This window comes from Oenanthe melanoleuca, chromosome 2 (genome assembly GCF_029582105.1).
Source record: "Oenanthe melanoleuca isolate GR-GAL-2019-014 chromosome 2, OMel1.0, whole genome shotgun sequence".
Lineage (NCBI taxonomy): Eukaryota > Metazoa > Chordata > Aves > Passeriformes > Muscicapidae > Oenanthe > Oenanthe melanoleuca.
Genome location: NC_079335.1, coordinates 135,957,725 through 136,099,966, shown reverse-complemented (window position 1 = coordinate 136,099,966; position 142,242 = coordinate 135,957,725). Strand labels below are relative to the sequence as shown.

The following is a 142,242-nucleotide window of genomic DNA, read 5'->3' as shown; positions in this document are numbered from 1 at the left end:
ATGTTCATTGTTTTCCTTCTCCTTTATTTTTGACAGCCACAGTTTAAGAAGAGACTTTGATATAGACCATGACATGCCTGAGGGTATTTTTAAAAAGCAGTTTGGGGGAAGAGGAAGAGAATAAATACATGAAAATAAAGCCTGATCTAAATTAGTAATTTACATGTTCCCAGATGTTTCCTTCTTGAGATCTTGCATAGAGCAACTGTATCAGATCACCTGTATTTTTAGGTTTTCAGTTTGTCACTTAATGTCTCCTCCTTTTTCATAAACTAATCTCATGTTTTCCAGAGTAATATTGTTTTCACTTCACATCATCAGAACAAACAAATATATTCTCTCCCCCACAAGCACCAGCACATGCTCTCACATGCTTCTGTCTTTGGTCTGCAAAAGGTAGCTTGGCACAAAAAAAATATGTGATTAAGTTTTAACAAGTGTCAAAGCCAAGAGGCTCACAGACACTTACCTGGAGATCAGAATGCAGTTTAGGTGCTTTCTGAAATTCAAATTAGCAAGTGTCATTCTTCCTGCCTTCTACCACACTTCAGGGAATGTTTGATCTGCAGAGAGAGAATGAGACACAGAAAATGAGCAAGTGAGAAACCTCGAGGATCCAGAGGTTCAGACTTCCCATCCCCCAGCATTACCACTGTCTCTAGGAGCATGTGAATAATCATGGTTACTCTTGCTTATGTGGTCCTATTGTAGGGCACCAATGTAGAGTACTGTAGAACCAAATTACTCATAAATATTTAGGTCAAGGATTTCAGCACAGAACAGTACATTTAACAATTCAAAATGCTGCCACTGAAAGTTATTTTTGACACCACCAGCTGGAAGTGAGCAGACATGCCTTTGTTAACTTACACTGTATTCTATCATTTGTAATACAATATCAATGCAAAAAAAAACCTCCAAGAGCATTGATCAGAAAATTCATCTTTTTTTTTTGTTTACTAAAGCACATATTTTATAAAGGCTCTTGTGATCTCCTGTTACTGCCATGTTGCTCAGAAATAAAAGACATTGCAAGGCAAGGAAGGAGATCTAACATCTCATGACCTACATGGGTTCTTTATTGTTTAAAACGTTAAATTTATATTGTTTCTGTATTAGGGGAAAAATACACTGATTAGAATACAGAAAGTGTGTTTTATGCACCAACTTCAATAAAATTTTACACTATACATAGTGGTCTGTATTAATGTATTAATGCTCACCTGTATCCACCCTTCATAACTCTAATACACTACTACACAAGTGCTTGAAAAGTATGCTAATAACCAGAAAAAGAGTTACAATAGCAAATAGAGATATATGAGCAATAGTGATCTCATTTCATTTTTAACTGAAAACTATTAAGCCCAGTGAACTATTAAGTCCAGTAAGACCTGCATCCTTTGTCCACCTGACAATCCCATTAAGCTGCAGCTGGAATATTGCAAAGGAAAAGAAAGAACAAATTAAAAAGAAACTAAATATCAGGAAAATAGGAACTGTCCAAGACCAGGTTTTTTCCTCTTGCATGTGTTCCATTAGATCTGTACCATCAGTCAGAAGTACCATCACTTCTGCAAGCAAGCCCAAACCTGACCAGTTCATTACTCAATGTTATACTGAGCCAGGGACTGAGTTTTAATGAGTTTTAACTGCATAGACTGACCTTTGGTCCATTTATACACATTTTAAACACTGACTCCCTTCCCCTCTCACAGGACAGGAAAAAAATGGCATCTAGTTTATACTGGATCTTCTAATTTTATAGTGGCTTGTTGAATTTGGGATTAATCCTTTATTGAATATTGATGCAATTTAGGGTATTTATAAAAGCAATGCAAAAATAAATGAGAAAGGGGAAGAAAATGTATGTCCTCATCTCTTCTGTGTGTTTTTTGTGTAGTTCCATGGCTTTGCTTTCAATCCCTATCAAATTGCATGGGGACATGTTACACCAAATTCTCACAAAGGAGGTGGTGGTGTGGTCACATGGCACACAGCAGAGGAATCTCCACTCTGACTCTTCCTGGTTGGAAGATGGACTAAATGCAGCTCTGTCAAACCAAGCTGCATCTAATTCCCAAGTGTCCTGTCTTCCTGCTCACAGAGAGGTGCAAAGCAAAGGGGAATTAATACATTTGAAACTACATTTGCCTCATTGTTAATAAGAGCTCACATATATATAAAAGAGGTACAATTGCTAAGTCTTGTCAAAGAAGAATCAGTCTACTGTGACTGGTGAACCAGCTTTACATGTATCCATCCTTGGAAGTGCTCAAGGCCAGGTTGGATGGGGCTCTGAGCATCCTGGTTTAGTGGAAGTTGTCCCTGCCCATGGCAGGAGGGCTGGAACTGGATGATCTCTGAGGTCCCTTCCAATCCAAGCCATCCTACAATTCCTTGATTCTATGAGTACAGGGTGTGCTGTGTACCTTAAAATCTTGGCAATGACCCTCCAACTTGTCTTTGAGTGCTGGTAATTTTAATGTGGTTTTTGGTAGACAGCAGTAAGACTGGAACACTTTCTGTAAAATACAAGAGGGTTTAGAATAATGAAGGATCTAGAGCTGAAAACATTATTTTTTGCTTTATTCCTATTTTTTTCCTTTGGTATAGCCAACAATCTATTCTTTTAGACTGATGCAATCCATTCAGAAAACATATTACAGCAGCAAGCTTGAACTGCATGTAAAAAAGCAACTAAGAATTAGTTTCTGCCTTGTCCTAAAGAGTTTTTCCAAATATATGAATACACACATAAATAGTTTTTTTTGATGGCTCTGTTGAACTACAGAAGTGAAGAGAGAGAAAAGCACTGAATAATTCATCAAATTTTCTTCCGTTATTACTCAGGTCCAGTTTTCCCACATAAACATATAAAACCAAACTGAATTCTAACAAATTATTTATATTAAAGATGCAACTAGAGGATTTCACCCCAAAGAAAAATAGTCCTGCTAGTCAGCATTGGTAGAGTTTCTGTGACTTCAGCTAGAGACAGTCATCCCTGTCTCTGTGCTAGTCAATGTAGGTGACAGAGTCCAGTGATTAAGAGGTTTCATCATGAGATCTAAAACAAGCCATTTAACTAAATTTTAAAATTGTCTATTTCTCTCACTAAAAATAAGAGGAGCCCAAATGGTTGTCTCAGGTAAGCAGAACTTAAGCTTTTTTAAACTCAAAGCTTAAAAACAGAGATTAAAAATTTGCCTGTGTCCAGTCTCTGATAAATCAAGATAACACAAGTTGAATTATGACTATAGAAAGAGTGTCAGCCAAATACATAAATGACATTCAAGAATATTCTAAATATCCTGTTACCTTCAAGCCACTGCAGGCAATTCCAGTTAAAATATACTGTCTGGGAATACCCAGCCAGACCCATTGCAAATTTTATATGTCCAAAAAACACTCTTCTATGAGAGAAGAACTTTGACCTGACTGCAGTGAAATTGAGCCTTATGCAGAAAACATCCTTGCTAGAGTGTTTACTAATTTAGATTGCAAGGCTGTGTTTAGAGGGATATTAAGAATTAACCAGCATGTTCTCTATTTGTAGATTATGTGTGTAATTCCCCAATCTAAAAGAGGAGTATGTATATTTAAAAATAAAGCTCTACGCACAGCTTCCCAGTAGACAATTGCTTACTCATTTAAAATGTATGTTTACTTAAAATTTTGTTCCTGGGATGGCCTAATGAAATATACATTTCATTTTAGCAGAGATTCCCAAAGGACTCAGCTGCCAGGCAGCCTTTTTCTATCTTGTTCAGTGCAAACTCTGTAAAGCAGGACACTAAATCTGCAATAGCAGGCAACACTCAGAGTTTCAGCTCTGTTTATGCCAAGTGCCTGAGGAGTGCCTGGATCTGAACAATTCTGTTAGTACATTGATAATTCATTCATAGCAATTTGTTACCTGACATTAATTTCCTACAAAACCACGGTATCTAAACAAGCTCCACATAAAATCACTTTTAGGAAGTCAGAAGCTAAGAGGAAATGACTGAGTGCAATTTCCCTGGTTATGAATGCTCACAGTATTTTGGCATCCCAAAATCCAGCAAGGCCCACACCTTAATTTTAGCTTCTTTTGTCTTAGGCAATGGAGATATTAATCCTTCTAGCTACAAACCTACCTTAAATTCTGTCCCACATTCTGAAACCATTAAGACAGCCTAAAAAAACAAACTGAAGAAAGTTAAAAGTATTGCATGAAGTTTATTACTATGAGAATTTGTACAAAATAGTTAATACCATGTATTATATCAAACTTGGTCACAAAGACCATCTGCATTGTTAATATCTATATGCCATGTGAAAGAACAGTGTATGAAGAAACATTTATTGTATAATCTTTTCATGTTCTGAATGAGTATAATGCTTTATTCCTGTTATATATAAATTACATTTTGTTTATCACATTATTCCTGTTATATATAAATTACATTTTATTTATCACATTGTTTTATGATTTTATTATTATTTTATTGTATATTATTTTTACTTATATTATTATAAATCTTTAAAAATCAATGTCACAAACAATCAAAACAATAAAAGTACATTACAAGCCTTTGGTTGAAATAAAGGACAGGGAAATATTAGTACACTTCTTGGCAGGATTCCTGAAGACATTTATATCAGGAGTCATTTACAACTAAATCAAAAGGGATCCAGGCATCTTTGGCTATAAGTAATACCATCCAGGAAAACTAATCTCTATTAAATTATACTGAAAAAACAATTTTAAATGTATTCTTTTCCATCAAAGCCTTACAGAGAGTAAAAATCTTGAAAGAATTTGAATGAACTGACAGACAGATCTGAATCTCTCACTCAACAAATATAAATCAAGATGAAACTACAGCTGGTTTTATGGAAGAAAATAGAGGTAAACTCCAGAGAAAACTGGTCTCTGGAGGGGAAATAAGTAGACTTAGTTCTGAGAACAGTTGGAAAATACCAAAGGAACAAAACTGTCTCAGAGCTTTTATCCAGCAACTAATAGCAGAGGTGAGTGGCACTTGCTACAGGGAGAGTGGAAAGTGGGATACTCACAATATTGTCAAATACATGAGTGGGTTCTGCTCAGTCTTTCAGACCTGCCAGACTTGCTGCATAGGCATCTACATCAAAATGCATTGAAACTAGGATAAGAACACAGCATCTTTTTCAGACTTTTCTAAATTGGGCAGGGCTCATAACAAAGGAACTACTAAAAATAAAAAGAATTTTAGAAATGCATAGGAGAACAAATAAGAAAGAAAATGGTAAACAATATTTAAATTATTATTTTAATTTCATACTCTGGATCTTTGTAACCTAAGTAAGGTATTTACATAAAACCCTAGAGTTCAGGACAATTTGGCACTGAAAGAGGAAATGAATTGTTAGTTTTGAGAGAGAGCATCAAGAGGTAGCAGGATCCATCATGAGAAAGTTAAATAAAAATAATTTTGCAGATTTGAAGTGTTGAACATTAAAATTCACAACAGGACCCTTTTGTTTAAAAATGTTATAAAAAACCTTCTGGCTCTTTTCCAAAACAGATTGCTGGAGCCATACTGCTCCCCAGCCTTGCCACGTGTCATATTCCATTCCCCTGCAGAGACACAGCAATATCAGCTATGCAACTTTAGGCCAAGGGAGGAAACAATCTCTCAAGCTTCTCCAGCAGGTGATCAGATATCATACCTGCCTCCCCCAAGGTGTCAGCCATCAGCAGTCACATCTTTCCCCAGGACACCACACAGTAAAATCCATCTGTCTCCCACTCAAAGTATTTATCACCTCAGTAAAAAGATATTTTGTTAGCAGAACTGTTACCCTTGTGACTGAAAAAGGATTTGCAAGACTGTTGTTGTTTCATAAATACATACAATTGCTTCTTACAACTGCAGCACCAGTGCCCAGGTTACATAAATGAGACCACTTGTCTCCCCTTAGATGCAACAAGTTCTTTACTTTTTTCTCTTCTGAGGCTGCAGATGAACAGTACTGAGATGACATGGTTATCTAAAAAAATGAGACTTCGGCTTCTTGTCCTGGTTCCAGCTGGGATAGAGTTAATTTTCTTACTAGTGCTGTGGGTTTGGCTTCAGTATGAGAAAACTGCTGACAACACAGCAGTGATTTGGTTGTTGCTCCTAGTGCTTATTCTAAATCAAGGACCTTTCAGTTTCCCAGTTTCCTTTCAGTTTCAGTGAGGAGTGGGACAAGAAGCCAGGACAGACATGGCCAGGACAGCTGACCTGAACTGGCCAAAGGTGTATTCTATACCACAGAAGATCTTGCTCAGTGCATCATTTGGGAGGAGTTGGCTGGGAGGGGCTGGTCACTGCTCAGGGACAGTCTGGGCTCTGGTCAGTGGGTGGGAAGGAATTGCACTGAGCACCTCTTGTCTCTCCAGAGTTTTATTTCTCTTCCAATTTTTGTTGTCTTGCTTTTCATTATTGTTGTTGTTGTCATAAAATTTTATTTCAATTATTAAACTACTTATCTCAAGCCACTGGTTTTATCTTTTTTCTGATTCTCTTCTCCATGCCACTGGAGGCATGGGGTGAAAATTGAGCTTCTCCATGGTGCTTTGTTGCCAGCTGGGGCTGAACTGAGACACTCCTTTTTCCCTTCCTTGGAATTTATTCTCACCTCCACACCACCCCAGGCTGCACAAGGGCTAACACCGTTTATTTCTCCAAAGGATCAACTCCTCCATCCAATTTACCAAGCAGCTGCAGCAGGTCAGGGTGCAGAGCTGAGGTGCCAGAGGGAGGGAGAGGGAGGCAGCCAGGGCAGGGTGACTCTGGCAGCCAGCAGGGCTCAGGTGCCTCACACACAGCAGCTAAACCCCAAAACGCCTCAGCTCAGTTCGATGACACTGTCCCATAAGAAGCTCAAGTAATTAGAGGCCTGAGATTTTCAGTTGTGAATGTAATTGCTCTGTAACAGAATCAGGTAACAAAGGCTGCTGCAACAATTAATTTAAAAGTTTATTAGATTTATGACTAAAATTTAATTGAAAGAGAAGATACAAGAAAAATTTTAAAACTACATTAATAAACACATCCATACCTACTGCAACCCTGTATCTGCTGTTTATTAGATCGCCACAGTACTACTATGTTGTATCTTATATTAAAAAAACAGCAATAATAGTATAACCTGATAGCATTTCTACTTATCTTAATAGATGCAGAAAAAATTTTAGTTCAATTTCTGTATTAAATCACAGTTTTTAAAAAAGCTTTTTCTTAGTTTTTATTAAATTTTGCTGTACTCTTCATTACTGTTCTCTCTCAAAATATCACCTTCACTTCAACTGTAAATAGCCCAGGAAAATAGTTCAAACCTTAAAGAGAAACTTCCAAAGAAAAGATTTTTTTTTCCCCCTCATAACTGAGACCTTTCCCAAGGGAATAGGACACTTTTGGAGGTGTTAGTGAATCATATTTGTAGCAATGGAAAAAAAATGTCTGTAGAAATAATGGGTTGGTTGAGTTTATTATGAAAGAGTTGCTCCTATTAGGAGATTCAGGGCAAAATAAGAGTCAAGATAAAACAAAGTTATGGTGGAAAGCTTGGAGAATTTGTACTAGTTTCAATATCTTTGCTTCCATCTCCTAAATTGCCAATTGTCAAATGTCATTACTGCTCAGGCTGTTAGCTGCTCATTTGATTACAGCCTAGATCCCTCTCTGGAGCATGGCTCTGTCCGTGTGTGAAATCACAAAATGTGCTCGTGCAGGTGCAAAAGCTTGGGAGAGCATGAAGATGATAATTAAAGTATTTTGTTGCCTTTTAAATACATAGCTACATCTACAACAAAACACAGAAATACTAAGCTGCTTGCTTCTATTTGTCCTTAAAGGATTGGTGGCTGGATGTGCTTCAGTAGTTGCCAAGAATTCTTGCACAGTTTTAATACTAATTTATGATGAAGCATACCAAATGAACCACAAGTTATTTAAGAAAATTAAATAAGGAAACTTTTGAGGTTTTAGCAGGAAAACAGACTGGAGTGAGAGTAGTCTGATGTAAATGAATAGATGGCTTCAATGAAAATGAAAGAGAAGAAAACTGCCTCCTGGGGTTCATTATGCCTCTTGAGCTGTTGGTAGTAAAGTTAATTTTTAAATGCTTTGAGGTGATTAAGAACTCAGGCATCACTCTAAATGTAAATAAGTCCTGTTTCATTTCCTAGCAGTTAACTGATTGCAGCAGTCACCAGCTACTCAGCTTGCTGATATATTTGAGATCTGTAGTCTAGTTCATAATTAACCCTCTTCATATGAAGTGAAAATGTTAGCAAGCCTGTTGTAGAACATATACAAGCAGGATGTGACATATTCACACACTAGGGAAGCAGAATGTTTATATTTATAAATCATGAGGGCACTATTTGAAGCAAAAATATCACAAACCAGAAAGCAACATAGAAATGGAGTTTCTTTCCATTTACACTGGATGCAGCTTAAAAATGCAACAAAAATATATGCAGTTTAGAACCTACAGCATAAACAGACTGATTATTTGTAGTAAAATTAGGAAAACCATTAAAGCTTTACTTATTCCTCCACATCAGGTCTAATAAATTGAAAATTTCAATAATCTGCAGATGAACAAATGAAAAATCTCAGATAATCCATTCTTGCAATGCATATATGCAAGCAATTAAGAATTAACATCAATAATCATGTCCAAGGCAGTGACTGGGACCCTTGAATTCTGTATGCTCATTCCCATACCTGGAATTGAGATAGTTTCATGGTTAGGCCAAAGCTTCAGAAGTGACTAATTCTGTTCAGCAGTTTCTAATTACCTAATCTAGGACACGCTAAGCCATAAACAATGAAAATAGCTCTACTGGGTACTGAAATAGCAAGGCAACCAATATCTGTCTCTGGGACAAGCTCCCCAGCTTGTGGCCATGGACCCAAGCCTGTGGGTGCTCAAGAGGAGTTTGGATAATGCTCTTAGACAGTCCAGCTTTTAGTTTGTCCTGGGTGGAGTCAGGACCTGGACATGATGACCCTCATAGGTCCCTTCCAAGCCAGGATATTCTGTGATTCCCTAAAGAGTGAAGATGCAGACTTTATTAATACAACACAGGTATTCAAGTAGTCCAAAGCCCAGAAAACTTGGGTTCAAATCCTAGCCCCAAACTCCTGTATTGGAACATGACCATCACCTGCTACCAGGTTTCTTTACAACCCACAAAGGCATCTAATATTTGCCCAAACATACAAAATACTTAAGTATTTCAAGCAAAAGGAGACATACAGAGATTTCCACTTTAGTGTCTACCTGCAGTCATATGTTTAGTCAAATTTAAACCTTTTTTTAACTCAATTCCTTTTATTTATTTGAATACCAGAAGAATTGTCAAAGGAAAATGTACACAAAATAGACATGAAATTTTCATAGGTCTCATCTAACCCAAAAAGCAGAAAAAATCTGACAGCTGTTAGGTACACCTCTGCCTTGCAGAGAAGGAGATTGTGCATCCAACCATCAGAATAAACAAAGAAGGGAAATAAGTTTCATCAACAAGTAAACCAGTGAGAAACTGGTACTTTCTAAATTAATAGCAAAATGTTAAAGTCATACAAAAATGCACTTGCTCTTTTCCTAGCACTGGTATTTAACCCTAAGCAGGTAAGTGAAAAAGGGAGAAATTTCCTAAACTGATGAGGATAAAGACTTCCTAAAATTTCTGGCAGTCTGAGCTAAGCTAGAATCTGCCCCACCAAGAATCCTATTTCTGCTTTAAGACTGTCACAAATTTATTAGCAAATTTGTCGAACTAAAGTTGACTACAACCATTTTGGAAATAAAGTGTTTCCTGTGAATTTTACTCCCAGTTTCCATTCTCCCACTGAAAAGTTTCACTCTACTTTCTTTTCAGGTTAAATTTTTCATTACAGTCTTATCTGAGCAAAATCTTCAGTACAAATTAACAGCTGGATTCCTAATTTTTTCCTTCAAGAAATGGCAATATTTCATATATTGCCATATACATATACAGTATTACAATATAGTAATATCCAGTTAATGAGTAATATTTCACTGCTTTTTAGCTATTAGCTTTTACAAAAGTTACCAGAAGAGTTTTTTTCTTCTCCCCTGCTCTTCTCCAAGTTTTGTATCAAATTACAGCTAGTATTACTTATGCCTCTATACCTCACAGCTGTAGCTAGAAGAAGATAGTGAGGGAAAAGGGGTTGATCTAGTCATTTATTAATGTCAGGGAGCTTCAGGCTAGATATCTTCAGTGAGGGAGAAACACTGTTATTGCTCTCAGTAAATTGAGGCATGTCGCGTCAATCTCACAAACAAAAATTCTCCAGTTGTTCACTTTTGCTAAATAAAGGCTCTCTGGCCAACTGCCTGCTGACAGCCACAGAACTACAGCAGCAAGGAACACTGCTTATCTCTCAGGCACCCGCAGGGAAAACAGTGTTGCCCCATAAAAAGGTTCACAGAATTTCCAAGCAGCAAACAAGAAAACGCATTCTAAACAGGAGCCTTATCATATGGTTATATACACATATTATTTGTTAGAAGTTGGCTCTAACATCTCCAGCAGGCAAGATCTTTTCTTTGCTTTTATTCCATATCCTAAATGGGGTTGACTTCACAATTTATTTTTTTATTTATGCCAAGTTTGGAAGTTAGGCTTGAATATACCTGTAGATGAATATTATTACCTCAAAGCAAGGTAACACCCACCAGACAGCACATTTCAATATTCATTTTAGCAAGCACAGCAGCTACCTACTTCTGTGTTTGAAATTCAGACCCTCTGCACAGTGCTTTAAAATCACTTCAGAATTCTACATCAATGCCTTTATTTGAATCACATTATTAGCAGGTCGACCATCTCAGAGTCATAGCCCATAACAATACCAATCAATAAGTGTGGATTTAGAAAGGTAATTTCTGTTATATCCTGCTTACCAGGGATCTGATAAAAACTTTCAGTAACTGCAGCACCCCATGAGAAGGTATGCAGGCAATGAGCAGGTCATTTTGCTTCTTTGCTCTGAATATTTTTTGTAGGGCTTCTCTTTTATGTGCTAAATGAGGACAGATTCTTTGCATGAAAGTTCCCCACCCCTCAGCTGTCCTCCACACACCATGACAGACCCATTCCCACAGAGAACAGGTCACATCCACTGTTTTCCTCCACAGAACCACAGAATGGTTTGGGTTGGAAGGGACCATGAAGATCAGGCAGTTCCAAGCCCCTGCTGTGGACAGGAACACCTTTCAGTACAGCAGATTGCTTCTCTCTGGGGCTGCTCAGTCACAGGCAAAAGGGAAGCTAAAAGTCTTCTCATCCCACTGACTGGCCACAGCAAAGGTATTGGAAGTGCTGGTAGGACTTTCCACCCATCTGGGTGGTAAATTTAATGCAGAAGCAGTCAGGAAGCCACACATCATTGGATGGACAGGAGAGGAGCAGGGTCCTGTCTGTGCTGTGGTACCGCAGTCCTGGGGTGTGTGCGCTGCTGAATCCTGACACATCCCTACAAACCCAACAGGGTACTCTCCCCTCACTATTCCCTAAAAGCACTCAAAAGTCATCCCAAAAAATATATGGGACTTCAGATTTTTAAAGCAATCTTGTTTTTCATAGAGCTGAAAAAGATGTCTAACCAGTTTTGAAAGTTCATAAACAGCAAGCAGTATGAAGTGTACAAACCCAGAGTACATGCTGGCACCTTGGTGCAGTTGAAATGGTCAAGTATTCTTTCACAATACTTTGGTATGGATTACAATTTCCTTCATTGTACCACTGCTTTAATGGAACCTTTCCCATGCCTTACCTGTCTGGGATAACAACACGTGCTTGTTCAGAGCAGTACTGCTGACTTTCATTTAAAATGAAATGCAGTAGGAATAACACCCCTTTAGCAGGGCAGGAGCACACAGCCTTGCTGCACTGCCCGAGTTTGGCTTCCCCAAGTGAAACTCCAGAGGACACCAGCCCTGAAGTGCAGAGCATTAGTGGGTGCTCAGCATCTCTCACAGTATGAGCAAGAATGAGCAGCTCCAACCCACACTGACTGCCTGGGTGAAGATTTTCTCATCTTATCCTCAAAGCTTTTCAAGCCCTGATCCTAACAGAGGTCTTAGGAGACCTTTTAATCTTCATACTTCTCAAACTCAATTTAATTTAGCTTCTCCTCTCAAATCAAGTCAAAGACTTAGAGGGATTTGAGGAGAAATACAATCTTCTTTCATTAAAAGCAGAGTCTTATCATAGATCTTTGTGATTTGTATTGTCCTGGCAATAGGGGAGATCATGTAACTGGGAGTGTTTATTTTCTATGAGGCAATTAAGTTTGAGAGATATGATTGTAATTCTATGTGCTTACTTGCAGAACTATGTACTCACACCTGGGCTGGGCCTGGTCGCTCTGGCACCAGTTGCTGAAGTTTTTTGTGTGTGCACGTATCAAGGGCTTTGCGAGGTCAAAGAAGACCATCCATTCAAGACTTGAAAAACCTTGTCAGCGTAAACAAAATTCTTATCAATTTGAGAAAAATACTGGGCTTTTACATCCCATTGCTCTTTTCCAATCATATCTACAGAAATGAAGCATGAACAGAACAGAAACAGCAAAACAGAAAGTTCATTATTACATATTAAGCGCTCTTCTCTTCAGTTTAGAAAGATGGGGGGTTTTTGCATGTTAAATAATTATTCATCTAAATTTATATCTCCTTTTATTCCACACAATTTTAATATGTCCTGAGTTTAAAAACAAAAACAAAAACAAAAAACAAACACAAAACCACCACCCCAAAAAACCCCAGCAATTAACTTACAGGACAGATAGAAGATTGCCTGGATAAAGACTATGTACAGCCACAGCTGCTGATTACAAAAACACAGTTTTCTGTTTTGACTGAGGATGAGTTTTCCCAGTAAAATATGATGCCAATTAGCATTTACTGTACATCAAAAAGACTGGTTCTTAACCTTTTGTGACACTAGAAAGAGCTGAGGACACTTCAGTTAGTCATATGATATACAGGTACTCAGTTAATCATAAAGCACAAACACCCTCCTCAGATAATCACACAAGAACTGCTAATTATGAAAATAATAGATTCTTCTGGGGAAAAAAAAAAAAACAAACACTTAATTCTAAAACTTTTCTCCTGGGCAAGGTGATTTCTTCTCTTTTTTTTATACTGATGTTTATTCCATTCAGTCTTTGCTCAAGGGATTTTCTTCCACCAGCTTACTGCTCTCAGCTACATCTAATCTTTCACACCTGTTCAGGTTCTTTAACCCTTCAAAATCCTGCACATTGATACCTCTCTTAATGAACTCCACTGCTTGTAGCTGAAATCATGTAACTAGGGAGAATTTGGTATGAAACTCAGCTGTTAATCACTTTCATTTATATCCCCTAAAATATGATACAAAACAACCCATATTTCCCAGTCAGTGTCCAGTTCCTGCTCACCTGAGCTCTCCCACTCTCAATAACTTCTGGCCAAAGATCAGCCAGATGAAGCTGATCCAAATTAAATTTCTGGTGACAAAAAGGAACAAAGCAGTCAGTAGCATTTTTAGCCTTAGTGCATTCTCCTTCAGACAGAGGACTTATTCTATTGAATTAGGATTAATTAGCACTGATTTATATTACTGGTGCTGAACTAGAATGTCACAAGTTCTTTAGTGTCATTTAACATAATCTCCACTATAAGAAGGGTGCTTACTCCTGATGAACTGCAAATTGTCCTCAAGCTCAAATATCAGTGTTGTCTGCAGCATCAGAAGTGTTCACAGAATCTAAAAAACTTGAATTACATCTTGCAGTGTTTAACAAGAAATGCTGCATTATCCCATATTTGTTTGCCAGATTTTACAATAACATCTGACATAGTACTGAATATAGCTAAAACAATGAAATACCATATTCAAGATAACTTCTGTCTAGAATATTAACTAAAACCACAAGAGTAAATTTTGAAGGCTACACAAGACTACATGATAAATATCTCACAAACCTGACTACTTCCTGAAAACCTTGTTTTCCACACAGCTAACATTATATGTGTACATGTGTAGGGATGTTTCTGTACTTAAAAAAAAGAGTCCAAGACACATTATTCCAAAAGCTTCAAAGCTTCTTTTTTTGGAAGAAGTTTAGGTCAAATTAAGCAGGGGTCATTTATGTTGGTTAACATGGCTGTGGAAGGCAGGATGCTGACTGGTATAAAGACCCATTGGATGCAAAAGTCTAAATGGAAATGAGTTTATCAGGGTCTGTCTCTAGAGACAGAGTGATCAGTCTGTCAAAATATTATTCAAAAAGAGCATTCTCTGACAAGAAAAAACCAGATAGAATGAGGGTCATAGGGGGACAGTGTGCATTGTTCAAATATTGATAAATAAGCTGCACAGAAGGGGATGCCTGAGGTACCAGTTACAGCAGTGGAATTACCTATTTACCAGATAAGGACAATTATCAAGGTGAAAATCCACTGCAAATGGACAAAAGAATGCAGAGAGATAGACAGACCCATGTGAAACCCAGCTTAGGAACCCCCTTGGCAGGGATGGAGCAATAATTACCATCTCCAGACTTACAGGCAGTAGGAATGGAGCCACATCAATCAGCCAGAATCTCTCCTTTCCCATCAAATTAAGGTTTAACACAATGTGTGTGCAAAATGACAGATTACATACAACTTGCTCTTCATTTCTTAGGATTATAAAGCTGGGGTTCTGTTCCTAATAGTGCCCTGTTTTCCAGCACACAGTTACCTACAACTACTGCTGTGTAATTATGTGTTTCACAGAGTGGTACACTTACAGAAAGTCATGACTAAATTTTCCTACTAAATTAGCCTCCTTTTCATAAAAGAAAAATGGACTTTGACTCTTCCCTTATGCTAACACCTGTTTGAATTGACCTCATCTCACTGTCTCTACATGTGATCTGAGATTGAAAGAAGACTGATCTGCTGTTTCAATTAACTTTTCAACGTAATTTTTTCCTCCAAATATAGAATGGATAAAAAAATTACAGTGATATGTATATATAGAATGTCATATTTCAAAAGAATGAATTATTTAATCAATGTAAGCATAAGAATAAACTTCCATTATTCAGTAAAGGAATGCCAAGTATGAGGGAAGTTTCACATCTTTCATGAATATTTTTATGTACATAGCAATACAAGTGTGCATTGAACTTTAAATTTATGTAAATAATAAAACAATTCTTACAACCAGAGATAAGAAAGAGAGAAAACCAAATTTCTATACAATATTTTTCTCCATCCCCAACTCAATCCAATCCCAATAAAGACACTAAGAGGGGATGGGTGGAGAACTTATTCAAGTATGTAAGGATTCATCCTTTTTTTTTTTTTTTTAAATTTGGTTGACTCTTTCTATAGAATTGTAATAAAAATTGTCAGTTGCATATATACCATATGTTATAAGATGTTCCCCTTTATAGCTACATCATTCCTTTTATTTGGAGGAACTTTGCTGATCCCAAATATCTGGCTTTTCCTTGCATAGGAGTAGGTAGAAGAGAATGGTGAATAGAGAAGACAGACAGTTGTGCTATTTTGTGTCTGCACAGCACAGTGGAGTCATTACCACAGCAAAATGTCAGCAACCTGCAAGAGGTTTCTCTTTCCCCCTCACAGTAAAATGAAAAGAGATCTGCACCTCCAGATTGCATCTTTCCATTGGAGTAGACAGGGAAAATACGACTTAGCAATTATCTTTCTAATATTAGAGATACAGAATGGTAAGTCTAGAAAAAACTTGATTCCAGAGCACCTTTTTAAAGACAGCAGGGCAGACTGTGACACTGCAGTATTAGGATATTTTTAAAAACTGCTTATGTTAATTGATTTTGTCAGTGAAGGAGGAAAACTATGCAAAGAACTATTGACTGAATCACCTGCAAAGGGTTTATATTGGCAACTGATGCTCTTCCCAAATGAAGCTCCAAGCTGTGGATGACCCTTGGCAGATATTCACAGCATAACTCCAAGTTCCCTCTCTTTTCACAGGGAAAAAATGGGTTTCAATGTTGCTCCTCTTCTAGCACTACTAGGACTTCATTTTATCCCATTTCAGAATAAATTATATTCATTTAAAATATCTTGCACTGTGATTTCAGATTAAAGATGGACCCAGAAAACCCCTATATCCTAAACAGAAAGATAAGTAGGAATAGAAAAATAATACTTCCTCCTGACTGCTCTCTCTTCCTTTCTGAGATAGTGAGTCTGAGAAAAAAGTTATCTATTTGAATAAATGAATACAGGAAAGAGACAGTTGGCCTTCTCTGAATATAAGTTGACTAGTTGAGCAAGAACTGTTTCAAAGACCTTGAGTGCAAGTCTTTATTTATTGAGAAAAAGCAATCAATCAGCCAGAACACACAGCAAGACCTTGTTCAAACAATGGATAATGCTGAGTGCCTCAGCCACACAGCTTAGACTGAACAAGTAAGCCTGACATTACCAGCAAAAAAGGCAAAGTCAACAGCATAAAAGTCACAGAATAAGACAGTTCAGGGAGGTCTCAAGCACAGGAATGTTAACATACATTCAAATGGACAGAGATTTTTCTTAAACAAAATGTTTATTATTTAAAGCTATCAAAATTTGCCTTGAAAATTAAATTAAATAATTCCTTCACATTTGAAATGTCTATGACTAAAGGCCTACTTGTGTTAACTTTCGTGAGATTAATAGTATCAAGATTATTTTTCTCTTCCTGTATGTATTTGTATATGTTTTCTATATTTCATTTACAGCAATAGCCCCCATTTAAAAGCTTCACTTGAAAGCAGGCCAAATGTGAACAACAGCACATAAAAGAAACAGTCTACATGATCAAGAAAAAATTTAATGTAAAATCTAATGCAAAACAAGAACTAAGTATTCTTTCAAATACACACATCTCTTTCTATTTCTCTGTCCAGCAGTTTCTCAAATATTACAAATGAATCTGTATTACAAATGAAATTATAAGTACTGTCAAATTTTGCAGCCAGTAGATCATGACAGTTTTCTGATTACCTGATGATGAATGAAGTTGCACTATTTGCACAGGAATTGGGGGTGGAGAAAGGGAGGAAGGGAAGGGGAGATGTGGTGAGAGGTGAGAGACCAGATATAGAGAATGATTTCACATCCTTGGGTTAATGGACAGTAACAAGATGAGAACATCATTTACAGCCTGTGAGGTATACTGGAAAATAGGGCCTGGTTCAAGATATAAATTTATGAGTCTGCTTTACTTGCTGCTAACTGAAAATTCTTCTTTCTCCTACATTTTCTGTGAAGGTAGTGAAAACCCTCAGATTAGCCAAGCTATTTAGGACCATAAGATCATGTCAGCTGTGGTATAAAACACAATTTGTAACCCAGGCTGTTGCTGTGAATCTTTTCTGCACTGCATCCCAGCAGCCCATTCCTCAAACCTTTAGCTGCTCATGCAAGATGATTTTCCTTGAGCCCCTGCAGAACTTTTTTTGTTCAAAATTTCACTATTATGTGTCAGCTGAAACTCATGCATTTAACTTATGTATAAAGAGACTCAAACAAGAATATCCAATGGAAAATTTTTAAGACAATCTAGTACATCTTTTGGTTTTGTTAAACTGAGCATTCCTGCAGCTACACAAACAGAGGGCATTACATCTCCATAAATAAGTATCAGTCTTATCTCATGTATTTCCACATGCACAAGAGAGACAAATGCTGGAAATGGAAGTCTGGGATATATTTCATAGTGGGCAGAACCAGGATGTACTTCCTTCTCCTGTGCTGCACTGGGACAAGGGCTCTCCAAGACCTCAGCCTCTGTTGTGGCTATGAAACATTCATTTTGCACAGGTAGAAAGAAACTAAATTACACATTGATCACTGTGTTCAAGTGCTCCTTTTGCCAAAAGGGAAGACACTGTGCTGAATTTGGTAGATTTTAGGAGTAAGAGCTGCTTGATGCCCAGTTCATTGCAAGGGCTGCAGGAAGGCAACAGGTTTTCCATTGCTTGAGATTTCAGTGGGTGAATGACAAAAGCAATAAAACCTGAATTTATGCTACACTAGTTTTCCTCCATTTAAAAATAAAATGTATAAAAAAAGGAAGCTATTGTTTATTATAAAGTCTAGAAAATTTCTTGTTAAATGTATAGTGACCTCTAGACCTTTTGAAGCATTCTATCAGTTGAAAAACAGAAATACACAAATGGAAAAGGTTCTTATTCTTTCCAGCACAACAATACACATATTTTTCAATGCAATTTTTTCAATTCTAAGATGATGGTGATGATTGTGATGATGATCATGATGATTAGTATCATAAGTGAATAGGAAAGTTTTTGTAATTCTGATCCATAATCAAGTCTACAGGGATTTTGCCAGGAATTGAAAAGTTTGGCTAAAGCATTTTCAATTGCACCCCTCATTTCTTCTAGCTGGTTATGGGGCTTCCCCTATAATTAGAATTAGCATGACACACTCACAAATGGGTGACATACAACAGAATAGATGAAAATTTGCCTACACTCAAAGGGCAGCAGGAACAGTGCAAAGTCAAAGGACTAATAAATGGTGGTGTACCCAAGGAGCCAATATGAAAGATGACATTATTTAATGTCTTCATCAGTGAGCAGGAGAGAAAAAATAAAAAAGACTGATGGCCACTGCCAAACTATGGAGGAAAGTTTCTATTCTGAGGAGCTGCATTGCCATTCAGAGGGGCTTCAACAAGATAGAGGGATGGACAGAGAGGAAACATATTAGGTTCAGCAAAGAGAAGTGCCAAGCACTGCCCCAGGGACAGAAATGTCCCTTGTGGTTGTACAGACAGGGAACAGACTTCTTGGCTTGTAGCTCTGCAAGAGGGGCTGGGCAGGGGTGCAGAATTCAGTGCTGCCTTTGCAGAGGGCATAGCCAGAAAGACAAGACAGTATTTACTGCTCCTACTCAGCTCTTGTGAGGCTGCATCTGGCTCCAGCTTGGGGCTCACCAGTACAGACATATACTTTCAAACTGTAAAGGGTCCAGAGAAAGGTCTTTTGGCTGGAGAGTAGATTAAATCCAAGGAGAAGCTGGTGGAACAATTTTGCTCAGCCTGGAGAAGAGGAGAGTATAAGAGAATTTAATTGTAGCCTATTGCTACAGAAAAAGGACTTGCATCAGGGTGGAGACAAACTCTTTTCTGGAGTGCTCAGCAAGAGGCAACAGTCTCAACAAGTTGCAGCAAGACAAGATCTAATTGGACATAATAGGATAAAAATGTAGGCTGAGAGTGATTAAGCACTGAAAGAGGTTGTCCAGGGACATGGTGAAGTCTTGTCCTGAGAGATTTTGGAAACAAGACTGGACAAGGTCCTGGTTTAAATCTGAAATTATTCTAATTTTGATTTGGGCACTGTAACCTCTGGAGGCTTATTCCAATGTATCTCTTTGACCCCAACTCATCCTATGGGTACCAGCACCTCCAAAGGTTGGAGATGGTGTGTAGTCCCTCAGTCATGCCAAATGAGAGCACAAGAGAGAGAGCTGCCTTCTGGAGGCTGAGTGCAGCAGCTGCAGAAAGCAGCTAGGTCAGAGCCCCTCTATATATCCACTCTGCTGCAGTATCTGAGCAGCATCAAACACTGTTGGAGCTGCTGCAGAGCAGAGCAGAGTCTGTTAAGCACAGGGGGGAGCAGAGCCAGCACAGCAGTTTGCCCAGGAGACCTGCATTCTTTTATCCTGACCTGTTGTCACAAGCTTTGTTCAATAAACTCACTGGATCTCTCTAGGAAGCCCCAATGAAACAGTTTTCACATTTATTCAGAGACCAAGTCATTTGGACAGTTTAATAAGATAAATATTTATTAATTTGAGTTACTATAATAGCAAAAGTGTTTACTGTCTGTGAGAATTGCTTCCTTTTGGTCTCCTCCTGCAATTTTCTACAGCTGGAAGTTGTCCTTTCCTTCACATTGCCTGACTGCCCTCTGAACTCCTCCTCACCTCTCTCCATCCTTCCTGTGCAACTGGCATTAGACTCTAATATCTGTTGGTTTTCCCCTCTGCTACTGCTTCACCCACTCTCTCTTAGCACAGCCAGCTTGGGAGAACACCCACCTGCCATTTTTATGGTTTTCACATGTATCTCTCTGCCCATATTTCCCACTGCCACTTTCTGCATAATTTTGCTTTGTCTGTATGAATGGTGTGTCAGACCAGGTGCTTGGATGCTCATAGGGTTGGGTGTGGTGAATAAAATTTACAGTTTATGATAACAGAAACTTTTTAACAGCAGTGAATATCCAGGGTTAGGTAAGTGCAAACTGCAGGAATGCACAGGGCCAGACAAGAACCCACAAGGGAGTAAAAATAATGAGATATATTTGTATTTCCAAGCCATCCTTCCTTTGAGCCTGAGCCCTGGCAGCCCCTGCTCTGCCAGACAGTGCTCACTGTCCTGCAGCAGAATGAACAAATCTCCTGCTGCTGTGCCTGGACACTCACAGGCACAGGAGGCCTTTCTCATCCCCCATGTTTTATGATCCCCTAACACACAATCAAACCTCACTGGCTTTTACAATTATGGTTTTTTTTTAAAGAAAAGGAAATAAGCTATGGCTGATTACTCAACACAAAATTGTCTTTTTCATTAGCCAAAAGTTAATAAAATCTCTGTGAGAGCCCAAATTAATGCAGCCTGGTGTACTAGAGCACCACAATTGTGACTGCTATTGGGTGTTGGGGTAGGCATGAGCTGCAGATGAAGCTTTCTGCGTGATGGAGACATTCAGAAATTTTCTCTTCTGAATTTCCTCTGTGAGTTAGGTCATCTTTTCATCACACACACACACATACGATGAAGATCTAAGCCTCATCTTAGGAAATCTGGCTAAACAAATGAAAGATGGAGAGATGGAGCAGAGAGGTATATTTAGTAGTCAAATATATATACTTTTCCTTTTTAATGAACATAGAAATTTAGGACACTTCATCCTGCTTACTTCTGGGTAGCTGGACATTTTCAACACCCATAACTTTACTCATTTATGTGTACCACTCTGCCACATTTGTAGGTAGCTACCAATGCTCAAGCATTTCCTCTTGCAACCCCAGGTTTGCAGTGAAGATAGCAATATAGAAATGCAATATATAAATGCAGTAGTTTAAACTGCTTTATAAAGCCTATGAGTGCAACTGGTTATACTTTGCACCTATCAGTCTGTTTTTATAATTAGAGCAACTTTTGAACAATAAACCTCTAAAAAAAATCCATCTTGTAGGTTTCTAAATAAATACAGTAGTATGCTAATAAACTCCAGGAAAAAAATTCTGCTCCTAGCTCCTACACATGTTCACAGTTGTATTTTTAGGTTATATATAATAGACAGCAATCTTTGTTTGGAAGCCAACACACACTTCCCCAGTGAACTGCAGGATACACATAAATAATCAGGGCTGGAGAAAGGTCATCACACGGCTAGAGCTGGGGCTAGCAACAGCACTGAGCAAACCAATTGTTCAGAAAGCCTTAAGCAAAGCAAATCAAGCTAAGTGCAACAAAAGTGAATGTGCTGAAAGCTGAACAGACTTAATCATAGGGATGAGCCAACCTTGAACCTTAATGCTCAACAAATTTTATTAAGACTCGACAAGTTGGGAGAGAAGTTTTGCAGTTAAGCTGTAGCTCAAGGGAATAAGTGTGCAAAAATAAGACAAGGGGAATTTAATAAGGCCCAAGGACCACCAGCTGAGCTCACAAGAATCAATCAGTAAGAGCTTGGTCCCAAGGTCTCCTTGTTACTGCAGCAGGGCACATATTAATGGTATGTATTGACTTGCAATAAGAGATTTCTGGAAATGTTTCCCTTTTACCTTTTGCTACATAAAATTTAGTTAACAGCAAGCTGCATCTGCTTCCCTTCAGAAAAATAAAACAGATTTCATCAAGACTTACTTACCTAAAAACTCAATTCCTGTAACTGAAAATTGAGCTCTTTAATTTCAATGTACTCGGGCACTGTCCTGTGATCTCATTTGTCCAGGGCCAGAATCCCTGGACAAATCCACCTGCTCTCATACCTAGGGACTCCCATGCTGCAAGCAAGAGCCTCTGCCTGAAAGGGGGAATTGTCTCATGGAAGGCACAGGTATTTTCATAAAGAACCAGCCTCTCACAGAGCCCACAAACTGTGTCCAGAGTGTACGGCGTGCGAAGAGTCACTGCTCAGCAGGAGGAAAGGTGGGAGAGGAGAAGGGAGGATTTTCAGAAGTGGTGTACACTTTGCAGCTGAATTGCTGTATGCTTTAAACACAGCTCCACAACACTAATTAGGAAGCTTAGCCTTGTGATTTCCTGAGAGATTTCTAAATATCTTAGAAAAACCCTTAGGGAGAACCACAAAAGGCAGAAATTCCACAAATGGACACTCAAACAGAATGAGTTTTGAATATCACTGCAATCTGCCCACAAGGCCTGCTTCTGTCTGAAATTTCTTCTGTATGTCGTATATGAAGGAAACATATTTGCTTGGTTTTTTGCTTTTCTTTTCTCTTTAAAGTTTCCTGTAAACTAGACAACACATCTTGCCCTGAATTCTAAAGGCATCTTAGATTAATACTGCATACTTAGTCTTGTCTTAACATGCTTTTTTGGTTAGTTTGTTTGGGTTTGTTTGTAATTATTTTCTTTTGGTCTGGGAGCTACATTTGATGGGATGCAGCAGTTGTACAACCCTACTGATTAACTAATGTTACAGGAATGTTATGAAACTTAGGTAACTGAAGTTTGTAAAAAGCTTTACAGAATTTTAAATGAAAGCTGCTTCAGTTTAAGTAAGAAGTAGTTATTATGAGTAGAAAATGGAAGGGCATCTGATGGAACAATATGTAGCAAAACTACAAAACAGAGGATCTCTGCAAATCATAACTAGATGAACATCCATTTGTGGCTCCTTTAACAGAATAGAGTGATTGAATACCATGTGCTGGAGCCTGATCTCATTTACTGAACTGCACTTACAGGAGCTGAGTTACTCCTGATTTACACCAACACAAACAAGACCAGAATCAAGCTAGGCAAGAGCCCTAGGGGTACCCTTAGAATGAGAAGAAAAGGAAAGAGTTTCACACTAGACAAACCCACCAGCCCAGGGGATTCCTAGTTTGAACTACTTTTTATATGACAATTGCCATTCCTCTAGCAAAACTGCCACTTGGTATGTACAAAACCTTCCAGTCATGAAGAAGAACATTTTTCTTCCACAGAGAAAAATTCAGTGTTTGGGAAGGAACAAGGTCAGAAAAAATGATCTGGTAAAAACAATTCCCCCTTCCTCACCAATTGGACTCATGTCCACTATACCTGATGGAAATCTGCTTATTTTACTGACAAAGGCTGTTTTTCTTAGTCACTCGCAAGCTGGATGTTCTTCAAATCTGAAGCCCAATGTGAATATTCTTTTACATCCCCTGCAACAATCCTGGTGAAGCTTCACTTGCAGCCCAAACAGCAGTTGCATTAATTGTGATGGAATTACAGCACAGCTAGATATTAAGAACATGGTTGCACTTTAAGGGGCACTAGCAATTCTTGAATAAAAATTCAATCTGCACATGTCTGCTGGAAAGGTTACTCAGAAATAGACATCTCTGTTGACAAAATACTTTCTAGGGTAACTTCAATGTGTATTCAATGCCACGCAGGACAGCAGCTATTGAGGAACTGTGAGAAACAACAAGCCCAAAAGGAAACACTTGGACTTACAGCCCACACAGGTCCAGCTGGTTCCTGAACTGTTGTTTGACACAGATCTCATCTTAGCATTTAATCTGCAATTTTCAAGTGAGTATTCACTTAGTTCTTATCACCTGTAGCAACTGCCTGCTTCTTATTACAACATTGCATGGAAGAAAGTGTCCCAATACAGTTATCCTTGCCTTACAATCCAGAACCCCATTTTCAGCCTCAGACTACACTGCATACTACAAATATATCTGCAATGGTTTGACCAAACAGTGCTGATTTTGAAACCAGAAATCCTGGAAAAAGCCAAGTATTGAAGACAGATCTGCAAATGCCTATTCAAATATCCGTATTTAGGGTCCATTATTCTTCTTCAAAGACTGACAAAAAAAATTGAGACTATTTGAGATGCCTGACAACAGTTGTATATGACAATCTAATACTGCCCTCTGCAATATATTTGTTCCTTTGGTAGCAGTATGTGGCAGACAAAACTTTAGGACAATAGGTAGAAAAAAATTTACTAATTCTGCCTATTGCACCTACAACTGATTTAGTTCTTCTGCCAGAAAAGTAACCATCTGGGAAGGAATTCATGAATAGCAAGGGAGTACCAGGAGCAGGTACCAAATGACCAGACTAAAACCAAAGTAGGATTCACTTTTTTATTATGGTATTTTTAACACATGGCTCACACTAAAGTCTTCCAGGATAACACAATGCAATTTTCTTTATTAAAAATAGTCTTAGAGACTATGCTTTGTGTGTTTTGTGGCTACCACAGTAGATGATAACTAAATTCTATGTTATGTTTTTCTCTTTTAACATCCTGATCTGCAAGTACTTAACATAACTGGCTTCAAAGGGTCTGAGGAATTCTTCTTCTTTGACATACAACAATAATCTTTGGAGTATTTTGCTCCACCAGTCCTTTCTGGGTTTTAAGAACAAATTCTAGTCTTCTCCATCATGCTTATAATGAGATTGAAACATCTGAAGTCTGTTAATTCTCACCACAGAAGGTGAGACATTGCCCAAAGATCCCTCCTGCCTGCTCAGTGCATTTCTGCTCATCACCTTCTGTATCCTTCTGTGTTTTGGTACCCCCTTCTCCTGCCTGGGGTGATGACTTAAGAGATGACTACTTTCTTCTTGGATTTCATTTTTCTTGGTTCCTCAGTAGTCAAACCCTTTCTTCACAGACCTGGAGAGCTGCTGCCAGTCAGCTTGTCCAGATAGGCTCACCTTCACTTATAAGACACATTACCTTAGCCTTTCATTTGGTTTTCCTGATCTTTATTTGCTGGACCCATACTGCTGTATTTGAACTAAGATGGCAGCAAAAAAAGGGGACAGACTCATATCTTGCTGCCTTCTAATTTGCCAGGATCTTCATATTTTCCATCTTTTCTCTTTATTTGGGGAGTTCTCTTTTCATGAAGACAGTTACTATCAGCAAAAATCAAGGAAGGCCAGACATCTTCCTTATATATCTGACTTAAAACTAACAACAATCCTTCCTTGTATCTGAGATGTCATATAGTGTGACTCTGATTACACTTGCACAGCTGTAAATATATTTTCTTAAATGAAGTTTTTCCTGACATCAACAGAAAGACTTATAATTCATAGCCTATTCACTTTTTCTAAAATAGGGGTTTATTATTATTTTGTAATAAAGAAGATGCTTTCATTCTGACCTAGATAAGAATCTCTTTCTCTTCCCTTCTTAAGACAACTATGAAAACGAGATTGTAAATCTCCTATGGAGAAGAGACTTGGACAAATCAATAATTTATGTTATGATTTTGAGAGACTTTCACCTTGAGGAAGTGCCAGCCCTCTTGTAATTCTGTAGATCTTGTTTGAAAATGTTTTCCATTACTAATCAGGAGAACGTTTGTTTTTGTTTTGGTTTTTTTTTTCTTATTATTTATACAAGGCTCCTTTGATTTTCAGTGTGTGACACTTCAGAATGAAAATGGTGTCTGCATTAATTAAAAAATGAAGAATAGAATTCTCTTACTTTCCTTCCCACTCACTTAAAATCCAAGTAAAATGCTGGCAGGCAACACTCAGCATGTAGCGCTCTACTTCCAACCATGAACGCTTTTTACAGATTTCTGTCATTTTAGCTGCTTCTGGCTAAAATCACTGGTTATAACAGTGACTTGGAAAGAAAAATGAGCAGAGAGTTAAGAGCAAAACGGGGGGTAGGTACATGCAGCAATTAAATCAGCCTTCTGCAGACCTCAGGCAGAGGATATGTCAGTCATGTCGCTCCTAAACAAGGCCCTGGCAGTGCCAGGCTTATGCTGAGGCCTTTGGGGGGAAAACAATATGAGTTTATCCCCATGCACCTTTATTTTGACCTCCACAGTTTACTGAAGAGCAGACTGCAGCATCAACAGCTCAGTTCCCCAGTCCCCCACTGTTTGAAGAAATCTCCGTCGTGACTCGCGCAGCGCGTTCCAGCCACGGGCTCGCTTTGTCCCCACGATCTCCTGGAGACCGGATAATTACAGGTCACCCACCCTCACCCATTGCTCCACAAATCCAAAGCACTCTCTGGAAGGAGGGAGCCAAGCCCTGCCCACATTGCACACACAAGAGCTGCTGGAATGGCAGAACCAGAGAGGGGCTGGACCAGCCTCCTGGGATGAGCTCCACGTTTCTGCCTTGGCCACTGCAGGCAGCTGAGACATTTCTGAGCCTGGAAACAGCACAGGACCTTCAGGCCTTATGGAAGTTGTAGAACTTGTGCCCCACTGCTCTGTGCCCAGTAAATTGATTCCCTTAACTCTTTACAGCAAAGCAATTCTAAGATTTGATATAGGGCTAAGAAGAATAGGAATTAGGGAGGGGAGAGAATTTAAGGGAGAGTTCTTTGGGCTAGGATTTTAAGTGTTAGCTCCACTTCCAGCTACAGTTGATTTAGACTTTCTTTAAAATGAAACACCAGTCTGCAAATTTTTTACAGCTTCCTGGGATGAAATTACTTCACTCGTGGAGATATTTGACTATTACTCCAAACTCTTTCTCACAATTCAGTGTTACCACTGTGGAAAAAAATTCTGAGCTGCATGATGCTGGAAATATTCATCTATTTTAGTTCACAATCTGAAAAAAATACAAGCTCATATACTATGGAAAGCAAAAAGAAAACCCAACAAACCCATTTATTTTTCCCAAACTTTCCAAGTCTTGATAAAGTCTTTATGCTGTGGTCTTAACATAACAGGACATTACATCAAACAGGGCACAAATGTAAAACAAACTCCGGAAACATAATTTCTCTTCAAAAAAGAAAGTATGGTTTTATTCAGATATTCTCTTTTCCACACATAATTAAAACCAATGTAGACAATGAATGAACTGATAGATGACAAAGCAATTTGTGGTCCCTGGACAATTTAAGATTATTCAACCCTTATCTCAAGATGAAAAATAGTAACTGTTGGGTTTTAAATAACATCAAAATTTGGCCCAAACTCCCAGTGAGCATCAAGTTATGTTAGGAAAGGAAACTCTACAACCTCCAAGGATTCAGATGTATAGGATGGGAATGATATAGCTCTGAGTCCTTCCTAACTCCTCATCTCACTTATTCCCTCCTGATTTTCTTATTAATTTTTTCCTTTTTTCCTTACCTCCCCATCCTACAAAGCAGCTCACATGTCCACATATACACAGAGCATTCATTGCAACAACTCTGTGACTAAAAGTGAGGAATATGTAACATGATCTTTAAAAATGCATGTGAAATATGCAAAGGCATCAATTTAATGAGTGCTTTCATTTTGTCCCTTTTTTGCATTGAAGGGTCAGTTTATCCAACAAACAGCATCAGAATAAATCACTTGTGTTCTGAAACCTAGATAATTCATCTGGCTAAACAAGGAGAATTACTTGAAATTAAGCAAAGGACTGGAATTCTCCTGCCATAGGATTGTACAGGATGTGCTGTTTCAATATCGGGGCATCCAGGACATGCTGATCTGTCATCTGAGGCCTTAAAATTGTGGCACAAGAAGTGAGCTTCCATTGTAGCAGTCAGCAAGCAGGGACTTTTTAAGAATCTTCACTGTGTTTAGAAGATTGGTGTAGCAATTGCTCATTTTAATAACTGGAACTGAAATGTGACTATTTTTGCAAAATGTAAAACAAAAAAATACGTGCCATCATTTATTGTGCCTTTGTTATTTCATCTCCCTGCTCATTATCAGAAAAGGGTTTTTTAAATCCTAAAGAACCCTAAAAGTCTTAAAGCATCCTTTAGGAGTGACAGAGATGGGCTTTTATTTGTGCAGAGGTTCATGAATGTTCATACAGACAACCATGGTATACTAGAACTCCTCATGCAGACACCTCACAGGTGTCTTTGGATATTGCCTATGAAGTGCAACTTTATAAAGAAAAACCTGAAGGAACTATTTACAATTCCAGTCAGTCTGCTAAGATGAACAATAGCATGTGAGTTGGGTAGTTAGTTCAAAATTTCAGCCTTTGCAAACACTAGGTTTCAGAAACCACAGAGTAAAATCTGACATAAATTGTATCTACATTAAATTGTTCAAGTAATTTGGAATTGGCACACTCCTAGTAATTCCCAGCTATGTTCATTTGGAAACAATTAAACAAAACTTGTTTAAAAAATAATCTGTTGAGGCATTTTCCCCATCTCTTCCAACAAATAATTCAACTCCAGAAGTTTCACAGCAGTTTTTATAATGTATGCTTTTTTTTCACCTGGGTCATTTCTTACCTATGTGAAAGTTCTACTATCTCACTTTTTACCTTCAACAGTTTGGAAACTAGAGAAATCATTAATATTAAGAAGAATGCCAAAGATGATAGTTTTCTCATCTTGTCTTTGTTTCTCTTTTCCTCTGGGCCACATAAGGATATTCAAGTCAGCAGAGACAGTGTTTCTCTTTAAAAAACCTGCTGATTTAATATTTAGTAGGTGATGGATTCCACCTCAACAATCAGACTCAGGAATAAAAATAGTCTGAATCCCACTCAGTGCCATCCACAAATCCATAGACAGAAACCCAAAGTATTGTACAGCACAATATTTCCTGCTCAGTAAGCTTGAGACAAGCTGCTGTGATTCCCTATATATACACATATATTTTGAGCTGATGCCTGTCAAACCAGCCCTTGGTTAAGTGGCAAGCATAATATAACTTCCTTTCCCTAGAGGTAACTGTCCTCATTACTGAAGCGAATGAACCCCTAGGTGTAGAATAGAATCTTCTTTAAAATATTCATCATATGACAGCTGATATTTCAGCCATATTTAGCTGGAATGCTACATTTTGGGGAACTTAGGGCTCCACAGTCAATTAACCAAGTATTTTGCTCACCATCTAATTTGGTTTTTTATCATAAATCATTAAACATTTATGTTAGTATGTAACTTGTTATTCTCCTGTTCAGGGCTGAGTCAAGCATGCAGACCATGGTTTCTCTCACTGCAGCAAAATCCATTAAAACATCTGGACTAGTAAAGCTGAAACTTTACACTTTCCCTCAGCCGGAAAACATCGACTTCTCCAAGGTGAGTCACATCATCCAGCACGGTTCTGCTTCCTTCACACTTCTCAGAATCAACACTTCAGGCTGTGAAAACCTCCCTCTGCCAGCAGGTCTCAGGAAGACGGTGGGCAGGCAGGGGGAAATAACACGGGGGCCAGAATACTCCACCAGAAATCAGAACAAAAAACTGTGTAGGGAGAGAAATAGGCAAATAGAGCAGTAAGTTATTCACCCCAAATATTTCCTTGTTCAGACACCAAACAATGCTTTTCTTTTTGACTCTCCATTCTTACTTCTTTCTCAAAACAAATACTGCATTTTCCCCTGCCTACTCTTCCCATTTTTTCCCTACCTGTTCTTAATTACAGCCACCAATTTCAGAAGGTCCAATTCCACGTCTTCCACTGTACAATCTCACAGCACTGTACAATCTCACTGCTGCCTCTTCACTTTAGCCTTGCACAAGCCTCCCCTGCCCTGCTCCATGCGAGGCACGTAGGGCAGGCACACAAGCAGGAGAGTGTCACCGACATGCAAGGCTGCTCAGGAAGTTTACACAGCACTTGCTCAAACTCTGCAAGCCTTCCTGACAACAGCTCAGCATTCCAGCACACCAGCATCATTTTTAAGTGATTTCTCATGTGATTAGTGCTGTCTCTCCTTTCCCACATGCTACTTAGCCATCGGTGATAAAAAGAAAAAAAATCGTTCTTACTCTCATCAGGAATTGTTTGTCATCAGAACCCCTCTTTAGTTTTAGTAATTTGCTTAGATTTAGCTTAGTTTTAGCCTACTTATCTCATTATGCTGGTCTAATTAAAATCATTTGCTGACAAATATTGTCAGTAATGTAACAGTTGGCCAAATTAACACTGGCTTAGCCTTAGCTTTGTTATCAGCTTAACTACCAAGCACTGATTGATGAGCATTTTAAAGCAGGAATTCCTTTCTTCAGGTCAAATGCAGAGAAGGCAAAGCTGGAGATTTGAATGTGATACATCAACAAGTTTTACCAGAAGAAAGTCAGATATAATTGTGCAGAAGTCAAACCAAATTCACATCTCCACAACTTCCTTGCAAGCTCAGTCATAAAAACAAAGATGCATTTGGCCCAACCTGTTAAAACAGGAGCATAGCTTAATATCTTTTTCTAAAATTACTGTTATAAGCAGTATATCTTGTAGTCTGATTCTTATTTACTTTTTTGGCATAAATTGAGTATTTCTAGACTACAATTATTCCTACAGGCAAAACTTAATTGCAATATTCATCACGAAATATGTCTAAATGATAGGGATGCTGAAGTGTTTTACAGTGAAAACACATCCAATTTTAATGAAGTTCAAAGGAAGAAATGTTTATTTATGGATTAAAGTACACAAAGATCTGCTGCTCACACTTTCTGAAATACTGACAGCTTTTTCTTTTTCTTTTTTTTTTAAGAGAAAAAGAGAGTGCAAGGGAAGGAAAGACTTCACATCTTGTAAATAGTTGTGGTGAGTGGATCAATGCTCCCAGCAGACAGGCAGAGAGTTCCCAGTCTTTTGACACTAGTTGAGATCAGATGATATACAACTGAAGTCTGAAGAAAAAGATGTTTCTAAGAGGTTGCATCTGGTGAAAGGGTGGAGATGTTGTGCTGATAACCCATTACAGCTGCAGGGGGATGTCTCAACATGTCTTGAGAAAGACTGCATATTTCTCTGTTTGGGGTTGAGGTTTGCTACTGTTCAAATTAAGTGACATCATTTTAACACTCCTAAAAGAAGAAAAAAAGGCAGAATCCAAACCAGAACAATATTCTGTAGAAAAGTTTTTCTATTTAGTAGGCTCTTACAAGAAAAAAAAAGCATAACTACATATCTAAAATTAGCTCCTCTACTGAAGATCTAAATTGAAAACAACTTTAAGAGAAGATGTGAAGTTTCAGAGCAATGAAAATAACTACAGAGAAAAATCCAGGTTTTGGATAAAATTTTCAGAACACCCTCCCCCACTTCAGGAATTTGCAACCACCATCTATTGAATGAGAGCTGCTGCTGTTGGTCTTCAGAACAATCCAGTAGATGGGGATGCTCAGAAATATTACAGGGGGAATACCAACCTCCCAGAGATACAGAGTCAGCCTGCTTGGAATAAGATATTTGGAAAGAAAACTAGAAAACTGTGGCTGTGCATAGGCTTGACAGGGTCCCCTGGAACAACCAGAATCCAGGTTTGCACAGGCTCTAGCAAGTTAACTTGTGCAAGAAATCCCACCTGTTTAAAAAAATATAACTCAGCCTGGGGAGAGGAATAAGTGGGAAAAGAGAAATATAACAGACAGGTAATCCTTACTGCTCTGAAAACTGCTATCCCTGACCTGCTGTCAAACCATCCAAGGACAAGAAAATATGCAATCTGCTGCCATTATTACAGTCCGATTCTCTATGGAATCAACCACAGGAAAAGTGTAAGTCCAGAGTTAGGCCTCAGCTTACACTAGATGGGCTGAAAAAGAAAAAAAAAAAAAAAAAGACAATTTTTGCCAAGCCAGCTAACAACATGCTGCTGCTCCAACACTCTGCCTCAGGCCATGCAGCCTCAGCTGCACCATCTGCCCTGGAAAGACTCCAGGGAGGAAAGAGCAGCTGAGACTGCAACAAGTTGAGGATCCAGTATAACCATGACTGTTCTGAGCTCACCTGAAACCTCACCTCCCCAGTTCCTGTTCTCAGACACCTACTTTGTTAAATTGATATTTTTGACGTGTCCTCCTCTATCCAGATGTCTTAATTACTTGTTTCTCACTAAGTGCTGGTTTCATATGCCTTTCCAGTGTGAAACTTTCTCCCTGAATTCACAAGGCACAGCATCCTGGTGAAATGCCACTTACAATGGAGATATTAGGCACCAGGAATAAAACACAGGTTGAGATTGTTTCTAAGAGTAGTACAACCCTCCCAAGACCTTGTGACATCAGTTATCAGAAACAAAGATAAAATGCTGTCCCTATTTTCAGCAGCAGCATTCCCATTGATTTTAACCCTGCAGGATATGCCCCTGTGCACTGAAACAAATCACCTGTATATGAATGCAGTCAGGATGAAGTGGCCTCCAGCAAAGCAATTTCTTCTCTTTTGGTTCTGAGGAGTAATAGCAAAAGATCTGTCCCTTCAATCTATATCTCAGTCAAGTCACCCACAAAGAGCTGTAATATTCTGGATCACATCCTTTTGTTTCCCTTTCCTTGACACCTTACCTTCTCATTTTTTTTTATGCATTTCCTTTTCATTCCTGACATGCAAAAGTTACCAACTTTATATGAGGCCATAGTGCAAAGACGTGTGTGCTTTCTGAAGGTAGGCAGGGTTAGATAAGGAATGAAATCCTGTGGTCTCCTGGGGGAAGAAACAAGAATGCAATATGAATCACATGCAGACTTAATGTGAAAACTCCATTTTGGATAACCAGACTAGGAGCAGATTGGGGATGTTTAAGTACAAATCTATGAATTCAAGTGGAGAACATGATTATTGTGCTGGCAGTGCAAAACACACTCCCTTTGCAATTGTCCTGCACAAGACAGAAAGAATAAGAGTGGCTTGTGAGCTGCCCTGCCTCAACTGCACAGCAGGGGAACTGTGGCTGTCCTCTTACTGTGCACCCTAGCACTCCTTCTACCAACTTCAGAGGCAGCAATTCCCATGGGATCTCCACATCAGGCCAGAAAACACTGGCAGTGCAGAGACTGCTGTCCTGAAACCCCTCGGTGCTCCCCAGCTGTACACAGCTCCATGTGACAGGAATGGATCCTGTGGTCTGAGTGTACACCTGAAATACTGTCTTCATGAAATCAGTGTCAAATCTTAAATTGCCTTGAGCAAAAGCAGGAAAAGAACCTTGCATGGCATCACATGAGTTGCTGAATGTAAAATGTACATTACCTGGAAACTACCTTCAAAACCCATTTTAAAAATAGACTTTGGAAAAATCTGACATTGTTTTCATCTTTACAGATGGATAAAAGAAGACACCTGAAAATAATTTAGAAATCTGCCTATGTTTTTCACATGCATGCACATTAGTTTCTGTTTTTCAATACCCACATCCTGACTATATCCACTGGTCTTACTGCACTGCAGGCAAGCACTGCTTCTCTGCTGCTAGCTCATCACATCCTCATGATAAACACAGGACCTGTTCTTACATGTTGAGAACTAGCACAGAGCAGAATTTAATGATCAGAAAAGTACATATTACACAGGCAATTGCAAACATTTCAGTGCTCAGGATTTTGAAGGAAGTTATGTCTATACTGCAATTATGTGGAATGTTTTCTGAAATATTCACATGTGTATTCGAGTCCATCCTTGGGTATCCAGCAGATGGATTACAAAATGTCACTTGTAATGGTTTTATTATCAGGGCTTACCACTCCCAAATCCATGTCCTCTGACATCTCTCATAGAATCCCATGAGAGTATGGGAGTGACACCCAGCAGCTAAGGAAGGATACAGGTGTTCAAACACTACAGGAGACAAAGTCAAAGTTCCTAGGCCAGAGGAGAATGTAAGAAGAAATGAAGTAAAAGAATAAGCAAAACGTCCTCTTGCAGCAGTCCATGTGGGTATGTGTGCCCTTCACTCACAGACTGAAGCCACTGTGGTCTCCTTTCTGCTCCTGGAGAGGGACATACAGCTGCACATGACCTCTGTCAATGAATCAAACATTCCATGAGGATCTGTAGGGGAAAGGGAGTGGGGGGAAAAGAAAGGGAAAAGCAGCATAAAAGTATTGTCTCAGGACAGAAGAGGTCAGAAGAGCAGAGGATGCAGACCCAGACACTGACTGGCAGCTCTTACCCAGTGGTATCTATCCCCTGAGGACCCTTTGGCAGCTGAAGTGACCCATTTTCTGCAGCCCATATCCAGGGAGCATGACCTGGTGCCACCACACCAGCACCAGCTGGCATTGCTCCAGATGTATCACAGAGCAGAAGAGTAAACCAAGCAGGGATACTAAACTTTTACTTCTTAAAGGGAGAAGACATTTGGAAAAGCTGCCTGTAATTACTCTGTCCTTGGCATAAATGGAGAGGTTTACAAGGCTTTTGCTCTCCATAAACATATTTGGAGGGAGAGTTACCAGTTTGGCACATTTTGCCAGCTGTGTGACCACTGTATTTCCTCAAGTGCAATGTGCAAAAGGCAAATATTGCCTATCTGAACAAAGACAGTAAGACAGAGATGTCCTGTGGCACATACTCCTCAGAAAACCTACTAGGAGGTTCAGAGGCTGTAAGGAGAAGGAGACCCCCCTGCTCTCAGCATGTCTGCTTTCCTCTCCTGGTTCATACCAGAACACTGCACACTGTGTCTGTGGCTCTCCATGCATGGAAAAAACAATGCCAAGGAATCTTTTAGATAACAGTCTTACCAAGCTCAGTCAGGAGCTTCATGAAGGCAGCTTTCACAAATCAAGTGAAGAGATCTGGACAGAATCCAGAAGAGGATGTTGGGAAGCAAATTACTGTACTGACAATACATTGGGTTCCTATGTCCAAATTTTAAAGTATTTAATTGTGTTTTGTGGCTATTTCTCTCTGTAAGAGCCAAGAAGGATAAAGGGACTCTGCACAGGAATGTATAATAGTTGTTTTACAAAGGGTATCTGAAACTCTCACTTCCCACATTTCCATCCTTACAATTGAGATTCACAGTCTCAAATCCTTCCATTAAATTACTACCAAAATAATGTTATTGCAATTAGTACAAGCAGTAGAACAAAGTTTAGATTCTGCACAAGTTAAGATGCAATCAAAAAAGTACATTTATTAGTAAGTACCAGATGTTTTTTATCTTATCTAGTCATCTTAAATATACAGCATTGATCAACTACCTATATTTAAAAAACAATACTATCTGTGAAACAGATGGTAATATTCAGATAATGACAGGAACCAAAATTTGTGGTTCAGTTTTCCAGGTTCTTGCAGCTGGAGATCAATGTGGCCACACAGAGCAAAAATCTGCACAGAAAACTGTGATCCACAGCATCAGGCCAGGTTGGATGGGGCTTTGGGCAACCTGATGTATTGGAATATGTCCCTGCCCATGACAGGGAGGATGGAACTAGATATTCTTTAAGGTCCCTTCCCATACAAATAGTTCTATGATTCTTTGATTCTACCAGTAACCTTTCCTTTTCTTAGATGACCTCTTACATTTGTCTATTCCTGTAGGATCTACAGCAATTTTATCCCACTTTATTGAAAAACTGTTCTTTTCCCTAATGGGAATAATCTGAAGGAACCACTAGTCACCTCTTTAAGAGATGCCCATTCAAAGGCATGTCCCAGAGACTCACATTAATCACATGAAAAAATACGTTCTCTGGTAAGCTCTGGCATATTGCAAATGCACTCAGTGCTTGACATTTTTATGATTATGCTAATCTTGTGACATTTGATGTGCTTGTTTTTGAAAAAAATCATGCAATTAAGTTCTCTGAAAGAAAACCAGAAAGAAACAGATCAATCACTGAGAAGGCAGAAAGAATGAAAACTGCTTCTACCAGCTTTAGAAACAAATGCCTGCTAGTCAATAGCAAACATTTGAACTAGATATTTCAGATTTGTCAGTTTTACTCTAAAAGTAAAGAGCACTGGTATGGTGGCTTTAAATTTTTAGCACAAGCAGTGGCTTCACTTTCACCTCTTCCCTCTACCTTTGAAATATAATAGCATTTGTCATGAAATTACTCTTTCCATCACTTAAAGAATTACAACCCTTAGAAAACTATTACTTCCCTGTAGACAATTTCAAAATATGCACAACCCAATTAGGTCACAGAACCTTGCTTTAAACTTCATCCCCTTTCAAAATAATGCTTTAGTTATATCCCAAATTAAAGTAAGAGAGAGATAAGATTTATAATTGCCAATATAAATAATTGAATAATTCCTCTCCTGCACCTACAAACCTGAAGATTAGCAGGAAGAACCAGAGAACTAAAAGATGCTCTACTGGAACAGCACAGTGCTTGATGGCAGGAAGGCTACATGGAGCCAGGTAGAGACACAGAAGAGCAGCAGACACTGGAGGAGAACCACAGAGGGACCCAGCTGTTTGTTTTTGGTACAAAGCTACAGAAGACATAAGAAATGGCTACAGATTAATTACAACAACATGAAGTAACTTACTGGCAACTGTCTAAGCAAATTAAAAGCACATTCATTACTTCAAGTACTGTATACATTTCATCTCTTGTTAAAGACAACTACTAGTCAAACTGAATTTAAAAATAAATCTAACTTGATGGAGATTTATTATTGATGATATCAAGAATCAGCTTAATCCCAAGAAATTCAATTGCTTACATGATACATGATCAAGACAACAATAGCAAACTTTAAAAACTGCAAGAATAGAGACTGAAAAAAAAGAGATTTGATCAAAACAATTTGAACTCATGGTCAATTATTGGCAAATCCTGAGTCAAACTCTGAAAAGGAAGTTATACAGAGGACTAAGCTAGAAAACTGTAGGAGCAGTTCCAGCTCTTTCCCTTAAGACAGTGCAAGATAACAATTTTAAGTTAAATAATTGGTCTGAAACTGAAGGAAAGAAATAAAAAGGGTATTCAAAATCAAAAGGAATGAACACAAAGCCGAAGAAAATAAATCTGTTCTGCACACTCAGAGATTCCTACACCTTTTCTGTTCCTAATAAAACATGTACACCTGAACTTTATCGATGTTCTCAGTATTTGGCTTTTTTCAGACACATTCACTCTGGGATCAATAATGTAGAGCCACTTAAAGAAAGATCTCCTTATATGATTGGCATGACAACAGATGCAGCATTTCTCAAACAGAAGTGACAACTTCTAGGTCCCCTTTTTGCCTCCCCTCCAGTATAACATGAAACTTTCCTGAGTTACTTTCCTGCAGCATAAAAGTAAACCCAGAACTTCCCAGATCAAACATGCATCTCTTGGGATGTTTTATCTTGGAGACACCCCAATCTTCCAAGTATTTCTTTCTTTGGTCATAGCCTCTAACAGAGACTTGCTGCTTGTGCTGGCTGCAATGTCTTGGTGAAGGTTGACCCACTGGCCAGCGGTGGTCAGAAGGGAAACAAAATCTGGAGGGACAGAGTGTTCCTTCCTACTGAAATAGACACTTTAGGTGCCTTATGACAACATGTGAGCCCAACTACAAACACTGCCCACCTGGAGGTGTGCACTCAGTAGAAATACACCCCAAAATCTTAAGCTTTTAAGGATAGCAATTAGCTTTTCAGTACAAACCAGGGTGTCTCAGCTACATGACCTGTAAAGACCAAGACTGAATCAGACCAAACATACTACAGAATATTTTATCCAGCTGGGAGCAAACTGATTATTTTGGGTAGATTTCAACTGATATTAATCCCCTAGAGTGTAGATGTTTATATCTGAGCTACTTAATTTGGGTTGTTTTGGAATTCTCTTAAGTTAAAGAAGAAAAATAAGCATTTAAAGATGATTCATCTGACCTATTTTTGCTGATCTACACTACAATGAGATCAATCACACTTAAATTTTTTTAAGTCAAATGACTCAATCTCTGTCTGACTTGATAAATAGAACATAATTATTGGCATAGAAATTTTGAACAAAATGCAATCTTCTGCTGACAATGGAGATAAGACACTGCAGGCTACTAAACTCAGTACACCTAAATTCTTCTTCTCCTAGCACTCCACACATACTCTACAATGAAGCTACTTTGTTTTCCACCAGTAAAGAAGACTTTGGCTTTTTCCATCTTACTTTGTTATTTGATTTTTGTAATGCAGAGAAGTTAAATGATATTTTGTATAAATTTATTTTTCAATATTTGTAAATCCAACTCAGAAATGGAATTGTGCCTAAGGCATTCACTCTTGAATATCTGGATTCTATAGGTTCTACTAGATACAGAAATATGCCATATCCAAAATTTGGTTTGAATTCATTTTCCTAGCCAAGCTCTACTAGTAGAAATAAACAGAATTTAGCATCCTAGAATATCAGACTTTAAATGCACCATAAAATGATGTGGTTTCTATAAACCCAAACCTTACTAACTAGGGTTTTTTTTTTAATATTCATTATAATTAAATGTAATTACAATATCCACAGCTTTAAATGAAGGTTCAATTGGAATTAAAACAGCTTCTGCTAAATGAAATTATTTTTGAATATAAGTTTTACTAAATAAAGAGAATGTGTAAAAATACAACAACAACAGAAAAACAGGGTCACAGATATATATTTTTTCTTTATCAAATGCTATTGTGAAAAATTAATTAATGAAGTAGCCATAATTGTAACAGTAAAGTCAAAGTAAAATTTAAAATAAGACAAATACTTTCCAAGCTCTCCAAGATTTTGGTTACTTTTGCATTGCCAGTTCATTCATTTCAAAGTGCTGAATACATAACCACGAAAATTAATGGCAGCTGGGGTTATCCAGCATCTCTGAATATCAGATTCAGAGCACCACACCTTCTTCCAGATTTAGAAACCTCATTTTCACAGTATTCACCAAAGTAGTTTCCTGTTCTACTATGAAACTCCTTAAACAACTCATAAGTTCATTCCTGAGACCAAAGAAATCAAATCTCAGTTCTACCAAACACTGAGGGAGTCCTGACATTAATTGTAATAAGTAAAAATTACCCTTTGTAGAAAGAAGTGGAGGGGATGTAATAAGAAGTAATTTGTTGGATTTCTTATAAGGATTCTGCATTACCTTAGAGTCATTCTATAATAAATCCCATTTCATTGCTCAATTGTATGGAAATGGTGATTAGTGGTTCTGCAAATGTTTTGTTTGGGATTTGCATTTTCTCATCAAAGGATACTTCTCTGCCTTCATATGCTGTCAGCCTCTTTCAGATGAGACAGCTCAGCACAGAGATGCCTCAAATATATCAGGAAGGGAAGAAAACATATTAAACCACAAAAAAAGTACAAGTGAAACACAGAGACTCTGAGTTCAACCACAAGGGCTTAGAAATTAAGGGAGTTGTAACAAAATTTTTTGGATTGACTAAATACCATGCCCCGAAATTTAAGCTAGTTGCTTTAAAAAGACTTTTCAGAGACTAAGGCAGAATGAAAATCAGAAGGGAATTTTAGCTTCTGCTCCCAATTTCTGGCCTAAAAATCTTTTTACTCTCTTTTAAAAGTGAAAATTGGGTGGTTCTGTATATTTTAAACAGCTGTCAAACACTTGTGCTGTAGACCTTCAGCCATGAGGAAGTGGTTAGTAATGGGAAGAGAGAATAGTGTGGAGCCACCATCCACCTCAGAGCCCCTAAGATATCCCTGGGTTTTAATGGGTCTCTCCCACCTTCCCAGTGTGGTCAAGGAGCTCCAAACTCATTTGCATTGTGATGGCAATGCTGAACAGAATTTTCTCTATCCAAAACAAAAAGAACAGTTCTTTGGGATTGTACTGATTTTGTTAAGAAAGAAGGAACATTTTGTTAAAACGTTCACATGCATTTACTGCTGGCTATCACCATAATGCTATGATAAGAAATAATAATTTACAACAGTGTTTAGCCTTATTGAAGCACAACAAAATGCTGCTTTTCCTTCAGCATGCCTAAAACTGTAAACCTGCAATAACTCATCACATCCTTCATATACACATTTAATTGAATTACTTCAAATATGTATCGTGTAACCAGTATGATCATAGCAACAGCATGAAATTTCTGAACCTCAACTGCCTTTAATTCTAAGTGGATAGCACTGCAAGTGTGACATAGCCCTGCAGTTGGAGAAGGTATCTGTACAGGATAGGAAGAGGACTGAGCCACAGACTCTGGCTATAGGACACTCCTGATGAGGAAAAGTTCATTTAGAGCCCTTGCTTAGGCATGCAGTATAGTAACATATCAAAAAATGCTGTTTTGTCTTTGTCAAGGCTTCAGCCTTGTGAATTATGATGAATAAAAAACTTTGAAGAATCTAACAATTAAACTAGATTATTGATTGTTTTTTTCTGTAAAAGGATTCTCCTGACTGCTCCTCTCTCTAGACGTTGGCATCCTATACACAAAATATAATATAAGCCATCATTTTGTTTCTTTCAAAGTTCTTTAAAGATGGAGCACAAGTTAACAGAATGCTGAATTCTCTAAGATCTAAGTCAGAGAGCACCAAGAGTATCATTAAGTACTAAATGAGATGCAAATTTTCAGTTTTAGGATACCTGTCCATTACGTGTGAGGTGAACTCATTCCACTACACAAATCTTAAGTTATAACAGACAAACTAAAACTAGCAGCCCCACAGCCACACATGGCACATTCTTCTACTTAAGGTTTCCATTTCCACTCAAGACGTGGGCAGCTATTTTATTTCATATGATCAATAAGTGGCTGTTCTCTCAGCAACATGTGCCAGCGCTCAGCACCCACAAAGTGAAAAAGTGTTTCAGAAGGAAATTCCTGCTTCAGATAGAGCCCATTGTTGTTGGGCACCACTGAAAAGAGGCTGAACTATCCTCTTTGCACCTTCCCTTTATATATTTACTGATATGGATAAGAGCCTTCCTGAACCTTCTATTTCCTGGGGCAAACCCTTCCAGCTCCATCAGCCTTTCCTCACAGGAGAGATGCTCAAGTCCCTTAATAATCTTCATGGCCCTTCAGAGGACTCTCTCTAGTATATCCACATCTCTCTTGTGTTTGGGAGGCCAGAACTGGACACAGCACTCCAGAGGGGCCTAATCAGCACTTCAGCAATGGGAAGGATCTCCTGCCTTGACTAGCTGGAAACATTTCTCCCAATATGGCCCAGAACACATTTAGCCTTTGCTGCAAGGGCACTTTTGTGGCTCATGGCAGATTGGCATCCCCCAGGACACCAGGCTGTTTTCTGCAAAGCTGTTCCTCTGCAGGTTCAGGGGCTGCTCCTCTGCAGGTTCAGGGTCTGTCACTTCTCCTTGTCCACCTCTGCAAGGTTCTTGCCAGCCCATTTCTCCAGCCTGGCCAGATCCCTGAGCATGGCAGCACCACCCTTTGAAGTATCAGAAGATAATCTTGTGCCTGAAAAGTAGAACTTGGGACTGACTCCTCATCATTTTTTCCAGTATCTACAGCTTCAAAGCCTCTTCAGGTGAGTTAGCAGACCTTTCCCTCTTGGGGGAAGCAGGAGGTTCCCAGGTTCACCAGGTACACCTGCCCAGTTCTGTGCTAGCTCCAACAGCACAGGGGACAGCTGGATCTTACAGAAAACCTTTTAATTAGGCAAATTACATTCCTCATTAGAATGCCATTGTTAAGGCACTGAAGTAAAAAAGGACTGTGCCTCAACTGACATGTTGACAACAATTTCTGTTCTATAAAAACAAGCATTGTAAAGACACGTTCTTTCTCATAAGTACCAGCAGTTTTTTAAGACAAAACAAAACTAAATGTTTGAATAGGGAGGAAAAAAGCTAGATTTGCAAGAAAAACAAGAGGTTTTTTTGCTGTGGAAAAAGTCTAATGTCACAAGGTTCAAATACTTTAAAATATTAAATATCTTGCCTCATTTAAATTCATTATAAAAATGGTTTTCCAGGGAACTGATTAAACCCCTTGCCAAATGGTAACATATATATATAAAACATGAAATCTTTGATTTTTTTGCTTCCAAACAAACAATAAGAAAGTTGCTTGATACTGCTCTGTGAGTTACTCTACCTCTTCTTTATAGCTTTTCATTACATCCCATTAACATATGATCAAATCTTGAGTTATATTTAAATTTATTGAATTCAGGAATGATTCCAACAGCACCAGACTAATGAGAGAATCAGGCTGTAAGAGTTGCTTGTATAAATACTGTCACACCTCTGTATCACAACTTTTTCTTCAGTTTTTAACATTATTACATTTAAGTGGGAGGGTTTTTGCAGGCTGCATATTCCTCATTCATCACTCCCACTTTGCAAAACATGTGTTTAATGAGGCTGTGATCAAAATCAATTTTACAACTTTGCCTGGGTATCGTAAGCAAAGAGTTTTTGGGCTAGAGTGGAGTGAATGACTACAATACATCAGTCTGCAAACTGGGCTCCAAAAATGGAAAAACACCTAAATACTCAAAGGACCACCAAACCCTGAAGAGAAGCTTTTATCATCTCTGGAGGAGACACTGTATTAAGGCAAATGAATTAATCCCAAATTTATTTAACTAGGCTGGGCTGATATGTTTACAGTTTACTTCACAGCTGTTAATCATTAAACACTTTTTAGATAGTCATCAGATATTCATTTTACATGCAATAACGTTTTTATTGAAGTTAACATAATAGTACATCTTAAGAACTGTTGTGAAAATGTTCCCTTAGGAAAAAAATTATCTGCAAAGTAAAGCCATGTATTGTATGCTTGTAAATAAGTGAACTCATATAATTATGACACTATTCTAATGCCATACATACCCCCTGCTTTAATATGCACAGTAAATGCTTTGCCAGGGTTTATTTTATGGATATCACTGATTTACTCAACCTGGACAGGACAAAAGAGGAACTACAGAGATTGTAAGATACTGTTTTACAGCCATTTTGTTCTTCCTGTTTTAAGAAAGAATTTTGTCAGACTAGACTTTTTTTCTGCTCCCATAAAATCCTCCTCTGACTTCAAGGAAACTCCTCCCAGAAAAGTTACTTTGGCCCTAATCCAGAAAGCTGATCTGTGTCAATGGATATGCAAAATATCCCACTGAACTCAGTGGAGCTCAATATGAGCATGGAGGTTTTGATAAATATAAGAGAAAATATAAGAGAAAAATATAAGTCACAGGTTTCCAAGGTAAGGCCTGTACTAATATCTAAAGTGCTTAACTGGCTTGTGTTTAGCTACAAGTCACTCAAGCCTATTTTCCTAATGAAATGTATCTGGAATTCAATGAAAACAACAAAAATGTTTCACATTCTCAAATTTACTTTTCTGTCCTGAAATTATATTCACTTCAGTGAGTTTCTAAAAATTTGTTTTATTAAAAGATTTCAAAATTACCTAATGGAAATAGATTTTTTTTTGTAAACTTTCTCTAAATCATCCAATTCTAAACCTCATTGATCAGAACTGCAGTGAAGATGAATTACATGTAAGTGTCCTGAGATGGTCCTCCACAAAATTCTACTCAAGTTTGAAAGTGTCCTTTAGCAGAAATTTAATAAACCTATAGCCAACAAAAAACCCTCAAGTTTTTCAAAGAGTTAAACAAGCTGCTTGTAATTTTTTCTGGCTTATTGAAGGAAAGGGAGTCAAGAGGAAAGTTCCAATAAAACTGTATGTAAGCCAAAGGTTTGTTTATGTTTGTATGGATTAGCATTCACACATTTCCTGTTACTAGACTTCCTATTAGTGATGTTTAACTTTAACCACCACATATCCTGGGTTAAGGAATAGCTCCTGAAATCAATTTCCTGATTAGCCTAAGAAAGGTCAAAGGTTAATTTTGCAGCCACATAATTAAGCTACCAAAGCTACTGCATAGCTTTGTTTTAACATATAAAGTTACTGCAAAGATTAGCTGGAGGAGGGGACACACTCTGGTGAGTACACAAAACTGTTGGGGAAAAATAATTCCAGAGCCTTATTCACTCTAAGTGAAATTTACTTTCTCCACATGCACACATAGGGTCCACATCAGTGGAAACATCTCTCAAACATGGTGAGGCCAACCTGACAACCTCTAATGTGTTCATCATTTTAAACCTGGCTGTGTGACCACTGCCAGAGCCCAGCTGTCAGCCACAAAACTTCCTGGTGAGCATCACAGGCTTCCTTCTTCTTGAAGAAGAAACAAGGTTTATGGTAATGTAAGAATACACAGACTTACATTTATCATATCCTCAAACAAAAAGCACAATGATTTCTGCTTCCTTAGGAAAAAAAATCAACAGATGGATGATGAATTTGCAAACAGTGCTGCAGCAGGTACTGCTGTTGTACCAAATCAGCAGAAATTACTGCATCAGTATTTTTTCCATTTAAATACTAAAGTAAATAATCCTCTGCCCAAACACTTCAGATGAAACAAGAAATATCTTTAAAAGTTTATGAACTTTCTGCCTGAAGGGATTCTTGTTTCCAGCAGTAAAATTTATTCTTTTTTTAATAGTGGCATGAGTAACAACAGCCTATGGACATACGTCAATGGCAATGAGGAATTCTAGAGTTAAAGCTGATTACCCAGATTCATTCTCACTGCAGAGCATTGCCCTTTCCTGCTGAGTTCTCATCTACAAATTGTTTCATTCTTATTCAGTTTTGGTAACTTGCTAGAAGATGACAGTCAAATGAGTGAAATCCCATGTATTGAAATTATAATTTTCTTTTTGATCTGTGAGACAGGTGATGGGGAAAATTCACATTGGATTTAGTGAAAATAGGGTTGGTAGTTAGTTATCTCATTACAACTATTGGAGATTTAATAGAAGGCTCACAAATAATTAAGTAACTTGGGTTGCAAGTCATAGTTTTAAAATTAAAATTTGGGTTGACCCAAGGCCTATCATTGCTAATACAACCACCATTCTTTTGGGTGTTCCTCTTTGTCTAACATTATCATTTATGTTTGTATCAGTGTGGCAGCATTTTACACTTGTCTTGTACAGGGGAGGCCTCTAGATAAGATAGAGGAGACAATCAGTCATCAGTCTTTACTCAGGATTTCCTGACTGCATGAGAACAATAACAAAATCTACTTCTTTTTTTTTGTTAAAACGAATGCATTTATATATATATATATATATATATATTTAAATAGAGAACATCTGTTTCTTACACTCAAGTCTAGTTAAATTCCAGTCACAAGGGACTGGCTCAACTTTCACATTTAAGCTGTTTGCAAGACATAATTTTGTGAATCCCTCATAGTAATTTAGCTTCATTGCTTATAAACAAAACAAATATAAGTGGATGCACATGAGCTGTTCTTCATTCATTTGTGGACTTAACATTTGGAATTCACTTTTCCAGCCATGTGACTGGTTCTACCAGTCAGACAATAAAAGTTTTGTTCTCTAACTGGGTTTCTTAAACTTTGTAAACAGCATAGCACTTGAAAAAGATGTCCCATCATCCAATAAAAATAATGAAGATTACCTGAGAAATAACAACTTTGAACAGAAAGAAAAATCTAATTACATTTGTTATATTTAAAGAAATCTTCTCTTTTTTCTTTATTTTTCTTTTTTTTTTCCTGAGGGATATTTCTGCCTTGCTACAGGTATCCTTTTCAGATTTAAAAATGCTCTCTTTCTTTCCTATCATGCAGTGAGCAGGAGAGAAGGATTTCTCTTGTCACATTCAAACCAACTCATCACTACAAAAGCAGATTTCCTGTCTGCCCAGGAGCTGCCACGTTGCTGACCTCTGCCTCCTTTTTCTCCACATGTCTCCTGATTTACTTTGGGCTTTTTCTGATCAGCAGCTCTGACACTTTACCAGCTGATTTTGGTTATCTGAAAGCATGAAATTCTAGGACTGTTTACATTTTAAATTGTAAACTCTTGTAGAACATGCGATAACATTTCAGCAGCACAAGCTCCTCCGATGTAAATCCCCCTGTCCCAGTAATTGACTACACTGGGGTACAAATTCCCTGTATTCTCCTCTTTGAATACAGCAAGGTCTGTGTCCAAGAAATTTCACTTTTTACAGTGCCTTTCCCTTTTTTTTTCCTTATTATTGGGAGTGTCTGTTCTATGCCACCTGGAAAAATCACTGCATTTTTCAGTCTTTTGTCTCCTTACTGCTTATAATCCCTGCATGCACACACCCCACAGGTACAGAATTACTGGGTAAATCACTTCAATAAAAACCCAGTTTTTGGCAGCCAAACTCATTGATGGCACTCTATGCCGTGTGTCTAATGAGTGTGCAACTATATTCTAATAGTTCTAAATAACTGTAACCCAATAAATGGACATAATTCATTTGATTGTAAAATGTTTTTCTGCCTTCTTGGTAAGGGACAGTTGAATAACTAACACATGTTCAGTCATGTAGAAGCATTTCACACCTCTCAATTCTATTTCTTTGAAATCCCAGACAAACAGCCATAGCTCATGAATGGTGGGGCTTTCCACCACATAGGCAGTGAGACAGATTATCCATTTCTCTCCATGAGAAGAAATACTGCACACTTTCAGCATCGATAGAAAAACTGTCAGTGCCCCTGCTTTAAATGACAGTAGAACACCTAAGTATATAATCAGATCCTGGGAGACTTGGGTAATATGTTCTCCTGAGATAAAAGGTGCTCATCCCCTATTTTCAAAGAAACTGCCCTAACCACTAAATTAAAGCTTGATCAAAGTGCCCTGGTATGGCTCTGCACTGCATCACAGAGCAATGCATGAACATCTGCTGAATTCATCTAGAACCTGAGTCTGGCCTTACTTTCCTATTGGAGATGAAGGGAGAAATCTGGCCTGTGGTTAGATATCATATTCAAGATTTCCTAGAATATACAGCAATATATATTCCTCATTAATTGCTGTCTACTTCTGTCAAGATAACACCACAATAACTCCACTGAAGTTACTACACTTACAGTAGTACAGCTGATAGCAGAACTTGGCTCGATATCCTCAAACATAAATGGATATTTTATCAGTTTAGTGCAGTCTGTCTCTTTTATTGAAACTGAAACATTGAGACAAAAGTCATCCTGAAGAGACCAAAAGAAACTTAAATATGTTTTTTTTCTAAGCATATGAATATTTTATGATTTATGGTTTCCATAGTGTTTATTTACTTTATTTGTTCAACATTTTGAGTTGTCAGAAGAGGCACTAGAAAGAGCAACAACAGAAAAATGGAAAATAAGTCAGTAACAGAGTTCATGCATTTTTCCTTGGGACCCAGGTATGAGGATGTACACACTATCAACATTTTGCAAATAACATACTAATTGTTCACTTGTCTCAAACTTAAACCAGAACTTTCACATTCCCAGAAAATATTCAATATACAATTTTAAAATTATTCCAGTCACATTAAAATGTAGAAAAGCCTCAATAAAAAATAATCATAGAAGGAGAAGATAAACCAGGTATATTTTGGAATAAAAGAGCATGTACTCAATACAGTCACTTTATCATATTAGTAAGTTTCTTACTAATATCTACAATGAGATGTTTTTAGTCACTTATTTGTGCAAACATTTTCAGAGGTTAAATATTATGAGGGATTTCTTTAAAATCTGCATTATTAGTATTTCTTCCATTTATCATTCTTTAATAACCAGAATTAAAATCCTATTTGCACCTAGGTTTTTGGCATTGGTTTTAAATGTATCACAATTTGCTTCTTCATTTTAGATAATGGCAAGGAAGGAAATAGTAAAGACAGATTTTCTTGGGAAATGCACAATATTTTTAACTATGTTTTCCAAACTCTCTGTTGTCTTCCAGTGAAAAGCAAGCAGAAATATTTAAATTAATTAATTGCCTCTCTAGGTTCTACCTAACCTCTTCCTTAAGTCACACTCTTTCCTTTCAGTGAACCTCAACAAGGCAAACTGAAAGCTTGCTTTGTTATCCTGGTCTACAGAACCAATGGTGCCAAACAAAACTAATTCAGAGCTCTCAGCAAAAGGGTCTCTTTCTCTGACTCCTCCTCAATATCAAACAAAGAAAAAAAATGAGTCTTTTTCTTTGCTCTCAGCAGAGAACACAAAACTTTAAAGAGCAGAGAAAACAAAAATATCATCTCCCTCACGTACACTCATCTGTCTCCTTTTTTTTATTTCTTCTGAGCCTCTTTGATTTCTCATGGTTATTATTCACCTGTTCATAAAGATGTTACCCTTGATGGTATGAAGTGGTTTTACACAGAATCCTTGTAATGCAGCAACTCATAATCATAATGTAGGTTAAAATGTGTTATCCAAATTGCTGTGGTTTCAAAATTTACAAAAAAAAATTATTTCCTAGAGCAATCTGACTTCTCCTTTTACTACAAAAACAAAGCAAACCCATTAGGAAGACTATGAATTTGAGCAATTAATTACACACTTAATAACATTTTATAGTTTTCTAAATACTTTAAAGTCTTTTCCAAACATTATGATTCAGTTCCTGCTACCACTCCTCACACAGACTAGGAAAATTAATGGAATTGCTCCAAAAGCAAATTGCATTTAGGTTCTGGGAAAATCTGGGGCTTGATTCAGGTTTTTTTCTAAGAATTCAATGAACTTTGACTGTATGCATTTTGCAGAATGGGAATTGGAAACCCAGACATTAGGCAACTTCATGTGACAAAATGGTGGAAAGACAAGATTTCTTTCTTTAAAAAAAAGTTCTTACTCTTAAGTATCTCACTGGTGAAGTAATCCAAAGACACCAAAGATGGTCAGCCACCAAACCATTATCAAAAGCCTCAGAACTGTATCCTACCTCACATTTTATTGCTTTTTTTTCTTCTTCTTGTGGTATTGGACCATGAGAACATAAAGAATTAATAACAAATTATTGTTTGGAGTTTCATGTTTATTATATAACTAAAGCCATAATCACAACAAAAAGTTACAGAAATTAGAAGAGTATGATCATACTATCCAAAAATTTTACATGTTTCAAGCATACCACTGATATAGCAAAGACTTTAGCAGCTACTCAAATCACATGGTTTGCAAAGGCATCCTTTCTCAAACAAAATAATTCAAATATGCATTTAAAGTTAAAAAACATAAAATTACAAATACTTTTTTATTATATCTCAATTAGAATTTTAAAATTGTTAGGCAAATATTGGTGATTTAAAGATGTTGAGTCTGACAGTATGGGCTACTAAGTGAATGTTTAATAAAGTCAGGTACTAATTAAAAAGCTCAATACGTATTTCTCAATTCTGCACAGAAATCCTCAGTTTGGTGGTTGGAACCACATCAAATCAAATTTTTACTAGGTTTCAAAAAACCTGCATATATTCATGGTTTCCAGAGGCTAGTCAAGAGCTTGAAATATTGGTCTTGACTACCCAGTCAAGACCAATTCTTTCCACAGGAAAGTAATTCTCAGAGGAAATTATTTGTCACGCTACTTCCAATCTCAAGATCTAAACACAGACTTTCCTCTAGCCTTTGGCACAACCCATAATAATTGGACCATGGGAGAGAGCAACAAAAAAGTGGATCCACAAGATGCATGCCAAACATCACTACCAGCTCAATCATTTACTTTCTCCCCTTCCCTCCCCATCAGGAATAATCAGCAGCTGAAGTATTAAATGACATGTCGTAGTCATTCACTGATGGAGGAGCAAGACAGAATGACACACTCTGCTGATCATTTATAGCTATTGGTTGTTATAGGAGACTAACTTGCAATACACAGCCTTGTTTGAATTTCAGATGAGCAGATGGCCAGATGGATTAGCCTTTAAAATTAATATTCCAGACCCATACACAGCAGGACTTTGTATGGGAACTAACTGCTTCAAAATCCATGAAGCCAGTTTAGTGGATTTTGGTTTTCAGGCCTCTTTTAATATTTCCTCCACAAATACTGAAACCTGCCACAGCAAAAGGCAATTCTGGAACACTTTGGTATTTTGGTGCCATGGCTTCCTTGAATATTTCTGTCACCATCCCAGGTGCACCCATTTCTAGCACACTCTTGGTGAAAAGACCAAAATTAATTTAACTAGCTAAAATATTTGCAAAACCCGACAATGAGGTGCACAGTACATGGGATCTAGAAATATTTAAGTGTCTGCTTTTGGCAATAGGCTTCAGCAACACTCGAAGTTATCCCTAAAACCACTTCTGTGTGTTTTTTGAGGCCTTTCCCTGTGTAGGACTGTATATGCACAGATACCTGGCAGATGTCACCTGCAGCTCCCAGAATGACCAGAGCACAGATCTGCTGACTCAGCAAGGAGTGACCCACTTGCTGATGGTCATAGTGACAGAAGGTGCAGCTAGCAACCACAGTCTTGGAGAAGAGGACAAGTTCCAGCTATTAAAAACTGACATTTTCCATGTCCCCCAGATCTCTCTGAACAGCTTACCTCAATTGTAATCAGTCTGTCTTGGCCTCTGACCCACTGCAGATGAATATAATACAAATAATACAAAGGAAACTTCTGTGTTTTAGAGCCACCAACTTGATTACTATTGATTACCTTGCCTTACCTTACTTGCCTCAATGGTAATTTCCCTTTGTCAGTAACATTTCTGCCTGACTGCTCCTTCTGGGAATTGGGTTTTCTGTTATATACCTCTCTTTCCTCCAGACCAATTCCAAGAAATACATTTTGGTTGTTGTTTTGGGTTAAGCAAGGGAGGTAATAGAACGGAAGGGCTCAGCTCTAATCATGGCAGGAACCTATTAAAGAAATCCCTCGTTGTTACAGGGTAGCCAAGAAGGTAATTCTGCTTTTGTAAATTGAGCTGTCTCACGAGATAAGTTTTCCTTTCACCCTTTGATGGAGAAAAAACATAACAATTTAAAATAAATAATATATGAGGCATTAGAATACTTCCATATAGTTACTATCTCACTACTTAATGTGAAGACTGAAAGGATTCCTACAGTAAAATTACCGTGTGGTCAAAAACTAAGTTTAGAGCTGACTCTGATATGATGACCCAGCTTGGTAACAATGACATTGAGCCTACAAGTGGCAGATGAGGCTTTTGTTTTATTTGTTTGACAGTAAATATCTGGGCTGTTGCTTAGCAGCCACAGGCAGAGACAGAGGCGTTTCCAGACAAAATAAACTACACTACAGCAGGTAAACCTCTCACAGCAATTACCAAATGGAAATGAGATCTAAACTCATCACTGCAAACCTTTGTTTCCTGCAGATGTTTTAAGCACACGAACTGCAATTTGGGATTTCTCAATGCCAGTGTGAGAAGGCTTCATGTATTTAAAAAAAAAAAACAAAAAAACACTGATTTTGAAAAATGATATGTTGAATGTCCTAGAAATAGAGACTAAAGTTTCAAACTTCTGTCAGCTGTTAAATACATATTTAAATAGCACATTAAATAACTAGATTTTCTCTGAGACAATGAACACTTACAAATGTTGGTTCCAGGGAATTTTCATGTGTCCTAGGAGCATTGCACTCATCCAGAACTGAAATACAAATAACAGAGCACCAGACTGAGAAGTTTTTGTGGATGTTTTAACTTGATATTAACTCTGATAATCCTTATTTATATATTTGCTGTCACAAAAACATCTCCACTCCAGCCAAAACTTGTGCATGTCACCTACCCCTGTGTGCTCCATTTCCCCACTAAGTTTTCAGCTTTCACAGGACTCACCTCCTATACCCAAAAAAAAAAAAAAAAAAAGGAAATGCCAAAGCTACTCTTGCATGTCACAGCTGTCCAGCTCTAAGGCAGGTATTTCACTGAGAAAGCAGCACTTGGCCTCAGTGAGCAAACAGAAAGGGCCAAATTCTGCTCTCCTTACCCTGGGGCATTCCACCACAAGAAGGAATCTGCATGTGAATAACCCTGGAGAAGAAATGTGTTTCCAGACACTTGAGCTTAAAGACTAAAAAAAAAAAATGCTGTTGTGAATTCTGTCATCTTATATTTTCATTGACGGGTTTTGGGGGGTGGGTTGTGTTGTGGGATGTTTTTTTTACTCTGAGTTGATCCACGGGGCATTGTCATTATGTTGCTGTCTCACCTTTCAGTTGACAGACAGACTTCCTGCTGGAAAGACATTATTATTTAACCGGATCCACTCATCCTGCCACAGATTTGTTTTACTTTTGTTCCTGGCAAAGAGCAGCAACTCTAGGTAATGTTTCTTTTCTCATTTGGGCAAGTCCTTCAGAACACTTTAGTAAATTAACCCTATGTAGTTCACCTAGTAAACACAGGATCTCCTGAAAGGATTTATAAAACTAAATTACTTTAGAATTTCCAGACAAGCTTTGTTTTTCTTTCGTTTTGTCTGACACAAGCTTAAGAAAAGACTCAGGAAGCAAATGTGAATGTTTAATTCCTCAGCAAACAGAAGTTCTAAGCACAGCATGAGAGAATCAAAGAAAAAGGAGAGGTCTTAATAAACAATATAGATGAAGATATGCCAACTCTATCAATGAATCTGCAAGAGTTTATTTTAATTACATTATTCTTTTTTAGCTAAAGTTACGCTTCAGATATTGTAATCCCTCTGGAAATCCACATCTTCAATTTGACCACAATCAAATTTCATTCATTAAGTTTAGGATGCATGTGCTTATATTTGTGTGTAAACGTCTATGATACAATCTGTACAATACACCACTGTTCAAAGAAAAGTGGGAGGCTTCCTAAAAGCATTAGTGACTAAAATTTGTTCATTTCAGTAACCTCAGGCCATACAGTTATCATAGTCTCTTACTTTCATCTACAGATCTATTAAGAAAATATTCAGCAGAGCTGTGTTCAATGGGATATTCTCCCTCCCACATTGTCTGAGTTTAGAAACTTCTGTCAGGTGTTACCAAGGCTTTAAAATATTATGTTATAGTTGCCATTCATAAAAATTTCCTGAAGGATCCAGTTTCAACTTAGTAGCAGATAAGGAAAATTATCCAGTTAACCTTGGTCTGAATTGTGGTGTGACAGCCACTCACCACTAACTTCATACATATTTTCCTCCTTTTAACTAGAAAATTAGGAATATAATTTGCTCAGGAGTGCCTGGGGACTAAATGAAGGATTTCTCTTACTATTCACCTTCTTGTTTCTTCACTCCCCAAATACTCCAAGAATCAGCAAGACACCTTCCAAAGTCTTCATTAATGCAGCTCAAAAAAAAAACAAAAATATATTTGTGTCCAAATACAGAATATTGCAATGAGTAACTACGAGAGACATGAGCACAAGTGAAAAATCTAGATATTCATATGCTCAGGGACTTGTTTTATACGGGAAAAATTAGATGATTTAAAAAAAAAATAAATTCTGGTGGTAAGAAGTTAGGCAAGATTATTTCCAGGCTCCCCAGTTAGGTTTTAAATGCATAAAGGGGAAAGAGGAGGATCACAAACATATGTGTAACCTATCTACAGTCTGAAAATAACCAAAGCAGCTTTCAAAACCTGGCATGAGTACCAAGAACAGTTCTGCTCCAGAAGAGAAAATACAAACTAATTTGGAAGAGGACAACCCTGATCTGTGCAGAGCCTAAACTGGATTAGCCCTTGTAAATTAGCTCAGTCAAAACCAGTTTAAATACCTGAACACTCATTCTCCTACAATCCCACCACCCAGCAGAGGTGGCAGCAAGAACTCTGATAGTCCAAAACAGAGCGAGGATTTCTCAAGCAGGATTAGTGTGTTAATGTCAAAACAAAAAACCTTTAACAAAAACCATCAACAGCACCAAAAGCAAAGTGAAGCACAAGCAAATGGGGCAAGTATTTAAGACCATCCTGCTCTGGAGGAGCCCCACAGGGGCTGATGGCTGGGTCTGACAGGAAAAAAGGTGTTTTGCAGGAATTTTGAGACCAACTAAGCAGTGTTGACTCTGCATCAAAATAATCCCTCTGAAGTCCCATGTCATAAGCTGCCTGGACTCCCTGTCCATCCTGTACATGTTCTCCTAGATCTCTGGGGTTCAGCAAATTCCCTCTCCTTCCATACTACAGCAAATCCTCTTGCACCTGAGCTGATTTCATTGAGTGACCAATCCAGAGGTGAGCATCAGAAATTCGGCAAATCCAAGCCAGCAATGCACAGTGCTAAAGGCAGTATAAGCTCCCAGACAAAACTGGTGTATGGGTCAAAGTGCTTAGGAGTGCAGCAGGAGGAGATACCCCTTCATCCTCACCATTGAATGATAATTATATCCAAAGAAATTCAAATAGTGTGACCTAGCACCCATAGCTTCTGTCTCCCTACAGCAGCCCATCCACATAGGTGTTTTTTCCCCTTGCAAATACTCTGCCTTGTGCATTTAAAGCTGTGAATACTTGAAGTTAATCCACAGGCAGTACAGGATGAATTACCTAATTACATATATAAAAATCTGTTTACCCTCACCAGAAAAAAGCAAACAAAACAAAACAAAACAAAATAAGGGAAAATAACCCAAACCACACCATATAAACCCACTCATATCTGATTCCAACCATAATAAAGTACATTCATTTATTTATAACTAAGTCAGGACAGCTTAACAAGATAGATTTGCAACAAGGTTTTTTATTAAGTATACACTCCTGTTGCCTTCACTTTCAGCCTTCCTGCTATAGTTAACAATTATTACACTTAAAGACAAAGCTGCTCTGAAGGAGAACAAGAGCTGGAACTGCCAGAGCTGAGGCTGAGATATTCAGTTAATAATTTAGCAGCAGCTACTTATCAGGATACACAAGGTCACATTCCTCCTTTTCCCCACAGAAATGTCTTCTTCGTGAAGGAATTTCTTTGGGAGGTCACTGCTAGAGAAGAGAGTGAATAGCACTGTCTGGGAGAAAATGCTTATTTCAGGGTCCAAGAGTTATTCTGGATAACTTGCACAGACTTCTTTAATGGTAATAATATTTTTTAAAGAATATTAAATCCTCTACTCTGAACTCTCCTGCCAAGCTGCTGCATTTCATCTGATTTGAAAAAAATCTAGGTTTTGCCCTAGTGCAGCTCTAGCAAGAGATCCATACATGCAAATTTAAAGAAAAAGGTATAATTAAGCTCTTCATTATTTAAATTTTAAGTTTAGGTAGAAGAAGAATGAGAGTGATTAAAGTATGTCCAAAACCTAATAGATTTTGGAAGGTTGAAAAGATCCCATTCATATCTTGTTATAAAAAAATGTTTATTCACATGCAATATTATTGTCTATTAAATATTACTTATTTGTTCAGAACTTTACAGCTGCCATTTCAGTACCATTGCTTCTATTTCTCTGTCATCCAAATTCAACAATATTTCTGCAGTGCATCATCAAATATGATATACTCATCATCTGTGATATACAAATGGAAATTTCAAACTTCAAACTGTAAAAATAAGCTGAAAAGTAATAAAGGTAGTGCAAATGAAAATCATCTGGGGGGGAAAAATTAGGTTTTGACTCATCTCCCTTAGCCAAGAAAGGGAAGGCATTTAACCAAAGTAAGTTTTAGTGATCAATTCTCCAGATTAAAAATACACTTTTCTGTAAAATTTAAATGCCTGTATGTTCTTCTATATCATTTTTTGCTATGGACAGGAGATAAATTTGAGGAAGTTTTATTTCACTGAGATCCAAATTCATCTCACTAACTGCAGGAATTTCTCTGGGGTGCCTAATTAGGAGGCATATCAACAAAGGTTGCCTATATAAGTCAATGCTGAGAGACAGCTTTAAAGGATAATTCAGTGTTGCTACTCTAAAATTGCCTCTTCTCATGCTCTATAGAACAGGGCTCCTAATCTCAGCTGGGTATTACAATTAGTTGAAATTAATTCTGGCCCCATCCCTAGGGTTCCTACAGTAAAAAAAAAATCCTTTTTTCTTTCATTCTGAAAGAAAAAGAAACATTTTTTTTTTTAACTCACAAACCCAAGAAATACATTGGACAGATGCTCCTGTCTTTCACTGGGCCCTGCAGGCTTCTGAAAACCGATGGAAAATACCATTCTCACTGGTGTTGTGGCTTCACAAAGTCATAACCACTGCCACTGCCTTAGACTGTATTCAGTATTCCCAGTAGACATTTCTTGCTATCTCGCTTGAACTTCAAATTCACCCCATTTCTAAGCCATTCCAGTCCCCAGGAAGGATCTTCAACAGTCTCAGGCTGAATAAAAAAGAACAATGATGTGGCTCCCCTCTGCAAACCTGCAGTGTTTTTGAACACGGATGGAAAAAGTGAAACAGAGCCCAGAGTAACTCTGAACGTGCAGGATCCAGGACTCAGTGCACCCTGGATCCTGAGGGTACACTGCTCTTACAAAGGTGTTCTGCTCTCTAAGTAACCTGGCTGTGAATTTGACACAAGAAGATTAAAAAAAAAAATTAAAAATTAAAAATCAGATCCACATGTTTATATACCTTCTTCTCAGGGTACACTTTACCTCATTCAAGGGACACAAGCTCCAATTACCCAGTCAAGTTCAGTAGTTTTTTTATAAACCAAGCTAAAAAAATCCAGGCTAGTGACATGCCAACAAAGTAAGAGTCATTTAGGAATGCTAAGTGAGAATATTCAGCTTTCTAGGATTCATATAGGGGTGGAGAAGGGATAAAACTATATTTCCCAATGCTTCTTTTCTTTAGAGACTATATTTTTCCCCTCAAAACAATGCCTTGTTAAGGAAAAAACGGTGCTGTTTCATGCTTTCACACTATTCTACATAATATATGAAAAACTAAAGGGAACCACCAATGAGATGTTTTAGCTTGGTTTTAAGTCAAAATTAATGTCTCTGTACTCTGGAAAGGTTGCAGTGACTGAAGAATTTAGGAAATTGTGATATAAGAAAAAAGAAACAGGAAAAAGTAAACCCTACAGAAATAGAGATTGCATTATCTATTGTTCTTCAACCAAGATTTTCAGGAATGACTAATGATTTGGGCTTTTACAGTGCCTGAATTGCCAATGGGGCTATTAATTTCCAGAAAGTGGTATCTTTCCTCTGCAAATCAAGCCACTTGAAACAGTATGTAGCTGGGAAACAAAAAAAAAAGAAGGGATGGAAAACTTTCTTTAAATTTAGAATATTTTTTAAGCACCCACTTAACTACAATGCCCAAAAACACAGTTTAAAATATAGGGTCTTTGTGAAGTGATTAGATTATCTGCTATATAATTACAGTGTTGCAATACATATCCCTGAGATATTCAAGTTGATTGTGAGGAAAAATAGAGATGATAATGTATTATCTGAGACATGCAGAGTTTAAAAATAGGTAGAAATAATGCCTCCAGGCATTTTTTATTTGCTACACCAAGATGGCACTCAAAGTATTTTACACATTTACTAGAGATGGAATGTACCATGTTAGTGATTAGCCATAATCTATTTCAAAAAAGTGTTTTTGCAGAAATTTGTGGCCTTTTCTTCCAAGTGCAGACACTCTCCTGCAGTTACAGATACAACCATATTTGAACCTTGCAGAAACTGATAGGTTTAATTTGCATTTAAGGGTTCATATAATTCATATAACTATGAGGCCAGATGGGTCTACACAGATTATTTCAAGGAGGAGTGTGCTTGGCTGTCTATAGGATTAGGACCTTCCCTTTAACCTCCACAAACATGCAGCTATCCTAATACCTGAGCTTTTACTCCAACCCACTCAAAAAAATACCACAGTACACCAAATTACCACATGACATTACTTGGTTTTTGAGCTCCATAGGAATTTATTTATTTATTTAAGATGCAAGCAGTTACACACAAGATTAAATCCCCTACCTCCAGCAGTTTTACAAAAGTTTTGCATGATCAATGTTCATTACACAAAGCTAAGTGCCCACCAATCAAACTGCTATGGGTGCCCCCAAACTGGTTGTCTCTTTAGAAGATAAAGTGTGCTGTTTATATAACTTATTAAAAATTGCACCCTTGCATTCCTTTTTCAGATAAAAAGTGTGAGGGCACTGCTTTATCACTTTAACTATGTGTTTCTTTGAACATATTTTTGCTTTAAAGTAAACACCAATGCTATTTTTTTACTACTACTAAAATCAAAACACATCTTTTCAAACTAATCTGTACAATGCTTGGGAAGAGCCTTTGATTCAGTACCATAATTATAAACAGGCACTTAAGGCAGATGTACTAAAAGAGCATCAGTCATTTAAAATCAAATTAACAGTTTGATTAATCAAACACCAGACTGTCAAGTCAGATAACATACCTGATTGCTTTGTTCAGTTACCAAAGAGGGTTTCCACTTAAAGCTCCACGGAATTCATCAGCAAAACAAATTTTACTCGAGCAGAAAACTTTGGTCTATAGTTTTACTGCTAAAATTCTCAGGACAAGCGAAATTCTGATTCACTTTCATGTGGTCACGTGGCAGGAATGGGCAGATAGATTTCCTGTCTTGTTGAGGTCCACTTTCCAGGCAGAAGAGTGCAGTGGGATTCAGGAAGATGTGCATTAATAGCATCAGGTCTTGCATATGTGGTATACCAGTATGGGAGAAAACCATTTAATTGACTTATTTCCAAAAGTTAGTAATTATTTATTAGAAAATGCATGAGAGTCCAGTGCATAGCATAGGAGACATTGCATGCATTTCACACTTGAATCTTTCTCCCCTCCATCAATTAGAGTGTTTTCTTTTCCTATCATATCACTGAAAATCAGTCCCCACAAATATTTGGAAAAACCCTCCACATTAGAGATTATATAATTGATTCAACTTTGTTAAAACCCCAAAATGCAAAAGGTCATGCTCTATCATTACAGTCTCAGAGTAACAAAATGCACAGATGAGAGTATAGAACCATTATGGAACTGCCCCTGTGTTCCAAAGAGCAGGGGCAGCTGGGACCCAACAAACTCAAAGAATTGTCAGTGAAGGATTGCTCTCTGAAGAGAAGCAGCTCATCACTGACCCTCTGTAAGTACAAAACACAATGACATATCTGGCAGGAGGTGTCTCCAGATGTGTTCTATTTGGTTTATGAAGAAAAACCATGTTAGTCAACACAGAAAGAAGGCATACATTTCAACTGACCAGAGAGGTCTCAAGCAAAGAGAAGGAAAAAAAACATCTTTTTTCTACAGTATCCATGTTTTCCTGGTGTTGGATAATGCTCCAGAATCCATTTTAGATCCCTTGGGTGTCACAAACAGCCTGAAAACAGCTACAAAAGAGAAGCAAGAGAGAGGGAGAGTTTCTCACTGCATTGGCTCACCCACTGTTGTCAGGCACTGAAGATTGCACCTGTGACAAGCACTCTGAGCAGCATCCACAAGCAGATGTGTGCTGCTGGGGATAGGCCTGCTTTCAAAGGCACCATTGCAAATGCATGTCCTTTGCAGTGTCTGATCCAGAGCCCATTTCCAGCATGGCAAGGAAGGATAAAATGGAAGCATGCCAAGTATACCAACATAAAACCTCTAAATTCAGAGCATACAATTAAAATTAACAGGAATAGGGACCAATTCCAGATTAAACAGCAGCAAAGGAAAAAACTTGAAGAAAAAAACCCCATCACCTCGTACACCAAAGATCTTTCTGCCATGATTCAATATGCTGCCTGCATATATCTATGGATTTGTAAAAAAAAAAAAGTCTCTTGTAAATGATGTTTTGAAAAAACTGATAATTTCTTGGCTTCATTCCACAACTGCTTTTGATACTCATCCATTTACAATGATGATTCAAACTTTAAATGCCTCTGTGCTTCCTAAAATACATATTATTTGCTAGCTGTATTCTAAATGACAGTTTTTTCAAGGTGCCTGCCTATGGGGCCATTTGAGGGCCAAACAGCCTAATTCAACTTCATGCATTTTAATGTCCAGCACTGCCCATTGATGAGCTCTATTGAATGTGAGAGACCTAAAAATATGCAGAAAGTAATTGTTCAGTGGGATATTCCCTCCTCCTTACTCTAATTACAAGAAAAATCCCTTAGACTTGTTCTTAAAAAAAAAAAAAAAAAAAAAAGGTAAGGAAAAGAAGGAAAAGGCTTTAACCCACTGCTTAAGTGTGCTAAGAATGAAGCAATGATCATGGGTTTTAAGAAATCTAAAGGCTTATGGTAAAAGCATTTCCCTTGCTTACATTGGCATAAAGACAAAAGAAAACCTATATGGGGTTTGCCAATTCATTACAGTATTTCTGTGAAGAAGAATTTCCTGCACAGGTCAAAATCCAATGATATATGAACCACAATGTCTTCTGAGGTTTGGATCATGGGTGCCATGAAAATTACAGCTGCTTATCTAATCTCTGAAGTTTCCTTCTTTCCTTTTCCTTTCACAGTCTTGATCTCTCCCTCCACAGCCTCATCTAAATTTATTAGTACTCATACCAAACCTTCTCACTGATTTTAAAATATCACAAGTAAATCCACCAAAGTCTTTTTTTTTTTTTTTCTAACCACAAATATCAGTCTGATAGCTGTTTCAAAGACCAAACCTCAGGAAAAGAGAAGTGGTTACCTATTGCAACACCAAGATCCAAAGCCTGTATCAGGTGGAGGGAGTTCTACTTTCACATCCACAGATGTTTCCTCAGGATTGAATTAACAAGGATTCACCACCTCCATCCCACAGTCCCACTGCAAAGACATGCCCTAGAGACTGTAGATACTGCACACAAAAATTCACCTATGTATTTGCACAACTATATAGGCAATTTGGACTTTAAACTTTTTATTCAAACCCATTACACCTGGAATCGATACAGTTGTTGTTCCTTTTTAAAGCAAATACTTGATCTTCAAGCTAGATGGACCATCAGATACTGATGACTAATGAATGGCTATGTATTGTTTCACCTTTAATCCTCATTGATATTAATGCAGGCACAGTTTTCAGACTGGGGCACCTAAGAGCAAGCAACCTCTTCCCTTCATGTTTGAAATATCCACCATACTGGTGCAGGAAGATTTTAGATGGAAGAAAGTTTGATCAGTGCCATTCTCTGGGAAAAAAAAATTAACAAAATACAAAGCTTTCATCAATTTTGATGAAAAGTTAAATGTGATAGTTTCTAATAGACAGCTGCTGCTGTATTGTTTTTTAAATTTCCATTATATTTTTACTTCATCACTTCACTTGTTCTATGCCTTTGCCATAAAATACTGATGCATAGCATCTGTCAATACTAACAAAGCAAAATCACCTAAATATCAGGTTACAGTAATTCAGAATTTTAAAAATTAAATTTCTCAGAGTTTCCATGCCATGAAAAACTTCAAGCTTTTCTCCAAATTAGAACAAAAAGAGAAACCTACATATTTTATCCTGAATAACAAAAAAATGCCATTTTCAACCAACGATATAATGTGTAATTAAGAAACCTAATTTTCATGGCATTGGATGGATATGAAAGTGATCAAGATAGATAGGAGCTTCATTTTTAAAAAATTTCAGGAATATAAAATAAAGATCAAAATTCAGGGCTGAATTTCTAAAAATTTGGGTTCCTTATTTTTCTCATATATTTTACTAAAAAGATAAACAAACATGTGAAAATGAACAAACAAAAATTTTCCCAAAAGTATAGTTCCTATTCCACATCCTAAAGGACATTTGGCTCTGTCACTGACACCTCATTGTTTTGGGATGCATATGGGAAATTTCAATCTACTGGTAAAATAGGAATGAACTAACCTTTTTAATTTTAGCATCTTAGCTAAAGAAGATTCAGGACAACAGATTTTGTATTCTCCTTCAGGATAACTTTCCATGCTGGAAGAACATTGCATTGTAAAATAGTCATTTTGCTAATAAACTAACAAATTTTACTCTCTACCAGAATCCCTACATAGGAAGGTATTCTGAAATAAGTGTAATAAAACAGCTTATTGTCCTATACATTAGCCAGTCAATTTACCCAAATTCCATAGAAAAGGCCACTTTTAACTGTTGTCCAGGCAAACCATTACCACACCAACCCCTCCATTATCACTAAAAGCAGCCCCTTACTCCATTTTTAGTCTCATATTTTCCCCAAAGTCTGAAGTAGTGTAAAAAAAATTCTAAATATTTACTAGGTTTCATAATTTTCTAAATATTAACCTAAAGTATAAGCATATTAAATGATCACCAGAAGGGAAAACTTTAGACAACTGGATAAATTCATGTCCCTCATTTGCTGTTAGCAAAGATTACACTCTTACAACGTTCAGATAAAACTAATTCAGGTTGAATTAGTTCAACCTCTCACTTTCCAGCATCTGATCAATAAAACAGAGCTTTAAAATCATCAAAAGACAGTGAATTTCTCCAGAAGGCCATCTCAGCTAAAATCTGCACTCAAACTCCATTTGCTTTAATCTGGCATATATAACATAGATATGTCATCTGGCAGAGTAATGTATATATTCCTCACTAGTCACAAGAATTTGTAGGAGTCTGGACCATTTCCTACATAAATCTTAGGGATGTAATAGAGAGAAGCCTTTCACAATATGTCACTGTGATCCTAATTCCATTAAAAACTTTATTTCAGAAACTGTGGCCCTCCATATGTGTGCTCCTGAGACATTTCTTTTAGCCTTTGCATTAGTTTTAAATACAGGTTCATGCAACTGCACAGAATATTAGCACTTAAAGGAAAAACACAAAACAAAAACAAAAAATTAACAAAAAAACACCCCACATGCAAAAACCAGCCTAGGGTTAATCAAATAGTTTTTTCATAGCTGTATTTTTAGAACAAACATATAGAAATTAAATCAAGACTTCCTCAGACTTGCTGCTTCCTTTGTAACATTCTCTTTCTGGTCTACATACTGCAGAACAGTTTTAGCTCCCTTTTTACCTGTCGCCTTCAGATCATGCTTCTCAAAGAGCATTTGAAGGAGAACTGCACCTAATTCAGTCAGTCCAGCAGACTTAAGGGTCTGCACAGGACAAGAAGCTCTTCCCACAGCAGAAAAAACATCCCATATTGTTCTTTGTATTTTTAATTCTAAAAGTTATTCCTCAGCACTAATCAAAAGGACAGCTCAGTCACCTACAGCTTTGTTTTAAACATATGAAAGGTCAATACCAATAAAAATATGTGCTCACAGTTCAGAGTTCCTTTTCTGACATCAGCTGCCCACCATAACTTGCTTCTGTCCAAACACTGCAGCCTAAAACCAGAGACTGGAAAATCTGAGCTACAGGCTCACTAAGTACAATGTAATTCACCCCTTTTTCCCATTTTTTGCTTGCTGTAATGTGAATAGCCATGGCTCAAGTAGCAATTAGGATCACATCTGAATTCATTTGTCCCCTTCCAGGGCAGTTTTCCCCAAAGTTTTTGAGGAAGGAAACATTTGACATTTGACAATGTCAAATTCAGGCCTCTTTTCTTGTTTTCTAAAGCAAACTGTATACTCCCTCAAACAAACTGGCTTCTACCACCTCAGCTGAAAGCATGGGCATGTGTGCAATACAGCAACACCTGAACATCCCAACTGAACTGGGGATTCCTTGTGCCTGGTGCTTCAACCACAAATGCCAGGGGATATTGCTACAGAAAATGTACTATTAAAAACAAATGAAAAGAAAACCAGAAAAGCAAAAAGCAAAAACAGGCAAGGAGAATGATAAAATATGCTTATTTATTTATTTATTTATTCCTATAAAAGTGAGGCACACACCTACCACCACAAGGGTGTACTGATTTGAGTACAACACCCATCAAGGTATCTCATGTTACCTAATCAGAAGGTCACAATTTCTTACAATTTCCTTTTTCCTTCAATTCCTTTCAGAATATGTGAATATATGCCATTTCCTTCTTCTGAGTAGGTTTCTTTATCCAGTGGATTTTCATATTTTTGGACAACACAACATTCCTCGAAATTGCTCCAAACCTGAATAACAATGTTTTAGAATGAGCTCCAGTTACAGTTTTACTCATCTCCAGTGGTGATCCAGCCCTGGAAGGGTATGAAAATCAAAAATACCCAGATCACATCTGTTCTTGCATAGGGGTGGCCATGCCAGGTCAGACCAAAGGTCCATCTGGTTGGATATCCTGGCTCTGACAGTGGCCAGTAGCAGATGCCTAAGGAAAGATACAGAAGCAAAGCAAGCACATCATGATCCTTCCCACTTCCAGCATCCTGCAGTTTCAGGGCTTCCTAAGCCAGAGGTTCTGACAGCAGTTTTATACGCTAAATCACAGGACTCAAATCCTCAGCCTTTTATTTTGTGTAACAACAGGAGAAAAAAATGTTTTGCAGTTGATTAATTCATGTTTTAAGCAAGATCTGGTTTTTTAGCCTCAACACAATTTAGGTGCTCCTGCTGCAAAATTACATTTGTTTAGGCACATTTCCATATCACACATCTAGACATGAATTCCATCGATCTTCTCATTTCACTTGCTGTTTGAAGCTGCAAAGAATCCACAGTTTGTCCATAACAGATGCCAAAAGCCTAGAAACTTATTACACACTGCTCACAGTGTGGGTTCAGATACATTATCAGCATAAAAAGAAAAAGGCAAATTAGGCCACAGTAGGAGAACACATTTTTAATATTACAGTCTGCAGTTTGCATCTCTAATTTAATGCTGCTGTTTCCAAAGTTATGCTGCATCATTCTAAGTTGCTGAATTGAAGAGATGACAGTGAGCTAAAATTTTACAAGTGACTGGGCAATGAAGATAGCCAGTGCTCTTCATTAATTCCAGAGAAATCTTCAAGGCCAAAGTCAATGAACATCTTTAAAGAATTCTTTGGGCATTTAAATAGAAATTAGGTATGAGCATGTTTGGTGTATGAAATTCAGGAAAGAGGGAGATTTTCATGCACTCTTCCAAAAGAATAGAAAGGAAAAACAGTCAGCACCTGTAAGCAAATTGCATACATCCTCTGTAAATGCTTAGTTCTGTTGGTTAAATACACACAATACACACACAAACCCCACAAAAATTATCATCTCAAGAAATCATTGCTTACTGAGGGGATTATCTGTGCCATTATGGATTCTCTCTGGAGCTGATAGATATCTTTTACATCCTATCTACTGTTTACTCCAGCTACAGCAGAAATCTTAAAAGCAGATATCAAAGAATAGCAAAGAAATACAGTCAACAAGGAAAAGTAAGTTACAAAACTTCTAGTTTCATGATGTGTCTTCCCAAGATTCCGTGGAGCTGGAGCAATTGTTTTGCAAAATTTAAAGATTAATTTAAAGATGGTGAATCTCCCAACTAAGGATTAGATAACTGATATTGAAGTACCTCAGAGACAGTGGAACTTAAACTTATGCTGGTTTTATGAATTTTTGTTTTAGGAAGAAAAAATCATACAGCTCATATATATGAAAATTTCTGACCTAGTCAGATGGGAGCAGAAAGGGAAAGAGCTGGCACATGTTTACTTTACACTGAACAGAAGTCTTTAATATTAGACAGGTTCAATTTCAACAGTTCCAGTACACAGAGGTTTTATAATACCATTAAGGTGAGGTGGATTTATCAGAGTTTACCCACTAAAATTACTTCCAAAAGATGATGAATTCCCTCCTGGAATCCTACTTTGATAATAACCAGAGCATGCACATATGTGCACCACAAAACCTGCCACCAATGAACACTCTCCCTACCTGGCTACCAAGTGGCAGGCACAGTAGAAAATTATTCAGAATTGTAATTAATCTCATGATTATTCAACCAACATTTCATTTTAAATGCTTATATAGAAGGCCATTTTACATTGTCCAAAATAAGCAGCCTGCTGCCTTCATGTATTTCCTTCATGCAAACTAAAAAATTCACAGTACAGGAGCATTTCAAAAGAACTACATAATAATCAATTTTAATGTGATCCAACTGTTATCAAAAATTGCAAAAAACTAGCTGTTCTTTATGATGGATAATCAACATGTTTGGGCCTCTCCTGCATTTCTTGGCTTGCTCAGGGGAATGAGCAGTTTGAGACCTTTTGGTGTCTATTATAATCTAAAGTATTGTGTTACTTGAGCAAACAAATTAAACATAGTGATTAACTGGGAAGGAGGTGTCTGTGATTCTTGATATCCTGAAGTAGAATTAAGTTAACACTGGCACTCATATTATTATGTTGCCAGTTAATACTGGCAAGTATATTATTACTGCTGGAGGTTTATTCACCAATACTGCAGGGCTTCAGACCTTTTAAATTAAATTTACATACACACTATTTAGAGAATCAGTTGTGCATATGTCTGTAGTGTTTGAGATATGTGTGGCTTGCTAGACTGAATCACCAGGTAAGATTTTAATTACCTTTTTTTCATTTTTCTTTCCATGAAAATATATATGAAGATAGGAAATGTTTAAAGATATCAAACTCATTTGTCAGCCTCAGGCTGATTAGAACATAAATTCCATACTGCAGTTAGGAACTTTATAATTCCATATTCAAGTTCTAGAAGTCTGGCAATAGCACCATGAATCCTGGGACACAATTCATCTCATCCTGATCTGTCACTTGCACTTCTGAGTAGTATATTGCTGTACTGCTGGCCAAGCCAGGCTTAGGAAAAGGTTCTTTTTTAAATTTTTAATATTATAGGTGGTACACTGTTACTCTGAGTCTCTTATGTAGGGTCTTTAATCTTTTACTCTGCTGGCTGCTCGTTTTCAATAAACTTTCTCTTTTTTACATGTTTTCCTTTTTTGAATTTAAATATTACTATATTACTACAGTATAAGGGGTTTTTGCTTCCACAGGACACAAACTTCAAATTTATCTTGATCTCTCCAGCCTGAAAAGTAATAACATCTTGAAATACATTTTGTGCCATATTGACAATTTATCCAGACATCACTTCTACCTATTTTTTTGGTTTTTTTTACTTTTGACTATCACTAATAGAAGAAAACTTTCCAGAAAATACTGAAGATGGTCCTTGTTAGTGGCAAAAATGCAAGCCTGAACTGATTCTGATGCATCAGAGAAATTCCTATGCCACTGAGTCAACCTCTGTGAGTGTCACAAACCACAAATCATAGGCTGCTGATTAATAAGGCTCATAAATATTTTTCATACTATGAGGCAATACTTTTACATAGGAAAAAAACAATAATTGTGTAAACTGCTTAAAATCATGATTTTACTGCGTAATATAGAGATTTCCTTATTTTTATATAAAGGAACTATAAAGTTATTCCATCATGCTTATGTTTTAAGTATATGCTAGGATAGTCAAGTAAATGCAGTTTCATAATCTGTTTCCAAGTCCACAACGGGTGGTAACTTTACAAGGTAGTAACTAGAATTTCAAAAAAACCAAACAAACCAGAAAACATGCCTAAAACTCAAACTTTCACTGCCACAGATTTGTTAAAAGGAGGAAAGAATTCTGCTAGACCAATAGAAATCCTGACATAACTGACATAACCACCACCAAAAAAATCCCCCTTTTGTAAACAACTGTCAAACTAAGCTCTGGCAAAAACTGTTCTCATTTGAAGCTATAATTATGGAATTTGCAGTCTGAATTATGGAAATTTGTAAGTGTAACACAACCATGCATAGATAAAAACAGCCTTAGCCACGTCCATAAAATAGTAGTTAGCAGAACAGTGTTTCCTAAACACAAGCAGAGCAAAGACTAATGCTGATTTAGCACCAGATCCAAGGTCTGTGTGCATGAGCACAAGCATGAACACAACCTGCATCACATTGGCTATTACTGCAAATTGATTTTGAGACATACTGGAAAACCAAAGGTAGGAAACTACACTTTCAGAAATATGTGGTGATTAAATTTAATTAAACATGAGATTTACACTGTTTGGAACAGACCTACAGCTACAAAATAAATAAAGAACCACAGTAGCATATATATAATAAATTTATATATATAATAAATATATAAAGTCCTTCACCTTTGGAAATGCAATGGCATGTAGGATTGGATTAAAAATACTGGCCCCATATTGTTAAACTGGTTATCAATAGAACTAACCACTTTTGCTATGCAAAGGCTAAATTTTCAGGAAATTTCAACACTCAACATTTAGACACCTAACTCAGCAGACAGGCTTTCAAAGGAACTTTGTCCCCATTTTGGCACTGAAATGCATTGATTAGATTTCCAAGAGCTCAATCCTACACAGTGTCAGGCATTCTGGCTCTGCAGCAGTGAAGCACTTCAGCACATTTAATTTAAACATGTAAACTCTTCCATGGGAACCATGGGGTCATTTGCACACTTAAAATCTGTTTTGCTGCTGGCTCAGGGCCACAGTTTTCAGCAGCTCACAGGAGTGATCCCAAAAGTAGTAATGAGGCTGGGCACATTTGAAAACTTCTCATAGATACTAAGGCTTGATAAAATTAAAGAAGGTTTGTTCCCATTTGTCTGAGAGTTTGCCAGTAGTTGGGGTTTTGCTCTCTTGCTTTTTTGGAAAAGAAAGAATGTATAACTCCTATTTTATTGAACAGAAAGAGGGAAAAAATCAATACCAATGGTCAATATAATTACCTTGAAATCTACATCTGCCCTTTCATTAAGCACTGTAGACCTAAGCTCTGTGAACACCTTCACAGTCCCTGTTGCCATGTTTACTTCTCTTAATTCTTTTACCTTTTTGTTCACTGATGTCCCTCATACACAGACTCCTGCAAAGCAGCTGCAAGCATTCCCTCTGGATTTCTTTTCCCATTGGTTTTAGCTCAATTTTGGCTTTTCCACAGTCTTGGGCATTGGCTTCTTTTTGTTTGCACCATTGCTGCATAAAGACAGAGGTCATCATTCTTTCCATTTAGAATGAGTGAAAAGTGATTATTGCTGGTGAAGAGCAGCTGGAAAGATGCCAGCTTTAATAAACACAAAATAAAACCCTGCACAGAAATTGCCCTAAGGGCTGTCATGGCATCAGTGTGAGCTATCAGTCACAACTGGATCAGGGATCACTCTGCAGATTGGAGAGGGCAGCTGCTGCTGCCAGCAGGAGTTGCCCACTCCTGTGCTGCAGGACCATTCTCCTCTCCTCAGGCCCCCATGGCCACAGGAGCTCTGCAGCAATGGGAGCCACAAGAGCCATCCCATCTGGCTTTACAGCCCACATTAGCAGCACTGGAGCAGCATTTGCAAATACTTCTGTGGGACATCTTTTGCCTCTGTGAAGCTGACAGCCTCCCAACTGCAGCTCCTCTGGTTAACAGTGAGCACTGGTCAGGGATGCCAAGATGATACTGTCAGCTCCAGCATTTCATCTGATGGCATCTCTCTGCTACCATGTGCAAAACTTCACACAGCCTTTTATCCCAAGTCTCTGCTTTTACAGCTGTTAAAATTGCCAGCATTCCTCACCAAAAGGACATTAACTGCTATGCATTTATCACTTTTACAGAAAGCTTTCTGGATAAAGGGAATTAAAACTGTTTTTTTCAAAATGATGCACATTCTTGTAATGTGTAGTAAACATCACACTAAAAGGAGTAAAAAAAAAAAAGAAAGAAAAAAAAAAAAAGGATTCCATGCAGCCAACAGCTGTCAAGCATCAAAGATTTCATTTCAACATTATGTCAAAACCCATGATGCTTTAAGGTTCATCAAAACATAAGTACATTTCCAAGGCAGATGTCTTGACTCCTAAGGCTGTTGAATGGCTGGATTATAAAAAAGCTACCCAAAAAAAAAAAATAGTACCCATGCATCTAAAATTTTTGAGAAAGAAAAAGCATCTTTACAAACACAGCAATAATAGTTACCCTTACTTTTGTCTACAATTCTATTTTATCATGTGTATTTACTATATCTAGCACTCTGTTTCCCAGCTGCTGAGGCATTTGTGATTTCTGCTTGCAATTCTTGCTGCTTTCTACTGGCATTTTTCCTTACTTTTCTTTACATAAGTCTTACAGATTTTTATATATGTTACAATACAAATTGATAAACCCTGAAAGAACATATCAGGCTAAAAAACCTTTAAACATAAAAAAATATTATTGAAACAGAAAACCAGTTTGCATTTAGTTTAACTTTTGTCCAAGATAACGTTACCATCATACTGATTCACAGCATCTGAATATACCTGTACTCTAAACCAAAACAATGGCAAAACCAATGTTCTCCAGAACACACAGAGAAGGGCTGAGAGCTGGACCCTCCTTCATTCTCTCTTACTCAGGATATTCTATGATCTCAAATAAGTGAACTCCTCAATTCCAGTGACATTAACTTGGCCTCACAACCACTTAAAATGGTTTTAAAAGACAGCAGCAGAAGTGTTAAAGATATAAAAGATGTATTAATTGCAGAAAGATATATAAAACCAGATCAGACTTGATTTATGAACCAACTCACATCAAAACATCTTTTTATTTAATCTCTCCTACTTATGTTAAGGTTCTAGGGGAAATAGCCATTGACATGAAGAACTATGGTAGCAGCAGCAATCTAGACTTTTTTCACATGATGGATTAATGTAGATAATATCAAATAGTAGCTATCCTAAAGAAAATTTTAAGACTGGATAAAGAAAATCATGAAACAAACTAAGAGGTTTATAGACAGAAAGAAGAAAATGAGAATTTAAAGCACCCATTCATCATAATATGACAAGAATTGTTTTGCATGGGATTTAGATCAGATAGACACTCTTCATAGTTTGATTAACAATTTACAGAAAGAATCAAAATATTAAACCCATCTGTGGTCATCAGCATTAGAGATTAGCAAATGGTTAAAATTTTTAAAAAAATATTTATATGTTGATAAAAATACAAGCTCAAGGTGATATGGGATTTTAAGTTCCACATGTAGAATGATGCAAGCAAAAATGGCAACTCCTTAATCAAATAAAGGTAAAATAAGAGGTAAACATGATAAAGGAGAACATGATTTTAATAGGTATGATCACAGTTTTTACTTCATCTAACACAAAGCAGAAATTTATATATATTTTCTTTTCTGTGAAAGGCTCTTTTGTAAGAGAGAACTCCTCATGGACATCTAGAGGAGTTTCACCACTAATTTCAACAGGATTTTACCAGAAATGTGTGACTTGGTGGGTTCTGTGTAAACAAAGGAAATGTCATATGGATAAGTGATAAAGTTTGATGCAACAGGAAAGTTTTCCACCTGAGAGAAGACTGGAGCAAGTGCAGATAGGGTGGGTAAATTTACCCTGATGAATTTACTTGACTAATTTAATAATTTACTTTCTGTAAATTAACCACTGTCAGCTGCATGAGCATCAAATTGGCCTGTCTGAAATTACTTAAAAATGGTTCTCATAAATGTAGGAAACACTCTAGGCAAGTTCACTTTCCTCACATGCCCCTGGTTCACACCCACCTTCTGCCTTTGTGTGCAGAAATGAGTGGCTATCACCCTTCTGCATTGGTTGTAGAAGGTCAATAGATAATTTAGATGAATTTCATCATTTTTGTAATGAAGATGCTCACTCCTTGACTCTCAAAGATGAAAATACACAACGGGTTATTGAATTATAACTGGGGCTTTTTACTGTACTGGTTGTGCTGCTGAAAGCCATATCCCTATTTACTGGGGAGATGGGGAGCTTGGAGAGGGATTGTCTTGGAAATCTATCACTTTGATGCAGAGAAAAAAGGAACAAAAACATTTTATACAAAAAGACAACAGATTTCCTCAGAAGATGCAGTTCACTGTTACTTACACCATGCAGTCCCCAGGTGACAGTCACTCACTCTTCTCACCAAGGCAGACCATTGTGCTTGAATAAGGTCTTCAGCTTGTAAATTCTACCAGATTCAGGTATGGACTCAAAACATCATTGCCTCAATTTCCCTCACACCTACAGCAGGAATAGAAATTCCCTGAGTTTATTGAGATATCACAACTCACTATTCAGCATATCTGTGTAAAACTGCTACCAACTTCAGGACACTGCCTTTGTATTTTTGGGATGTCATGAATCAGCTCTTTTGGTTTCCTCTTGTCTGTCTGTCTTAGGTTCTGCATTTCTTAATCTATAAGAACTTTCCTTCACATGTACCTTCATTCTCCTTACACACATTCACTTGTCCCATTCAAGATACCACATACTAGATAAAAGTTTAGGTGGAACTGAAAATTCTTGGAATTTTGGAGTTCACACTACAATAAAACTGATAGCAGGGCAGAAATCACTGCTTTGGTGATATTCAAACTACAAAATAATATTTTTCCAGAAGATCTGAGTAATTTTGTGATGTCCTAGAGGCTACAAAAATATATTAACCAGAACATAAGTCTGAATACCACCTTCTGTGCAGCTAGAGGTCTTGGTGACCCTGGTCCTGATTCATCCCCCAGTAGCCTCTCATCTCAGGAGCCTTCTGCTATCACAGAGAGTCACAGACATACATTAGACATGCTGGCTGGTTTTCTGTGTAATCCTGATCCACAGGTGTCTAATTGCAGAGGGAGGAGTAAAGAGAATATCTTTATCAGAGATACCTCAATCTAGTGCTAGAATTAGCTGTGATGAACCCAAGTTACATTTTCCCTAAAACACCTACTAGCAAGCAATGTAACCAGGAAAAGCTTTATGTTAACATTAGTGACTTCCTTAGAGCCTGTTTACGTTTCAACTGTTATGAAAAGAGCATATAAAATTTCAGTCTATTACAAACAGCTAGTAATAACCAAGAGTACAGGAAGATACAACTGAAATAAATATATAGACACAGACAATTATTCAGAAAGAATTCTGTAATGGCTATTCTTTACTAGTCATTTCAATGTACAGTCAATAAATATTGACTATATACAATGTTCTCACTGTATAATCAAGCCCTCAGCCAAGATGTTTTCCTAGGTCAGGGTGACTTAGAGATGATCTGTAACAAAGAAATCCTGTATTGCCAACTATCAGCCCTGCTCTGCTGACTCACTCTCTGCAGGTGCTCATCTGTCATAAGCAGTTACCTACACTTTCATCTGGTATGCTTTGGCAAAATTTATAAAGTTATATGAAATAAATCGTGGTCATATCAATCTCACAAAAATCTAGGTTAATTCAGAACAGAAAAAAAGTATAAACTAGTAATTTTAATTACTTGAGGCAATCTCAAAGTTAACCTATCCTTCATGGAATATTCTCCCTTCAACAGAAAGAGCAGTTGCTCCACATATAATTCAATCTCTACTTGACAGCCCACTCCAAAACTCATATGGACAGAACAAGAATGAGAAAGAGCATGTGGTCATGGGAGGAGGTTCCTTGACACTTCTGAAATCTGTACAGGATCTCTGAAAAAAAGACAAAACTGGAAGTATTGTTACAGATAATCTATCAACATGTTATGAACAAAGAAAATCAGACAAAAACTGATTTTTAAAAAATTGGTAAGGTAAGGAAAAGATAGCATTGTGAACAGAGGAATGAGTTTCCACATAGAGAGTGGAAAAATTAAGCATTATTAGTGTATGTGAGCACAATAAAAATGGATAACATGAGCAGTGTCAGTACATTTGAGGAGCATCCATCACTTCAGCATGCACAAAAACATTTTGCCTCTTTAGGACTCACTGGGGATTTTGGGCTGGTCATAAGTTTCCTCTGCCACAGCAGCTATGACCTCCTCTGGTGTTCTTTCATTCTTCACTACAAGGTGTAACTGTGACATTCACCCTGTTTTCAGCAGGGGTTTGTACTAGATGAGTGCCAAAGGTCCCTTCTAACCTCAATTTTTCCATTATTCTAGAATGGTTTTGACTCAAAATTTCACCAGTTTATTAGGTTGGATAGTTCATCTTGCTGTCTCAGCAACTAAACACTCCTTGGACCAGGATCTCTGCTGGGTTAATGTAATGCACTGCCCCAATATCCTCCATAAAGGACAGTCAGACATCCACTGCCCTGCAGGAACAACCAGACCCATCAGAATGCCAGCCATGGCTGTGACAGGAAAAACCCTTGGAACACATGGAGTCCAATACTGCCTGGAACTTCCTACCTAAAGGATTTGTTTCAGAGACAGAAGTTTTTGTGAAAATTATGTTTCTCAGTAAATGCCAGGCCATCCTTCATGTGAGGGTGCACTATTGTGTTTTGGCTTCCAGATCACCTATTCTTCTCAAGGAAAAACGGTTATGGAGAGTTGCTGCTACATGAAAACAGTCTATGCTCATTGTGAAAGGTTAACCACAATAAACTCTGTACACAGGTATAATTATTCTGCTCTTTTTTTATTTTTAATATCAGACACTATGCAAGATATATTCATGCTGGCAGAAATGAACATCATTTACAAGAAAGAATAAAAGATAAAATTATTAAGAATATTTTGAAAAATATGTACATTTTCTTTTTAACGCTAATCCCATACTAGTAGCTCTCATGGTGTGTTCCTAGAATCACTTGGGTTAGGAAAGGTTTCTGTCCACAGGATTTCAAGGACTACCTAAATCCAAGCCTCCTACAGCATAATTTCACTAATCCTACAGCATCCCTGACAGATAAGTATCTTGTTGAGTCTTGCATATTCCAGAGATACTGGTTACAAAACAGCCCTTGGCAGCCCTTTATGTTGCATAATTACTCCTGTGATGACTGAGTTGACTTTGTTACAGTTTGAAACTTGGCAAATATCCTCTATTTTGAGGAGTCAAAAAATAAAATCTAAGTTTGGGATCCATTTTTGCTATAACTGAAACTGTTTCTAAATAGCAGTGAAAAGCCTAGGCTACCTTAGGTTGGTGCTTAATATTTTAAACACTTGGAAAATTTTTGCTGTGAAGTTGCTGTGCTCTTCCACTTTATTTCTGAAAGCAAGCCAGTCTTAATTCTTTTCTACTCAAGCCCTCTCTTCATTGATCATCCATATAAAAATCAGAGTCAGTGGCTGAACCCTTAATTTGACAATGAATTTAAAATTAGACAGAACAAATTTGATTATTCTTAAAATAAGGGTTTTCTCTCTCCTGATACATTTGAAGTTTGTCAATATCGTTGTTCTCTTGTTAAGCAGTAGGAATAATTGATGACAATAATCCACAGGTATCCCTTTGAATGCTCACAGACATTACCACATCTGTTTTGGTATCTGTTTGTGGTGGGTTGGCTCTGGCTGGATGCCCACCAAAGCTGCTCTATCACAGCTTTCATCAGCTGGACAGGGGAAAGAAAACATAACAAAAGGCTCAAGGGTCAAGATAAGGACAGGGAGAGACTACTCATCAATTGCTGTCATGGGCAAAATGACAATGTGAGGGAAAAAAAAAAAATTATCATCAACCAAATCGGAGTAGGAGAATGAGAACTAAAACCAAATATTAAAACAACTTGTCCCTCACCCCTCCCTTTTTCTCAAGCTCATTTTCACAGAGCTGTGGTCAGTCCATCACGTGCTGTCTCTGTTGCTTTTTCCTCCCAGGGAAACAACCCCTCATAGTCCTCTGTTCTCATGAGGAGTGACTCCCACAGGAGACAGTCCTCCACAAAAAAGTCCTGCCAGCAAACCTGCTCCAGTGTGGGATCCTGTCATCATGGGTCCACAGGTTCTGCCAGGAGTCTGCTCCAGTGTGGCCTTTCCATGGAGTCACAGCCTCCCTTGCTCCAGTGTGGGGTCCCATGGGCTGCAGGAGGATCTCTGCTCCTCCATGGGCTGCAGGTGGATCTCTGCTCCCCCATGGACCCCCATGGGCTGCAGGAGGATCTCTGCTCCCCCATGGGCTGCAGGAGGATCTCTGCTCCCCCATGGACCCCCATGGGCTGCAGGAGGATCTCTGCTCCTCCACGGACCTCCATGGGCTGCAGGAGGATCTCTGCTCCTCCATGGGCTGCAGGTGGATCTCTGCTCCCCCATGGACCTCCATGGGCTGCAGGAGGATCTCTGCTCCCCCATGGACCTCCATGGGCTGCAGGAGGATCTCTGCTCCCCCATGGACCTCCATGGGCTGCAGGTGGATCTCTGCTCCCCCATGGACCTCCATGGGCTGCAGGTGGATCTCTGCTCCCCCATGGACCTCCATGGGCTGCAGGAGGATCTCTGCTCCCCCATGGACCCCCATGGGCTGCAGGAGGATCTCTGCTCCCCCATGGACCTCCATGGGCTGCAGGAGGATCTCTGCTCCTCCATGGGCTGCAGGTGGATCTCTGCTCCCCCATGGACCCCCATGGGCTGCAGGAGGATCTCTGCTCCTCCATGGACCCCCATGGGCTGCAGGAGGATCTCTGCTCTTCCATGGACCTCCATGGGATGCAGGAGGATCTCTACTCCTCCATGGGTTGCAGGAGGATCTCTGCTCCTCCCCAGACCTCCATGGGCTGCAGGTGGATCTCTGCTCCTCCCCAGACCTCCATGGGCTGCAGGAGGATCTCTGCTCCCCCATGGACCCCCATGGGATGCAGGAGGATCTCTGCTCCTCCATGGACCTCCATGGGATGCAGGAGGATCTCTGCTCCTCCATGGGTTGCAGGAGGATCTCTGCTCCTCCCCAGACCTCCATGGGCTGCAGGGCACAGCTGCCTCACCATGGTCCTTGCCACAGCCTGCAGGGGATTCTCTCCACCTGCAGCACCTCCTCCCCCTCCATTGGCCTTGTGTCTGCAGAGCTCTTTCTCACACATTCTGTCTCCAGCTGCAGCTTCCTCTAGAGCAGTGAATTTTCTCCCTCTTTAGGTGTGTTAGCTCAGGGGGGCCACCACTGCTGCAGATGGCTCAGCCATGGCCAGTGGCATTGGTTCTGCTTTGGCTCTGCCAGGCTCAGGGAAAGCTTCTGGTGGCTTCTCACAGGAGCCATCCCTAAACCTTGCCACCAAATATATTTTCATGTCTTTAGATTTCAGCATGCAGTGGCACCTACAGCACTTTATTAGCCCACTGCATGTGATTTCATTTTCTACTATCAAAGCAATAAATGTTCCTCAGACAAGGGACAGTTCCAATCATAGCAACCTTATCAAAACCACTCATTCAGATTAAATGACAGGGATGACTGATGAGTGATGTAAATTAATAACTACTGCCCCAAGAACCTGTCTTTCTATGATGAAATATATTCCAGGACTACCCATAATTTAATAAGAGTTGTTTACAAACTGCTAGAAACATTGGACTAGTGTTAAGAATGTTTTAATTCCAATGCTTATAGAAACTATTTTTACCCCTCTGGAGTGGTAAAAATTACCCAACAAAGGCTCAGCTGCTTTTTGCAATTTGCAGACAGTGAGAGAATAAATGTTGCAAGGTGTTTTGTTGGTGAGCTTCAGTGAGCATCACTAAGATGGAGCAATGGGTAAATATCCAAACAATAAAAGGCTGTTGCTCTGAGACAATTTTTTTTTTTTTTTTTGCCTTCCAATACAGGAGAAAAGCCACCAAGGCGTAGTAAGGAAAAAAATAAAATGAAAGGGTTTACCTTCATGGAACACAACAGTCTTTGCTAATTCTTAGATCTTTCTTCTGTGCTTCCTAATGACATGAACTGTCAATGTTTGCTCTAACACTTAGATCAGCTCTGCAAATATATGGTGAATTAGTAAGAAGAATTCAAGGACATTTATCACAACAAATATCATATATACCCCTCAAACCCCTGAATTTGTTTTAATGCCATGACATTTTGAAATATAATTACTCAAGGAGAAAAGGTTAAAATTATGCCCTGGTTCATTCTAAATAAAAATCACTTTTGGTGATTTGGTCTTTTTCCTCCCTCGTTTGACCAAATCCTGGGGCAAGGAACTTATTTGCTAAGCTGAAAATCAGCAGAGAGTTTGCAAGCAGGAAACTCTGTTAATATTTAACTTGGACTAGAATTCCCCATGTGCTGGTGGAATCAATGCACAATGACTACAAGAGTTGGAACTGACAATATATCAACCTGGAAAAATGTTTCTGAAAAGTCTTATAGTGACCATATGGCATAATACAATTAAAATATCTTCTTTTTCAAGTTTAAGCTAATGCTTCTGGCATCTGAGAAAAAATGAAGCATTTCTGGTAAATTATTTTAACATGCTTTTTATTACTCACAAATATTTATGAGGTAAATTTTCCTTTGACAAGGCTGAACTTTGCTTTTCTTCTTGATTACTTCATGCACAGTAATGCTGCTGTTCAAACAGTGCAAAATATGTAAAGTAAAATATCCAAAACAATGTCATTTTTAATGAGGGAAACTAAAGCAGAAAGAAAAACCAAAATGTTGGGATATTTTTTGAAGACTCTACCAGGTATTTCTCAAATTCCACAAAGGTAGTGGTACCAGCATATTTTTGTAAAATGCATTTTCTAAAAACCTTCTCAGTTCTTTAGTCAGTAACAAAATGAAAATGTGGGAGATAAGCATTTCCTGAAACCTCACCAAGGTGACCAGCACTGTTCTATTATCAGTCACCATGACCAACTCCCAAGTCATGATACAAAACTAGATTTCATCCTGCTTTTTCATGAAAGTCAAATATGTGCCTGCTTTTAATGAAATCAATAAAACCTTTATATTCATAGCAAGAAAAAGAACTCTGCCCTACATCACCATGCTTCAACATACCTATCCATAAATAAACAGCTAGAGAACTAAAGAATTCAATTAAGTTTTCATTTCTCTCAGTCAACTGCAGATCACAGAGGAAACACCAATGACAGCAAAGACAGATGATGAAAACCTGATCAATTGCTATCACTTCAGTTTAGATAAAAAGTCACTCACTTTTCAGCTCTGCTTGGTGCCCAGACGAGATTAGATTAAAACTAAATCAGGAGAAAAAATAAAAAATGTAAACAGCAGCCAAAAAAAACTTTTCCAGCTCTTGTAAATGTCCTCAGTTAAAGTCAGGCTACCAGCAATGGCTAAAAGCAAATTCCAGAAAGTTATTCCTTTGAAAGTTATCAGTACTGTTGAGCCTTCAGAGAAAAAGGAGCATGGAAAGTTAAACTACTTATTTGCTTAAATTGTCTCATATACTGGATTTTGGACTGTATTAGAAAACTTCCTAGAACATGATTGGGGCAAACATTACAAATTCTTGTGTTTGCATCCCCCACTATCATGTACCATCACATTATGTGTGATTCCCAGAAGCTCTGGTGTTATTCAATTGTTATAAAGTCATTGCACAAATTTTTTAAGATCTACCACACCCTGATTTGTTTCAGTTTTGGGAAAATATAGATAAAGCACTGAGATGCAGGATCAGCAACTGACACTTTAATTTGTGTTGGATAACAGTTTTGCAAGTGGTTTCATAAAGCAAAATATAAAGAACATTAATTTAGCTCATTGTTACAAATGAACACAAGTAAAGGCAGAAGACATTTATTTTACCACCACAAGGCTGTCATCACATATAAGAATTTATAAAACAACAGAAGTAAAAAATCTTGACTTTATTTTTAAAAAAACCACATGCTTTGTTTAAAAGCTGAGGAATTAAACTTGGTTCATCCAACCAAGTTCTGTGTACAGTAGCAGTTCAAATACAAATAGCATATCTCAGCAGGCAGAATTAGCACCAAAGGAAACATTTTAATGAGAACAATATTAATCCTAGATTTTATCTTTCTTCTGTCAACATTTGTCACCAGCACAAATTATACAGTCACTTAACACATTGTCTGGTGATGCCCATCCCTGTGGCTGAGCACACACCGAGGCCTTGGGCTGTCTGGAGCCAAATGTGCTGCCAACAAGAGACCTTGCACCCCACAGGGAGAGCCCCACAGACAAGGATGCATCTTGGATCATCACTGAATCCCCCAGCCCACCTGGGGGTTTATTGTGCACCCCACACATGGACAGAGCTGCCCAGGAGAGCAGCAAGGAGGAGCTGCAGGTCCTTGGGACAGGTTCTGCCTTGGCAAACAGAGCTGAGGGGCCCCAGGAGAGCACAGCCAGCAAGGGTGGGTCACAGCTTGTGTCAAATATTCTGCCAGGCAGCAGCAGGGCTTCTATTGCCACCTCCATGTGATGTGAACAATCCTTTGTTTAAATTCACTTACCTAGCCTTTGACAATCAGCATTGTACAAGAGAAGCAGAATTTTGCAGACACAAAAAAGGATCACAGTTTTAAAGTATCATAAAATACTGTTCTTCTTTGAGATGAATGTTGTATGACTTGGCCAAATTACTTCATAAGGCCCCATATTGGCTCAACAATGAAGACTCTGATGGAACACCGAATAAGAAAAATTGGAATGCTTTTCTGCCTCTGCTGCTGGAGTAAAACTGATTTTCCTTCAAGCTTTCTATTATTTAATTCATGCAGGGCCACCATCTTGGTCAGCTAGGGGTTTTTGAGAGTAGTTAAAGAGAGGCAGGGAGCAGTGAGCTCCAAGCATGACATGGCAAGTGAAAGTGCTGGCTGTACAGGGAAGAAAAATGGGATAGAAAATTCACTCCAGAGAAAGCAACAAAACAGTGGCATCCTAAATATCCACCAGACAGAAAGAGGTTACAAGGTTGAATAGCAGACTCCACATCTCGTGGAAGCCACATTTTCCAAACAATTCAGAAGTCCTACCCTGAATATTGAGTCAGCCCATTCAGAATCCCTCTTCCCCACTCTACACTGGCTGAACCAGCTCTCATCAACCATTGTCTCTCCAGTTCCACATCAATTAATACTAACATTGTTAGTAAATCTTCTATGTGGGCAAACTCCAAATCTTAGTTCAGCACTGAGAAATTTCCAGCAAAAAGTAAAAGGCTTGATTGTACAATATCCAAGGCTTACATCCACCTCCACAGGATCATTTCTACATGGCAGTTACCTTAGCATGATAACCAGGGATGGTCACAAAAGCAAATCGTAGAGGAAGTCCAAAATTTTTGCAGGATATCCCTGGGAAGATCTGATAGATGCAAGTTTTTATGTGTTTTTAGTAGGAATTATTTTTGTGCTCACAAAGTTTGATTAAGGATAGCCAACAACTCAACACCTGACATGATGCACAACAGAAGTTGTCTGACTGACATGCAATGCACTGGTGAAAAGGGATTGAAGTCAAGCAGCCACATGTTGGACAAGTCTTAAATTTCACAACTGTACAGACACTTGCAAAAGCACTGTTTGGCTGTGAGGTTTTTGTTGATGGTTGTTCCCATATTCTTGTACCCATTATTAGTCAACTATTACAAGAACATGGAATAGCTACAATGAGCAGCATTTCTCCAATAAGGCAGGAAAAGGTGAAGTGGAGATCCAGTGGTTAAATTTCCACTGATGTATAATGCCAGAGAACACCAGTTTAGGAAACTGAAGATTGCCTGGGTTTTTTAATTGTTTTTAGGAAACCATTGCTATTAAACAACACTTCTCACTGAAAAATGCAGAACTGGTTTCTGCTGCAGTTTCATACATTAATTATATTAATTGCTGGCATTATGTTTCAAGATTTAACTGTTGTGCACCATGTCATGGCTACTAAAGAAAAGAAAGGAAAAAACAAAAATATAAAAATCAAAACACACATCAATATAAATACTAATTTAGAGGTGAAATAATGAATTGTTATTTTGGCAAGCACAGTGACTTTACCCTCAAAGGCAAAAGGACACCTATCAGTTATATTTCATTGTTTCCATTCCAAAGGAAGACTGGAGAATTACTACTCTAGCAAAAAATAGAAGCAGCAATACTTCCCATAAACAAAATGCATTATTTTACCCAACTCCATACATGCAGCACCCCACCTTTAAACTAAATTTTCTACCTTTCCTCTTCTATCCCCTCCACAGGCACATGGGAGGGATGAAATATATCTGCAGACTTCACCATAACCAACAGTTTCCATATTTGTGAAGACCCAGAAGGGAATGTAAGCTTATTGCTGAGATGACAGTTGTGCCTAAGCAGAGGAAGCACGGGGGGAAAGAGAAAAAAAAAGGATTAAATAAAACACCCAAAGTAGAAAGCCTAGCTCAATTGTAGCTGTTTAGATCTTCTGAAAAGAGTAAATGAAGACAGAATATAGGCAAAGTAAGCCTTGCCTAAACTAAGGCTGCCCAGAGGATGTTTTAGCAGACCTGTGACACCTTCACTTTTTACAGCAGTGAAGCAAAAAAAGTGTGATTTTGCATTATAAGGAACATCTACCACATAGAACCAGTACTGCTTCTTTGTGTGATTATGTGTGGAATTCTGAGGTTTGTTCATCTTTGCTGTGAATTTACTGCTATATTATGTTTCAGAGACACTTCTCCTAGATGCCCAGAGTAGCATTTGATTGATCAGTGTGGAATTTCTGCCTTAGACACCAAGTTGATTTGAACAATCTGTTTGTTAATATAGTGAAACACACGTTCACGATTATAAATTGTTTAACAAGTCTCAACAAACAAGTCCCTTGGTGGTCCTGAAGTGTTTTAAAAGCAGATGGATGAGGAACAATTTTATAGATTCTCTTTCCTATTTGTGAAAAGCTGCTAAGGTCGGAAATAGGCTTTAGTGCAAACAAGGGGCATTGTCAGACAATAAAGAGACAATTGCCTGTGTTAGCACAACAATTAATTTATTTGCAGAGAACCTCTCAGTCTATTTGTTACCAGAAATGTGCTAATTATTCCTGCTAATTACATGCAAAACCTTCATTATCACCTATATGAGGAAGAGGACCCCTCAGGTTTCAGTGACAAATTAATTACTGTGTTTTCCTTCTGAATGTACTTCTTGACAGTCCCTGTTATCTGAAAAATAAATTGGCTAGCAGGAAGCTTGTCTCTCAGAGACATTCTGCAAACTGAAAGCAAACATACAAATATCATATCAAGTCACTACTGCTATTTTTTCAGGCAGGTATATTCTGAAGCTCTCAGAACTTCTATATTAATTTACAAGCTCTTAATCCTAATAAAATGTATCATGCACTACTAAATTCCACCATGTAGCTGCTTTCAGAGCCCTTTACACATCTATAAAACAATGGATAAGATAGCAGGCATTAGGTTTTAAAAATACAACAAATAAAGCCAATGGTAAGCTGCATATCAGTAAAGCACTGACATCATTTCAGGGAATAAATATTATTTAAAATTCCTAAGCGAAGTGAAAAGGAAAGCACAGGGGCTGAATCACTCAGTCTTGCATTATCACCACTCTAATTCAACATAAAGGACACTTGCCATCAATTCCTTGCAATGCATGTCAGGGGCAGGGGAAGCCTTATGCAGAAGGGTGAGGAAGAGGAGGCAAGCAGGATGAAAGTCTTTATTGGAAAGGTAGCAAACGTGGTGAGTAAAAGAGCTGCAGCAAAATAAATCTGGCAGAGGTATGAATGGAGAGGCTGCAGTGAGTACTCAACACACAAGATAAACTGACTATTCAAAAAAAATATTTAAATCTCTTAAATTTTGCATAGAGCCTGTCAGGTAAGTTTCAGCCAATCCTGTGTGACACCTTGCCAACAGCTTGCCTCCACTTTCATTAAAAGTTGCTCTGGTGGGTTGTGCTCACTGTGCATCCTGCTCATAGCTACTCAAAACCTCCTCAGTTTCTGTATTTGGTACAGCAGAATATCAATACCTTAACAATTCAGAGTATCAGCAGCATCCATAAATGGGCACATGAGCATCATCCTACAGTTCCACAATGTGGATTTGCAACCGGGACTTTTGGAGCAGCTGCAATATGACATTGTACAAAACAACAGCTAATTTGAGGCTGGATACGAATGGTGTGGTCTTGGCAATGTGTCAGGGATGGGAGAGAGTATCTCAGACAGGGCTTCTAAAATGTTAAAATAGTTTCATAATGAACCAGGTGATGATTAACACACATACAAAGCCATATTTCAACAGCCACTCCACTTTATGAAGATAAAGCAGGAGTGGAGGAGTGGATTCAGACTCTGGATGTCTGTAAGACCCAGCCCCACCTCTCCAGACCATCAGCACACCAAGGCAGAGCCCAAGAGCTGCCTGGCCTTAGAGACTAAGAGAGTTCATCCATGACTCACTGGACCTATGCCCTTCCTTCACTGTAATCAGGGTAGCACTTGTCATACAGCATGCTCTTCTACTTAAAACATAAGATACTTAATTTTTTACTTGCATATGTACCCCTTTTTCAGACCCTTGTGTTTTGTGTATCAAGCAGTCCAGATAAACCCCTAATTCACCTAAGTAACCACGTTGGTGCTTTCTGCAATATTGTCTCTCTAAGCAGGAAATACCCAGAAATAACTAGATGGCAACTTCATTATTCTTCAAATCTACCTTCATCCTCTCCTTTCACTTGAAGCCTTCAAAAACCTCAGTAACAATATTGCTAATAATATACTCAGCTTCCATACCCTGTACTACTGTATTTTTTCCATCTGTGTATCTTGGTTTGTCTTTTTATGTTAGAAGTTCCCTAAAACAAGAGACATCTCTTTTGTGTATTCTTGTTGTATTAGCATGTCTTAAACACTACTCAACTATAATTAATAGAAGTAGTAGCAGTAGTAGCAGTAGAAGTAGTAGGAGGAGTATGAGGAAGAAGCACAGTGCAAGTTTTCCAAATCAGAAATGCAAAAGATTCCACATTTGGAGACCAATACTAGATTTCTCATAATTAAAAAATAAAATTAGACAAAAAAAAAAAAAAAAAAAAAAAAAAAAAAAAAAAAAAAAAAAAAAAAAAAAAAAAACTTTAATGACAAACCAGCGAAGAAAACAATGCAAACTCTCTCATGTAACCACAGCTGTACTTATAATTTTTATTTTCATTTTAGCCTATAATCCTAACTGAGGTTCTGGCATACATGCATTGTCTTTGTGTCCTTTATCTCAACAGCTACCTTCATTCAAATAAATCAAAAAGAATACAAGTGGATGAAAAGAAGTGCTCTACTCTGAGTGCAATAAGTTGGAGTTTTTTTAAGAGACATTCATGTAAAAGATAAAATGTGCATGGTTTTATTTTTCAAAACAGAAAGTCATAAAACTATGCCTAAAAGCTTAGTCCCCACCAACAGCATAGAATCTGCTTTATTGATAGATATTAGTCCAATCCATGAGGATAAAAAACAAAACTTTTTACATATAAAAAACTCTATCCTCCAAATCCCAGTTTGTTGCCAGGTTTTTTGTTCCAAAGGATGAGAAGGGTTCCTTGGCATAAGCAAAAAATCACAACCCTGAAATACCAAGCATACTTTTTAAGCACTATATCACTTTCTATGACTGAAAAGCTCAAAAAATTGCTGCTAGGTCTCTGACAGGTGTCCTCCAACCTCCTGTGCCCAACAGCAGTACAGATCCAGAAAACATAAAATTAGCCTGCTATCAATCCATTGAAAATTGACCTCAACAAGCTACATTTTAGGAACATAATTCAAAAACAGGACATAACTTACTCATGATAGAAAGTTCTTTTTTATTTTTTATAGCAGGCTACTCACCAGATTATTGTGTCTGTTGTCAATAACAAGAACAGCAATATTTGATTGACCTGTAAGATGACCCACAAGGGATGCCATGTGGCAACAAAGGAGGATTCTAAATCTGAGGGTCAACTGAAGGAGGGGGGAAAATAATCTGATAAACAGAGGTGCATAAAGAGACCTGCATCAAAATTAGCATCAAAATTACTGAGAGCTGGACATGAAGGGGACAATGGAAAAGCAGGTGATTCTAGACAATTTTTATTGTGAGACAGAGGAGGAACAATACATCACTTTCACAGTGAAACATTTGAGCAATAAAATACTGAGTGTGCCTAGCAGGCAAAGCCTTTCTAATTTGCCTGGCCTGAATTATGAGAACATATTTTTGGCCTGGCCTATACCACAAAATATGAGTAGGATTAAGTGCATTCAAAGTAGCTGACAAGATGCTGAAGCAGAAGAGAACCTTCCCACAGAGACTGGAAAGTTGGGATCAGCCCTGGATTAGCTGACACATAAACTGCATCTCATGTTCCAGAGGCTTGATCACTCCACTTAAACCTATCAGCATGCAAAAGTAGCAACAGAAAGAATTATAAACTCTTTGTCATAGCTGGCTTTGGCAACTATGTGACAAAGAATGACTCAGTAATTTTTCTTATTTATTTCCCATGTATGAAGTTTTTAGAGACTACTTCCTCCCTTCTTGTTTGTTTACACCTAGGTAAGAATTTCTGCAGTCAGAATTGTCACAGGGGTAACATTCTGGTAGTAAGGGCTATTTTTCAAATGTAGGAGCCCAGAGATTTACACACCTACAGCTACAAAGGATATGGATCCACTCCTGAAACCAACACCGGTTTATCGAGTTCTCCAACAGAAGTAGTAAATACTGAACTGAAAAATAACTGATCTAGCTCAAAATTATAGTACTCATATAAGTCTTTTTCTTCTTTTTCTTTTCATTAAAAACCACGTGCACTAAAATACCAAGAAATTTTAAACTCCTTTACATTTGAAGAGGAGAGCGAAGAGTTGTTGAGTATGGGATTTTTTTTAGATCTACATTTTCCTTCAGGTTTTCACATGCTCTTGCATAAACATTTCCTGGCTCAATATTGTGTTTGCTCACACCAAAGTTCTTCCACAGACGCTTTTACTTCCTGCTGCAAAGAAGGGGGAGGGAAGGCAGTGTGCAGTGCAGCACCATTTATCCTTTTCAGACAAGGCTTGATTTAGAAAAGGACCAGTCACAACTTGCTGGGAACCAGAAGCCAAGTAAATTATTTTACTGTTTGATTATCCACATCATTCAAAACCTGTGTCAGTGGCAGTTGGCTTGCTTCCTGTCATGCTGGGACCTGGGTGCACAACGAGTTTGTCTTGCAGAGAAATGAGAGGTTTCTGGAACTGAAGGCTCCTGGAACTGTTAGTTTTCATAAATTTTGTCTTGGACTGAGCACCTTAACTCCTCCCTGTTCTCTAGCACAGCTAAAATGGAGCCATCCTGCTGGAGCCTGTACAGCCAGCAGCTTCCCTAGGGATCCCCCACACCCTTCCCCTCACATTAATGAGCAGCTAACTAACAGAGTAAATAGAAATAAATTAGCAACAAACTTATTCTGGTAGATGTCAAGGAAGAAAAGAATTCCAAAGAGGAATTTAAGCAGTGGAAAAGATATATGAGCTTAGCAGTTCATTGCATGAAAGAGTGCTTGTGTAAGATACCACATTAAAAAAAAAAAAAAGTTCTTATACAAAAGATTTGTTAAAAAAAATAGAAAGTAAATCTCTGAGGCTTGCACCACTAATGGAACAGTGAGAAGGGATGAAAAATGTTAGCATTATCTCTAGCTCAGGAAGTCCCAAAACCATGATTCAGTAGAAGGTAGGAGAGTACACCAAGAAGGGATCATTACGTGCTTGACATTTTCTCATACGCTACCCCAGGCTGCTGTCAGAAACAGGATACCCAGCCAGACAGATGTTTAGTCTGATCCTGTGTGACTATTCTCCCTCTGTGATAGTAAGACATAAATGTGGATAGGAGGAAAGTTATGTGCAACTCAGGAACCACAAGAAACTTGAAGTTGATGCAAGCACAGCAGCTGACAGTGAAGAGATTCAAACCAAGGCATGTCAGCTCTGGGCAAATTCTGATCACCAAGGACTTCCCCCCTGGGAGAAGTTCATACTGTCCAAAATCCTTCTCATAGATTTCAGGATTAATCTTAAGCCACCTTTGAAGCCAAACCATTTCCCCTACCCTCCTCTGGCCTTTCAGTTTCATATTTCATATTTCATAATTTTACAAAATAAAAAATTTTGATCTCTCTCTGTAAATTAATACCTGGCATCATGCTATTGCCTATGTGGACATTTCCTGCATTGCATTCTCTAGGTCTTTGCAAAAAAGCAAGTCTTCCCAATGCCACCAGTCTTTCTGATATGCAAGTCAAAGCTTATTCACAAAGTACAGCATTCATTGTCCTGCCATCAGGCATTTGGGAACAGAAGAAGATATGCAGAGAAATTTTGCAATATAGTGACAATGTCACAATGTCAACCATCATTTCCAAGTTGTACATAGATGGTCCAAATCATCACAGTTCAAATACAGCTGGAACAATTCCTAGACAGGAAGAGTTTTTCTTCCTCCTTTACTATAGACTACAGTGAAATAAGGAACAACAGTCACAAGAAATTTTCTTTCAGCACAGCCAGCAGAAAGACTACCTGTTCTTGCTCCTGGCCATTTTAATTCATGCTCTTTCAGGCAAGTTTGCCAAATAAACTGTATCTAGAAAATGTTATACAACAATTGCAGCAAGCAACCTATAGAGCAGCTTATTTGCTGTGACAAATTGCACAGAGCATGCTGCATACCAATACTCCATATTCTCTTCTGGGTCACTGAATTGATTCTGGTTCAAATTCCTGACAAACCATTTCATAAGTAAAGACATTAAAGGACTAACACTATTTTCCTTTGCTAGCTCCGTCTAGCCTCTACTTTAGGAACTAGCTAGGCTGCAAGGCAATGCACAGCATGGATGCAAACCCACTCAGACATTTCTTGGATTAATATCTAGCTACTCTCATGTCATGTAAAAGGGAGCTGCTCCATTTTTCTAGCAGCAGCTGCTGTCACTGCATTTTAGGAGGAGATGAAGCTGTCCAAGGATATTGTGTGTTCTGGGAATGTTTACCAGATCAGCTGTTCCAGGTAATTCTGATCCCACAACATCTGCTTCCTGGATCCTAGTCCCCTGACAGCAACAAGCTCTGCCAAAACAGAGCTGGTTTGGACCTTGGCTGCAGCCAGCCTGGCAGGCACCATGGAACAGCAAAGCTGCTCGTGGAATTTAGGTATCACCTGAGCTAGATTGCAGTTAAGGAGGGCACTCTTAGAGACACAGTTTTGGACTTAAATAGCTTACTCTTCCAAAACTGAGGTTAAAAAGGGGTAACTTCAGTGGTATACTTCTCTCAGCAGTATCACTCTACAAATTTATTGTTCAACTGACTTAAAAAATTACTGACTGGTTGTGTGCATAACAGCCTGATCCCTCAGATGGCTCTTCAGGATATATGTGAAATAGTTATGATGGGATGATTTTCACTATGGAGGCAATCCCCACATTTCACTTCAGCCATCTTTTAAAACCAGTATCTCTTTCATAATGGGAAGGTGATTTCATGAGATAACAACTTAAGCAACAACTTCAACAAGGTCTGACCTGACACTAAACAAAAATACTCACGAACAAAGTTTAAAACAGGTGGGGGAACTGGCCAGAAAGCAATATTTTCTCTCTGTTCTCATAACAGATAAAAAAACAGGTAGCTTAAATTAGAGAGAATATTCATGTGTTTATATTATAATAATCAATGTCACCTTGCACCCGAAGAAACAACACACATGCAGAAGGATTTCTTTAAAGATAATGCACTTTAAATTACACTGGTACACATTTAGTTAACAGCTATAAACTTTTTCTGCTCTGGGACTCTTGCAGACTGGAGACTTGCACAACAAGCCAGGTGCACCAGACAAGATTCACACTATATTAAGAAAAAGAAGTTCTCAAAACATAAATAGGGTTGTTTAATTTACCTTACCCTACACTGTCCATCAGTAACACTAGTTCTTATTACTAAGTAAAAATATATGTGTGTCTATGTAAAAAGAAATATAGAGATGGATTTTCTGTTATTACAAAAAGGTTAAAGAGTTTCATCAATCTTTACATATTAAGGAGTGCTTATAATTTCTATCATAATTCCCATTCCAGCCATTATTTTTAATTTATGGAAAACCACAATTAATCTGCTATCTCTCCAAATGATATTTTGGTGACTCTCATTTAAGACCCCTTCCAGATCAGTAGTCCCTCATGACTAAATCTGTGTTTCAATAGGAAAAACTTTACTGGGATGGGCAGGGGGAGGCAATTTCCACTAAACCTGTAATACTTACCAGTGATACTGAGCAGCAACATTTGATGCTGTCTGACACCAGATGAGAAATCATTTGCTAATTAAATGGGAAAGTAGCATATATATGAGGTAACAGCCAGCTTCTGAGAGTGGAAGTAATACCATTTTCTCATTTTGCAGGGTAAGTCTGCCCTGCTTCTTTAAAAGAAGGCACTGTTTAAAAAAAAATATGACCTTGGAAAGATTTGTTATGTATGGCATACAGAAACTGTTATTCCCAAGACTCCACAGCTCCTAAGTGTTTCAAAAACAGGCACAGAAGAATGAAAAAAAAAAAAAAAAAAAAAAACAGACAGGTGACAAAAATGGCATCAGCAAAATACCTTATGCCTCACTCAAGTACTTTAAATTCAAGGCACAAGTTACGACTCATAAATTTCATTAAATCTACCTAATTTATACCAGAATCCATTGCCTCTTTGTATTTCAAGGGAATAGAAATACACAAGAGATTGTAGACAAAAGTGATATTTCTTGTAGGAATAAAATCCAAACAGAAAAAGAGAGAGACTTAGGCTTAATCTTCCTTATTATTTGATAAAAAAGCATTTTCTGAGTAAAGGTACAAGTTATTTATGGTTTTGATCACTTCAGTTCACTCTTCCATACCTAAGAGTAGAAAATGTTTCAAATATTTAACAAATCAGGGCTAATTATACAGAATAATTGAATCCTTAATATAAAGCCTGAGAGACTTTATTCTTCTAACGTTACTTGCTGCTGATGTGAATACCATGAGAAGAGATAAAGCCACAACCTGTTAATACAAAGAAGACAGTTAAAAATTACTTTCAGTTTTGAGAATAACACTAGGCTCTGAATATAAGTTAATTATTAAAGTTTGATTTCCTTTTTCTCCCCCTAAAAAAAAGTTATTTTAATTACTGCTTTTTTGTGCCAAGTGTCTGCTTAACTTAAGAGAAGAAATGGCTTTTTATTTGAAGCATTGCCTGCTAGAAATAAGAGTTACTCAAGGGCAGTGTTTTATTGATAAAGCTTTTTTCTTAATAATCATCATATGTCATAACATTTCACAGGATTCATGAGGTTCATATTTTTTCAAAGGCAGAAACAACTGGAAGTTCTGATCTGAAGCTAGCAAAAAACCCTGAAGCACTATCTAAAGTTGGAGTCCTTTTTGCATTTTAAACCCTAGATATAGTAAAAGTCAGGTCTTCATAAAAGTAGGAGAGGTTATTTGTTACCATAAGAGCCACCATTTTTAAACTGTTATGAGTATTTGCATACATTTACATGCACTGAAAGCACAGCCATTCAGAACAAACAAGGCTCATTATGAAGACAAACATGCTGGGTATGACTGACTGACAATCTACACAATGGCTGATTTAAACTTTACATTCATCGACCATTTTTCTGGGGAGGAGGAGGAACAGCTAAGGATGCCTTACATCTCTTCAGCCACTTTTTATTTTTGATAAACCCTGGGGCTGCCTCTGTTAAGGTGAGAGAATACACTAAGCCCATTCAGCCTGATGAAAACCTCTGCTATGGTCTCTGACTTCTAGCAGGCAAGCTTAAATGAATCTCTCTCAAGCAGTGGAATAGGTAGGAAAACTGGTTTATCAAAACACATAACACAGTTCCCTTAAACAGTTCAACTTTAAGGCATGTCTGCATGCATTCCTACTGCCTGTGACAATAGTAACACTTCCTTTCAGCCTAATAGGTCCTGAGCCCCATCCTTTGTCTGCTGATTAACTGCTCTATTCATTGACCAGACCACTAATTGCATGCTCCTTATAGTTACCCTACATTACTGTAAGAATTAATGAGACACAATTACAGCTCCCAGAAATCTCAGGCCTAGCCAACTGCAAAGCACTCCAACTGAATAAGAACTCCCCAAGAATAAAGAGAAAAATTCAGCCCATTGTTCACAGGAAGCAGAATGTTTTTTGTTAAAAAATTGTATTTATTTGAAGCTGTTTCATAATTAGGCCCTGGAGAAAAAAAAAAAAAAAAAAAAAAGAAAAGGGAGAGAATAGAGAAAGGACTTGGGAACCAGCATTCACTGAGAAATCACAGTGGATGCAGAGACAAGCACACAGTTCAGATATGAAGAGAAAAAAACATAAGGAAGGTGTGTATAAAAAATTAGTGCTATGAACACTATGAACACCTATAACCAATCAGCTGTTTAAACAGAGCATGTCCCCACTGTATGGGAATTACCACTAATGCAACCTTATATTTGACAGCTTCAGTCTTGAACAGTTTAAAATAAGCACATAGAAGTTTCTGCAGTCACATCTCTTCCATGAGACGGAAGAAGAGGAATTTAATTTCCCACTCTCAGAATTTAATATGCATTAAAAGTCAGTGTCATTAGCCATGAAAGTCAAAATGAAGGACAGAAAATGAGTTTTTTGAAAATCACCCATATTGAAAACTGCACTCACATTTAATCTGTGTAATCAACAGCCACAGCTATTCAAAGTCTTAGTGACTACAATCACTACCTATTAGCCTGTAAGTAGTTCAAAAGCTATTATTCTCACTTGAACAATTTTCCAATACACACGAGACAGCATTAAGTTAATGAAGTTAATATGCAAAGTCAATATTCTTTGTTATGAAGTCATCTTATTCCATTGGTTCCTCTTCAACATATTTTCACCATATAAACTCAATTTAAATTACATGTATAGCTTGACAAAGCCACTGATACTTAAAATAGGGCTTGAAATGCAGCACTATACTTTATAGTTCCAGTAACCATTTTCCAGAATACAATTTATAGCAGCCACTGAGACCCCAAACTAAGCGTGTCAGACTGGCACTGCTACATTCCAGAATCAACATCTTTGGACAGAGACAACATTTTTTGTACGTCTCTACAGGGATTCTCAATAATTGCACCTATTTCAGTAATAGTTTAAATTCATGGGAAATGGATGTTCTTCTGATATTATCACTCACTGATATCACAGCAGAACGCTTTCCTGCATGAAGCAGACAGTTACCACCATGTGGTGCTGAATCCCAAGCAGGAAACAAGGCACAAATATGGATCAGAGACCTTTGTGTTCAGTGTATAATAAGTCCAATATCCCTGTCATAGAACAGCAATCATTAACTCGGGGATCTTTTGTTAAATGGCCCCTGTGGCTGGACTGGTAACAGCAGGGATGGAATTTGCAATCCTCAAGACTAGATTCATCTGTCAGGGAGACTGCAGGCCTGCAGACTCAGGCATTTCCAAAGTGAGTCTCTAGGACTTCACATGAAAATACCAATTTCAATTAACCTTGGCTGATTAATCAACCTCAGTGCACGGCCACAGAGCTTACATAGGCAGCTCTAGCTCTAGCAGCATTATTTGAAATGGGCTTTCCACATGTCTTGAAAAAACCTTTGAGGAAAAAAGAAACCTTTTTCTCAAATAAAACATCACCTAGCTTGTTCAAGCTGTTCCTGTTTCAAGCCCAAAAATAGAACAAGTCTGAATTCCTGCAGTGTGATGTGAAATTATTTCTACTAGTGCAAATAATGTATTCTGGTATCTGGTCCAGCCTTCATTTCAGATGTTATGAAGTAACTTAAGCAATACAAAATATCCACACACTGGAGGTTAGCTGTAATTTCTAGTTAGGGTGTCTCTCTCTCCATAAAGAAAAAGGAGTCCTTTCTGCAACAAACATTATGAGCCCACACTTTAAGGCATGAATTCTAAGGTAGAACTTCTAAATAAAAAATAATTAGAGGCATACAGGAAGAGCATTGTAAGAGCCAAGGGAAGGTTTCAAGTCATTACCTGAGCTCACTTGTTATTTATGGTAGTGCACATAGCACCAGCAAAGGACAATCCTGACCCACCAAGTGTTCCCACGTGCTTACTTATGCTGGAACTGACTCATCCAAGGAAAATCTCACTTTTGTACTTCTCACCCTTTAATTTGCATGTTGCACATCATAAGCTTCACTGCTAGGGAGCTTCCTTCCCACCTTTTCATTGTTATATCTACATCCAGCCCCCTTTCTTCCTGAAAGTAGCTCAGGTAAGTAATGGTTTTGTCTATACCATCTCCTAAGTGGCCCCAAAAGTATCTTCAAGACTAGAACCATCAACAGGACAAATGCCAAACATGAATATTCATGCATTGTCAGGAACTTGCAGCTGTAAGACAAGGCTGTAGGCAGAAGATGAACAGGAGACAGTGCCACTGTTCTTAGAGTTGCTCTGGAGGTCATTCTTGGGAGCAAGGTAAGCATAAGCAATGATGTACCATCTCTGTGTGCAGTGATAAACTGGCATAGGAGTCCCTACAGGATGAGGCTTGCAGCTGATTTACACTAGAAAGGTTAATATAGAAATTACACTAACAAGACTCTTCTTCTCAAGCAACCTACACCTATCCCTCAAGAGCAGTAAAATGTACAGGTAAAAGAACTCCTTATGCAGTTTCTGCACTGGGTTTTTTGCTGGCATAGCTATGTCAGCAAAAAATTCATATCCCTCCCTGACAGGCCTCCTTGATAACACTTTCAAGTGCAAACCAGGTGTCAGTATTTCTGTTATGACAGAAAAAGAGTTCTACACTAGTCATGAGCTGAATAGTTGGCCTTTCATGACCTGGAAAAGTCCTTGCTTCCAAGGAGGTCAAATCCCATGATCATGTTTTCCACCAGCATAATCTCTCATGACCACAGCACTAGTATGATACAGTATTAACACATATGGAGCAGAAGAAACTATATCAGTAGCCAACCATTTAAATTCTGCATTCCCATGTAAAAATTATCTATTTACACTACTTTAATGACACAAAACATCCAGTGAATGAGCAGTACCAACAGTTCTATGTAAAAAAATTGCTGTGATTTTTAGATTAGTCTAAAAATTGTTTGAAATCTGCTAATCTCTGGACATTTCAGTTGGTTATATTTGGCACTCAGAAATATTTAGATAATTCTAAGAAGCAATTCTATAGATTGAATTCCCAGATGTATCCCAGATCACGGCAGAAGCCAACCAAGTACAAACATCTTTCATTTTAATCAGCTTTGTTAGGTAGAAAGTTAACAATGGTTTGAAAGCTGCTAGATAGCTTTAAAGACAAGACAATTAAATGCATAAAATGCATAAATCTACCACATGGCATTATGCAACAACCCCAGAGCTGAAGAGATGACTGGAAGAAGACATGCTGTCACAGGCAGTGTTGCAGAGTGTCCCTCAAGGATCACCAGACTTGTACCTGTTCCTAACATAATTTACCATATTCTCTCTCTGATCCCATGAGATTGTTTATGGAATATGTTTAGGCCTTGCACTGATGGAACAGCAAAAGGCCCTTTGAAAGCACCCCTCACTGGGGTGGAATGCAAGGGCCAGGGTCCACCTGGAGTGTTGCTCAGTACAAACTGAGATGTTCTGTGATAAAAGTCAGCATGAATAAAACAGTGTTTATAACTACTTACACATGCAAAACTCATGGCCATCGATTAGCCAAACAGTGTGAATCCATGAGCCACAAGAAACAGTCAATCACATTAATTTCTTAATTAATTAATGTTCCTTTATTGACTAGAAAGAAAGAAAACATATTACAGAAACAAAAAGAAATCTGTGATACCTAAGCACTTAAATCCTTCCCAAACTGCATCCTACTCCTAAAACTAAGGTAATGTTTAGCATGGGAAGAAAGTGTTATGTAGATTATTATGGTTTACTATTGCTACAGAGCAAACAGCAGAGCAGGGGGTAGTTCCTGTGACAAAAGCATTAGACTGGCACAAGGTTCTGCATTCTTTAACTATCTGTGACACACACCCCTACCCTGCCCTTTTTGTCAGTCAAATGAAGTAGAATTTGGCTAATATGCAACTTGAATATTGATCAGTAATACATTGGCCAAAAAGTAGATTGGACAAAATAGTCAAATCCCTGTCAATTTTGATCCCTAACAATTCCTTTTATAGTGTCTTTACAAAGTGCTCTATAAATATCAGCAGTCTTACATTTCACACATGCCATTGTAAGAGGAAAGCCAGTCACTGGAAATTAAGTGTCTTTATTACATATAGAAAGTGTAAGAGTGGGAAGAGGAACAGACAGTCCAAAGAAATACAGGATAAGATTAGGAAGAAACATCTCCCAAAACAGAAGCATCCATACTGCCAATTAACAGCAAATAGTCAATAAGAGAAACATGTATGGAAAAATGAGGGATGTGTGGGGAATTAAGAGGCTATATAAGCTTTATACATGGAAAGTCACAGGGCATTTAGGTTACTGAATCCTACTTAGGAACATGGAGTCCCACTCAGGTCTGCAGGAGATTAGGCACCTTCACATCTCTGGCAATTCCAAGGAATTCCAAGGACATCAGTGTCTGTGCCTCTCATGGACCTGTCTCACTGTATTAGGCTGCCAGAAGAACATGATGAAGAAACTCTTGATGCACCAGTGACTAGGAACAAAACTCTCACTCTACCATAAATGCATTTTATGTCCTACACATAGCACCATTTAATGAGACTCAGTAAAAGGCAGTTGTTTGGGGGAAGGGAAGTTACAGGTAGTTGTTTATTCTGAATTTATGTACAGGTTCAGAAATTTCCTCTGTAAAGCTGCCATCCCTTCTCCACACACAATTATCATGTACCATTTGTGTTACTGTGGAACCTGTAAGCCCAGGCTATGGATCAGTCCTACACAGACACAAAGAACATGCCTACACACCCAATGCAAGTCATGCCACCCAAAAATTATCCATAATATAATGTTTTAAAATTTTATTGCCTTAAAGCTAATTACTATCATGCATAATAGGATTATCATAAAAACATTCTTCATATTATTACATTTGAACAGGTTTAGAAAGCAGACATATGCATTGAACCACAAGAAGAAATACAGATTATTACAATATTTCATAAACTCTGCATAGACAGGAGAAACACCTAATTTGAAAGCAGTGGGGTTTTTTTACATAGCTAAATAAAATGTATTCCATGAAAATTACTTACAAAAAGTGAACACATGGGAACCACTCCAGTAACTACAGTCTTGGAGGGCTTTCTGTTACAAACACAAGAATATGTTTGGGTATCATTTGTAACATGTACTCTCTGGCAATAATTTACCCTTCCACTCAGAAACCTTGTATAAAGATACTTCACAGTTACCACGCAAAAAAAATCAGAATAACTTCAGAGAGAGCAGAAAAGGAAATTTGCATCTGACACTAATATCTTCATAGGATAAAGTATATTTTAATGAAGATATTGTCAGCAATACATGTGTTTATGCTTCTTTTTTGCCTTCCCACTTGGATTTTATTTCATTTGTGTCATGATCTATCTTGCAAGTTTAAGAAATGCATAATTTATTCATGACCTCTACTTTCTTTCAGAACCTCTCAGTTACACAGAAGACCAGGTTACAGAAAAATCAAGTGGTTTGTCTGATAACAGTTAGTGTCAAAATAAACTGTGTATGTTGAATTTCTGTTAGCTGAAGTCATAATTAAAAAAATCCCCAACCCAAAAACCAATGCTTGCTTTACCTTTTCCCAGAATAAACTCTCATAATTAAACTTTCTACTTTTCCAAGTAGCTGACTATGTATTCCTGCACAGCAGGAGGTTTTCTCCACAGACATATTGACTTGGACAATAAACAAAGCAAAAATCCCTGACTGGAATTTACAGCTAAATTTAACCATGCATATTGTTAATAAAATTTGCATATATGTCTTTCAACATTAAGAAAAAAAAAAAAAAAAGTTGAAATTCAATGAATTTGGGCACTGCACTGCTTTGCAAGAAAAAAAATGAGATTTAAGTTGTAATTTCCATATTTATTGAGGCTGTATGTCAAAAGAAATCTGTGCAAAAAAAAATCCTGGTGCTGCCTTGATGAGATTTGAAAGATGACAGCATATTAATAGTAAAGGAGCTTCTCCTTAGCAAAGATGGTTTAAACAGTACCTATAAAACACTGATGAAGGGCCATATAATTTTAGAAAACATTTCCAGCTTCTCTTATTTCTCTGTCGTTCAACCACAAAACAAGTAAAAGCAGTTAACACATTTTGAAGAAATATTACCCACACTTTCCCCTCAGTGTCACCTTGCCCCATGAAACATTCAGCAGATCAGTCAGCATTGACTTCTTACAATTAAAGGTGGTAAAGGAAACTTTAACTGATAAATTTTCATTGATTTTTTGTCACAACACTGCATCACCACTAGCCCTCCAAAGCCATGAACTATCAGTATCAAACATTCACCTTCTATTTTTAATTTTTATGTCTCTTTTCACTGCATCCTGGACGTTTGGATGGTTTAGGAATTTGATTTAAAGGAATTAAGGTTTCTAGTTCCTTTAAAACTAAGTTATTTTACCTAGACTGCCTAGCCACAGAAAGTAGACAATGCAATGCAGTTCTACCAGAATAAAACCTTTTAGATAAGCAAAAATACTTTCCCACTAAAGAGAGAAGATCTCACTCCTTTGAGGTATTTTTCCTGGCTGTATTCCAGGGATTATGCTGTTGGTTGGTAGTTTGGGTTTGTTTTGTTGGGATTTTTTTCTTTCTTTTTAAAATTGAAACAGTGAGTTTTTATCAGTAAAGCTCTCATTAAATTATGAAAAAATGTTCACATTACCACAGCATGTACAGCTTTTAATACTTGCACTTGCTCTGGGCAGGATTTCAAGGGCACCTTTAACCTTTGCTTAAGCCTTCAGAGTTTGGCTATTCCTCAAGGACTCACAGTGGAGGAGTGAGGGGCAGAAGTGAGGAACTTGGTCATCACTTAAGGCATTACCTACAGCTGACTGTGCAAATAAGTGGCCCAGCCATTCTTTTCTCAGGTTTCAGGTGAAACAAACAACCATTAACACCCCGGTGAGATGCACAGATCAGCTCTCACCTCCCAAAGCGCTTCTAGCACACACGGCAGGCCTGGGCAGGAGATCTCTGCATCCTGCTCCTGAATTTTCCTTCAAGTACAGATACAACATGTTCCTCTTCTAACCAGCAAGCCGAGCTGTGAGAGAAGTGCACCACAGCAAGCACCCCTGGCACTCAGACTGTGGCAATAAACAGCTTCATATCATCACCAGGTCTAACTGGGACTGTAAAACAGTGTGGTACCCTCCAGAGCATCCTCCACGTGCTGTTACTTCGGGTTTGTTTTGCAAAATCCTGCATTCAGATGTGGTGTGACAGAGACAGCTGAGGAAGTGCAGGAGAAATTTTATTCTGCAAACGTGCAATAAAACCGAGGTAGATACCCTCAGTGACACAGAGAAAGTCATCAATGTCCTGTCTGCATTCTGGTGCAATCATAGGGACCCAAAAAGCTACAGGAAGATACAACTTTCACAAGAAGCTGAGAGATCACTGGGATGTGTTCATGACATTGAGGTCAGCAGAAGTCCAGGATCACAGTTCTCCAAATACAAATTGCTGAGCAGGAAACCAAGGCAGCAGCTAAACATTGCAGAATCAGGCACTGAAATTAATGAGTTAAAGATTAATTCACTCACAGACTGTGTGTACATGGTCACCTCATGGGGCCATCACCAGGAAGACAAGAGATCTTCTTAGAAGAACTGGCTCTACCAGAGGCTAATTAACAGATATGCTGACTGTAAATAAAAGCAGGAGGTGGTAAACAGAAAAGAATAGAAAGTTTGATGGGGCTCCCAACAGATGCTGTGTGTCAATAAACGTCAGTTGAAACTTAGATGTTGCTTTTGTGCTCTCTTAAGGAAATCATTATAATCACATTATTCTGTAACACAGTCTAATCTCCATGCCTCATACTAAAAGAGATATTTTTGATCAACTAGACATTTGTTAATTACAAAACCAAGCATCTTGAAGCTATTTTGTTTTACATACAGAATGAAGCAGCTTATTTAAAAGCTAAAATTATTACAATCACATTTTCTACCCATAAAACTAACAATACCCATAAAGTTAACAACTATTTCTTATACCCCAAACCAAATTAGTGACTCTCATAAAAATGAGAGTCATAAAAATATTGTTTGCTTCAAAAACGTCATGTAGATAGCACAAATGTCTACAAAACAAGAGACTGATATATACAATGACAATTAGGCTTTTTAAGCATAGAAACACTTTTTCAGTTTATCCTCAAAATTTCCTAAACCAGTAAAAGATGCATGCCTTAACTCTGGGTTTTGACATTAGATTCTTTATATATATATTTACCATAGCATTTGCCTTCACTGTCTATTTCACAGATTCACTGCCAATAAAGGACTCTCCATAAGGAAAACAGTTTTAATAGTACTGAACACTTAAAAGATGGTGATATTCATTGTCCATACTCTCACACCCCCAGAAGTTAACTCCCACTGCAAACCAGATTTTTTGCTTCCTAATCCCCTCTCCCATTTAACCACCCGATTTGACAAACCTTTTCTCAAGCAAACAGACATTTTAAAGTAACCAGCATCACTCACAGGAGGACAGACTGTTTTGCATGAGAAAGTTTACAGGATGTAATCTTCTCTTTTCCTTGAAGTTAAAGTAATTACTACCTAGTACTGAAATGAAAGAAATTTAATAGTGTCAGTCCAATTACTTGTGAACACATGTTTATTTTGCACCCAATTACTCCCCTCAATTCTTCCAGTTTCAAGAGTGGACAGATTTGGCAACTCTATTCACTTCTCAGTTCTTGGCATTATCATAAAAATTCTGATTAAGGCATACAAATTATGTGAGAGAAGTTGCACTATTCTGCAATTCTTGACACACTTTAGAGACAGGATTACAATATCTTCTTTCATTTCACAGAATTTCTAAATTAATTCTAATATAATTTACATATTTTTTACTGCTTTTCTGGGAAAGCATGAACATTTTTTTCTACTTTTTCCAACCTATGAATTCTAATGTACTAAAATTTCTTCCTTGTACAACGATTATTTGAAGTAATGTTAATTGACTGTGGAGCACTATGCTTCAGAAAGTATTTAGATTCCACATATGAGCTGCTGGTACCATATGAGCTCACTTTTATGCTTCAATATTGTGCTTTCCTTTCTCTGTTGTCCTTCCTGCCAACTTTGCGTTGATTAATCTATTTCTCAACAATATTCAAACTATTTCTTTCTTTTAAATGTTGTCTGGTTATTATATTTTCTCTCAAATATTTATTTTAAATAGTTCTAAAATAACAAAAGAGAACTTCTAGTACTAACAGTGTACTATAATAAAATGGTGCTGACACAAATCTGAATAAAAAGTCTCTGCCATGTCAGGAAAATAAATAAAAGGGACCCCACCTACTTTGGTCAATATCACACGAAGGTAAATTTAAGCACAGAGGTGTAAAACTAAATATATCTATTTTCAGGAAATCATAAAAATTCTGAAGTGTTTCTTAAAATAGAGAAAAAAGCCCTGCTGTTTAGTTAAGAACACGCTCCTTTACAGATTTGATCATTAATGCCTGTGAAGACTTAAACAGCATAGTATTACTTATCAGTCATGAACCAAGTTAAACTATCATGAGGACAAAGTTAAGAATATCTGGAAAGATATTTCTGTAAAGCTTATGATACAAAACAAGCAATAAAGAACAGCAACCAACTTTTGCTTAAGAAATGCCTCCTGTTGCCAGTTGGTGGTAGCTTCTGGCTACAAACTGCATTCTGACACTGAACCAATGACAGAACATAACACATACAGAAACTAATGCAGATCATACTAATAAACTTTCCTCCCTGATTTTTAATATTTGCTTTGTTTTCTCTTCTTGTCATAATACAAGGTCCAGTGAATTTTGCAGGGGCCTCACACTAAAGTTCTCCCCAACAACTTTGGAAGAACACACCAAAAGGTTCACAGTTGTATTTAAGACATAGTTGTTGCAAATTCTTACTTCTATGAAAAGCAACAAAGGAGAAATGGAAGTTTCAAAACTTACTTAAAAAAAAAAAAAAAAAAAAAATCAACAGAATGCTTGAGACTCCAGAATCACAATCTACTCAGGCAAAATTCTCTTTCCTTATGCTTGTATATTTAGTGATTGCACTTTTCTTGGTGAAAAAAATTTAATTTTTGATAAATTTTACTGAATGCCAGATGGTCAAAACCCACACTTACTCACTCATTTGTCAGTCTACTTCTCCTCATCCAAGGATGGCTGTGACAATTCAGATCAAAGATCCATTTAGCTCAGTATCCTGCTTCCAAAAGCATCATAAGCCAGAGTGAAGAGAGCATGAGCAAAGAAATCAAATACAGTATTTCCCCAGAATAACTGCCTAGTGCTTCAACTTTATTCCACTCAAGAATTCCTGAGATTGTGATTTATCTATTATCTTGCCCATTGGACCTTCTATTTCACTTATCCAATTATCCCTTAAACTTATATAAACTTTTGTATTCACAACGTGCCAAAGCAAGGCTACCATGGGCAAAGAACTAAGAACTGTATTGTAGTGATACTGTTTTCTGCAGTCAGTACACAGTACTCACATTTTCTTACTAAAACACAGCCAAAATAAGAAAAAAAAGAAGCAAGATTGATGCACCCCTTGAAAGAAACTGAGTTTGCACATACCCAAGTGAGTTGAGTCCAGTGGGAATCAGCATTCTGAACACAGTAAAATACTGCAATAGCAAGAGTTATAACAAGGTTGAATATAGCTTGAAAAGCAGGCAGATGTCATGAGTGAAAAAACAGACACCCTAACAAAAGCAGCCAAAAAACTCTGTAAGCCTCCCTCAGCCCAAGAACCAAATTCTGATCCAAGGAGGTTAAATATAGGGCTGCTTGAAAATTTTCCACTGCATCTATTTTTGATGGGAAATGAGGCTTCCAGCTAAACACTTTCTGGTTGGATTGTTTGGGGGTTTTTGGCATGTCTAAATATGTGCTGCTCTAAGTATACTTTTCTTACCAAAAAGCCAAACTTATCAACAAAAATATTTTGATTGAAAACATAGTATGTTATTAAGAAATGCTAGTGTAGCATTTCATTGTATCTCTAGCTTACCTGCTTTAAGTGGCAGATCTCTATCAACTAGACTTACCATTTAAATGAGAATTCTGATGACAGATCACTTTGAGGGATTCCCCACTTCCAGCACTCCCTTCAAATAGGAAAGATCATGGCAAAATGTCAAAGGTGGACGGCAGCCTCAGCCTTGCAGAGCAGGGCCAGCAGGCATCCAGGTTGTTATGGCAGAAGAGGACTACAGGAACATTTTTCAAATCCAGAAATTTTAGCTCTCAGACAAAATCTTCTAGTCCTCTGAATTCTGTCAAAGCACGTTGTGTTTCCTGGAAAATTAAGACAAAAAAAAAAAAAAAAAAAAAAAAAAAAAAAAGAGCTTTGCATTTTTTTATCAAAAATTCATGCAGGAAACTTCATGGGTCAAGAAAGGTCTTTCTTACTCTTTAACCTGCAGATTCAAACCTATCACCTGGACCCATCCACCCACAAATCAGAAAAAAATTAAACAGCAGTAAAGTGTTTCAAGCTTTCCATCACAGTTCTGCTAGCAGGACTGTTCAAAAGCCAAGGAGCTAAACCCACACAAAAACAAACAGAATTCAATGGATGTGATAACAATGTATGAGCCCTAACTTATAAAAGACCAACCAGCCTACCTTACAAAAGCAAAGGATGAAGGTAAGATTCATACAATGGCATTACACTTACTAAGTAAGAAATCTGTAACACAAAAAAAATGTGTAACAAAATCAGCAAAGTGGAAAGAAAATAAGATACTCCAGTTATTATTCCCTTTCAGGGTTCTCTATTTCAGTAAAGTAAACCAGAAGCAATAAATCCAATAAGACTAATAAAATAAAAAGTATCAGCTATCCCAACATGGCTATTATCATCCCTTTTGTTGGAAACCCACACTCCCCTGGAAGAACTGAAAGCTTTTCATCCAAAACCAGACCCTGACCAGACCAAGACAGAGAAACACTCAACTAATACTACCAGGAAAAATGTTACAACTAAATTTCTAGTATTTCTCTTCCCTCCTGGCTGTTTCCTGACATACCATTGTATCCCCTCACCCCAATGGCAAAATAAATGTATAAAGAAAATAAATAAAAAAACAAGAAATCAATCAAGACTGCACCTTTTGTAATGCTGTTTTGAACCTGCAAAAGACAACTGCAGAAAATCTCATGCCAGTTTGGTACTTCTTTTTTTCCCCATACACAGAGAGGACCATTCCTACCATCATTATGCCAACTAAGAATCAAGAAAATTCAAAGGAGCTGACAAAAGAAATATCTTTATTTTAGAACTCTGGGTAAAACAGAAAGAAGGACATTTTGCTAGTACAGTGGAATTCCTTCCAACACCTTGCTTTTACACCATTCTTTTACTAAAATAAAAATAAAGGTATTTAGCAGTTTCTGCTGAGACCAGGCACCTGAGAGCTCCCTATAAGCAGTTCCAAACACTGCCTATTGCTGATTCCCTACAAAGTGTTAATATCCTTGACTGTCTAATGCTAATGAAAAGTGCTAACACAATTTGTCATTCTCAAGGCAAATTTATTCATCAAAATTATTACAAGCTCAAGCTTGCTGTCCTTACTCATATTTGGAATAAACAACCACTGTCTTCCCAGCAAAATTGATACAGTGAAGAATTAGTCAGGGTATAACTCTAGAGATAAAAAAACTTGTTTAGAATAAATGAAATACAAAAAATAAATATTCAAAATCAGTGATGAAATATATATCTCTTATTTCAATTTTATCTCCTGGGCAATAAGTAATTTCAGTAAGAATTTTTCAGTGTGATTTTTATCATTCAATATTTTAAAAATTACTACTGGGCATCCATCAAAAGTTGGGATTGGAAACAGTGAAACTTAAAAAATGTCTACTTCAAACATATGCAAAACATAATTACCTTACCTTATAGTTTCACTGACCTCCAAGGTGCAAAAAGTAGCATCAAAATTTATCACCAACTTCATATTGTTCACGGATTTAATTACATCTTTCTTTTCAAATCAATTATACAGAGTTTTGCTTTCTTATATCTGGGTTTTAGCCTTATCCATGCCCTTCAAAATAAAGTGTCATTTTTTCACCAGTTCACTTCTTACTTATAAGCACATCACCTCTTTAGTTTATCATTTAATCTACAGCATGTGAGAGGGCATATGTGCAAGCTGATGTCTCCATGCAGCTGATGCAGAAGTTCTTAGCTCACAGTGGACTGCACTGCTAAATCCTGTCTCTGCATCAACCATTTTCCACCAGGCTGGGTGAGCTGGCACACAGCTGCACACAGGCTGGGCTGGATTTCCAGCCAGGAGTCCCAGAGCTGTGTGAGTGTGGCAACTGAGCATCCCAGCTCTGACTTACCCTACATGAGAGACAACCTGCAGTCCCCTCCTCCTCTGTTGGGCTCCTTCTTTCCCCTGTCAGTATCAACACTTGGTTACAATTAGATGTGCTATTCACCTACCTGCTATCACCCAAACATGGATTAATTTAAAAAGTCGAGGAGGTCAAGTTTATGGATTGAGTCCCCTTAATTCCCCCAAAAGCTAGGACATCAAACCCCAGATACCTTCATGTCATACCATCCTAGGCCAGGTGGGAGCTGTAATTTGGAAGCTGCTCATCCCAGATGGCCACATCCCAGGCAGGTAAAGCAGGGGGCAATGCAACAGTAGCAGATATTTACCAGAAGTTTTGCAGAGGTTTATAGCCAAGTTGTTAAAACTGAGGTCTCCAAAACTGAAGACTGACCAAATGAACTTCCCAACCCATGCTGGGAGCAGTGATGGTGAATGTGCCCTTCAAGCATATATGAGCATAAATTACATTTTGGCAGAGCATGGAGACAGAATCACAAACATGAGTGCAGGACTCACTGCTGTGCCAGAGGCCTGGATGTGTTTTCACTTTGAGTGCTGCATGTTTATAAACAGAGTGGTGCATGTTTATTCTCTCATATTAACCCCCAGAGATCAGACCTCTCCTTGCCTTGTACTGAATCCACATAACCTTCCTGAGATCCAGGAGTGCATTTACACCCTAATGTTCTAGCAGTGCCCAAAAGTAAATTCATGGTTACCTGAGTAATCAGAGGAAGACAATGCTACTCACTGTGTCCATATATACCTTACATACATTATGGTTGGCAATTCAGCTGCATGAAGTTTGTGTTATTCTTCAAGTACAAAGACAATGGATCAACATACTGTTTAATTCTGCACACCTTGTCTTCAAAAGTCACATGATTTATCACATGTGAAGCATCACACCATGAGCACAGGTAGATTATAAAATGCAGCTTGCTAACTAATGGTGGGAGAAGAAAAAAAAAAACTATTTAAAAAGTCCTCAAGAACACTTACTTTCCTTCACAATCTTTACAATCTGTACTTTCTTGCATTCTTTCCTACTGCATTGCTTCACTAATGAGAAAGGAAGTAATATACAATCACACTGAGAGAGCCAATACTTTGCAGCTCAATCTTCAACTAAAGCCCTTCAGCAGGAGCTCATCTTATACTGCCCTCATGCTAAACTGCTGCTCCCACTGACTCCTTATACCCATTCTGCTTCTCTAGTGGAGCCCATGCACTCAAAGCAGTCTCAGGAAGAAATCTAACCATGGTCTGCTCCCATATTCAGCAGAAAATCCTCCAGCCACATTCAGGGCCACAACTTGCAGCTTCAGTCAGAGCTCAGCATACTCAGACCGCAGCACTGATCAATCCCTTTGTGACCATCCTTTATGACAAAGGAACAGCAAAGTACTCTTCCAGAAGCTTCTCCTCCTCCTCTGTCACCTGCTCACTGCTCTTCAGGAGCAGCTATTGCAGCACATTGTGCTCAGCCTATTTTCTTGTTGCCTGAAGTCTCTTTCGTATCTCATTGCTACTGAACAACAGTAGCATCATGGTATTGTGCCCATCCCAGATCAGATCTGACATGCCTGAAAAAATGTAAGCAGAACATTGTTCTTGCCTACAAAAAGTTCTCATGAATCACAATAAAGTACAGGCTGACTCAGAAGATGTATGAATGCCATTTATTTTTTAATTTATTTTTATAAAAGGAAAAATATCAACCTGTAAGACAGATATGCACACTGTATTCTCCTATCCCTCTTTCTTTTCAGCACTGTTTTTTTGCTCACAATTTGTGATTTTTAGACTTGCAGAAGTACAAACTAGTCAATTCTGCCCCATACTTGGATGTGACATCATGTTGCTCAGTTCTGGACCACATGTGGCATGTGAGAGACAAGGAGAGACTGGGGGGGATAAAGAAAACAAAACAGTTTCCCTTACTTTTAATTGGAACATTTTAAGGGAAAGCTGAACATACTTAGATGCAACAACTCTACCTCACTGTGTTTACTAAATGGCCTGTAAAAATACTCTTTCTTCCTGCTCCTATTTATCCTGTCCTCAAAAAGTTCCACAGTTTCTAGTTCCATGGTGTTGTTCAGTGTATTGTCCATGCAAAATCCCCTATGTCTTGCAGCTAACCAGCATTTGCTTAGGCAGTCTCTGCACAAAGCTCTGTGGCCTGTGATAGGAAGGAGATCAGCCTAGCCAGCCCTTCTGGGTTTAATCCATGAAATTACTGCCTTCAGTCAAGGCTTCATTCTAACAAGATTATTTGAACAATTTCCATGGACCAAGTTCTTCTTTTCAAACACTTTTATAAAAGCACCATTCAGTGACCTATCCAGTGCAGACAATACCACACTAAAATTTACTGGAGAACATTCAGTGGGAATTAAAAAGCATTTTTTTTTCAATCTTATAAACTAAACATCTCTATTTTTATATAAACAAAATAGCATGTTAAATCCAAGAGTTCATGTAGCATTTTTATTTCCAGTTAAAAAAAAAAAAAAATACTTATTTTGAACTAAAATATCTTGTAGTTAACATTACCTGGTTTGGTGGGAGCCATATAATCCCAAATACAAAGCTTCAGATGCGGAGAAAAATTAAGGTTATGTTAGAGGGGCCGGGGCCAAACCTAATTGCTTGAATAAAAGAGGTGTGAGTATCTGTGGCAACAAAGACCTGTAGTGACAAAGACCAGCCACAAAGTGACTAGATTTGACAACAACTCAAATCTGTAACTTTGTCAAAAGTTAAAATATCTGTAACATTCTTTCCAGCTTTGTATTTCTGCATGATTTGATGACTGGACATCTGTTTTGAAATCCCAGGGCGGGGAAAAAGTGCTCTAAAGTATTCTGCATTGCTATAGTAAAGTTCAGCTTTTCAGAAAAAGCAGCTGCTGAATTTTCTGGAATAAACACACAAACCATTTTAAAGACTTGACCCTTGATTCCCTCATCACAGGACTTCTAGGGACTTCAGGGAAGTCTCCAAGTATGAGGAACACACAATGGGCTCTGATTCCACAGTCTTGAGCTAACCAGGCTGCTTTTCAGTCACATAAAGCAAAGCAGCCTCCTCACAGCTGTGCTGTTTTATATACCTGAAAGACAATTTTAAAAATTACCACGGTCTTACTAGGGAATTTGGATATGCAGTCATTACTAAATTGCCATAAAGTTCCATATTACCAATTCTGTCATTACTGAACAGCTTTAAGACACACAGTATCTGTGCTGCATCTCTTTTTCTCGCTGTAAGAAAACAAGAGCTTATGAATGACAGCAAAAACGAAGCCAAATGTACTGTTGAGAAACTTGGTTTTCTCTTATTTCTAGGAGAGTTATAGTGTAATTCTAAACTGCAGCATTCAGCATGTCTCCTGAGCTTCCTCGCTGAAATGTAGCAGTGGAAATTTTACAGCATCTGTGTTGCTTTTGGAAGCCATCACCTCACATCTGCTGTCTCTGTAGCGTAGAGTTTAAGTTCAGCATAAAAAGGTACTTTGTAACAGGCAAGAGAAATCCTGACAGAGCGGTAATTTACAGACTCGCCCGGTTCCCTGACTAGACTCACTTAGTTTTACATTCTGTAGAGATTTTTAAATAAGGTGCGCTTCAAGCAGCCACCAGCAAAAGAGTCACCTCTTAAAATGGAGTGTCGCATCCAGGACTGGAGACTTTTTAAACCTCTTATCAGTCACTGAGTCCTGTGCCAGACGTTTTCTTCACCGGGCATTGCTCGATCTCGTAACACTTTCCACAATGGTGTTAACTAAATTAGGGCTAAAATAAGCACCTGCTCCTTTTGGAAAAGTTCTGATTTTGGTCAGAAACAGCACAGCGGGACCGATGCCCGAGCAGGCGGAGAGCCCCGGAGCGCGTCCCCGTCCCGAGAGCGGCGCTCGGTCAATTGCAAATCGAGTGTGATCACACAGCGGGCAAGTTTATCGCCCCATCATCGCTCATTTCCTCCTAACGGGGTAATCCGCGCCTTCGCTCACGCGGCGACAGGAGCCTGTTGGCTCAGCCAACAGCCCGGGGATTGTTCCCTGTTTGGCCTCACGCGTTCCATTTCCTCCTCGGGCGCCCCGCACCGCCCCCGGGCGGGCTCGCTCCCCCCCGGCCCCGCTTCCCCCGGTGCGACTCCCCGCGAATCACACGATTCCCGCCGCCGGCAGCCGGGCCCGCCGCGTTCCCGCGGTTCCAGTCATTAGGGCCGCAGCGGGAGCGCCGCGCGAGCGCCAGGCGCAGCAGCGCCTCAATTAACAAACAAACGCGCGTCCCGGGAGCGCGACAACCCCCCGGGCCGGGCCGGCCCCGCCGCGCCCGCGGCCCGCGCCCGCCGCCGCCGCTCCCCTTAAGGTGGTCTGGCTTCGCTACGGCGGGGCCGCCGAACTCCCGCCCGCCCCCTCCCCGCCGCGGGCGGAGAAAGCCGCGACTCCTCTCGCGTCTCCCGGGAGCGGAGGGCGGGGGGAGAGCGGGCATCCCGCCGCAGATGGCTCCTCCGCCGGCCCGGGCGGGACACGCCGCTCTGGGCGGCTGCGGGCGGCTCCCCGGCGAGTCAGCGCCGCGGCGCCGGGCTGGCGCGGGCGCTCGGGAGCCGCGGCCGTGCCAGGACCGGCCTCCCGGCGCTGCCCTGGGCTGCGGGCCATGGCCGGCGGCGGCCCCGGGGCGGGCGGTGCGCCTGGAGTTCCGGCCGGGAACCGTGTCCACCTGCCGGGGCGCGGGGCTGCTCCCCGCCGTCCCACCGGCACGGGGTGCACACACGGCCCCGGCCAGCGCCGGCCCCGCCGCTGTCCGTGCCCGGGGTCCGTGTAACACCCCGGGCAGAGCGGGTGCCGCCGGCGGTGCTGCCGGGACTCCCGGCTCGGCCGCGCTCCCAGCCCGTCACCAACACGTGCGCGGGGCAGGACGGCGGGGATGGGGCAGCGCGCACCGGCCCGGGCGGCGAATCCCGCCGCCAGCAGCGAGGTGATGGGAAACCCCTTCCGAGCCTGCCCCGAGCGCTGCTCGAACTGCTGCGGAGGCTGCGAGTCGGCCGGAGCCCTGCGGGGGCACAGAGGTGCCGTGCTCAGCCCGGGCCGGTGCCTGGCTGGTGCAGAACCGCGCGTCTCCGCACGGGCAGGGGCCGAACCAGCACCGCCACGTCCCCGCAGCACCGCCACAGTCCGGCGCGGCTCCACCTTAAGGAGCCCCGGGGCCCGCCCCGCGCGGCCCGCCCGAGCGCCGCTGATAGGCGCACGGGGCGGCGGGGGCGGGGCCCGGCGGCTCGCGCTATAAATATTCATGAGAGCGCGGCGGCCGGAGCGCCGCTGCCGGGGCCGGAGCGAGAAGTTGGCGGAGGCGCTGCCGCGCTCGACCCGCGGCTCAGGTGGCGCGATCGCGGCCGGGGCGCCCGGCAGCCGGAGAGGGACCCGGCGCGGGGCGAGGACCGGCCGGCTGGCGGTCACCCGCGGAGCCGTGCGCTCGGGCGGGCGGCAGAAGGAGCCGCTCGAGCCGCCCCAGCTCCGGCCCCGCCGCTGCCCGCCCGCTCGGGGCGGTGGGAGCCCGGCACCGCCTGGTCCCCGGGACGCCTCAGCCTTCTTCACCGCGCCGCCCGGGGGCTGACGGCGAAACTTCTGTGCCGCCGCCGCCCCGTGCCCGGCCGGCGCTGGAGCAGCGGCGAGAGGAGCTGCGCCTCCCCCTGAGAAACCGGGACCGCGGGGAGCGATGCTCGGCGGCTGAGGGGCCTCCCGTGAGCCGACCCCCATCCTCCGGCGCCGAGTGGGGGCTGCCCCTCACCGGGTGCCCGCGGACGACGGAGTCCGGCGGGGGCTGCCAGACCTCTCACCTGCGAGCGGCACGGAGGGGGCCGCCCTCCGCCCCCCGGGGGTAGCCGGGGCGGGGGGCTGCTGTGGCGCCGCGCTCCCCGCGGCTGCTGAGCGGGACGGGAGAGGAGCCGGGGCCGCCGCCCGCGCGCCGCCGAGCATGGAGTGGAGTTACCTGTTGGAAATCACCTCGCTGCTCGCCGCCCTGTCCCTGCTGCAGCGCGCCGGCTGCGCCGCCGCCTCGGCCGCCGCCGCCGCGTCCTCCTCCTCCTCCTCGGCGAAGGAGCTGTCGTGCCAGGAGATCACCGTGCCTCTCTGCAAGGGCATCGGCTACAACTACACCTACATGCCCAACCAGTTCAACCACGACACGCAGGACGAGGCCGGGCTGGAGGTGCACCAGTTCTGGCCGCTGGTGGAGATCCAGTGCTCCAGCGACCTGCGCTTCTTCCTCTGCAGCATGTACACCCCCATCTGCCTGGAGGACTACAAGAAGCCGCTGCCGCCCTGCCGCAGCGTCTGCGAGCGGGCCAAGGCCGGCTGCGCCCCGCTCATGCGCCAGTACGGCTTCGCCTGGCCCGACAGGATGCGCTGCGACCGCCTCCCCGAGCAGGGCAGCCCGGACACGCTCTGCATGGACTACAACCGCACGGACCTCACCACGGCCGCGCCGCCGCCCGCCAAGCCCCCGCTCCGCGGCTCCAAGCCCGGCACCCCCGCCAAGGCGCCCCCCGCCGCCGCCCCGCCGGCCGAGGCCCCGCGCAAGCCGCGGCCGCCGCCGCCCTGCGAGCCGGGCTGCCAGTGCCGGGCGCCCATGGTGTCGGTGTCCAGCGAGCGGCACCCGCTCTACAACCGCGTCAAGACGGGGCAGATCGCCAACTGCGCCCTGCCCTGCCACAACCCCTACTTCAGCCCCGACGAGCGCGCCTTCACCGCCTTCTGGATCGGGCTCTGGTCCGTGCTCTGCTTCCTCTCCACCTTCGCCACGGTCTCCACCTTCCTCATCGACATGGAGCGCTTCAAGTACCCCGAGCGCCCCATCATCTTCCTGGCCGCCTGCTACCTCTTCGTGTCGCTGGGCTACCTGGTGCGGCTGGTGGCGGGCCACGAGAAGGTGGCGTGCAGCGGCGGGGCGGGCGCGGGCGGCGCGGGGGCCGGGGCGGCGGGGGCCGGCGGCGGCGCGGCGGGGGCGGCGGCGGGGGGGCGCGGAGCGGCGGGCGGCGCGGCCGAGCTGCAGCCGGAGCTGGCGGTGGCCGAGCACGTGCGGTACGAGAGCACCGGCCCGGCGCTGTGCACCGTGGTCTTCCTGCTCGTCTACTTCTTCGGCATGGCCAGCTCCATCTGGTGGGTCATCCTCTCCCTCACCTGGTTCCTGGCTGCGGGCATGAAGTGGGGCAACGAGGCCATCGCCGGCTACGCGCAGTATTTCCACCTGGCCGCCTGGCTGCTCCCCAGCGTCAAGTCCATCGCTGTGCTGGCGCTCAGTTCTGTGGACGGGGACCCCGTGGCTGGCATCTGCTACGTGGGCAACCAGAGCCTGGAGAACTTACGGGGCTTCGTGCTGGCACCGCTGCTCATCTACTTGGCCATCGGCTCCATGTTCCTGCTCGCCGGCTTCGTCTCGCTCTTCCGTATCCGCAGCGTCATCAAGCAGCAGGGTGGCCCCACCAAGACCCACAAGCTGGAGAAGCTGATGATACGCCTGGGACTCTTCACTGTGCTCTACACCGTGCCAGCCGCCAGCGTGGTTGCCTGCCTGTTCTACGAGCAGCACAACCGGCCCCGCTGGGAGGCCACGCACAACTGCCCCTGCCTGCGCGACCAGCAGCCCGACCAGGCGCGCCGCCCGGACTATGCCGTCTTCATGCTCAAGTACTTCATGTGCCTGGTGGTGGGCATCACCTCTGGCGTCTGGGTCTGGTCTGGCAAGACCCTGGAATCCTGGAGGGCCCTCTGCACTCGCTGCTGCTGGGCCAGCAAAGGTGCTGCGGTGGCCGGGAGCACAGGGGCAGGAGCAGGTGGACAGGCAGTGATCACCGCGGCAGGAGGACTTGGGGCCGGAGGTGGTGGCTCACTCTACAGCGATGTCAGCACCGGCCTGACGTGGAGATCAGGCACCGCCAGCTCTGTCTCCTATCCCAAGCAGATGCCCCTGTCTCAAGTGTGAGGAGGGGGAAAGAGGCCAAAGGTTAGGGAATGAGGGACACTGGCCTGCCTAAAATACCCCCTCACTGTTTGGTGCCATTAATGAACCCCTAATGGTCCTTATTAGCCACAGCTTGTATAGAACAATGCAGCTGGCAGAGGCCTCAGGCTCCAACCCCCTCCTCCTTCCCCTCCATTCATATGCAGGGAGCATGTACTTCAAGGAGCCAGCTTATTATTTTGCTGGCAGAGGAGGGTAGAGGCTCACCCGTGTCTTGCAGAGGGCAAGGCACAGCAGCTTCTGAGTCACTCTGGACTAACAGCAGCTCTTTACTCATGGGAGGGAGGGTCTTCCTCCCCCCATCCTGAGGTGGGAGTCTGCTGGGACTGCAGGTTTTTGGGATGTGGATGACCAGGCAAATGCCTTACAATATTGACTGAATCAAAACATGTCTTAATTATACACCCCAGCTAAATACGGGTTTCCTACATTAAAGGATGTATTTATATAATTATTTGTTACCTTGTACAGATGTGTAAAATATGTATATATCCAAAGCTATACAGTCTGTAAATTTTTTTGTAAAAAAGTTTAGAGGCTACCCCTGTAAGAGCAAATATGAGTATTCTATTTTGTCAATAAAATGACTTTTGATAAATGACTTTTTCAAGCTTTTCCACTACTCCTGCCCTGGTTATTCCAGCTGCTGTGTCTTTAGGTAGCTCTATAAACTATGAGCTACATTCATGCTCCAGTCACTACCTGTTAAAAAAGTGAGATATGTAGACACGAGAAAACAAGTCATTCAACAAGTTGTTCTGAAAAAGTGTTTGCCAAATCTGGGAGGTGCCTTACCATGCTCCTTTCCTTTTTGGAAAGATGATGGTGTATTTAGACTGAGCCTTTACAAAAGAGTTGTCTCCCATGGTATGTTAAGTATTCTTTTAAAATGGGTGTTATTTTAGGAATGTGCACACCCACCTCTCGTATCTGTTGTCTACACTTCTGTAAGCACCTGCCTTTCCTGGGATGCATATTGAAGTGTAAAAGGTTAATGTTTTAAATTCATAGATCATGTGCTGTGGTGGAACAGTGAGTTGAGATTTGCTAGATCAATCTCTTCTTAACAGATTAAACTAACATCTTAACTTTTGTATATCAAATATGGTCCTTTTTCAAGAGAAGAGGTATTGTTCTTCTGTCAGGAGTAAGCTAATTTATTTGAGCAGAAGGCTGTTGAATTAACAGAAGAATGCTTTGGCAATTGTTGAACTTTTTACCTGTCTGCCCAGTGGCTCAGAACATCATTCCTTTAAGAGGAGCTAAATGAATAGGGTTAATCTGTAGGGAACTTGGTTTCTTTTGAGTTTGGGAAAACTTTGATCTTTTCTCTTCACCAAATGTGATGTATAGTCTGAAGTTTCTTTCCCTGCTGCCTGGTTCCTCTTGTTGCAGACCAATTGGCCACCATGGAGCCTTAAAGTTCTTCAATTAAAGGGACATGGGACTTTTTTTTTTTTTTATTTTAAGAGGAAGACTTGTAACAGTTAGTGAACACCAGAGGGAAAAGGGAGAACAGCCTTTTAAACAGCTTTTCCCTGCATTGTTAGCCAGACTGCAGGCAGCAAGGCATGGCTTGGAGCATTATAGAAAAGAGCTATGAATGCCCTACAGGTGGTCTGCTCACATAATCTCCCCAATTTAAAACATTTTCCTTTACAGGACAATTGCATTACAAAACTCCCTTCTCTTTTGGTCCTAATTGAACCAAAGAACAACTACAAGATTTTCTTAAAAACTGAGTGTCCAAAAAAAAAATTTAAAATCTATTAGCTAACATTCTAATTTGTTTTCTAAAATGAGAACACTCAGAATACCAGGAGTAAAAACTGCATTAGACATTACTCCAGATATTTTTACATCTTCTACTTATATTCTGTCAAATTAGCAGTCATTTAAAAGCAATTGGTTAGGTTGTGTGCTAGCAGTGAAAAGATAGCCCCAGGTCCCTTATTAACCTGCCAATCATGATAAGAGATGGGCAGCTACCCTACTAATGACACAGATATCAGTCATGATTTGTGGGAAAAACCTTGTTTCATTGAGAACTGACTTGATTATTGGTGTCCCTTTCAAAGATCTCCCAACTTAATAGATCCCACTTCTACAAAGTTGCCAGGAACATGAAAAGGAGTAATTTAAAATGCTCCTAACTCCTTGAGGGGAAAAACAATTTTAACTTTTTAAATGCAAAGAAATTCCCACTGGGAGTTATGCATGGTACCTATTTATGCACCAACTGACCAGCTTCAGAATATTGACATAGCTGTAAGTTGAAAAGGCCATACTATTTTTCTAAAATGTTGGAAATGTTTTTTTCAAGGTTGTTGAAACATTTAAATCAATGTGGCACTTTTCCCTGCTGTCAGGTCTTCCTCCCGGGGAAGATCCACATAACACCATCAGCTCTGCAGTTAAAAATCTTGAGTTCCTTCCCCCACCAGGTTCTAGCAAGGAAGGCAAAGGAGAGGTACAGTCACAACTCCTCTCTGAGAGTTTGTTTAGATGGGTCTCTCGCAGGCTCCTGGTGCACTGAGTGCTAGCACTGAGATAAAAGCATTTCTAGTAAAAGAAAAAGGTAGCCCTAAGGCTTAGCCTTCTCCAGAATGAGCCAAGAGAGTCTACAGGTGAGCTAAAAAAGGAGTCTCAGAGCTAGCCAGGTAAATAAGATGCCTGGTTTGGAAGTGACTGAGTAATAATGAAAAAGTTAAACAAATGAAAATTAGGCAAAATTAAAATCACTAGAAACACAAACCTGGGGAAACTGAGCTAAAGATGCTGAGTTAGAAGTGGAGATTATTAATCAGCATAAAATTTTTAGACAGGGGAAAACAAGCAGAAACACCAACAGCAAGGCATTTAGGTACACTAAAAATAAAAATCCACAGCTACAATGAACTTCACATTATTAGGATGCCCTTTATCAAACTTTAAGGTTAAATTTGCTATGGAGATCCAGAAAGAATTGGTTAGGTGATAGAAATGACATGTTAAATTTCAAGATCTGATGATAAACTGCCTTCTCTGGAAATTTCCCAGAAAGCTACTGAAAATAGCCGAAGGATGCCCATGGCCCAAGCCCTTGCCTGCAGAGCAGGAGTGCCATCAGCATCCCTGCTGGCATAGGCTCATCCATGGGCAGGGGCAGCACCCACACACACTGGCTCCAGAGAGCTGAGGGAAAGCTTTACTGTCACTGATGTGGCCAAGAGCACAACTTGTATGGCAGCATTTGGGGGGCTGGATAAAGGCAGCTGAGGGCTTCCCACAGAAAGGCCAAACTGCTCTGTTCAGGTGAGTGACAAGTTAGCAGAAAAACATGGTGGGGATATATTTCTTCTCTAATAAACAAGATACCTTTAGAGAGCTTTTTTTTTCCTCTTTTTTTTTTTTTTTTTTTTTTTTTTCCTTTTTTTTTCCCCCTCCAGGAACCCACCTTGCTTTACATGCTCTTACAGATCTTTCTTCTCCTGCTGCAAAAACTGAAAACCCCTGCAGCCTCCCCGAGAGCTGACCTAGCTTCTGGTGGGCCTCTTAAAAGGAGGCAGAGCAGTTGCAGGTGTGCTGCAGAGCCTCATCAGGGACACCACAGATCCTCTGGGCCCTGCTGCTCTCAGTCCCTGGGAGCTAGATGGAAGTGTGCTCCAAAGTTTTCCCTGTGCAGGAGAAGCTTCCCTGAAGATTTGACAATCAATCATTGGGTTGGGAAGGGGCTTTGAGAAAGGGAGAAATTAGGAAATTCTCATATATTGTAATAATACAAATGTGGCCAGGCGTTTTGGGAAGGCTATGAAGACACAAGGAGCCTTTTCTCCTTTCTTACACAATATTTAAAATATTAAATGCTCATACATTAAACAGTTCTTCAAATGTCCTAAAAGCTGTCCCAGGTAGGGTAGAAAAACTGAAGGCAGGGGTATCTCTGTGCACACACTACCCACAGCGTTCTTCACCCCAGCTTCAGAGCCTGGGCTTTTTCCAGGTTCCCTCAGGAGGACACATCTCTAGACACCTGAAAGTGGCTTGTAGAAGAAAGTAGTAACAATTTTTTTACAAGAGGAAACCAGTGGTGGGAGACAAGGCAGAATGCCCAAATTTAAAAAGGAATCACAAGCTGAGAAACAAAGACATTGGGAGAATCCTAGCTCTACTTTGAAATACGAAATTCAATATAAGACCATTTCTTGATCCCAGTGACTGTGCTCAGTACACTTATGTCACAAGCACTACACGCAGTGCAAAAGCCATACCTAGCCTGCACAGTAAGGTAACCCTCTTAACCAAAAAAAACATGACATTTTACATGGGACACAATGAGAGGGGAGAACTAACAATAATGTACACTGAAAAATGACAAAAGATGCTCCTGGAGTGAAAACTCTCCTGCAGTCAACACCAAGCTGGAGGAAAGCTCAGTGTGGACCAGTCAAACCAGCTTGAGGAATCACAGCCAGTCTCCAAAGTGCCTGTTACAACCTGCCTGTAGCATGCCCTGCTCCTGCACCCCATTCCAGAGCCACACAGCCTGTGTTTCTCCAGGCACACACTTCCACTCCCACACACCACGGCTGATGCAGATTCTGGCCCAACAGGGAAGTGAGTGAAGAGCAATCTCTCTCCATTACCCATCCTGGCCATGTTCCCTCTCTTTTTGTTCTGCATGACAAAACTGCAAAGTATGGAAAAGATAGCACACCTCTCTCTAGAATTAAAGAGGCTGGGCAACAAAGGTCACCCTGAAAACAATAGGATGAGACTAAGAAGAATAAAGAGATCTGAAAATGTCAGTCCAAAGAAAAAACATTAAACAAGGCAGGCTCCCAGCATATGGTCATGATGAGTTCTAGGCAGGCTTTAAGAGAACTCAATTAGAAATCCTCAGACAGCTCTATTTATTTAAGCTTTTATAACTGCCCATCATTACTGTAATCAGGTATATGAATTTCACTAGTTCAGCAGAAAGGATCACACATCATAAATGCTACGGTGGTATGGAAATAACTAGTGTCTGGTATTAAAATGTGGAGCAATAATCTCAGGTGACTAAGGATAGTCAAATCACCTCAGAAACTAGTACCTAAGGTCAAATGCTGAACCAAGCTTTTTGAAGGCTGAGATAACACCTCTTCACTCCTACTAGTCTTTTATCAGTGATCTCAAAACACTTTACATTCACTTGTGAATTAATAGTCAAATTTCTTCTTGTGAGGCAGAAATACCCAGGCTAGTGAAACTTAAATGCAAGTCTAGGAGAAAAACCTGGATTTCCTGACTCTGCTCTCTGTGCTCAGTGCAGCTGAATCTGGCTCCTCTGCCCTCCCCGCAGTGTCCCCCAAAGGCCACAGCCCCACACCCGCAGTGCCCGCGTTTGGCACGACCCAGATCTGCCTTGCGGGGCTGCCCGAGCCCCATCGGGGCACGGATGCTGCGGGGCTGAGACCAAAGCGGCTTGTACAAGATGGGAGGGAAATTACTCATTCTTCCCGTTCCTACGGCAGGCAGGTATGGATGGAAAAGGAGGTTTACAGCAGTTCTGGAGCTGCCCGGGGCAGGGAGCCCGGCAGGCGGAGGGGCTGCGGGAGGACCCAGCGGCGGGATGCGGAGGAGCGGCGGTGCGGGAGGACCCAGCGGCGGGATGCGGGAGGAGCGGCGGTGCGGGAGGACCCAGCGGCGGGATGCGGGAGGAGCGGCGGTGCGGGAGGACCCAGCCGCGGGATGCGGAGGAGCGGCGGTGCGGGAGGACCCAGCCGCGGGATGCGGAGGAGCGGCGGTGCGGGCACGGCCGCGGGATGCGGGAGGAGCGGCGGGCTCAGCGCTCGCCATCCCGCAGTGCCCTCCGCTGGGGAGACCGGGAATTCCAGCTCTAGCCCTTCCACCGCTCCCGCTTCCCGCTCTGCCTCCCTTTCCAGCGCTTGTCCTCTCCGGGGAGCGCGGCGGGACCGTGCACGGAGATGATGCGGGGCTGTGCAGGGAGATGGTGCGAGGCTGTGCAGGGAGATGGTGCGGGGCTGTGCAGGGAGATGATGCGGGGCTGTGCAGGGAGATGCGGGGCAGTGCAGGGGAGATGCGGGGCTGTGCAGGGGAGATGTGGAACCGTGCAGGGAGATGATGCGGGGCCGTGCAGGGAGATGCGGGGCTGTGCAGGGAGATGGTGCGGGGCTGTGCAGGGGAGATGTGGAACCGTGCAGGGAGATGTGGAACCGTGCAGGGAGATGATGCGGGGCCGTGCAGGGGAGATGCCAACCCCCGCTCCCTCTGCTGACCCTGCGCACAGCACTGCTGACACCCTCTGGGCAGGGCTCACCACCGCTGCGACAAGCACAGCACAATACAGAACGAAGATGTTCTTTCTTAAAATCCAGCTGTCCAAGAAAATAGAAATTTAGTCAGAAAGATGTGGCCACATTCCTGTAGATGCCTAATATATCATAAAGGAGAAAGCTGGGCTATTCCTCTTGAACACTGACTTCTTTAATATGTTGCCTTAAAAAAAGGGTTCTTATCCCATCAGTTTTGCCTTACTTGCCTTCCGGTATGCTTTAAATGCATTAGTCAGAAGTTCTTTCCTCCAAACTTCTGCCTTTGATAATTATATGTGTTATTTTTCACAAAGAACTATTAATCTCGAATTATTTTTTTCTACTTGACTTTTTTCCAACAGTAAACTTAAGACTAGAATGTCCCATTTTCACATCTTCTGAAATTAGAAAGAATAGTTTTCATGTTATGAACAGACTTGATTCAAAATGTGTTTGAGACATGATACCTTCATAATTTCTCAGTGGTTGAAATCTAAATGCTCTCTTTCAATGTAAATCAGAAAATGTTGCCATCTGGCTTAGGAAACAAATTACTTGCTTTGGCTTTCTGTCCAGATGTAGGGAGGGAACAGAATTAAATCTGACTTTAAGGAAAGGAAGGGGAAATGTTTCCCATGCAGACTGTGCAGCTTTGGGCACTGTGTGTTCTCTACATCCCTGCCATCCAAAGCAGCAGCCCTCTGCAGGGAGCTGCACGATTTTCTCTCTCCAAACCTGTGGGGTGGAAAGCACATTTAACATTGAGGGTTCTAAACTGAAGTTACTTCTTTGCAAAACTCTAGGGAAGAAGTATTTTGCTATAACAAGTTATAAAATCTTAGTTTTCCAGGCTGCAGAGCAGGGCATTAGGAACAGCCAGATCAGGAAACCACGGAGACCCACACGGAGCTTCATTGCTGCCATCCTCGAGCTCATTAGTGTACAAGAATTGTGTGTGTTGTTTTTAGCAGCTAAAGAGTTATTTATGGCTTCTATGTTCTCAAGCCAAAGTGAGTGAGGGGTGCAACCAGGGCAAACGCATCAGAGCAATGCAAATCACTGACAAGGCATCATGAATACAAGCTGAGCAGAATTTAAATACAATCCATGAATGAGAGGAAAGATTTGCATGAGGGAAAGAATCATTAGAATCTGATTTAACAAGCAGTACATAAAATGGGCCTTTGCAGCTTAAAACGAAGCAAAGCACATTCACATTATACATTCTTAATGAAAAAAAAAGCAAAATCACAAAAACCCTAATTTATTAGCAGAGCTTGGAATAGAAATGGTTTTCACAGAATACCTTTAGATCCTGATTCAGAAACTTGTGCTTGATTGCTTTCTTGAATAGAAGTGGATCATAAGCATGTAGGGTGGTAAGGACTATTTAAGTGCATGCCAAAGTCCCATTGATTTCAGTGAGATTTTATACGATACTTAAAGTAAGCATGTGCATAAATGTTTTCCTGAACAAGAGTGCTTTTCTGAATTAGGATTTAACCCATGAATTTACACAGTGCTTTCAAGGAAAATTCCTTCTGGGAAAATAGAGTAGACAAGAATGTGGTTTTTTTTAATTGTATATTTCTACATGTCTTAAAAGAAGTTAATGGAAAATTATTCTGGACAGAGTTTTCTGTAAGATCCAAAAGCCAACAGTGAACAACCTGTGGAAGCTGAAAGTAAAAAAATGTGCATATAGCAACTTTTATAGACTCTCTGTTGGTTTAATCTCATTTAAATTATGAAGAGTTTTGAATATAAGGTGTTACATAGATAATTTGTCTGTTGGAAGGAAAGTACTAAGTTGTTTTACATTAAGTGACATTATATTAGGTCTTTGAGGAAAGTAAGAGTATTGCTTTTAAGAAACATCTGCTATTATTTATTTCCAGTCAGTGGGCACTGACATTGGGAAGAACAATCTTTTTTATGTAATGTCTCCTAAAATAAAATGTGTCCACCTCAAAATGTCTTGTCTTTTGAGGTGATGGCTGAAGTGGCAGGTTCTGATGCAACTATGTTTTCTTGATACTAAGAGATCATCTGTCTCTGTCAACACTGAACAATCTTTTAGTTTCCATAGAAGCATTGCTCCAGCTGTGTATTTGCATTTCCTAGATAGTCCTCTGGAAATACAACCCTTCTTTTATGCACTTCTCTCAAGTAAGTCTTTAGCAACAGCACACACGAGAATTCAGAGAGCTCAGTGTATGACCACGCGGCCATATTGACTGTGCTTGTGAAAGTCACACTCTAGTGCCAATTATTCTTTTGGCATTTTTGAAGATTTTGGAGTGTTGTGGTCATGGCTTGCAAGATGTCTTTTTGAGATCTATGAATGGTACAACCAGTGTGATTTTTGTCTTTTGTGTTCTATTTCTAAATAATTCTACTGTGAAAATATTTGGTATTGTATGCTGTTCCAGCTCAGAAGCAATTCTGCTCTCCTGACTTAGCCTTCTGTGCCTCTTTTGTTGAATAAAAACCAGTATCACATTTGATGAAAGGGAACATCTTCTACAATAATTTTTCTCTAGCTGTTATCACTGCTTAAATATTTCTCAACATTTTCATACTTTCTTTTTTTTTTCTCCTCCCTCCACCTGCCTCCCTCCAAGTGCCATGTTTAGGCTGAGGTTCAGCTGAAGACTAGGACATATAAATACAGGTATCTCAGTATAGGGGTTTTTTTTTAAGGTAAGGCATTGCATGAACTCTTATTGTAGTCAATAGTGTTAGAAATGTGGTCAGTAGGTCATGGAAGCAGAATCTGGACTCTAAGTAACTTGTGGGCCTGAATCCAGTTGCTCAGATGTGGGCTCCCGGTGATCCTGGAGATTCTTATCCAGTCTGTACCTGCCTCTCCCAGCAAGCATGGGTCTCCTGTCATTTTCTGACATGTCTGAAATGGTGAATATCTCAGTTACCCTCTGGCAGCTGAAATAACATGAGGTACTTCTGTGGGCAAATTATTGCAGCCCAGATCTGGATTTGACCAGATCTCCTCAAACAGTAGTGGGACTATGGACACCAACCTGACAGCTATGTGACAAAGCACAGGTGCCTTAACCTTGAGCTGAGCCCTCCCAAGAGAGGCTGGTGATTATTTTTGTCATCTCTGTTGCAAGATTTCAGTATTCTCTTGCTGATGGGTTCTTAATTGCTGTTTCCTCAAGTTTCACTTTTTTTGCTGGGCTCTCTCATGTCTTTGTACAAGCTGGCACAATGTATAGCTTTGATTGTTCTCTAGAGAGGTTTCTTCTTAGTCATTGCTCTTTGACCTCATAAAAGCACTCTGCACATTGTCTTCTAAGGATTTGGAGGGGGGAGTGTTATTCTTGACAATAATTCCTTTGATTGATATAATAATAATTTATTCAGTACGATCATAATTTATTGAAAAGGTGTAATTTTAGTATTACCTCTTTTGGCAATCCTCTCACATGCTTTCTTCCACCTCTTTGTGGTATATTAACTTCTCTGTTCTTTAAGTTTTATTTTGCTGTTGCTTCATTTCCTGACAAAATTTTAGAGAGGCTATTGTTTATTTCGATTTTCCTCCTTTTTGGAGTTTTCTTAATTTATCTAAATTTTAGGACCACTTAAAGTACATAACCACATATCCTTATATCATGCAAGTTCCATCAGCTCCTCTAGAGAGCAGCAAATATGTTCGAATAAAAAAGCAGCATGATTCAACCTAATGCTTCCTGAAACAGAATCTTTGGTAACTCAGCTTGCTAAGTACTGCTAAACAGCAAAAAACTGAGGAATGAAGGTCTTATACCTGAGCCTGGCACTTTCAGACATTGTCTGAGAACTGTCCTAGCCCTGGTATTTAATGTGTAAGCCTCCTACCCCCTCCAAAAGCCCAACACCAGCTCACCAATATCTTATGGCAGAGGGGACAAGGAATGCAACAGGGGTTCAGCCTGGGCCAGGGACCAGACTTGGATGCCCACCAGATCTGTGGGCTGTAAATCTTCCATCTTTACACAGCACTGGCAGCCAAGAGGAAGCACTCACTCTCAGAAAAACACCCACAAGTTCTCCATCCTCATGTCCATCCGTGGGTGTTTGACAGATGGGACTCTGGTTCCTGGTGTGCTCTAACTAGGGCTTAGGGAACCTGGCTCCTGACAGTGAGACACAATTCTTTTATTTCTGAAGAAAAATAGCCAAGGTAAAGTCTTCCTAGCCACAGACTTCTTCAGACTAATGCCACCATGTGTTCGGACCTAAATGCTACATAAATCTTCAGGAGAAGGACAAAGGTCCCTCTGTTCTTTGAGACCAGTCTCCAAGCACAGCTGACAGCTGCCTCCTGAGAGCTCACACAGCTGGCACAGCCCTAACAAGGCAAATTCTTTCTAGTGGGAAAACCCATATAACAGCTTCCAGAAACATGCTCATGTTCCCAGACCTGTCTCTGGTAAGGTTTTCTGCCAATGAAGCTTCTTGGTCTGTATTGACTAAAGCAGCTTTTGAAAAGGTTTTTCTCTCACTTAAAAGCCTGGTCAATTAAGCCAACCCCAGAGCTGCAAAAGGCCCATGGCTGCAAGCACAGCAGCTTTTCCTGAGTTTTCTGTGACCTACATTACATGTCATCACCACCACCACCTGTGCTGGTGGCATTCCCTTCAAAGTGCCAGGTACCAAGGTACAAATGGGAACCACTTCCCTAAAGTCACCACCTGACCTCTGTTAGACACGCTGGGAGCCAATTCTGGATGGACAGAAAACATCACCAGGGTAAGAGTGACTGCCAAGGCCACAATGAAGCAAGGAAATCCTTTCTGGAAAATGGATTTACCATGAGCTGGCATCTTCCACTGCCTCAAGGATGCTCAGCTCATCTCAGCATGTTAGTGTAACATGGAGGAAGAGATGGATAAAGTCAAAGGGGGAAAAAAAGCAAGGAGTGCTTTGTATGCAGATGAAGAGATGTTCATCACATTTTCCCCTTTTCTGTGTCACCCTTCATACCAGGATCCTGCCTCTTCAGACAATCTGCTAACCAAGTTCCATGTAAATTTTTTTGGAAACATACTGCCAAAGATCCTAGAAACTGTGGAAGTGATGCTCCCAGGTGGATGGTGGAGGCTGCATCTTGCTGCTTTTTGAGGTGTGTGCTGGCAGCTGGGGCCCTGGGAAAACACAGATTTCTGTACCATGAGAGCCCACCTGGCATCAAGGCAGAGAGAATATAAAGGCACTGGCAAAAAGGGAATAGCTGGAACTTACCAACACTTCCTCTTTACAAACTAATTCCTGCAAACACTAAAGTGGACACTGACAGGGAAATTCCAGGGACACTCCACCAAGAGAGCTCAGTGCTCTCTGAGATGGTGGCCGAGCTCTTGTCAGGTGCTGACTGAGGCACCCACACCCTCATGATGTGCTTTGTATAATCCATTTTTGAGGAAGATCCTGATGATTCTCCAGTCCAAATAGATTTATCTGCAGTTAATTTTGCAGCCTCAGTTGTGCTCACAAGTGTAGAAACAGTTGCCCTGTCTGGCCTCAGCCTTGCAAGTTTCTCTATGAAACCCTGCAGAGTGGGATTGGTTTCCAGTGATGTGCTCAGCTCTCCTTTATCTACAGAAGTCCTCGGTGTCCAAGGTGTTTGTATTGGCAGGGCTGCAGGCTGCCTGAGGGATGCAGAGGGCAGCTCTGTAGGGTCTGGAGAGACATGACAGCTTTATTTGGGTGCCCCAGCTGAACTATTCTTACTATGTCTGCACATATTCCAAAATCAGGGCAGAATTTGTACAGAATTTGCTGTATTTCAGCTGACCTGGCGCCCAGGCTCCAGTGGGCTGAGTCCCAGGTATACACAGCAAGAATAATACTGGTGGATACCCATGAGCACATCAACAGAAATAAACAGCCTAAATGTTTTGCTTAAGCCTTTGTTTTTAATTTGTAGCAAAACTTCTCGAAAGATAAAGTGTGCTGAGCCAAGTTGTTTCTGGAAATAAGCCTTGTAGGATTATGTCAGGAGCCTCATGTACAAATAAAGCAACTGTTTGGATGTTTTAATCAATTCCTGACTCTTTGTTTCCCCCCCTATCCTATACTATTTTGTCTTCTTGCTGAAGTACAGAGGGCTAAGTAAATAAGCAACATAAGACTGTTGTTCTAAGGGGTTGTCAATATTTCTGTGTAAAAGTCATGGATTATATTTCTCAGATATGGGTAATTTGAAGAAAATATTTCCTATTTATCTGCACATTTCAAAGTCTATTGCTATAAACTCTGACATTTAAGATTGATTTATTCTAAATTGAAGTAGCTCTATGTTTCATGTAACTCCAGGCCATGAGGTGGATCATTACCACATCTGTCTATCTATCTATATTAAAAATATCTATGTTTGGACCATTCCTTAACATCGGATCACTTCATGAATTTCATAAAGTTTGGTAATCTGAGGGATCAGTTCTGAGTGACTGATGGGACACCAAAGTGGGGCTGCAATGCAAATCCTGTGGTTTTCTCCAGCCATTTAAAGATTAGGTCCCATCAAGTCATCAGGTTGTACATAAAAGTCTCTGGTGAACCTGTACAAACAGGTATCTGTCAATGCACCACAACTGGTAAACTGTGTTACAGATATCCCTTATTTATGTTTCAGAGAATTGCTTTAGAAAGAGGCTTGCTGCAGAAGAAAAAAGTTTGGATTTGTTAACCAATGCATTTGAGTTGTTCATCTGCCTACCTTTGAATACCTCCAGTAGACCTCCAAAGATAGCACAGAGCTTTAAAGTCTGTGCCAGAAAGAAGGAGCTCATGGCAGTGTATATTGTCTGTCAGAAGTAAGAATCACTCACACTGACTCATAGAGAAATGAGCAGAAGGAGTGGGTGTCTAAGTGGGTGTTTAATTTGTCAGGACAAGTGGGGATCTGAAAGCATCCTATCCTGGTTTCTCTTTAAAAGAAATTGCCTGTCTTCAGTGCAAGGAAAAGGCAAGTCATCACAGGGGAAAATGCAAAATTTTATTCTGCTAGGTCAAAGTCTCCCGTTTATTTCCATTATTGTTATTTCTTTGCTAAAAGTAACATTTTCAGTGACAGGAAATGCTGTGGTGCCTAAAGTCTCACTGGCAAAATAGATGTTACTCTCATAGGAAAGCCAGAAATGAAAGAAATTACTCCTGATTGCTGAGCCCAAATCCCCCATCATTCTTGAGAGCACCACATATAAACCTCAGTTCCTAACAACCAGCTCAAAATCTGCCATCATCCTCACTCAGTAAATTGTTTATAAGTGAAGGCTTTTCAAAGCTAATGCAGTACTCAACATGAAGTGTTACCTGCAGACACTGAATTAGAGACAGCTCTCTACCTGCTGGCATTTCCATGGTGTGAACAGCACAGGGTTATAAAACTGTTCTCAGACTTAGCACTGTGTGTGCACTCCCAGGAATAAATTACAGAGATGGCCTGGGACCTCCTGCCAGTCCAAGCAAATGGAAGGGAACAGACAGTGAAGTGGGAGAAATCAGAAGCTGGTGAAGCAGATTGTGACTGGAATCTATCTGCATGGACACTGGATAATTTTAATGTAGGGATGCAGTTGATACATTCTGATCAGATTTCTGCCTTAGTGAACCCATTTTTCAGAACTGCCATTGCTGGGTATCACAGGCCAAGAGCTCATGCTATGAGTGAGCAGAGACCATCTAATCTGCAGAACATTTCAGCAATTCAATTACAATGTAAGACATTATGTTGTAAAATTACTTCTCTGTCAGTTGAGAACATTGGGCTATTAAAAGTAGATCAAAAGACAGAAGTTAAAGAAGAGCCTTTTGAACTACTCTACTGTCCTATTTTTTGAGATGTATTTCTTTATTGTCCTAAAATACTACAAGCTGTAACAATTTATCTGTTCTCCATTGTAATCATGACATTACAATAATATAATGCCCAATTAATATACTCTTTAAGGATTTATTTTAGACAGCTAATAATTGAAATAATGATGTATCATGTAAGGACAGATAATAACTTAAAAGAATACATTGAGTCTGTCTCTACATTGCTAATTTCAGATTTAATACTTATTCTGGGCTGAACTGAGATATTCACGGAGAACAACTGCTGCTGTCAGGAAGTTATACATCCCCCAGACACGTGTCTACAGTGTCTTTCACAAGAGAAGAGTCACAGCTTTCTGTTATGCTGCTGAGAGTAAATCAAAGTGACCCAACTGAAAAAGTGCAGGAGGATAAATTGATTTTAACTGGCTGAAACTTGGCTTCTAAACTAGTTTGGCCTTTAATTTGGTATTTAAAATGTATTACAAAACAAAACAAACAAACAAAAAAAAGAAATTGAAAAAAATTGTTTAGAGAAAAATTTAGATCTATTTTAGTTTGAGGTAACAAAATTGATTTTTTTTCATTCAATCATGCTTATACTGCAGAAACTTCCAGCAATACTTGATTTTTCTGCATAGAAAACATGAAAATTCTGTGTCACCAGCAGCCTACTAGATACTTATTTAGCAAGAGAGGTGCTATTGAACTGCAGTTGAAGATACTAAGAAAATAACATTTTTACAACATTTAATCATTTTCCAATAAAAATTTTACCTCTTATGTGAAATATATTATATAATAGATATATAGATATAATAGATATAGATTTTCTGATCAGTTCCAACTCTTATTTCTAGGTAGCTCAATTCCTTTCTATATAATCTCATGGTCAGTACCACATGAGGCTGGATGAGAAATATAAATATATCTTCTGTATTGTTCCATAAAGCCACCTCAGAGTGCAAGTGACAAAGTGACACCTGTACTTTGAGCACAAGACAAAGATCCCTGAGGGCTGTTTTAGGAGTGCTGTGCTTTCAACCCATCTTTGAAATGCTTTTCTGGGTAGATGGGTTAAGAAATTATTTAAAGACATATTGGTAAACATGACAAGAACCTTTTGTAACATTTCTCTGAGTATGTAAGAATTTCTGGAAGGACTTACAAAACCAATATATGAGTTTAAAAGACTAAATTTTTGTTTTAAGAGCAGAAAGCCTTGCTGCTTCTTTGCTCCACATCTCTCTTCTTTTCTCATTCTCATTCTCATTTCTCAACCATCACTTTTAATTTCTTTGAGCTCTGGAAGTTCACACTAGCTCAGACTTCCTTTACACTTCTTCCCTTGGTCTTGCTGGAAATTCCATGCAGTCTTTGTAATTAATAAATGTGACTTGGAGAAATAGCAGTAAAAGGCTCTGAGTCATTGCCCTAGGAGCAGGTGGTTGATGCCAGGGGTTTCTATTCACTCCCCAAGGAAAATTCAATGCCAAATTTTTCTCTTTTAATATGCAGTTTTTATGAACACATTAAGTGCTTATTACTTATTACCATGACTCTGAATTATGTGTCGATGGATCCATAAGTCCCAAAATCAGGTTTGCAGAGGAGCAGCACAACCCAAAGGCCACAGTCTCTGCAGACTGAGGAAGACTAATTTCCACTAATTTCACTTTCCATTTCAAACACAGGACCTTTCCAATTTGAAATGAGACTCCTTAGCCATTAAAAAATGTCTAACTGGAGACAAAAAAGCTCAGACTGTGTCCAGCCACAATGCATTTATTATTTTTCCTACCCTATTTATATCTCATGCTGTGGATATATGCAATAAACTGAATCCACATTTGTTCCTTGCATTCCTTCTCACATCTGAGAAGATGCAATGAATCATAAAAGGTTTCATTGTTGCAATGTTTTGTCATGGCATGTGTAATCAGCACCGACCCCATTAAAGAGGCTTTGGAGGACGAGAAGTCTAAATATTTAATGTTTTTCTGCCTATGAAAAGTATAATAATTAATGCTGCTTCTACCCTGGAAATGACAAATCACACAACAAGCATGCACGATGAAAAAAACAAACAGAGATAACAGAGAGGAAAACCTTACTTATTAAAAATGCCCATAGCCTACCTCAGGATCCCAAAGCACTTTGCTCCCCAAGAGTAGATCTGTCCATCTATTAAGCCACCCAGTTTTGTGGGAACACAGAAGAGAAGGGATAATTGCCAGTCTTTATCTCACACGTGAGAAATAACACACAGGTGTGATGAGCCTGTCTTGAAGAATCGTGGGCCCACAGGAGAGAAATGAGAAATGTGAAAGCTGCTGTCCCTTCATGTCCTGCACATGGGAGCAGCCCTTGAGTTGTTACAGGAACTTGTTACATGGCAGCCCAAAGCAAGACTAAACAGCATGGTCTAAAATGGTCTAAATTGGTCTAAACTGGTCTAAACAGCATCGTGGCTATCCAGCACCAAGCAGTATCTACAAATACCAGTCCTTGACACCCTCTGAATAATTTGTTTTATAGGACACTAACCAGCACATTTCTCTGGGTACATGCTCCTCCACATCCACTCCCACTGATGATCTGCAGGTGTGTGCAACCTTCAAACCCCCCCACCCCCCCACACTGACTTGTATCTAAAAGAAAATTCATGTAATGCACTGCTGTGCTGTAGTGCTGGACCACACTCATGCAAATGTGACAGAAGGAAAGCACAAAGCAAAACTGTTATAAAATCTTCTGTGATTCACTCAATTTAGACATGTTTTCAAATTATTAGCACTATAAGTCTGTCAGACAAAGAGGGTGAGCACTTTGATATAGACATTGCCACTATATCCTTCTTTCAGGATAGAAACCATTTTCTCTGAACCCAGGTCTGAGATAATCATATTGTGGGAGAAATAGGTATGTCTAGAAAGTGACTCACCTTTAGAGACCCCCTAAAACAGGTCAGGTGACTCATTCCCACCTCCTGAAATTAAGAACCCAGTGTGACTACTTAAGGCTGAGAAGTAACACCCTGTAGATGTGTCAGTGGAGCCAGAGCATGGCATGGCTGCTGGAGCACTCCCTGACACCCTTCTGGCTCACACCTCTTTGCTGTCTCCTGAGAAATTCTCAAGCACAGGATCATGCCCAATAGCTAACATGGATGCAGCCAGTCTGTTTTGGACATCATTGTAGTTCACAGAATGGTTTAGTTTGGAAGATTAAAGATCATTTAGTTCCAATGCCACTGCCATAGGCAGAGATATTTTCCACAAAACCAGATTGCTCAAAGCTCCATCCAACCTGACCTTGAGCACTTCCAGGAATGGGACATTCAGGATAACCACAACTTCTCTGGGCAAACTCTTCCACTGCCTCCCCACCATCAAGTAAATCATTTTTTCCTGGCATCTAATCTAAATCTACCCTACTTCAGTTTGAAGCAATTCCTCCTTGTCCTATCACTGCATTCCCCTGTAAAAAGGCCCTCTCTGGTTTTTTTTTAGTTTCTTCTAGGTACTGGAAGATGTTATAGTTGAATATCTCAGGTGTGGTCAGACTGCAGTTGACATCAGAGTCAGAGAAACTGACACTGCTGGCTGGGAGACATATTGCCTACAAGCAATAAGGTCCAGAGGTTTTAACACATCAACACTTTGCTACAAAACAAGCGTTTTTATTTTATTCACTGTCTAGTCTTCTTGAATATCCTGTCTTAGAGTGGGCTTTGAGACTTTAGTATGAGGGGATAAATTAGGCTTCTGACAGTAGACAGTATCTTTGCTAAGCTCAATCTTTTGCAATAAAGCTAGGTTAGAGTAAACAAGTGTTCACACATACTCCTGGAAAACCAGGTCAGTCACATCAGTAATAGTCCACAGCCTTTTAAAACCATCTACATGCAGAAAAACATAAAGATGTCACATTTCTAAGGAACATATCCCTTATTGTAATACCCTTCAAACTCTTTTCTGAAGTTTTTGCTTCTTTTCTTATGGAGGTGCATAGCACAGCAGAGCATCTCTGCAGCATAACCACAGCCAAGGGATTCAGCTGAAACTCCCTGAAGCCTCTTCAGTGATGCAATGATCTGCCCTGTCAAAGTCACAGCACAGTGCACACTCTGCCTTCTATACCCATTCTGACTTTTTTGACCTCAGGCAGCTACTGCTGCTATAATTTGATTGTGCATCAGGGCTTTTTAGCTCAGCTGAAGGGTAGAACCCTAAAAGCTTGTTCTGAACAACAGAGGAAGATACTCCAAGGGGAGACTCGAGCTGAGGTCTCAAAGGCAGGGCAGTATCTTTAATGAGGTCTTGCTGAAGTCTGGGTCTCACTTGGCTGCAGGGAGTTCCTTGCTGCTCTCTGGCACACGAGGGTTCTTCAGTGCTCTGCTGCTTAACAGCAAGGTCTCCTGATACACAGCACTTACTGCTGCTGAGGTTAGTGCTGGCACTCTGCTGAGGGACACCTTCAGGGTGAAGAACAGCCTCTTCTTCTTCAGAGAGAAGCGAGCAGGAGCCATCACTGGTCTGACAGCTGCCTGCTACTGGGCCATCCCCGTTTTGAGGTGAAGAGCTACTCTGCTGGACTGGGGGAAGATGTAACATGCACTCCTTCTCTGTGCAGAGCTTTGCCAGCAGCTTCTTCTTTTGGTTTCTTGCTGTCATCCTCCGGAGAGCACAGACAAGATCAGCAAGGCTGAGCAGGAAGGACAGGCTGCTGACCCCCCAGATGAAAATCATCATGATGGATTTCTCAGTGGGCCGGGAGATGTAGCAGTCAACAGCGCTTGAGCAAGGGGAGTGGTAGCATGAAAAGCGGTCAGGAACAAAAAATCCAAAAAGAAAGTATTGCACAGCTGCAAAGGCAACTTCAAGCAGGGTCCTGATAAAAAGATGAACAGTATATGCCCCTGAAAAATTAAGGACTCTTAGGTTGTCTGCACCACAATCTACTCTATTGACAACTGCACTTTTACAGAGCCCCTTCACATCTTTGGGGCTTGTTGCCCCAAACCCTTGTTTGCTCTTGCACTCATGCCCCAGACAGTGCATCCTTACCATGTACATGGCCACCTTGTGCAAAACATAAATGCTGAATGCAGCATAAGGCAGCAGGATAGACACAGTCTGAATGAGCCAGAACCTGAAGTGAGATATGGGGGAGAACAAGTCATAGCAAACGTTGGAGCAGCCTGGCTGCAGGGTGTTGCAGACAAAGCGCTCCTGCTCGTCTTGGTAGAGGGGGTAGCCTGCCAGCACCACCACTGCCATTCTCAGCAGAATTATCAGCATCAGCCAGATCTTCCCTACAAGAGAAGGAAAGGTAAGAAAAAGAGTCAGATCCCGAGAAGGAGGGCAGTTCATGCAGTGATGCTTTCTATACATGAAGCATTTGGAGAAATAGTCTCCCCTCTTATTAGCTCTTTTTAAAATTTCTTTTTGTTTGTTTGATTGTTTGTTTGTTTGTTTATTTGACTGGGACTGAAAATCCAGTGAAAATGTGCAGCTAACGTATTCTATAATCTCCATCTAGACTCGACAGTGTAAGAGTTAAACATACAATATAAGCCATGCCAACTGAAACCTAATGAAAACACCCTGATACAAAAAGATCAAAACTGACTAAGCAACCCCATTTCACTCACAGTTTTTCCTTGTTGTTGGGTTCCTGCACCTGAATTTTGTCCTATTTCAATAATGCAAATCAGGTAACACAGTATGAGACTCATCTAGACATAAAAGATTGCTCCATGACATAGTATTTGTTCTTGGTTTTGGCCATGACATTGTATGTAAAGTTTACTTTGGCCAAAAAAATCTCTCTATTGTGTCTAGAATGGTATTTACTAGGAAGTTATTAATTATTTATTTTATTATTAGCACACTTATGCAAAGTGTTCTATAAATGTACATTTGTGAATGCACTCCAGACATTTCTCTGTGTTGCTTCTTTGGTTGCCTCATCTTGGCCATGATTTCCAGCCTTCGTCCACTTTGGTGAGCAGCTTTTCTCCACTCAGACCTTTCAGTTCACTTCTATCAAACCATTCTATGATTCTATAAAAGCCTAAAACCTTTTCCTGGGCAGGATGGGAAGGCCTAAAGATACACAATTCTGTTGTCAAAAGTGAAAAATGCATTCTGTGCAAACAAATATTCAACATCTGAAGTTAAGTTTAGCATTTAAATTTCTCATGTTTCCTTTTGAATCCCGTCACCAATTCCCTATATAGTTTTGGAAAAGTAATTTAATTTAATAGTCCCCTACAAGAAAAGAGGAAAAAAATTGCTTAAAAAGAGGGGGGAAAACCAACATAAAATAAGATTAATTCTGTTTTAAAGAATTGTTAAGACACTAATTGTAAACACAGGCAGAGAAACAGCAAGACTCAGTGACTAAAGAGAAATATATTATACAGAGTTAAGGGCTGAAAAATGTACTGAAAAGCTCAAGTCATTAATAGTGAATGCACATCTCACATGCACACAAGGTTTTGTGTGCAATCTGTGAAATAGCACCAATACACACTATAAAGACTTTTAAAAAATCCAGATCACAAAGCATTTTCTATAAACTATACTAATTATTTATGGGTGTTTCCTCGGAGAATTTTCTTCTGTATTTCCCATAAAGATATTTCCAGTAGATTACTGAATTTAAAATACTCAAATATTTCCACAATATAGTGTGATATTATTGTACTCAATTATTGTACTGAATATACAGTTCAAGTGCCCTCTAAAAACCATTTGTAGCCAGTAGACTGATTATGGGATAGAACAGTAAAACTGCACTCTGTAGTGGAAAATCATGAAGAGTATGAAAGGTTTATGAGAGATCATCAGAGAAACTGCTGCTCGTGGCAAAATAATATATTATCCAACCATAAATAAATTGAGGTCTTTGCATTTTATCTTTAATCACCTGAGCTGCAGTGGTGGTTTTGCTGTGTTTCCAGCCTCCTGTGTTTGCTGGCAGGCTGTACTGTTACTCACTTTTTGACACAGTGTGGGTCAATAGGAAACACCAGCTCCACAGAATCTGTCATCTTTAGCAAACCATGTTTCATCCTTAGGTAGCATTTTTTTCCCTGCAAGGACCTCAAAGTGTTTGAAGCTCATTAGTTAATTAGGCTCAAAATATTACATGCTATTTCACTATCAATTTTTAATTAGAACATGTACAATAGAGAGTACTGCTTAAGAAAAATCAATGGCTCCTTAGGAAGTAGTTTAGTGTGACATACATTTGAGAGATAACCCCTCCATGCATCCCTGTCCCTAAAGACCCAATCTTGATTAAACATACAAGAACAAGCCTCTCCAGCAGCCCTGCTGGGGCTCAGCTCCCTCAGTGCACAGCATAAACTACAGCAACTGCTGCAGGCAAGGAGTCTTTAAAAGGCCCTTAAAAGTTTTTCTCTGGCTCACACTTTGTTCAAAGTAGCCCATGAAAGAGGAACAGAATCTTATTTAATTAATGACATAAAATAAGCAGCAAACAGTTAGCTAAGGAAAAGTCAATGGCATTTTGCTTTGCTTTTTTTATTTCCCTAAATGCATGCAATCCTTATTTGCTTACAAAAATAAAGAATGAAAAGCAATAATTAACCACAATGGTAACCACAAACTTCTTCCTGTAAAAGAGGAATGGGTGGGAATTCAGACCTCACCACTTCTTCAGAGTGGGTCTTCTGTCCTCTTCTTTAACTTTTAATATTTGTTACTAAAGTTATTGCATACATTCTAGCATTCACTTTGTGTGGTATGAGTTCAGCATTACTTCTGTGTGTTTTTACCATGATCCCTTTTTTCCAGCTGACAGGAAGCCCTGTCATCAACAAGACCCAAGTTTGTTGCCAGAATATTTTACTCAATGTTCAGGAAAAATCTATCAAAGAAAAGAAATACACTAACCTCTTCTATCAGGTATCAATAAAACAACTTACTGTACAGATCACAGAATCACAGCCTGAAATTAAAGTTGATTATCAGTAGGGAACTTGGGTGGCTTCAGGATAAGAAGCAGCAAAAGAAAGAAGAGAGCACTTTAAAAAAGTACTTACCTACAATAGTCACATTATAGTTGAGTGTGACTATCAAAAATCCCAGTGAGTCCCAGTGCTCCATGTTTGAACAGGCTCAAAACAATTCCAGCTCCTGATGTCCTAACAGTTTTGTCATTTCCAAAGGAGATTAGACCTAGACAGGGAGGAAAGGGGGCAAAAAAAGGGAAGAAAAAATTAAAAAGGAAGGAATTTTTGCCAAGGGTCAAGGACAGAAATCAGGATCTCAGCCAAAACAATGTGTTGATGAAGGATTATTTTGATGATTTGAACAGGACTGTTAGTTTTGAATGTTGATCTTCTTCAGGCTTTAACACATTGTCTTCTAAAAGCTCTAGCTTGTCAGATCCAATTGCTCCTACCTCTGCGTGGATCCTCTGTCCAGGCAACTGCAAGTGGACAAACAACAACAGGAGTGATCTCTGCCATTGTAGACTATTCTTACCCTCCTGGGGCATTCCAGCCTCCTGGCATTGCTGAGATACTTCAGTGGTGAAAGACAGGGAGAGAGGAAAAAATAGCATGGACCAGGAAATAACAGAGACCTCTCTGTCTCCCCACAAGAATTGCAGATGAATAAGAGAAGGAAAGGGGATAGAAAAGGATCCCTGTGTTTGAAAGGCAACTTCAGTTCAGGTCACTGGAAGCTATCCCTTTGAAATTTCCCAAAACCACTCAGTTTCTAAATCAAAACCTCCTTGACAGAACACCATGGCCCTGCCAATCACAGCCCCACCAAACTCTCCTCTGTGTGCTGAGCCAGCAGCAGGCTGAGCATCCCTGCAGGCAAGATGAAAAACAGGGGAAACTTTAAAAAATAAAAATCCTAAGGATGGCTCTGGTTTTCAAGATGCCACAAGTCACTGATTTTAATTTATATCAGTCCTTTTGGCTAAAACTGATTGGTACTTCACTCAAACTGCTTGGAGATCACTCAAAAGATCTTGAGGGTGACTGACCAGAATTCTGACACCCAGCAGCCCCTCAGCAGTGGTGGGGGAGCTCCCACTTGGAGCAGAATGTCTGTGGGCTCCTTGACCACAAGGTGCAACTGCACAGCATGTCCTGGGCATTGTGTCACTGTGCTGTACCCCAGGAAAAAGCTGGGCTGAAAATCAGACTCTCAGCTTTTCCTTCCTCACCTTGCTTTTCACCCAGGTTACCTTGGGGAAAATAATCTACCACCATCTTCCACCCACTCTCCAACCAGTTTTGGGATGGTGCTCTGTCCTTTTTAATCTGTGCTCTGGCAAGGACAAACATTCTGTGAAAACTTAGCCAGGAAATAGTAACAATCCCTAGAAAAGCAGCTGAAGAAGGAGTCTGTGTGTGATGTAGCAAGTGAGAAAATTGATTTCCTGACACCTGTGGGGTGCCAACAGCCCAGGTACAGGCTGGGCATTGCAGCCCTGCTTGTTTGCTTCAACCCAAAACTGCTCTGGGGGAGCAAGGGCAGCTCAGAAGGAGCTGCAGGGAGATACTCCATAGGGGAACTGTAGCTGGGCTGAGCTTTATGACTGAGCACAACTTACCTGGGTAAAAGGTAAAACTGATCATGTCATAAAGTAAGATATACCTGCACAAAAATTTCTCCCCAGCTCTCTGCTCACAGGCTTTGCAGTGCTTTAGCAAAACACACTGAGCATCCTCTCTGTAGCAAACACCATCCTAAGGAAACCCTAAAAGTGGGATTTGAAAAGATGGCCCTTCAAAACCACTGGTCTGTTATCTATGTAAAAAGATTTTTAATTGCAATAGTAAATATAGAAATGTCATTGGTTTCAGAATTGATTTATGTAAAATATTTGCCAAACTGCCATTTCTTCTGTTACTAAGTTTTATTTATGATTTGTGGTGATGGTTTTAGCTTCATTTATTTACACACATACATACATACACACACACATTTTCTTTTTTTTTTCCAACCAGAGATAGTGTGTGTGAGAAGTAAGGCAATAAAGGAAAGCTGGAGAAAGTCAATAGAGCAAAGATGAAAATAGTCAAGGTATGAATTATGCTGAGATATGAAGGTATTCCTGGTTAAACACCCTGAGTCAAAAATAAAGTCAGGAATGCCAAGATGGTGGCAGGATATGAATGCTCAGCAGCTGCATCCACACAATGGGCTATAAATTGTCTCTGTCAATATTGTCAGTTAAAATATCCTTGCTTGTCGTTGCTGTGAGACCTCTACCATTTGTGTAAGAGGGATAACACTGAGGAATTTATGCCCCCAGACTGTTGCCTGTGGAACTATACCAGGCAACATCTGATCCCATGGCATGGCTGCACTGAGATAGGATGGCCCATTTTTTTCTAAGAAAAAGTAGGCACCCTCCAGAGTCACAATGCAGCTTAGCTTAGGTCAGAGAACTCGAATTATATTTTAGCTTTTTTAGACAACTTTAGCTTTTTTTAATTTTAGCTTTTCTAGACAGCTCAAATCTCACTTGAATCCAGTGCTTCTCCTTTCTGTGGTGCATCCTCTTCCCAAGCCTTTGCCATCAGTCCATACTGGGCTCCAGTCTGTGGTGGTTGTTATAAAGTGTTTGGTCTCCACAGAGCCATAGGCTTTAGTTCCCTCACCCCTTGGCTCAGCACTGTCTTTCAGGCCATGGCTCCCATCTGAAGATTTTCCACATCATAGCTGAAGATAGTCACCATACAATCCTCCCCCTCGTTTATTATTTATCTTTATCTGTTCCCTGCATTCCCTGTCAGCCTGTGAGGGCTGTAAAGAAATAGGGAGAGCAGTATTACAGACATGGGCACAGCTCTGCAGTGCCACCAGTTGGTTTGGCACCATTTCCCACACCAGAGGATGAGCATGTGCTGCACAGCCCCAGTCCCAGCTCTAGAATCCCACAAACAGCTCTTTCTAACCTAAAAAGCTGACAAATCTGTGAACTTGCACTGCATTCTAATTAAAAAGGGAGGTAGGTAAAAAAAACTTGACATAGTATTGGGTAAAGTTCAGCTTTCAAACCTCATCACATCTGATTTTAGGAAGAGCCCTAAATGCCACTGGAAAACTTTCAGAGACAAACAATGAAACATAAGAAGACACAATTAAATCTATTTTAAAATTCCCATCTGCTGTCCACATTCATAACCCCTTACCATAGGTCTAGGGCTTGATCCTGCAAAAATTCACAGATGTGACTCCATCATTGTAAGAGACCCACAGAAACACTTTGAACTTCTGGAACTGCATCTCACTGCAGTGGGACCTGTGCCACATCCCCAGGCTTAGACCTGGGGGTCTTCACACAGAGCAAAGACACTTCAGCTAGTCCTTGGCTCAGAATGACATCCAGAGTTAGCTTGAAGCCACTTCAGGATCAAATCTGTCACCTGAATGGTGCCACAATCTACATCACACCTCAAAAAAGCTCCCAGAAAATAAAGGCATTCCTCTGGCATAGCAAATCCCAAGCCCTTCTGTCTTTCCCAGTCAAGACCTACACTAATGACACCAAAGTGAAGTGGGAGTTTCTAAGGGAGACTGCACCCTACACAGCACCTGACAATGAAGGAACACCCCCCTACCAATTTAATTAATGTTAAGGTAAAATAGGTCAGCATAGCAGCTTCCCTAGAAGACAAAGGGATCTGGCATTTCAGTCCAGGTCTTCTGGCATATCATAATTTAAGAAAGAAAAAATAGACGTGCATATCTAATATTTTAAAGTCTATTAAAAATCTACTTAGACTTTTTCTAGTCAGCAAAAATTATGTATTAGTGATGAATCTCACAGTAAATCTAGTTCTTCTGAAGATTATTTGTAAATGGGGAGGAATCTATTTGGAAGGGACAGTAAACATTAACAGATAAATTATCTTGGCCTTATTTTAAAATTTGTGAAATACAGCAGAAGGGGGAGAGAAAGAAACAAGATAGACACAAAGGACAATAGCAAAGTAGTGAGGCAAAGCTGTCCAGAAAAAAATGCTCTTTTTAAGACGTATGTACTACACACATACATGTATGTAAATCTTCACAGCACACACACAGCCAAGGAGCCAGCACAGCATGGAAAGCCCTTTGCTTTACACAGGCACATGCAGCACTGCACACTTTGCATTCCCTGGGACCTCTCCCCAGCTGCCACTCGGGTGGTGCTGCAGGGAAATTTGAAAGCAGCCTGTGCCCAGAACAGCCACCACAGCAATTCAGACATGGAGAAGGCAAGGCAATCACAGCTCCAGCTTTTGGGCTACAGAGCCTACAGACACTGAGCTAGGGGAGCACTGAATGTATTTCATCATCATCAATTCTGTGGGGAGCTGAAATAATGTGCTCCTATTCCCCACTGCCCAGCCTCTAACTCATCAGTCCCCAGAAGCAGCTCAGTTGAGTCAAGGAAAGGAAACTTTCATCAAACACTTCCTCTTCCCAGTCTCTTCCTGCCTCCCATTCCCAGGGAGGAGCTGCATGCACACATGCTCAGGAGTACATAAATGCCAATGCATGCGTGTCTAAAACAGCCCAGAAGGACACCCAGAGCAGTGAAGCTCAGCCCAGTTTTTAAATGCTCATATTGATTGGATTTGACCTTGCTGATTTCCAAGCTCGGTCCCCTTGGATGCCTAAGCCTGGTGCCTCAGTGCCCTGCACGTGTTGTGCTGTCTCACTGCTCCTCTACTAATTTAGTAAACCTAAAAAAAGACTGTTGCACTGCATGCTCTTCTCCCACATTGTCTCAAACAGAGCCCCTTATTCTGAATGAATATTCAGAAAAGTCACATTTCTAAAGGGAACTGGCTTCTAAGAGGACGACAAATGGAAAAAGCAGCTCTGCTTCAGACTTTGGTTCAGCAACTTCACAGCTACTCAACCAAGAATTTTGAACACTTCAAGACAGATATGAAGGAAAATTAGGTAATGGGAAATATATTCTCGTTCAGGAGCTCAGGGCCAATTTCTGCAAAAGTATTTAATTTAAGCAGTAAAAGTACAAAGTGAGTCCACTGGATTTTCAAAAGCACATTATTAGTATCAGCTTAATTCCCACTGAAATAGGTAGCTACATGAGCACATGACATTATTACTGAATTTTGCTCTGCTGTAGCACAAAAAAATCCCCTTGTATAAGAAAGAGATTTCTCTTTTAAATTTTGCACTTAACATTTGACACTGAGTTTTAGACTTACCTTTCTTCACAGTGCCAAATATAAAACTGAAGGTTTGGAATGTTTAAGGATCCTGTATTTTATGATGAAGCAGTTGATTTCATGTTTCATTAGTGCCCAGCATTTGGCACTAAGGAGTTCTTCCCCCCAGCAGGTCCACACCTAGCAATGGTCAGGTAGGGTGAGCTGATACCTTGGAAATCGTTTAAATAAGAAAAAGGCCTTAGGTAATTGGGAAACAGATTTCATAATAAACAGAAGATGGCAAGAAAATCTTTATGTCACCATGTTTAAGATGTAATACTTTGTTTCTAAGTATGAATATTGCTCGAGCTGTGGAAGGCAAATATCCTGTCTGCAACATGCACAACAAAAGAGCTTACTGTGTTGGTTCTGGATTTCAGTAAATAAATCTGTCATCTTAGATTTAACATACAGGCAGCCACTGTGCATTTAAAATAAGGGCTCCTTACACCTTCTTGTATTTCATTGCAGATCATTTTAAGGAAAAAATCCTATACTGTTGTCTCTGTTATTGAACACTGACACTGCTTTTTCTTATACCATGAACCACTGTAACTACGTGGTCACTAAACCCAGCACAGGGGGAAGGCTAAATGAAAGAAGGAAGCTGAAAAGAGAAATGGTATTTCCCCCCTCTAATTCACATGCAACTTAAACTTCAGAAACCATGCAGGCAGTACAACTGTGGATTTCTTCTAAAATGTGAAGAAATGTCATTTTCAAGTCAAATTTATTCCTATGCAGAAGTCAAAATGTACATTCTATTAAATCTCATCCATGTCTTGAAAATAGAGCTTTAAATAAATAAAAGCTGTATCCTGTGCATAATAAAATCCTTATCTAGAAGAGTACTTCTGTCTAAAAAGAATGTGTATATCTATCACTCTGTTTCATAATGAGGAATTTTGATGTTCAGCTGTGTTCAATGAACAATGAAGGGAAAAATCTAATATTCCTCATAGCTGCTACTCACAGCTTACTAGACAAAAGAATTGTTAGATTTCTTGCATCTATATCAGGATGTACAACTTATGGATGTATATCTGGCCATTTGTAGGACAACATGAAATTGAGTTTTTGCATCTCATCATTAAGAGATGCACATCACCTTACAGTTTTATGAGGTTTGTTTTAATCTTAAACTGTGACCTGCTAATAGTCGATCTATTAAGTGTGGCCATGTAAAAAGTCATTTAAACCAAATTCAGATATGTCAACCTCCACAACACTAGGAAAAATTACTCCAAATTTTTATTTCAGGATTTGAATTTGCTCTCTACCCTGAACCTTTGCTTTACAATAGTCTTACCATGCCAGTTGCCTACAGTTTCCATGGTTTCCACTTTGTTTTCTTCCAAGAGCCATTTTTAATAATCAGTGCTAGTGAACTCAACACATACTGGGCAGTACACAAGGAATTCCCCCATTAAACTGCAAAAGTGTTCACATTCTGTGTATTCTATCAGCCAGGATTTTTTGTTTTAAAGAAAAAAGCATCATAAGATTCAGCTCGATGGCTCAGTCCTTAGTAAAATTAACAGGAGTTCAACACCCAAAAATTGAAAATTTTTACTACAATGTCAAAAGGGTACAGTTCCTGAAGGATTTATTCCAATGTTTTAGAGAGCAAAAGAAACAGGCAGGAATGACCAAGAGTGGGTTTCCCCACAGGACCCATCCCCAAGACAGACTGGGAGCACACAGCACTACTCCCTAACCCAAGCAGCTCCTGATATCCAGAGGAAAGGAAATCTCACATGATGGATAAATGCAAACA

General features: G+C 39.7%; 2 protein-coding genes and 1 long non-coding RNA gene across 4 annotated transcripts; 1 reads left to right on the top strand and 2 right to left on the bottom strand.

Moving 5' to 3' along the window:
* Positions 1-98,765: 98,765 nt before the first annotated feature.
* Positions 98,766-102,859, bottom strand: LOC130250227 (uncharacterized). 2 transcript variants are annotated; one of them, XR_008839940.1, is made up of 4 exons: positions 102,760-102,859; positions 102,287-102,336; positions 101,827-101,906; positions 98,766-99,171 (listed from the first exon to the last, which is right to left on the bottom strand). It is a non-coding gene; the product is annotated as an uncharacterized LOC130250227 (long non-coding RNA). The 2 variants fall into 2 exon arrangements; XR_008839941.1 differs by having other exon boundaries at positions 101,831-101,906.
* Positions 102,860-110,968: 8,109 nt separating this feature from the next.
* Positions 110,969-113,703, top strand: FZD8 (frizzled class receptor 8). The gene has a single exon (XM_056485465.1). The coding sequence runs from the start codon at positions 111,057-111,059 to the stop codon at positions 113,061-113,063; it is 2,007 nt and encodes a 668-aa protein (XP_056341440.1). The 5' UTR covers positions 110,969-111,056; the 3' UTR covers positions 113,064-113,703.
* A 16,924-nt stretch (positions 113,704-130,627) lies between these two features.
* Positions 130,628-140,526, bottom strand: GJD4 (gap junction protein delta 4). The gene is made up of 3 exons (XM_056484454.1): positions 140,463-140,526; positions 135,309-135,444; positions 130,628-132,548 (listed from the first exon to the last, which is right to left on the bottom strand). The coding sequence occupies exons 2-3, from the start codon at positions 135,370-135,372 to the stop codon at positions 131,368-131,370; spliced, it is 1,245 nt and encodes a 414-aa protein (XP_056340429.1). The 5' UTR covers positions 135,373-135,444; positions 140,463-140,526; the 3' UTR covers positions 130,628-131,367.
* Positions 140,527-142,242: the final 1,716 nt, after the last annotated feature.

Coding starts and splice junctions, on each gene's coding strand:
- FZD8 (XM_056485465.1), top strand. CDS start 111,057: ATGGAGTGGAGTTACCTGTTGGAAATCACCTCGCTGCTCGCCGCCCTG.
- GJD4 (XM_056484454.1), bottom strand. CDS start 135,372: ATGGAGCACTGGGACTCACTGGGATTTTTGATAGTCACACTCAACTAT. Junction 132,549..135,308: donor CTATAATGTGACTATTGTAG/GTAAGTACTTTT, acceptor CTTCTCTTGTAG/GGAAGATCTGGCTGATGCTG.